The sequence below is a fragment of the Corvus hawaiiensis genome, chromosome 10 (genome assembly GCF_020740725.1).
Source record: "Corvus hawaiiensis isolate bCorHaw1 chromosome 10, bCorHaw1.pri.cur, whole genome shotgun sequence".
In the NCBI taxonomy this organism is placed as follows: domain Eukaryota; kingdom Metazoa; phylum Chordata; class Aves; order Passeriformes; family Corvidae; genus Corvus; species Corvus hawaiiensis.
Window position 1 is genome coordinate 24,314,476 of NC_063222.1, and position 139,638 is coordinate 24,454,113.

The 139,638-nt window shown below is 41.0% G+C and overlaps 6 protein-coding genes across 21 annotated transcripts; 1 reads left to right on the top strand and 5 right to left on the bottom strand.

Annotated features, from left to right (window-relative positions):
* Positions 1 to 527: 527 nt before the first annotated feature.
* Positions 528 to 19,627, bottom strand: SKIL (SKI like proto-oncogene). Its single transcript, XM_048314514.1, has 7 exons — positions 19,522 to 19,627; positions 16,703 to 18,619; positions 11,798 to 11,895; positions 10,169 to 10,410; positions 9,722 to 9,963; positions 8,486 to 8,710; positions 528 to 5,691 (listed from the first exon to the last, which is right to left on the bottom strand). The coding sequence occupies exons 2-7, from the start codon at positions 17,807 to 17,809 to the stop codon at positions 5,530 to 5,532; spliced, it is 2,076 nt and encodes a 691-aa protein (XP_048170471.1). The 5' UTR covers positions 17,810 to 18,619; positions 19,522 to 19,627; the 3' UTR covers positions 528 to 5,529.
* Positions 19,628 to 23,442: 3,815 nt separating this feature from the next.
* PRKCI (protein kinase C iota) lies at positions 23,443 to 50,422 on the bottom strand. 3 transcript variants are annotated; one of them, XM_048314256.1, is made up of 18 exons: positions 50,212 to 50,422; positions 42,955 to 43,076; positions 38,430 to 38,519; positions 37,018 to 37,068; positions 35,808 to 35,893; positions 34,640 to 34,780; positions 33,740 to 33,794; positions 33,200 to 33,258; positions 32,556 to 32,732; positions 31,735 to 31,832; positions 30,668 to 30,754; positions 29,940 to 30,075; positions 29,345 to 29,432; positions 28,301 to 28,426; positions 28,118 to 28,197; positions 27,093 to 27,182; positions 26,675 to 26,790; positions 23,443 to 25,962 (listed from the first exon to the last, which is right to left on the bottom strand). In XM_048314256.1, exons 1-18 carry the CDS (start codon positions 50,325 to 50,327, stop codon positions 25,875 to 25,877), a joined length of 1,806 nt encoding a protein of 601 aa, XP_048170213.1. In that variant the 5' UTR covers positions 50,328 to 50,422; the 3' UTR covers positions 23,443 to 25,874. The 3 variants fall into 3 exon arrangements, with proteins under 3 accessions (XP_048170213.1, XP_048170214.1, XP_048170215.1); XM_048314257.1 differs by lacking the exon at positions 50,212 to 50,422 and adding an exon at positions 49,661 to 49,717; XM_048314258.1 differs by lacking the exons at positions 35,808 to 35,893; positions 42,955 to 43,076; positions 50,212 to 50,422 and having other exon boundaries at positions 38,430 to 38,518.
* An 86-nt stretch (positions 50,423 to 50,508) lies between these two features.
* On the top strand, positions 50,509 to 81,848 carry PHC3 (polyhomeotic homolog 3). 9 transcript variants are annotated; one of them, XR_007205697.1, is made up of 16 exons: positions 50,509 to 50,881; positions 55,490 to 55,637; positions 56,373 to 56,531; positions 57,928 to 58,005; positions 59,527 to 59,685; positions 60,119 to 60,217; positions 61,337 to 61,571; positions 63,050 to 63,924; positions 65,346 to 65,496; positions 65,817 to 66,070; positions 66,773 to 66,929; positions 68,194 to 68,308; positions 69,035 to 69,185; positions 69,277 to 69,508; positions 69,665 to 69,765; positions 73,355 to 73,441. XR_007205697.1 is itself a non-coding variant. In XM_048314247.1 (15 exons), the coding sequence occupies exons 1-15, from the start codon at positions 50,607 to 50,609 to the stop codon at positions 73,507 to 73,509; spliced, it is 3,243 nt and encodes a 1,080-aa protein (XP_048170204.1). In that variant the 5' UTR covers positions 50,509 to 50,606; the 3' UTR covers positions 73,510 to 81,848. The 9 variants fall into 9 exon arrangements, 8 of the variants coding, with proteins under 8 accessions (XP_048170204.1, XP_048170205.1, XP_048170206.1 ...); XM_048314247.1 differs by lacking the exon at positions 69,665 to 69,765 and having other exon boundaries at positions 73,355 to 81,848; XM_048314248.1 differs by lacking the exon at positions 69,665 to 69,765 and having other exon boundaries at positions 59,560 to 59,685; positions 73,355 to 81,848.
* A 520-nt stretch (positions 81,849 to 82,368) lies between these two features.
* GPR160 (G protein-coupled receptor 160) lies at positions 82,369 to 85,317 on the bottom strand. 4 transcript variants are annotated; one of them, XM_048314260.1, is made up of 3 exons: positions 84,831 to 84,922; positions 84,272 to 84,455; positions 82,369 to 83,778 (listed from the first exon to the last, which is right to left on the bottom strand). In XM_048314260.1, exon 3 carries the CDS (start codon positions 83,722 to 83,724, stop codon positions 82,705 to 82,707), a length of 1,020 nt encoding a protein of 339 aa, XP_048170217.1. In that variant the 5' UTR covers positions 83,725 to 83,778; positions 84,272 to 84,455; positions 84,831 to 84,922; the 3' UTR covers positions 82,369 to 82,704. The 4 variants fall into 4 exon arrangements, with proteins under 4 accessions (XP_048170217.1, XP_048170220.1, XP_048170219.1 ...); XM_048314263.1 differs by lacking the exons at positions 84,272 to 84,455; positions 84,831 to 84,922 and adding an exon at positions 85,071 to 85,317; XM_048314262.1 differs by lacking the exon at positions 84,272 to 84,455 and having other exon boundaries at positions 84,831 to 84,919.
* An 8,002-nt stretch (positions 85,318 to 93,319) lies between these two features.
* On the bottom strand, positions 93,320 to 109,413 carry SEC62 (SEC62 homolog, preprotein translocation factor). Its single transcript, XM_048314259.1, has 8 exons — positions 109,321 to 109,413; positions 101,304 to 101,412; positions 100,818 to 100,923; positions 99,592 to 99,802; positions 97,803 to 97,895; positions 95,727 to 95,787; positions 95,309 to 95,428; positions 93,320 to 94,754 (listed from the first exon to the last, which is right to left on the bottom strand). The coding sequence occupies exons 1-8, from the start codon at positions 109,354 to 109,356 to the stop codon at positions 94,288 to 94,290; spliced, it is 1,203 nt and encodes a 400-aa protein (XP_048170216.1). The 5' UTR covers positions 109,357 to 109,413; the 3' UTR covers positions 93,320 to 94,287.
* A 5,126-nt stretch (positions 109,414 to 114,539) lies between these two features.
* SAMD7 (sterile alpha motif domain containing 7) lies at positions 114,540 to 132,802 on the bottom strand. Of its 3 annotated transcripts, none has more exons than XM_048315058.1 (9): positions 132,628 to 132,802; positions 125,226 to 125,329; positions 124,396 to 124,522; positions 124,115 to 124,251; positions 122,944 to 123,022; positions 119,905 to 120,584; positions 119,118 to 119,239; positions 118,741 to 118,851; positions 114,540 to 118,082 (listed from the first exon to the last, which is right to left on the bottom strand). In XM_048315058.1, exons 2-9 carry the CDS (start codon positions 125,326 to 125,328, stop codon positions 117,810 to 117,812), a joined length of 1,632 nt encoding a protein of 543 aa, XP_048171015.1. In that variant the 5' UTR covers position 125,329; positions 132,628 to 132,802; the 3' UTR covers positions 114,540 to 117,809. The 3 variants fall into 3 exon arrangements, with proteins under 3 accessions (XP_048171015.1, XP_048171016.1, XP_048171017.1); XM_048315059.1 differs by having other exon boundaries at positions 125,226 to 125,376; XM_048315060.1 differs by lacking the exons at positions 124,396 to 124,522; positions 125,226 to 125,329.
* Positions 132,803 to 139,638: the final 6,836 nt, after the last annotated feature.

A 139,638-nucleotide genomic window follows, 5' to 3' on the forward strand; every position in this document is an offset into this window, starting at 1 on the left:
TAACTATTTTTTCAGCAAATACAGTAAAATTCTCATTTCTGATTTTAACTTTGTATAAATCTCAGTATTTTATCTGGCAATGTGTGTTTTTAATCTCATTTATTATTGAGTTATGGAAGAGAGCTGTGAACAACTCACACATTGCTTGAGCAGTCAAGTAGCAACAAAGCTGGGCACCAGAGAACTTGCCAAGTATGCAAGGAGTTCTATTTTCAGGTATAAACACCAAATTTATGCCAAGATACATAGAAAGCTTGGTGCCAATACCTTTACAGAATCATAACAGCTTTAGAAAGTGGATCCATGGGGAGGGAAGGCTTTGATCTTGTAGATTTTGCTTAAAATACTCTTTAGAGAACTGGGGACCTGCTGCAGGCTGTGGGAGCTCTGCTAACAAGTTTCAGTGTAATCAGATTTTAATTTACTGTAATCAAAGCAAGGAAGGCTCCTCAGAAAAGACCCGAGTTAAACACCTTCAAAGAGCCAAGTTTAGAAGCCAGTGTTCAAAAATACGACAGAGACAAGTGTTCTGACATTACAGTTCTTTATTTGTTTTTGAATCCACGATCTATACAGGTATTTACAAGGCATGGAAATGGATAACAGCACAAAATACAATTGAGGTATAAGCTAAGAGCACAGTATGTCATGTTGCAATAAATATAATTCAAAATTTGTAAACTAAGTGACCAGATAGATGCATCTTGTTTACTAAAACCATATAAAATATCTGTTAAATCTCACGTGAGGTAGAGGACAGTTTTGTGTGTCATGTAATGCAACCACAGCAATGCTGACAGTAAGACTGTACATCATTGGCAAAGTATTAAAAATTGTTGAATGCACTGATCGTTTTTCACAGGCTTTTCCTATGGTTTCAGAGTAGTCATTCAACCTGTTGCCTTGAGCTAACACGGACTCAGTTGTTTTGCAGCTACTTTCTGTCATTTGAGAGAATTATACTGGCATGTCAACAGCAATAAATACTTCAGAGAGTGAGGATGAAAACACAAAAAACGTTCTGTCAATCACAGAAAGCAACGTGATGGCAACGAAATATTTCAGACCAACTTTTTATTATTTCCTAGAATTCGTTTAAATACAGTACAGCTGTGCTTTCCTTTAAGTGAGGTATCTCTTAGAAGAAAAAAAATTCAATTGATATCGTTACACTTAATAATTTTCAAATAGCAAAATTTTATACCATGTTTGCTGTGCTTGATGAAGTGCTTAGAGCTCGTTTTTCAAGCATTTTCCAATTGAACCACTAACCCTGAAAAGAACAATTTGCTAAGTAATGGAGACACACTATAAAATCATCGTGCAATTTGTAAGCAATAACTGCTTTCACAAAAGCTAAAAAATGACTGTATTTTTTAAATAGGTATATGCAGCAAATAGAAAATTCTACAAGCTTTCTGTAAAGAAAACCAATGAACACTCACACTACAAATGTAATGAGCAAAACCAAAACTGAAATTTGCAGCTTTCTGCTGTTTACTATCGATGGCTTAAATAAAATTACCGAAATATTGCAAGCACAGATTAATAGGTAGGAGAAATTACGTCTTTTGTTGACTTCACCATGTTATAGAAAACTCTGTTGTAGGGATTAATTACACGAATTAAGTGCAGAAAAAATACAAAGTTGTTATCTTTACTGACAATCAAAATATATACTCTACAAACAAGTGAATTCTAGGAAGCTGACCGTGACAGCATTTCAAGGCCAACTTCCCAACTAATGCTAGGAAGGTTTCCAAAAATTTTATAACACATTCTAGCTATCCCCTCCCCCAATACAAAACAAGAATGTATGAATAAAACATTGTGACTTCTAAAATATGGGCCAAGACATATTTCTTTTCAGGCCACCAGTAGCTTTATGCTCCAACTTTTCCTACATCACTAATTGCATTATGCCTTTACTATGTACAGATGGTTTTACACCTAAGCTATCAATATATTAAATATAGAATAAAATTAGTTTAAGAATGTGAAACATAACTACATTCATCTAAATACTCAAACTGAACGATATGCTTTACTAAAACTAAAACACAGACTTAACTAAGTTTGGAGATTTAGATAAAAATCTCTTTCGTTGAGGGACACCTGATTACACTGTGAGTGAGGGTGCTTCCAGACTGCCAAAATGACAAGAGTTTTACTCTCTAAGCTCTTATGTTTTATTGATTAAAGTATACAAAGCATGTTAAAGTTCTCTTTTTAAAAAGTATAGGAGCAGATTAGGTATCCACCTTGAATCCTACTGATTCCAAAAGGTGCACTAGGCAACTTCCATCTTGCTGTACGTGCTTAATAAAGCAACTTTCAAATTATAGACAATTTTAGGACTTTGTTCTACAGGCTTCATGTCACAACTATCTAGGAAAATTACTTCTTGCCTGAAAAGATCAGCAAGCAATGACTAAGGCAAACCAAATAACAATACATAAAATGAGCAAGCTATGACTAAAAGCAAAGACCTAATGACTGATTCAGTCTCTACCATTAAGTGTGCACTTAAGTGAGGGCCCTCAAGTGTGCATTCCAACTTCCTATGTCAGGCTGTAAAATGAACCATTCGATAGAATTAGGATACGGTAGCGAAAACAAGGTCAACATATATTTGTTCTAGAACTTAAGAGCATTATTTACAATTTACTAAAAAACTGTCTTTCAAAGACTGTGAGCACACAACGGGCTATGGCACATTTATGTATACGTTATTACTTAAAATCAGTATAAAATTAAGTCTACACATATGAAAATTGTTTATGTTACGTCAAGAGCCTGAAAGTAGTATTTAAGAATTTTAAGAGGATTACAATAATTTAAAATGCATTCTAACTTTAGATTAACTAAATGGAATATTTACAAAGCTACTTTTAAGGTCATTATAATAAATGTTCCATTAGCTTCATCAGCCAGATGTTCGAAAACGATTATGAGGCCTTATCTGCAACCGGAATTGGTAAAACTTCCTATGGCTGCTGGAGTTCTTGCAACAGTGAAAACATTGGTACAAAGGACAGCCACCAGCATTTTAAGAGCCTCCAGCAGTGACCCAAGTGCTGGCTGAGGCACAGGAACCTGGGCTACACCAGCCCTCCACTGCCACTGCTGAACAACCTGGCCAAGGGAGACATCTGAGCAGAAGTCACAGAACACAGACAAGACCTGAATGGCAACGGAATATTCACTATCCTACTAATATAATAATCCCAGGAGGATTCCAAACATCCAACAGCTAAGCTATAACTACTGTGGTGCAGCTGTGAGAACGAGCTGTGGCCTTTCCCACACCGACAGCCCGAGCCTGCCTCAAAACACTGAGAAGCAACACAAATGGACTCTCTCCATCCTTCAGCAGCACCCAGGTGGAACTTCCCAGTTTCCCAGCTCATCCAACACCGGATCCAATCACATTGGACAACTTCAAGCTCTGTTCCCCAGCCATCACACCTCTAGCAATACCCCTGCCTACTCTCCCTGTACCCACGGGTCTGGTGGCTGGACAACAAAACATTCACGGTGTTGTTAAAGCAAGTGGTGCACACGCAACCAGAACCATTTAGTCAGCACCTTTCCCTCCAAACTAAGCTGCAAAGACAGGCCTCTTCCATTTTAGTTTGGTTTTTTTGTTGGTTTTTTTTTTTTTTAAAGCAAAAATTTGGAGATCGGCGCTGAAGAAGAGAAAAATATAATCCTGGTCTTCTTTTCTGGCAGGAGGTGGAACTAGATGATCTTTAAGATCTTTTCCAACCCAAACCATTCTGTGATTCTCAACACTGACAAAAAAAAATTCATTTTTTTAATCTAACCTGCTTTGCTTGTCAGTGTAAATACGACAGAGTTCACAAACCAAATTGTACAGTTATTAAAAAAATCATCCTATGACTCTGTGACATATAATTTACCACCTAATTTCTCATTCAATTTAAAGATATGTGCAATTTTATCCTTCTCTGTGATGTTCAGTCTTGTTATACCACCAAAAGAGAAACAAAAAAGAACAAGAGTTTTCAGTTTTACAAGTTAAGGGGAAAAACAATTCAATGTAGGTTTTTACTAGTGGTTTCATCCAAAATTAACTGAATTATTAAGAGAATATTAAACTTAAGTACCTCAAAACCAGAAACTAAAAGCACAAGTTAAAATTATGTAGTGAAATACTGGAATTACTAAAATATTCCTATCACTGACATGATCAGCTGACATCTGCCAGCTGTATCCAACTTTTTGGAGAGAAGTGCAAAGAAGTTTTTCTTCATCCAACTTTGTAGCCATGCATTTAACCCACTAGGAACCAGACTTCAGAAGTACTCGAACATCATATATATACATAAAACAGTAATTCTGTACAATTACACATTTCCCAATGGTATAGCTTAACAAACATGCTGTATTTTCTTAATTCATGGTAACCCTACCATGCCATTCAAATACAGAGACTATCAAAATGAGTTTTCAAAGTGCTATATCTCAGATTTTTACATTTTAAGCTATGATCACAATGTCAGTTAAGGCCTGTTCTATGTAATGAAAGAAAAAACCACAAGCTGGCAAGAAGCTCAAAGTGTGGAGGCTTAGGGTACTAAAGAAATTAACACATATTTCTTAATAAATATTATTTTTCTTGAAAGCATTAGTATCTGAAAAACAGTTAAGTCATGCTTTCTCAGTTTCTAAAAGGAAAAGCCCCGCCTTTAAGCCTTTTATTCATGTTTCTTTCATATGTACTACAGCGAAAAAAACAGAAGAGAACTTGTGAGTTTTTAACTTCCCAAGATTCCACTGTAATTGTAAATTTTTTAATTCACCAAAAAAACAAACCCAAACCAAAACTCTAATGTTTTCTTCTTCCAGCAGAGCAAGCAAGTGCTGGTTCTAACATTCCTTAGATTGATAATGAGTTGTTAAACAGACAATACTGAAAAGAGCAGCTGACTTCACACAATAAAATGATGGGAAAAACTCATGCTGGTAAATCACTTTTGATGCTCAATCATCAATCAATCGTGGCAATTTTGAGCTCTACCCTACAGACAAAAAGCTGCCTTTACTTTCCTCAGTTTGAGAACATTTAATTCTCACTGAAACCCAAACTATTTTAGACCTTGAAGAATTCAGGATGTTTTTAATGTACTTTTATAACTGGATGTGCAATTGATAGCAAAATAAAGATACCCACATATGTTTTAACAGACAATGTTAAAAGGTGTAGAGTCCTTAAGACTGCATTAGAAATAGACAGAAACTGGTCACTCTAAATCAAGAGTTTTGTATTTTTCACTGTTTGAGAAAAACACCAGTACAAATCAATGCAGATTTTCATTGGTTAGGAAAATCTAAAAATGTCTATCTATCTCTATTTATTTATATCTATGTATATCTTCACCTGGACCTGTCTGGGAAATAGAAATCCATAGAGAACACTTTTTCTCAGCACACAAAAATTATTCACAATCATTAAAACCAAAACACCCTGTTTGAAGGACGCAGCTGTGCTTCCTCTTCCAATTTCTATTTTCCTTTCCCATTTTTTGAAGATTTCAGGATCTGTAGCTTCAATTCTTTTATCATCAGCTCTAACTTTTCCCGGGCCTCTCGTTCCTGTCTCAGTTCGTCCTGGAGCTCTTGTCTATCTGCCTCTGCATGATCCAACCTCTGCCTCAACTCTGCCAGCTGTGAAACAGGAGAGACAGAGAGGCAGAGTAAATTTCTGCAAACTTATTTAAAACATCAAGAGGTCACAGATGGCCACTCCATGCATCCAAGTATTTCAGTCCACCAGAATTATGCAGTTATCAAGAATTATGCACTCACCTATTACACCATTAGCAAACAATGTCAATGTGCAAAGTTGCATACACATCATACTATAATTTAAAAAAAGAGAAAATCTAATTTTTAAATGCATGTAAGTTGTAGTTATACGAACTGTCACACCAGACTGCCAATAACACACAGAATCTGTTGAGAAGATTGTGATGAAGTCTGCATTGAATGTGTCACAAATCCCAGAATAAACTGCATTTTTTCATTTCCCAGGTTCATTTCTCTTACCTGACAAAATATTACTTCTTTATTTCAAAGCCTGAATGCACTTCTAGAAGAAACAAAACCACCAACACTGTTTTCCAATGCTCCTTAGTATAAATGAAACATTCAGAAAATCTTAAACATAACCATCTGTGTGTGTGTTCAAATATAAACCTGAATCCACACAAACATTTTTTTGAAATATTTTCTGTTTAACCACGGAAATTAGGTATTCTTTTCCTCTTTGGAATACAGCAAGGTACAAACTTGCTAGAATGTCACCAAAATTATTTACAGTGGCATCTGGAAACATCTTCTCAAGTATGGGAAAGCTGCTCATTGCTTATAGTATACTACCAGCAGTAAAACAGGGAGGAGACTGGGCACCAGTTATCTTCTCTCCCATGGATTTATGGGGTCCTTTCTTACCAAAAGACCTCACTCCATCTAAAAGACACCATCTGCCTTTATAATGATAGGTATCTACCTGATGTACATCATCACTAAGCATCCATCTCACTGAAAAAAAGGAAGACAGTTCCTGAGAATGAAAGAGCAGGAACATACAGGGTATTATTGGTGTTCACCAACTGCTACAGAATGTACTGGGTGAAGGAATGGCTGTGCTGATTTTAGAGAAACACCACATTTCATCTCCAATTCTATAACCAGAAATTCTTCAGCAGTTCTTAGGCAGCGACAGGCTGTTAATTCAAGTCCTGACTGCACACGTGCTGCAGTGAAGTGCTGCAGAGCAAGAGTGCCCACTGCCTGCATGCTGCAGCATGTCTCTGGCTGAGTTTTCATTTCTGGCTCTAAGGAAAGGCTCCAGTACTGGTTATTCTGCCCTACTGTGATTGACAGGGTGAAGCAACCATTTCAATAAAGAAGTCAAAAAGGGGGAGAAGACAGTGCCAGGCCTAGAAAGGAGAAGAGACTTTAAAGCAAGTTGCAAATACCAAACTATTAATTCTGTTTAATGCACAAGGAGAGTTCCTCCCAGTTCACAGCTCTCAGATGCAAAAGGCAGCCTGGGCAACTGCTTCAAGAACACATCAGATTAAGGCTTTTTTAAAATGCTGTATACACAGCTTGGAGAAGTTCCCTGTTCCCAAGACCCCTGTTTAACTCTGGTGCTTCCTGAAACCAGAATCTACTGCAAGATGTGATAAATGGAAAAAAAAGTTCAAATTATACGTTGTGAACAGATCTACCACAGAGGTAATAACAGAGTAAACTTTTACACAAGGAATGTATTTAGTTTTCAAAGTCTAACTTCAAAAGAAACACGCAACCAATCTCCTTGGGGAACAATCCACAGTTTTCACTCTCCAAAGGAAGTAAGCTGCACAAGCCCTATAAAACGTGCTATACATGATGATCTCCATAAATTAGAACACGTTGTTACTTGCACTAATAGGGCTTGTACCAGATGTTTAGTAAATCAGGCCTTAGTCAGAGAGGATTATTTCTGGCAGCAAAGGCCAGGAATCAGTGGAGTGGGATGTCATGAAATTAAATTCATGAGAGGGATTTACGATGCGAGTCTCTGCCCTACTCACCAAAAATACCAAAACCTGTCTCTCAAGTACTGCCTGTTTCTCAGTTTGAGTCAGTAAGAACAGGACATATACACAGTCGTGAACAAAGGACCACGGAGCTTTACTGAGCTCAAGTTCTGGATTTTGTTCACTTTAAAAATGAGTCTGTTAAGACTAGTTTTCTGTGATACAGTGCAAAATAAAAAATTCATCATAACTACAGCTGATTTTTAAAAGGGGCATTCCAAGGTTCCCTTTGGCAATAACTTTACTTTTTCCCATTGGAATAATCTCCAACATAAAGAAGCAATAGTAAAAGCTAAAAGGGAAATGAGAGGAAAAAACAGCTCCATAGGTTTTGACATATGAATCCAAGAGGCACGAATGAGAGACACTAATATGATTTTCATTTCCAAGAAAACTCTTGGCCAAATGCTTTGGTAGAGCCCAGAAGGGGCTCATCAGAGAGTGCAGAAGGTTCTACCACCAAGGAACCGCAAGAGCAGCAAGGTATGCTGCTAATGTGACAAAAAGATGGTTCAGAGGTTTGGATTTTATTTCTTTTTTACATAAAATAATGATAATGTTTAAGTCTATATCATGGGCAAGCCTATATATTAAAAATGGAATTTGTTTTAAATGAGGATGTAACAGACCTCATGTTTAAGTTTAATATTTCATCAATAACATCCTATGTTTCCGTAAGTTACATTCAACCTCAGTTTCAATCAAGGAACAGGGAAATAAATATTGCTGTCACTGACCTATTTTGGTATTTGTCTGTGGTGCCAGGACACACAGAGAAAATGAAACCTTAAGGTAGCTGAACCACAACTGCACGATTTCCTGCTACACTAAATATGTTTTGTTTGAAATAAACCTCCTTCCCTTCTCACCTGTGCTGCATATTCAGCTTCTTTGTCTTTTTCCAAATTGGAGTCACAGCTACATTTTTGCTTCATCACTTGGTCCAGTTTCTTCTCCAAGTCTCTCTGCTCAAAATAAAATTCCTCCATTCTTTGTGCATGCTCTGCTTGCAAACATTCGAGTTCTTTTTGTAAATTCTGCTGCTCTTCAGTCAGCTCCTTCATAGCTTTAGAGTTGCTTAACATTTCCACTTCCTGTAAAGAAAGATCAAGATCACATACTCCTTCCTTCTAACACCAGAAAAGTAAAAAAACCTGAATTTAAAAGTGTATCTGGAACCAGTGAGGCCAAAAAGACCATTTGTAACTACCAATAACAACAGCCTGATAATGGTATTTATCTGCTTATCAATGACAGGAATTCTGTAACATGCATCTAATTTTTAAGAAATTACTTATACGCCTAAGTACATGGAGCTACCAGAAACAAATTTGCACTTCTAGCAGTGAACCTCAGGAAGCAACAGCATTGATTCACTAAAATATACTATGAAGATGCAAGAAGTGTAGCATCAAGAAACAAAATGAAGTGTTTGATTGCATTGTCCACTGACATTTTGGTATTTTTAAACTCATAATTTTTTTAAACTTATCCACAAGCTTTACCTCCAATAGCAGAACAATTTTAAAGTAGCAGCTCTAGGGCCCGACCTGAGCTCCTAGATTCTGAGATTGGCATTTAAATTAAATAAAATAAATTAAAATATTAGGTCTGTTCCATGAATGCAAGAAGCAAAGACAGTATTTAACTGAATTCAGAAAACAGAAATGTCACAAATGAACACCAGCCTCTAAAATCATTCATTCTTAAAGAAAAGACTAAAAATAAAATCCCTAAAAGCAAGCCTTTGCAAATGGGAATAGGAAGGTGGTGTTCTTTTTTTATACAGGGCAGCAATAAGACCATTGCTAGAAAACTGATACCTGCATCTTTAAAAACCTGAAAACAGAAATTTCAGAGGATACAGCAAAAGCAGGAGCTGCATGGACCTGGCAGCTGCAAACTGAAGAGACACCAATTATTAGTGGGCTCAAAACTCATGAGCATAAGGGATATTGAAGATTTGGTGTCTGGATTTAAGCTGAGGGAAAAATGATCTGTGTGTTTTGGTGTTTCTAAATGAATGCAATCCGTGACTGTGGAGCCAGCAAGCCCACATCAGCTCCCTGCTGTCCAAGGGGAAATGCACTCAGCTGCCACTGTACCATTTGGAGCTGCTGTTTCCTCCGCAAAATCGTGTTAAGTTTTTCCTGCTGCTTGATGTAGGTTTTCATTACTTCTTCCATGATCCTTCCCTTGTCATCCTCACAGCTGATGTCTTTCATGAGGGTGGGGGACAAGGTTCGTGCATCAGCACCTCCCTCACCACGGCCAGAGTCTCTGGTGGTTTTGGAAGAAACACGCTCAGATTTTCCACCTCTCGCAGAACGAGTTGACACAGGAGGATCTACACAGAAAAGAGCAGAGAACAATAATCACAGAAACTTCAACTTTCAGAGTGAAAAAAAATGCAAAGAAAACTGAGATTACATAAAGGTGAAAGGAATTTTTGGAAATCTGAAGTGACATCACAAAATTCTAGCTCGGTGTTAAGCTTTCCAAAATTCTGTGGTATAAAAATCAAAGACTTTAACACTTTTTTCACTACTCACCTAAACGTTTATGGGGCTGCTCCACACCAGTTTTCAAGTCAATTTTTTCCTGTTCTTCAAGAGAAAGCTCTGGATAGGAGGCAGCTTTTTTGTGCTTTCCACTACTGAGCTTCTTCTCTGACTGCCCAGGTGAGGATTTATTAACTTCTGAAGCTTTTACTGTTGCTTTTGCAACATCCTTATATTGAGATGCAAGAGATACATTCGGGGCAACCACTTTATCACACATATAAAGGTAGTAACTGAAAGAGCAGAAGAGTAAAATTCATAGTGAAAGGTAAGACATAATAAATGATGGCTGGTTGAGAGCAGTAAGTTTAATTTTACATGAGTTCAAACTGTGAAAGCATCAATGAAAAATAAGCACATCCTTTTAAAATTTTTCCTATGCAAAAGGAAAGCCTCATGACACACTTCATCTTTACTGAGTAGATTATCTAGATAAGGTTTTGAGGCTATCAAACAAGTGGATTCTCCAAACATGGCTGATTAAAAAAAAAATTACAGAAAATCATACGAAGACTTCATTTAAATGCAAAGAGTGAAATTAGAATGTCACTGAATCCACACTCTCCAGCATTTTCATAATCCTTGTATTAGCAATGGAGGATGGGGAAGTGCTCAGTGAAGTGGGAATGAGCACCTCATTTAAGCAGCAAAGCTGTGTTCAGACAGTCCTGGGGCATGTCTGAGACCAATGCTGGACATTCTTTCCCACGTACACTGAGCTGCCCATTTGGATTTTCACAGCTCCTGGACTCCTGGGAGCATCCCTGTGTCCCACCCTAACCTCACCACTAAGCCTAATAGAGAGGGAAGAGAGCCCCAGGTGTGTTCAGGTCAGTGCCAGGATCACCAGTGTCACTGGAGTTCAATTGCTGTCTTCAACACTTCCCTTTCTCCTGGTTCTGATGGAAAGTACCAGCAGAAACAGAACATGAGGGCCCATCACAGAAGTTCCTCCACTCCCTTGTTTGCGTGGGAACCAGTGTGATGTGTGTACACCAAAAAGGGTCTGCTCTGACCCAAATTCGGGACCTGTGTAACCACAAGGAGTGAGGGCAAGAGGAACATCACGAAAAACTGTTTCCCTTGCTGATGCAGGTGACAAACTGGGTAAGTCAAGGAAATGCACTTGGTTTCTAAAACCAGGAAACCAGTCTGCAGACAATTCAGCTGCAGCCCTTGTTCCACCGTGGAAGAAAGCCTTCAAACACCTCTTGAAGTCTTTTCTGGAAGGAAATTAAGTTGTCCTCATGGTAAATAGGCCCTATGCAGCTTTCCACATGCATGCATTGCATACAATATAAGAGATCAAAAATTACCTCTGTCATTTCTACTAAGAAAAGGGAAGTTTTAATTACATTTCAATTGTATTGCCTGCAGAAGAACACCCACAGGTCACAGCTTGAGTCCTATCCCAAAAAAACACTCATAAGCAGTTCGTTAGTATTTACACTAAGAAATGCATAAAAATTTAGGGTTAAATCATTTCTGTGTGATACCTTAAGAGCTTTCCTAACAGTTCAGGTTGCAAACACATTTTTTAAAATTTGAATTATCCCTAAATAGCCAAAAGTATTTAAATACTTGATAGTGCTTATAGTTCTACATAACAAACTCAGTTACCTGGGATGGAAAAAGGAAGGTGGTTGAGGATCAGTGTCTGCTTCTTGCTTTATAACTGGATACCACTGTGATAATTCCAGGTTCTGCTGTGGCTCTGCCTAAAGGAAAGAAAATAAATTGCTAATTGAAACATGGATACCGGTTATTTACATTTTCATAAACACTCCTCACAGAAATGGCATTTACACCATTAATACAGCCACAGCAGAGAAACTGGTACTGGGAAATGGGGTGTCTTTGGCAGAGATGCAGGGCGATGCAAGCCACAGAATTTTCTTTGATCTCAAATTTACCATTATGGGCAAAATAGCAATGAAATTAAAAGCAAATCTCTTGACAGACCTATCTAAAAGCTCTGCTGAGTTTCCAGAACTCTGCTAAACAAGCTTGGGAGAAACAGAAAGCAGGACCTAGGATTCCCAAAAGGTTGTAGGGGCCTTTTGTAATAACGTGTCCATGTAAAGTAAGCACCCACTAGATACTTTATTTCAAAATTAAATGGAACAGCGTGCTGGTGTTCCAGGGACAGAACTTTCTTTAGTCATCACAAATTTTTATTACAGCAGCAGTCAAAGCTGCTCCCAGTAACATGACAATGCCATTCCCTTTGCAGTGGCAAACAAAATTAACCTAGGTGCATCAGAATTTATGATCTTAAAAACTTCTGTCTATTTTGAATTTGGAAAGCGATTCTTGTTATGTGTGTCTCAAGAAATATTTTTGAAATTACTCTTTACTCAAAATTCCTGGTGATACTTTGTGCTCCCCTCCAAAGTTGCTCTTAATTTCAAGTGAAAGGTGTCTCATCATGAATTTACAATAGTCACACAGCTAAGAAATTGATTCATAATTTCACTGTATTAGAACAGCCTTGGGATGCGGGGTTTTGGGTAGGGTGTGGTTGGCTGACCCCAGGCAGCTGCCAAGCACCCACAGAGCCGCTCCCTCAGCACCATTCCCAGGGGATTGAAGGGACAAGACCAAGAAAGCCCCTGGATAAAGTTGGCTTAAGAGGTGAAGGAAAGAGAAAAATACAAGTGATGCAAAAAACACGGCTCAGGTCCCTCCCTCATACAACTGCCCAGCCAGCCTCCAAACAACCTCCACCTTGGATGTCAAACCCTCTTTCTCCTCCTCAAAAATCCCAGTTTTTACTGCAATAGCCAGAACACTGGTGTGCTACCCACAGTTTTAGCCACCAATCCAAAGCACAGCATCATACAGGCTGCTACAAAGAAAGTCAACACCATTCCAGCCAGACCCAGTACCTTGACAAGCTGCTCAATTAAAAAACAGCCTATAAAGCTAAAAAAGTTAAATAATCCTGTACTGAAACCTTCATGTAGTGTTCTAACATCTTCACAACTTCTTATGTGCTATATTATCAGGAAAGTTTATATTTACACACCCTGGAATAAACTTTTGGAGAACTTCATCGCTGGCAGACAGAGGCCCCCAGTGACACCAGTGTGACCTGTGCCATGGTCTGCACAATCCAACACCAACCCCACCCTGGCAGGGACCAAACCCCACCCACCCCATTCTGACCAAAACTTCCAGCCCACGAAACTCAGCTCTCACAATGAAACTGAAATTTAACCCCACCCCTACCGTTCCTCAAATCACTTCCAACACAGACAGAATGGGACGGAGGGCACAAGGAAGAGAAACTCTGGAGTTGTAAATTCATAAGGCTTTAAATAATAAAGATTTGAATAATCTCTAGAAAAATGGCCTCATCCTGACACTCGTCAAGTTTTTTCTACTTATTCAGATCATTCTAATAATTTAAATAATCACAGATAATCTACTTATACTGCAGCTAGTATGCAATGATCTGATTTTAGCTTCAGACCACATTTGTCCATATTTTAGGACTCACATTTTAACATGCTTATATATTTACATGTGAAATTATCAGGTCATCTCTATTTTCAAATTACTAGGTCAGATTTTTGCTTTTTTTTTTTACCTATTGCAAATGGAAACTGAATTTATTGTCTACCTATTAGTGTGCATCTTGCAAATGAATTTCTGCAATCTTGCAATCAAATTTTTACTTAGGAAAGAAAATGAAATGTTACATAAATAAACATGAAGTCTTTTTCTAACAGGACTCTTCCCTCACCATCCAGGTAAATGAAACAAGGTATCTACTTCCAAATATACACATGTGTATTTAATTACCCAACAATTTGTTTATTTTAGATGCTCTTAAATAATTCTCTAAACACAATAAGTTGAATTGAATTACTTCTACTCTGTTTAAAAGGTTTACATGAAAATGGCTTATTTTTCTTCTAAGCTAGTTGGACAGAGCTGCTCTTTAAGGAGAAAATACATAGGAAGTAATGGTTTCAGTGTAATCATTAAGCCAGTAGTTTTAGCAGAGACTGAATTTATAAAACCCTCAGAAGAAATGTTAAGCCCCCCATGCTGTGAGCTTTCCCCCACACACTGTGACCAGCTCAAGGAATCAGTCTGAGAAGCAAGACAAAGTTTTAGTGCAGAGATGATGAGAAACTGTCGCAAAGTCAAAGGGAACAAGGATCTGTCAGTGCAGGAATCAGCAGAGACCCAGTGACAGCTGTTCCATGAAGAGCAGGTGGATGTTGCACTGCAGTCTAGAACTCCACAGAAAATTATGACAACCAAGCACACAGCTTACAGCTCTGTTATTAGCACAAAGAACAGAAAGGAATTAATCTCAAGAGTACTTTGCTCTTAAAATACTGAAACAGAAGTGTATTTGCACTGTGAGGTGAATAAACTCAGAGTGAAATGCTAAGGAGAAAGACAAGGCACGGGAACTAGGATGCTCCAAAGACTACGGGACATAAGTAATTCATTATTACTGGATGGGGAAAGACCTAGCCAAGGGCAACTGTTCCTCCTGGGCCCTCCAAGATAACCACAAAGATGTGTCAACACTTCTGAGGACTGACTCAGCAAAGGTGCTGAGGAGGTGAGAGAACAGCGAATGGAACATCCTGCAAATAAATTCCCCTGGGAGTGTAAGGAAAGGGAATGTCTAAGTGTTGTACCTGATACCTCTCCCACAACACTGAAATGAGGAAAAGAAGTTGTGGCTGCTCCATCCCTGGAGGTGTTTAAGGTCAGGTCAGATGTAGCTGTGAGCAATCTGGTCTAGTGGAAGGTGTCCCTGCCCACGGCAGAGGGTGGAATGAGGCGATCTTTAAGGTCCCTTCTAATCCAAACCATTCTGTAATTCTACAAAAAGACAACTGAAGCAGCCTAAGCTTCCCCAGGACAAGGACAGGGAAACTGCCCTCTTATACTCTTGTAATCTTTTGTACTTCCCAGATGAATATCCACAAGATGGAAAAAAATCCCCAAACCTCCCCCACCACTGTATTTTGTTCATGTTTTCACAGCTTCTCACTCGTTGTATGTTGCTTTGTAAGAAAGAACTACACAGGTCTGCTACGGAAGACTGCAGAGAGTTTTAGTACTTCATTTACACCAGTCCAGTCCAAATTACTGCCACTGTTAATTTCAGGTGCGTTTTTTTCATCTTTGCACATGAAACTGAAAGATCTCATTGTCTGAAATTTGCTGCTGTGGAAAAGGAAGCAGCATTTATAGGTGTGAATATGGAAGGCTATTTCCACTGATGCATCCACCATGCTGTAGTTCATTTCCTACACTGGCATTGCAAGAATAAAGACTGACATGTCTTTATCAGTTGAAAAGCAAAGTCTCTTTGCTAGGAAACTGCATCTTCAAATAATTCAGCATGTGGAAGCATGCCATACTGCAGGCTTCCATGGGAATCTGCTGTTAAAATCTCTTCCTGCAGACTGGCACCACTGTAACAGTACCTGTTACTACAGTCAGCCTTCCTGCAACATCAACTTTTCAGAAATTTGTGCTGAAAGGTGTCAGCTCATAGCACCCCCTTTTGGGCTCAACCATCTGCACTGCTCTTGCTGCTATTTTGAAATCCACTGCAAAACATCCAACAGGCAACATGGATTTATCACCAAACCAGCAGCCATCAAACAGACACAGAAACACCAACTACACTGAAAAGAAACAGTCATGGGGCAGAAACCCTTAAAAACCTCTTAAAGTTTAAATTACACCCCGAAATTGTGCCTTCTATGAATGGGAACATCTATCATATTAATGTTTCTCTGCTGCTTGTCCTATTATTTAAAGTAGAAGCACTCCAAGGGACAAAAAAGCTCTGTATTTTGGAACCACAGCACAGACTTACAGCAGTATTTTAGGAAAAAATAAGATGTCTATTATTAACTATTGTCAAGATACCGGCCTACAGCTCATTACTTGGGCTGCTTAAAACCCCCTCTTTTTGGCATATTTCACTGCACAAGTGGTTTAAACAGAAAGCTCTTGCTGAACAAGCAGACTTTGGGCTTCTAAATAGCCATTTAGCAAAGCACCATTACCCTGCACATAAGTCATGAGATGGGTGGCCAGCAAGCCAGGTTGCCATCCAGCCCACGTGTGCATGCTGGAGTACAAATAAAGAATTCATTTGTAATACTTGATTTTCAAGCTCCCTTCTGCTTTGCTCAGCTGCTGCAGCACACACCGCATAAACCTACTCAAAGGTCAAATGGGAGAATGAAAATTTCCACAATAGCCTGAATTTTCCAGAGTCTGTATACCTTAGGACAGAACAAGAACCAACTGAGCCAAGCTAGCTTGAATGGTTACTTGCAGCCCAAAGAGGAAAGAAATTGCCACCCCTTTTAATGAGAAATGTTATTTCCATGGTGAAGCTCTCTCACAAATTTAACTTAGGCTTGATGTGACAAGTATTCCCACTTAGAAAAGCCAAGTAACACGCTTCTAAAACAAGTATTTACGTGTGAGCAGAAAGAGATCTGGGAGTTTTACACCACCAGGTGAACTTACTTTGGACCGAGTTCTTTTCTGATTTTTCTCGCTGAATTTCTCCTTCATTTCCTCCAAGAGATGCTTCAACTCTCTCTCCTCTGATGTGCCCAGGTATTTTTGGTTAATGTGCAGGTAGCAGTGCCACTTGGCCGACTCAAACCCCCAGTGGCAGGTCCTCTTGTCTGGGGATCTGTGTGAATGCATCACAAAGGTCTGGGGCGAGAACATCCCATAGCATTCCAAGCACTGGATACACGGGTCATCCGGGGCAAGGTAGAACTGAGGTGCAAACAACCCCTGGCACTTGCCCAGGCACTCATGCTCTACTTCAAAGGCACTGCCAGTCTCTTTCAGCTGGGCCAAGGTGTTCTTACCAGGGAGGAAACTGCCACTTTGGGGGAAAGTGCGAGGGCGCAGTAAAGCATTGCATAGTCTCTGAGCATCTGTCAGCGTAATGAGCCCACAGGACGGAGCGTTGAATGGAAGAATTCCCAAAACCTTCAGAATGTGAAGCTGGTCAGAAGTGCACCTTGAGCAGTAGATATAGAGTTCATCACACACCGTGTTGATCTGCTGCAAGGAAAAGTCTCGGAGGACCGAATTCAACACTTGAGGCAGGCAAAGTCTTTTTTCTCCTCCGACTTTAAAACAAGAGATGGATTCCCCCTCCAGCAGGGTCTGGGTGAGTTCTGTAGAGCTGTCTGGAGGGATGAGCAGTGGACCAGAGAGTATTTGTGGTGATGGGAGAGGCAGGAAGACAGTGGGTGACATACTTTCCTGGGCATACCGAGCTGAAAAAGCTGCGGGTCCACCCAGCGAACTCTGGCTGCTTAGGTGGAACTGTGCCAGCGTGTGTTTCAAACCTGGATTTAAACTCAAAGGCTCAGATACTGAAGCACTGTTTGGCTTGGCGGTTTCCACATCAGCCTCCACCGGAGTTTCGTCATAGTCATCCAAGTTTTCCTTCTTTATTGTTGGCAATTTATTTATTACAACCTGTACTTTGTTATTTACATGCATTTCTGTCATTGCTTTTTTCAATGGAGGACTCCCATCCTCTTGGATCCTGCTCCTTTTTTGGTCTGAAACCAGACCGAGAGGGAAGTTTATTTGTGGGCTTTCCATTGCTAAACACTAGAACTTGAATTAAGTCAGTCCTGAATGTGCATTTTCTTGCTTGTTCATATAAAAAATAGTTTCTTGTGATCTTGGATTACCTCAGGTACACTAAGCTGCACACTCCTTTCACCGAAATATTACTTCTTCAGCATCCAACAGTAAAAACTGTAACCCATTTTGCATGTAATACCATAAAATTACTAATGGAGAGGTTACACAATCTTCTTAGTTATTTGTTCAATTTTATAATATAAAAACCCTAATGCAATATGTATACAAAAGGTTTTCTTCATACCCTACCCACTATTTTACACAGTAGTCTTGTCCAGCAATTTAGTAAAAAATGATGCGTGTTCATCCTCAATCTTTTTTTCCTTTAAAAAATATACTGTCTTTTCAAATAAGTCTCTATTTAAATATTAAAATAGAAAAATGGGCTCAGTTTGAAGAATGTCAATCTTAACGCAACTGATCCAAAACGTAGTTTAAGTTGTGTGAAAATTTTATTCAGCACTTTCAGCTCCCAGAGATCAAACACAATCTTAAGGGCTTGCTTTATTGTGCTGCCAGCTTTATGATTTCACCACCACCATGACAGCTACTATAGCAGTTCACAAATAAATCCTCAAATGAAAGGCTGATCCAGATCGACGGCAAAAACTAAACGTCCCTAGAGAGTCACCTTTTGCCCAGATGTCACTGGCGTGTGTCAGAATTTTCCCAGCCCGAGTTATTAGTAATAGAGGTGAGATCCAGGCCATGGGCTGAATTCATGCCGTGTGCTAGTACAGAGTTCTGCCAGTCTTTCCTGATAACCTGTGAAAGAGAGAGAGGCCGATTACAAGCAATCCCAGAGTTTGCTCTGTACCTAAAAGGGCTTCAAGAGAGCTGGAAAGCGACTTTTGACAAGGGCATAGAGTGACAAGACAAGGGGGAATGGCTTTAAGCTGAGAGAGGGAAGGTTTAGATTTCATACAAGGAAGAAATTATTCTCTGTGAGAGCAGTGAAGTACTGGCACAGGTTACCCAGAGCAGCTGTGTCTGCCCCATCCCTGGAAGTGTCCAAGGCCAGGTTGGACGGGGCTTGGAGCAGCCTGGGACAGTGGAAGGTGTCCCTGCCCATGGCAGGGGGGTTGGAAGGAGATGAGCTTTAAGGCCCCTTCCAACCCAAACAATTCTGGGATTCCCTGCCAGAGGCAGGGTGCGTTTCCCAATAACTCGCGGAACATCAGGACAAGTCCCCGACCGATGGGCGATACCGGCGGGGGAGGGGGCGGTCCGGAGCGGCTCTGCCGGCGTGCACGCCCGACAGGACGGGCGCTCCGGCGAGCCGGGCACCGGCCCCCCCCCATGTCGGGCACCGACCCCTCGCCCCGCAGCCCCTCCCGGGACGCCGCATCCCGCCGCTCCCTCCCGCGCCGTGACTCACCCCGGCCCCGCCGGCACCGCTCCGGGCTCGGCTCGGCCCTTCCCCCTCCCGCCGCCGGGCTTGCCCCTCCGCCCTGCCCGGCTCCCCGCTCTCCCCAGCCGTACCGCGCCGCTCCGTCGCCCCCGTGTCCCTCCCATCCCCGGTACCCCGCTCCCCCTCTCCCCCCCGCCCCCGCGCCGCCTCCCCGCAGCCGCCGCTCCCTCCCATCCCCCGCGGGCGCTCCCGCCCTTCCCCCACGGCTCCGCCGCCCCGCTCCCCGCCGTTCCCGGTAAGTTCCCCGGCAGCTCACCCGGCGCCGCGGGGGCTCCGGCGGCCGCGGGGAGCGGAACAGGCGCCGCGCTCGCACCGCCCACCCGTGACCTCACTGCGGAGACCGAGACGGCGGCGGCGGCGGCGGCGCGCGGGCACGAACCCGCCGGCGGCGCGCGCCGGCCCCGCCCACTGTCTGGGGCAGCGGCGGGAGCGCCCGCCCGCCCCTCCCCCGCCCGGCGCCGCCGCCGCCGCCTCAGCGCCAGGAAACCTGGCCGGTCTCTCCTCCCCCACCCCCGCGCCCGCAGGGAAAGCGCAGGGAGATAAATAAAAAATAAAATTAAGAGAAATATATAATATCGATTAAAAAGTGAATATACATGGGAAAGTGGGGGTTTTTTTGCCCGGCGTCCCCTCAGCCCGCCCGGGTCACATCCGGCCCCGCGCCGCCCTGCCGCCGTTCCCCCGTCAGCGCCCGAGAGGGGCCGGCTGAGGGACGGGGACGGAGCGGCAGCTGGGGTGGGGGGGAGGGAGAGCGGCCATGGCAGAAGAGGAAAAGCCCGGTGGGAGGAGGCCCGGGCGCTGTCGGGGAGCTGTCGGGCGTGTCGCTCCCCTGAGGCGCGGCGGCGGGCAGAGGCCGCCAGCGAGGGGCTCTCCGTGACTGTCTCTTAGTGCCTGTACCCCAGCGAGGCTCCCTCAAAGAAGGTCCCTCAGCGACGGTCCCTCAGCGACTGTCCCTCAAAGAAGGTCGCTCAAGGATGGTCCCTCAGTGAGAGTCCTTGAGTGACTGTCCCTCAAAGAGGGTCCCTCAGCAAGGGTCTCTCAGTGACCCCCAGCGAGGGCTGTCCCAAGGGTGGGCTGTGTTCTGACACCCCACTGCTGGGGACGGGGAGACGTGGGGAAGGCGGGTGACTGTGATGGTGTCTGTCCCCGAAGCAGTGTCACAGACCGCTCCCTCCAGCCTCGGGCTCGTAGGAGATGCTGAAGCGCAGGAGATGTTTTGGGAAATGATCAAACCGCGGAGAGGCGGGGAAGATGCTCTTCAGGGACAGCTTAGTCGCTGTACAACTTGTTCATGTATTACAAGTTTCTTCTGCCTGCAAGAAGCCCAAAGCTTTTCAGTTTACATCTTTGTGAAGATAGCGCTTCAGCTGGGATTACGGCGCAATCCAATTTGCCGTTTCCTTTCATCCCACACAGTTACATATTTTGATGCGAGTACAAAAGCACAGCACATGAAAATAGGGCAGTTGTACAACCACCAGGCACCGCTTAGCACCGGCCAGCGCTGCCCGCGGCCGGCGAGATCCCCTCCGCGCTATTCCCTAATGCCGTCCCAGGAGGATTATGGCACAGGCACAAAACCTGCCTCGCTGCTGATCAGCTGAGAGAGGCTTTTGGTGCTCTTTAATCCTTGACTTCGCACCTTTGATATGCTCAGATTTCCTCTGGGCTGGCCGGACTCGCTGATGGAGAGACTCTTGAGCATCACTGCAAAACTGCTTCACGAGTCGCCACTTAACTCGCACTTAAACCACCACAATATCTTTGGAGCTGAGTGATCTTTAAGGACCCTTCCAACCCAAACCATAAGGAGTTTATAAAAAAGCAAACACATTTGTGAAGGATACTAACACCGGGTACTTATTTATTGAGCAGATACAAAGGTCTGCTTAAAAGCCACAATATGGCAGAGTAAAACAAGACTTCTGAATCCCCCAGCTTTTGGAGCTAATTCTGAAAGACATGGACCTGTGAAGGAATTATCTAGGCATTCTAGACATTCCTTTCTGCTTCACCCTCTTGGGCCTCAGGACCTGATTTAAAAAAAAATCTCTTCAAATACCAGTGAAATGCACTGCGTCATAATCCCTTTTGAATTTACTGAAGAAAATGCAAGGTGTCTAACATCAGAGCTGGACTGATCGATGTCTGTGAGGAAGACAACATATGTAGGCAGATATTCCATCTTTTATTAGACCTACTGATGTAATGGAAGTTTAGGATTCAGTGGCATTGTTTAATTTGTTGGTTGTTTTTTTTTTTTTTCAGGTTCTGCTGCAGAAATGTTCCATTTCAGGTTGCAAATTCTGGTAACTATTGTGCTGTAATGATAGTGTTGCTATAGAGCTACAATAATCAGGCAATGGAAGACAAAGTTTGTAGGTAGAGGATTGTCTAAAAAAAGATGTTAACTCTGCCTACAACTTCTACTGTGGACTGTGAAAAGCAGTTCTGAAGACACTGCGACTAAAACCTGAGTTACAGACCTTTGCAAGTGGTAATAAAGTGCATTAATAGCACAAGAGGAATCTTGCTTTGATTAATAAAGTGTCTGAATTTTCAAGAAGTGCTGAGGGTCTGGGGAAGCTCACAAACTTCCCTGATACACAGTCCCTAAAGATACACAATTTAACTATGAACTGTGCCCTGGAGAGCACAATTTAACTGAATAAAGATGGTGCATTTTCTTCTCTGATGAGCTTATATTGTGCTTTTCAAAGAAAAAAAACCACTTTGGTAGCAATGTGTAATAGTAAATTGTAACAGTTCAGACTGTTAGCTAATCTGTCACAGGAAGTTTCACTCTTGTGAAATAAGATACCTTATTAGAGATTGGGTTTTAAGCACAAAAAGTTGATAGATTTTGGCAGACACCACATCTTACAGGACGAGTCAGAGTGGGGACAGTGCACAAAACTGAAGAACTTGAACTATTCCTCTGGTGTAAGGGGGGTATAAGCGCAGACACTTTGCTCATACTTAGAAGTCAAACGTGGACACAAAAGATTCCTGGTTCTATTTATGCCTGAAAAAGCTGCACAGGCCCAGGATGTAGATGCTGTTCTACCTTTAATTATTGCTGATTAAATTCTAAGAGTCCACCTTTCAACTATGCAGTCCAGATCCCTTTATCATAAGCAGAAAAAAAAATTCTTAAAATAAACCCATGGGGAACTCTTTGCAAAAAAATGCGATATGGTAAAATCTCCCTCCCAACGAGGCTCCAATCCCTACCTTCTCTCTTCCCAGGGAAACATCATTATTCTGTGGCCAGTTTCAGATACCTCTGTTACTCACACGCCTTCCACCATCCATGCTGAAGTGAGGATGCTTGGTTAGCACTTATCAAGTGTATATATAGATTATCCAAGCTATTAGCTTCCTTCATAGAGTGCCTCAGTGTAAACAATTGCTCAGACTGAGGCGAGAGCAGCTGGGCACCCAACTGAACAGAAACAGGGAGCGTGCGTGGGGGGAGGTTAAGCATGTAAGATACGCAGCCATCTGCAGCACCCGCCAGGATTGCCGACACACACCCGTGGTAACAGGCAAGACAAAATCTCTTTTAAAAAAGATATTAAACCACTGCAACTGTGGCAGGGTATGAGCTAAGTGCCATCACCCTCTGTGTCAGAAATCTGAGAATGCAGGGGAGGAGTTGAAGAAACAAAGAAATAAATCATGCAGAAGTAAGTGCAGCAGACGAGAGAGCGTTGCTGTGAACTCCAAATCCCAGCTCTGGCAGCTGAGATGATGTTGTACGAGTTCCAGTTCAAAGAGGCCCTTGGACGAACAGGCTAAAGCAGCATTTTGTATTTTCCCTGAAGAATTCTGTCTCTCTGCAAAGGATTGATGCCTCACTGCTTTTGTCTCATCACTGGTGGCGGAAGGAAAACCAGAACCTACAAGGATGGTATTTTTCCCAAGGACAAGATGAGCATGAGGCTGGGGAATGATGCTGGAGCAGAACCTGCACTCTCAGACACGTCTAGTAAATGCAGGGTGAGAAAGGCATTTCTTGGGTTGCTGTGGCCTATCCCAGTGCAATTTTCTACAAGAAATGAAAAGATTAGAACAAGGCTCCCATGGGATGTGGATAGTTAAAAACGGTCAGATGATGACCCCAAGCAAAGACCAGCATTTCACAGTATTTCTCTGAGATTTTAACACACAGAGGTCTAATAGAAATGTTTTATTTAAAGTAAAAAGTGTGCACAAATAAAGGGAATGATTACACAACAACGCTCAAGACCATATTCCATATGAAACAGGAAAATAGTAGTGACAATATTAACTAGCAGAGCACCCATAGGAATCCAACTCGCATACAAAAAGGAGGTTACTCCACATAAATACATCATGCTTCTGATGCAGACATGTTCTCCAAAAAACAAAACCTACTGCACTGGACTGTTTACACCCAAAGTCCCTTCTGAATATTTATGACAGTTACTATATGCTTAACAATGAAAAATAACAGTTAATATCATGGCACTTTGGAGAAAATTAAAGTTTAAAAATGGATTTACAGTAATTTACTTGTCACTTTGCAACATTCTTAATGGTTAGATATGTAAATAGAAAAAGTATTTTTTCTGTGACATTATAAAAAAACCAATTAACTTTTGCTTTAGTCTTCTCTGATGAATGGCAGAAATGCCCTTCCTTACATAAAGCCATTTTCCTTAATACCTCATAGGAAATTATGCCACTGTAGAGACAAGGCTTTTCTTGTTTGCTTTATATGATTTCCCAGTTTAATATCAGTTGTGCCCTGATGTCTAAACTGATCATGTGGGTGCAGGAGTCAGAGGCTAAACAATCACCATTTTAAAACTGCACGTAAGCAGTTCACTTGACCCAAATTAAATGTGCTGAAGTCATTAGCTGCTCTTTAAAGGAAGGTTCACTCTGATATTTTACATTTGAAAAGACACAACTGGAATTTAAGGAAACCTGATTTTTAACAGTGAGAAGGTTCAATGCTTCCCTGAAACTGAAGCCCCTCAAATCACTTCCCAGTTTTGGAAACTCAGCCCAATACTAAAGAGTTTCCTACTCACATTGCAAAGAAAAACATGAACTAAATCTCATACCACGACACCAGTGTGGATTTGTGCAATCTCTGTGCTGGCAGCTGACATGGAAGTGAACAGACATACACCAGAAAACTTGTGCTATGAAATTAGTGAAAATTAGGATTTTCACAGAAAGACACTGGCCAGCAAAAGTCTACTAAAAGCTTCAGGTAATGTTTGCCAACTTGTGCTTACAGATACTCAGATCTGCTTTCAGTGACACTTAGCTTGTCTTGTGGCTCTTACATAACACAGATTCCTTTCCTCAGTGTCTCTTAATCCCTTTTCCCCAAAATAATAGTAAAAAAAAAGTGGTACATTTGGCATTTCTTCAGCCCATCACATTCATAACTACTGCTTTAGCATTAAAAATAAGGATTATCTGTGCTGTATATTACACTGCTTCCTAACATGAAATGTAAGAAACACACCTCCTAGTCCTAGTTTGAACCATTCTTTCAATTGCTTTCTTTGAGCCTGCTACCAACATTTCAGGTTTGATTTTAAGTACAGATCACCATCTCTAAGGGCAGAAGTTATGGGAGTCATTGAGGACAGCACCTATTTTATTCTAGATATGCTTTTTCCACTGGCAAAGTGGAACTCATTCCCAGCAGTGTGGCAGTAAGATAAAAAAGGAACTGATGTCCTTTTCCAGGCTGTGGCTGTACCGTGTGCAGTTCTGATGCAGTTAAGACAGCAAGTATAAAAGCAATAAATAGTATGAGGTTCAGTATTAGCTGCTCATTACTGCTAAATTATGCTGTTCAGATTTTAACTTCTCTAACTGTTAACTGAATTCTTTAATTAAACTGACACTTGATGCCGTGTCCAACCCTTGCTGAAAGGGCCAGGATAGAAAGGCACTCTCTGTATCAGTGTACAATTCCTAGTGTGAGTTTTGGAGCAAAGCCTACCAATTCTGATATGGAGTTAATAGTCTCCTTCAGGATAGGATCAATATTCCCCATGAAAGCAGAGAGTCTTGACCTATTCAGTGTAAATATCTGCTCTCCTTGCTGTCATTTCAGTCTGAAGGGCACTAACATAGCTCTAATTTCTATGTCTAGAACAGGGATATCAGATGTTTAGAGAGAAGACATTTGGAACTACAGAAGTGATAAGTTCTTACTCATCTTGCTGAAAAATCTGAAATCCTTGAAGGATTATTACATCACCTGATACAATTTGTGTTCATTAAGCACTGAAAACCTTTCCTTGCTCAGAACATTGTACTGGCAAACTATACAGCCAGACCCTTTGTGCAGTCAGGAGCCCCAGAGACCAACTCCTGTATTAAAATTCAAATTTGGCAAAATTGTTAGAAAGTTCTAACATTTTAAATCTGGCAGTTGAAGGTTCAGCATAACAACTGTCCTGGACAACAATCAATACAAAAAGAAAATTCACACTAGGTGGCAAGGGCAGGATGTTGAGTTACTCATTTTATGCAAGTGCATCCAACTGGAGAGATGTTTATCCATGCAGAAACAAATGGAGTAACGATTGGCACAGTTAAGAAATGGAGAATTCAGACACATTCCTCAGCTGACATCAAAAGAGGATTTATGTATTCAAAGCCTTCAAATTCAGACTGGTCAATCTTCTTCACAATATCACTGTTAGGATTAAAAAAGTCATTAGTTCAGCAAAACTAAAAAGATAACATTAACTGATAGTTTGACTTAAAATTAAAATCTGTACAGTGGACTGCAGTTGAGAACATTTCCCTTCTCTCTTTCGTCTCTCTCTACCTTTACAGTTACCACTGGGTTTTTTTAACCCCAATAATGGTACCAAAACACAAAACCCCTCAAAAGCAGTGACTGGGCTGCACTCACTCTCCCACAAAGCAGTCTGCAAGGTTTGCAGTTTTAAAACTATGCCCTAAACAGACAGTTTTGTAAGGACCTGAAAACATTAGGATGTGATAGATACTGCACCTGCATCAGCAACTTTTCTAAACCTTTTTTGTACAGTCTGTCTTTAGAAAGGGATGAAGAAGGAAGTTGGATTTCAGACCTGATTAAGGTGCACAGGTAACAATTAATATTGACTGTTCGTGTTTACATACTATGTGAATGTTATATAAAACATTACAAAAATTTGTAAAATGTGAACAACAGCAGCTCAATCACGCTAGAAAGGTCAGGGCTCTTCAAGAGTTAAGAACCACAAATCCACTACCAAAATCAAGCACATTATCATGCCTTTTATAAAGGTTTTTCAGCCAGGATAATCTTACTTGACTACCAACAGTGTAAAACACCCAAACAAGCCAAACAAAGCGTCTTCTCTTATCTGAACTTCTTAAAATTCTACATTACTTACTCATCATCTGGAGTGAGCTGCACAGGTTCATTGGTGAATTGGGAATCAAAGTTATCCAGACCAAATTCTCCAGATATATTTGGTTTAAATGGAGGCACCACTTGCTTTTGCTCCATCTAAGAATAAATGCGCTTAGTCACACTGAGAATTAGTTACAACCTATTGAATTATTTTTAAACAAGGCTGGAAATTACTATTAAGTTTATTTATTATACTTTCTACAATCATTCTATTAATCTACTGCACTTACTGTCTGTAAAAGGGATAAAAGATTGTGTATGGTAATTCTGGTACAACATAAATTAAGATCTTAAGGATTTTGATCTTAAGTTCCATTTTGATCTTAGGCTCCAAACAACTTTGTCAAGGCATCACTGTATGCAAAGAAACTCAGCCACAGCAGTGGGCATTCACATACCAGATCCCAATCAACATTGCGGAAGAAGGGATGTCCCTGGATATCTGCAAACCCTGTCTGAGGATGGCAGCCCAAGCGTTCCTTTGGATCCTGGGCAAGGAAGAAAATATTTCTAAATGGATGCCATGGTCTACACAAGAAAAAAATGCCTTTATTACAAATCCCATGAGAGATGAAACACCAGAATTACAAGGAACACTAAAGAACTAGGTTAGGATTATTTATTTTGGAAACTGCTCCAATTTACCCTCTGAAATAGGCAGGAATATAAGGAATATAAATGGCTATGCTGCTTTTCTTCCTTTTCATTCAGATCTGTTTAAACATACCATAGGTTTCAGAGCAGGCTTTGTTAGATTACTAATGAATTTGATTCTTTCACCTTCCCTTGCTCCTCCCTGAACAGACTATGCCAGGAAATCACACTGGGGCAGTAACTGCAGTTCCTGGTGAATAGTGTGGAAAGGAGGTTATTTTAGTAAGACAATTCCATCTCCATGTACACACATGCACACACTACCAGGGAGTTGTAACAGTGTGCAGTGAACAGTGTTACTTTCTTAGAATAACTTTACCAAATCTGGTTTCTCCTGTATCTCTTTCTTCCCACTCACATAACACTCACTAAAAGCCAGCAAGTGCTTGGACTCATCATCCACTACCACACACGCACCTTCTGACTCTCAGGCTAGAGAGCTTCCAGCAAGCAGCGAGCACATCCTGCCTCTGCATCTCGCTCCATGAAGTCATCAGAAGCTGTCCAAGTGATTTGCTAAGCTGCTTCTCTCAGAACCAAAATAAATCTGGTAAGTTCGTTCAATTCTCCAGCTTAAAGAAATCACTTGGAGCATTTCTACGCCTTTCACTTTGAAACTTACACACAATCCCAGCCTGAGAACCAGGAGCTTCAGATTTTAAGAGAAGTATCTAGAATAGGGCCCCCAGCCCCACTGAAATTGTGCTTTAGGCTCTCATCTTTTCTACCCTGTTTCTGTATGTGACAGATAAAGTACATCAGCTCTTACCTTGTTAAGGAAACTCTTTAGAACACCTGCTGCTTTAACAGAGAGGGATCGGGGAATTCGGATCTGTTTTTCCAAAATTACTGCAAGAAAACAAGGCTCCTATCAGCCTTTGCATCTTTGTAGTTAGTTTAAAGGTTAAGTGGAAGCAAAGCACTGAAGTGTAGGAACACCCATGGTACTTACCTTGGAAGAGATAATCCTCTGTGTTCTGATCAGGGTTGTCAGAGCTCCCGACGATGTCGAACGGTGACCGGCCCGCCATCATCTCAAACATCAGCACACCAAGGGCCCACCAGTCCACGCTGAAGCCTGGAATTCAAGAGAGAAAACACCACATTTCACAACAAAAATACCAACACCTCTGGGGCTAAAAACAGACAGAGAAGAACGAGTTCAAAAATATAAGTATTGCCAGTTCTCCAATTAGCTGAATAAAGGAGAGATAACGGCTGTACCAGACATTACGTGGATCATTACGTAGACAACAGGAGGAGATGCTGTACAGAGGAAATGCAAAGAGTTTAAAGGTTGGTGTTAAGACCTTAACAAATAGATAATATTTAAGCCTAGTCATTACTAACCTACAGTGCATTTTCCAGGGTGGGAGATAAGGCTAAGGAGGAACTACGTGAGTCTTAATAGCAGTAAGTCAGTCATTCATGGAGCAAAGCTTATCTCCCCTACTATTCACTGCTACAGGAAATCCCAGTAGCCAGGCTGGGGCTCATACAGGCTGGCTGGCCTAGCAAGCTTGTGATAAGCAGGAATATCTGAAGCCAGTATGAAAGAGACATTTGACTGAAATAAGATGGTAGATTAAAAACAAATATGTAAAGGGACATCTACTATCTAGGCCTTTTGCAATGAATTTATATCTAATCCATCATTGCTGCCAAATGTAAAGCTCCAAAACCAAACACGATGCCAGACTGCAAGTATATCATTGGTACTATCTAAAATAGTTATAAACAATAATAAATTTGGAAGACTCAAGCTATTCTTCAAGACTGGTCAAAAGAATTTAAAATGTGGAATGCAGAGTATCTCATTTGCTTTGTATGAAGTTTTCTGCTCTTCCTTTGAAGGCTTTATTTACTTTTTCAGACAGGATGTTGAATTAAGACTGATTATGTGTCTAATGGAGATTTTTACTTTCTACTGCTAAACAACTCCAGTAAGAAGAGATAAGGTGAAAATTATAAAGTAGCATCAAGAAATTCCATTTACCATAATCCTCTCCTCGGAGAATCTCAGGTGCAATATAGTTTGGAGTCCCACAGAATGTGCTGGTTGTGTCACCGGGCCTCAGCCCCTCCTTTAGGAAAAGATGGGAAGAAAATACTTTACAGTTAACTGAAGATCCCACACTCCTCTGTTAAGAGCTTTACTTAGAATTAATTTAAGTCTTGAATAACCAGCATAATGGCAATTCCACAGCAAAGTCAAACCCGTGATCCAGTGTCTTTGTAGTGACAAAAGTTTTCCCAGAAGAAATGGGCAGTGCCACAGAATCCAAACAGGAGCAAGTGACTGGTAATTTCAACCTCTTTTGAAATCACCTTATCCTGACTATTTCAGCCAACCCCTCCCAGACAAGTTGATCCAGAAGCTTTATAAAAACATAAACAGTACATGCAAGTGTGGTCTGTGCACTCTGGCATTTGCCTTTTCTCCATGTGTGGAAGTGAAATGAATATACAGCCTGTGTGCACTGTGTACAAAGAGATAACTTGAAACTTCACTTTTTAAAGTCTCTGCATCTTTTAATTTATAACATTTCTTAATTGTTGATTTTCCCGGTTAGCAAAAAACTAGATCTTACCTTGCACATGCCATAATCTGTGAGTTTAATATGACCTTCAGAATCTAGGAGCACATTATCCAGTTTTAAATCCCTGTAGATTATCCCTCGCTCATGTAAATAGTTCAATGCTAGACTGATTTCAGCAGAATAAAACCTAGTGTAAAAAGAAATATTGATTACTTAAGTAATCAAAACTCAAAGCTCAATAACACAGTCTTGGTAGTATGATATTTTCTATACATAACCCCAAGTATTCTATTCTTTTTCCACAGAGAAGTGGCAAATTGTTTATAGTCACGCAAATGTTTCTATGCACTTCAAAAATTGTTTTTAGTTAATAGTAATGTCTACTGCAATCATCCCTTTTATCTCACCATCTGAGATTAAGCATATGCACCAAGAACTCAGCATTTGCCTGGACAGCTGGTAGTGGCTGTTGTACAAGAAACACATTGATATCATTAGACATTAAAAAAAACCCTGTAAAACTGTTTTTCTAGAAAAAAAATAGCAGACTGAAGTCATACAGAGTAATGCCAATGCGAACAGCATCTGAATGCTATTACAGTTCCTTCTCGAAACACAAACACAGTGGCTTGCAGCAGCAAAAGGAGGATGCAGTTTCACATTTATTAAATCCTTAACATCTGGAGAGGCTTTGCTGGCTCATCCCTCATAATCTCTGCACTGCTGCACTGTGTCAGAAAACCACTGTTTTGATGCAAGAAATCTGGAACGAGACACACCTGGCATGTTCCTCTGGCAGCTTCCTCTGCCTCTGCATATGGAACATCAGATCTCCTCCATTGACATACTCTATAACAAAGAATAACCTGGAACACACAGGATTGTTACAAGTGATTGTGTGCACGGCTGAAAGAGGTGTGAGATGTTAGAGGTCTGTTGTAGAACAATGCCCATTCCACTCTACCCATCTCTCTGGCACCAGGCTGGTTTCACCATTCCCATCCCCGCCCCCACCACTCTTTGACTAAATTTCCAAAGTTAAAAATCAAGTATACAAAGTCTCTCTAGGTAATTCCTTCATTGTTAAAGGAATGTAAGTAATCCTTCCCATACTCCTCATCCATTACAGGTACTGCTTGTCATTACTACACATGTGACTGTATAGAGCCACATCAGTTTCTATGCACAAACCAAAAAAAAAAAAAAATTAAAATCTAATTTTCCTTCCTGATCCCTTTAGTCTCCTTTGTTTGTGGTTAATACAGTAAGTGTATTACAAATACTCTTTCTTCTCACTTCCCTCCACTAGCTTGTCACCTTTTTGAAACAGCAAGGATACTGTTCAAATATACAACAGCTGTATTTTATATGTACTTAAAGTTATTACTGTATAGAATAGAAAAATAATCATTTTCATCTCTATTACTCAGTTTTCCTTTTGAAAACTCAGATTCTATTTATTGAGATTCATCTTCAGAGAATCCAGGCAAGTTTGAGACAATTATTCTTCAGTTTTTGTACTTCTGATTTTCATCTCCTCATGCCTTTTTTCCTTCTATGTTCTCTTCTACCACATATTCTCAATCCTTTTTTTTTCCTACTAGCTGCCCTTCTCTTCCTTTCCAGAATCCTCCCCACCACATCTACCAGTACTCTACATTCTTCTGCATATTCCCCATCTGAAAACCTTAGATGCACATGGCATTTGGATCATAAAATACTACAGCGGTTTACAAAACACTGACTTTGCTACCTAACGCTTTATGCTTTAAATAGGCCTTTGAGGTGCCTGATAGGATGAGGTGTTTTTAATAAGACTATCTTATTATTAATTTATGACCTTTACCTGCTTTCTGTCTGGAAGCAAGAGTGCAGTCCGACCAGAAAGGGATGATTTGAGGCCTGTTCAAAGACGTGTTTCTCCGTCTGAACCCAATCAATATCCTATTTTTTGAAGAAAAGTGACATTCAGAAAAGGACTGTTGCACTTCTTAGGTCACGTATTAATGACAATTAGCAGGAAGACACAAAAGGGCTTTGCTGTCCTTGTTCTACTTGCAAGAAATTAAATATTCTATAGTTCTGAAATGTGAAGCAACAGCTGACAGCATACATTTTTTTCCTCAATGTCCCTTACTCTTAGCCTCACTGTGTAACCACCTGGGGAATGAAAACACACTGATCTATAAAAGATAAACTGGTGCAGGGAAATGTAAAATAGCACCAAGAAATGCAGAAGGAATCAATGGTAGACTGAGAAATAAATGCAAATCTCTTGGACAGCAAGCCACAGTCACTTCAATCATTTCAGAGTAGCCTAAAGAAACCCAAGGGAAATCCTTAGTAACAAGAGGTTTTCAGCAGTTTAATAGTGCAATTTCTGACATGTTTTTACTAATCACTGTGCAAAAATTAAGATAGGAGTCTGATTTAACAAGCAATTAAAATAATATGGTGAGATTTCTTTGTGACAAAAACCCAGACTTGAACATACGAAAATCAGACTCCACCTGGTTACCTGCCTTGTGAACCTCCTATAGAGCAGTACCAAAAAACCACGTGTAGAATTCTCATTGAGTGCTGCAGCCCAGACCTGGCTCCCACCTCGTGGGGGACATTGGAGCTGTCTGGAAGAGCTGCCCAATTCACTGAGAACACCTTGCCCACCTCATCATCGTTGACGAGCTCCTTCTTCACCACTTTCATGGCATAAATGCGCTCGGTTTTCTTCAGCCGAACCAGCAGCACTTTGGCATAGCTGCCCCTTCCAATGACTCGGAGCAAATCGAAATCCTGCAGGCCCAGACTGGAGGAAGCTTTGCCACTTTCCCTAATGCTCATCGCCTGTGGATAAAGTTGCACTGAAATGAGGAAGCAGCCTTGCCACTGTCAGCAACTGCAAAAGTCAGCATGTCAAACATTTCAAAATGAATATAAACAAGTAATTCAATTAACACTTGTTATCTTAAGACTGTACTGTCCTGGAAAGGAATGTGCTGGGAAACAAAGGAGGCAAAAGAGACTTGGAAGATAAGAAACAAACCAAACTGGAAAAATTTGGAACACTTTCTAAATCAAAGCACATCTCAAGGTTCAAAATAAAGCAACGTGCCAGCCATACATGCACATGTCTCAGGAGCAACCCAAATGTGCCCTTTGTGCTAATTTTCAGTTTGTGACAAATTAAATTACTAAAATCTTGAAATTGAAACACACAGGCTTTAAGATCTTCAGTGAACCTCATGGGTTCCCTCCAACTTCAGATACTCTGTGATCCTATGTAGAGAGTTAGCCTGGTTAAGATATTTTACCTCTTTTTCTTCACCAACGTGGTCCAAGCTCTCATGACTCGAGGGATTGTATGGAATCACTGGAAGTGCAAGAAAAATTTATTAGACCAACGAAACACAACAGGATTTTCTTCTGCCTTAAAATTTCCACATTCAGAGAAACACAGTTTAAATGTTTCTATTGCAAGAATTCAAAACTGATAGGTTTGCATTAGGATCATCACTCTGACTGCCACAAGAATAAACATGTTTGGCCTCCACTCCAGCAGAAGCTCTGCTACTGCTGTTAAGGGTTTGGGTTTTTTTGCCTGATCAGGGCATTTGAAGTACTCAGCTTACTAAATGTAACTGATAGCCTAAATTCTTCTTTTTTTAATCAAGTTTCTGAAACTGATAAGATATACAATACTGGAATTTTTACATTTATATGCTCCTTAGCATGAAGAAGCTGTCTTTTTGTATTCTATGAAAAAGTAAAGAGGGGTTTTTAAAATAATTTTACTTCAAAGTTCACTTTTCAGCAACTTACAGTAATTTAGAGAAAAAAATTATTGATCTTACCTGTTTCTACATTTTCTGAATGCACTGATGATGGATCCATAGGCATTATTGGTTCCTGCAAACATAGATAGGATTTTTGTAATAGACTGTCCAAGTGTCAGACACTTGGACAATAAACTAAATTAACGACCCTTGAGGAATATAATCTAGCTACTTTTTAACTTGATTAGTCAACATAGTTACTAAAACATACACAATGAAATAAACCACTGCATTCTTTATTTTCCCTATTTTCTGGAAGTTATGACATGTTTCCAAAAGCTGCAGAAGTGACAACTTGGTACAATAGAGAAAGAAATACAGGAGATGAGAAGTGAGATAGAAAAATTGAAGTCCTTCAGCAGTATACATACTAGTCAAAAGAATTCCCAAAATATGGACTTGTAGCTGTCCATTTTATTAAACCAGGAGCAGTAACAATCTCAATTTTTCTCAGGACTTAAGAACTGAAGATGATTGAATTTCTTGGGAGAAAAGTCAAAATTTCTGCACTTCAGATTCCTTTGCTGTAAATGGGAAATAATCCAATAATGTATCAGATATTTAGAGAATTTACTCGACCTGTAGTCCATTCTGAAGATGTAAAATAGTGTGTGCGTGCATATGTACACACTATGTAACATCCCTGTGAACAGTGGGATAAACGTCCCTCATACGTGACAAGGGAAAAACATCAGATGGGTACATTAGACTCCTGTCTTGCTACTAAGTTGCAACTCTGCTCCTTGAATCCCAAACTTTCTCACAAAAGTCATGGTAACCATAAAAATGATGTTTCAACTACTGCAATTATTTGCAGGCTGCAGCCTGAAAACCAATAGTATAAAATAGGGAGGGTTATTTGTTTGATTGGTTGGTTGCTGCTTTTCCCAGGTAACTTTTCAGAACAATTTTACTTACTGGCTGTAGTGTATGTCGGCCACATTCAATATTGACAAGTTTGTGACACTTCTTGTGAACGAGGAGCTTGCAGTTGATGCACTTGTACCCCTGGCGCCCCAGGCCCCATATCCGGTCAGTGCAGATGGCACAGTGAGCTCTCTGCAATCAGAAACCAACACAACTCTAATTAAAGAGCAAAACTAAACAATAAAAACTATCCAGCCACACTTGCATGAACCAAGCTCATCTCCTCATCTCTCTGTAGGTGAGTCCTTACAGAGGAAGGCAGGAGAGCAGAAGCTTCAACACCTTAAACAGCCAGACAACGTGAATGGGAAGATCAACACTCGCTGAAGGACATTCACAAAACAACTCCAAAGATCCATGAAAACAGGGTGCCTACGGAGGCAAGAGTGGAAACTGATTTAACTATGGTGCCTTGACAGCCTTTAACCCAGATGAGGTCAAAAAACAACAACAAAAAAAGCTGAAGTTAGACATGAGGATGCTCAAGATGAAGTTTAGTGGAGACAATCTCAAGCATTAAACACACAATACACTAAGCTTAGAGAAGAAGGAAAGATTATTGAAGGTGTCAAGGGACCTGACTTACCCAAATATTTTGGGTTTGGTTTTTGCTGCTGCTGTTTTAAACACAGCAGAGCCTTCTTGGTCCTTAGCTAATTCTATTTGACCATTGCTTCCCGAAAACATTCTGAATGGTTTGCTATTTTCAGTAGATTACATGGCACCAGAAACAGGCTGCCTGGAGAAACATCACAGCTTTCTCCTCTAAAAGTCATGAAAGAAAAGTCTGTGCATCATAAGCAAGTTCAGACCATTTTATTCCCAGAAGCTGAAAAACTGAAAATCTACTTTTAGCCATCTAATACATTCCAGTTTGCACTCTGGGAAGATTTTAAGTGAACACAGGAGTTTTAATATTATGTTTTCAGAGTATATGTACAGTGAATTGCAACCAATTTGTTTTGGTTTTTTCTATTTTAAGTTCCTGACGATTTCATATTGATTAGGTCTCCTGAAAATACAGGATTACCAAAAGTGTATAGACAAACAACAAAAATGAGAATAAAACTACCTGATAACTTTTCAAGGCAGTGGCATCATCATTATCAAAGTAAGACATCCCTGTATCATGGCTTTAAGTACCCAACAAGAGTCTCACCCTGTTAAATCGTTTGGCTTGGAAAGTGTGACCATTTGCACAATAGAGCTTTCGCCACCGGCGGGCGCCTCGGCGATAAATGGACTCTAAGAGGAAAAACACAGGATTATATCCAGACAAATACAAGTACAGAACCACAACATCTTCTCCTGGAGGTTTCTGTGTAGAGTGACTTGCAGAGTGAAGTTTCATTTCTACACCTTACAGAAACAGAGGAATGTTCCAAGTATCTTTTCCTTTTTTTTAAGTTTTGGAGAATATTTGAAGTAGAATAATCCTCATCAACTCAAAGTTAATTCTGATTTTCCAAAGTTAAAAGGAACAGTGAGTCAAGAAAAGGGAAATTGTCCAAACAATACAAGCGCTTGTGTGCAAAGTATACACCTCAACTTGGGGAGGAGCTGTGGGGAAGGGAAAGGAGGAAGGAAGGTGAATTTCGGGAGCATGTCCTGATTTATAAGATTGATTGACAAATACTCCAGTGTTTTAAATCCACAGCTGCCACTATTTTTTTTTTTAAACTATTACTTTATTTTTCATTACTTTAGGCATGTCAGAAGACAAAACTGAAAAACTACACTGAGCTGTAAATCTGATTCAGTCTGCAACCTCATTTTTCGGATAACCAGCATTACCCATTCTGCCCAAGTTAACTTTTAAATATGCACATTTACATTTGTCAGAGATTTGGATATCAAGCTGACAGATGTGTCAGTGCATAACATACACACACTCTTTTATAAAACTTTAAGACTGAGGGGAAATTACCTCTTTAATGTCTAGAACATTAGTTAACACAAGGGAGGCTTTTGGAGAATCCTCCTGAATTTCAAATGAATTAACCATGGATCTGTAAATGGTGACACAAGTCGTTATCATTGGTTATAAGCCTCTGCTCACAGTTGTCAGCCAGCAATCTGGCAACTCCCAAAAAGACAAGAATAGGATAAAAAACTGTCATGATAGAAGAGGCAAAAGCAAGGAAAGCAGAGTGACATGGGTAGTTAACAGGAATGTGAAATGCTGATTAACAATGATTCAGAAGTGACAAACATTAAGTTTAGCAGGACTTTCTACTCCTTCTAAATATTTGATTTGTACAGATTTGCATTATTAATATTCATAACTGCAGGATGCCAAACCAAACATCAAAATCTGTTAAAACAGGAAATCTGATTTTCTGTATTCCTTAACTAAAATGCCTACTTACTATCTTCTCCTGGACAAGGCATGCCAGGCCGCTCTGGGACACAAGGAAATACTGCAAGAAAGACATTAACTTCTGATTAGCTTTTTATTTCAGACAGAAAAGAAATCTTTGGGCTAAATACAACACTCCTGAAAGGCATTCAACCATCTAGAGAACAGCATTGAAGAACAGAACTGTTTAAGAACAGGTGAGCTGCAAAGCATCACAAAGCCCTTTTGCTGGGCATAGCAATGACGTACATGAGAAATACAAGCAAAAGGCAGAATAAATCAAGTTATTTCTTAAAGAAAGTAACTAGAAAAAGTAATGATTTTGTTTTCTCATGTGACCAATCTTCACAGTGAGTCAAGATTTCCGAACATTATAAATGTATTATGTGACAGTGTCCTAACAGTTACATAGGATGTTGACTATGTAAGTATTTTTTTTTTTCACAGTTTATTTAGCTTCAGTAACACTACCCATCTTTTACAGTTTATTTGGCTTCAGTAACCATGAGAGAGAAGTATAGCTGTGGAGAGACAGCCCTGGTGCCAGTTTAATCAGAAGCTTATCAAGCACAAAAAATAATGGAGAAAGGGCAGATCAAAAATTCAAGTAATATGTACAGAAGCAGTGAAACATATCTACAAAGGGATTATATTCTTCCCCTTTTTAAAACTCTCTGTGGGAAGCTGCCAAGCTGTCTTTTCCTTTCAAATGGGCTGACGACAAACTAGATTTTTTGCATCTTTTTAGGAGCAGGAGCCTGTTAAGACACTGTAGTGTAACACAGCAACACTTCATAATGATCACTTCTCTGCTCTAATCTCTGATAAACCAAGATCGACCTTCTACTGGTAAAAAGTTACAAATAGCTAGAAAAATATTCTGCAGAAGCTGCCAAAACAGACATATAACCCTGAAGAATAAAAATTGAACAATTACACATTCAACAGGGGCATAATATTATTAAGTTTAAAACTGAAGTACTTAATTTTAGAAAAGTCAAACTTTTCATTAATCTGGTATCACAAATGGAGCTCATTAACTTTTTTTCCTAACAGAGATGCTGCTCTAAAGCACTTATCCATAATCAACTTCAGGATAATATATACATCTAATAAATAAATAAATTGTACTTATCTCTTCTACCATTCACTGCCAGCAAGTGTATGAAGGCACTTGGGCTGAATCAATGAAAAGACAGGGGCTGGGTTTCATGAATAAACTAACAGCAAAGTATATTTTCCTCCCTTAATTTAATAAAGAAGAGCTAAAAGTACAGTGAATGGTCACCAGCATCCCTTGACAGGATGGCCACAGGCCTGAAGGGAGAAGGCTGCCAAAAGTACAGGTAATGCAAGGTAAGAATTCCACTCATTCACAGGTACTAACATGAGCAGCAGTAAATTTCAGTAAATTTCACCTACCATGGATCAGAAGCTCTGAATCCTTGTTTAGTTCATACAAGCGAAAGGCCTCTTCTAACTCCAGCTGAGAGGAAACCGTACATGGATCTCCTGTGGAAAGAAAACAGAGCAACACAAAACTCAACCCAATTAGTTCCATACCATTCAGGAGTTCCCTCACAGTTGGTTCCAAGATAATTATTGTAGCAAAAATCCAATATTCTCAAATGTGGTAGTATTTCTTTTTAACACTGTTCAAAGAGTACATCTGAAAATAGTCATATTGAATTCTTCCAGGGAAAATAAAAATATGGGATATTCCCAAGAGGTGAGCAGATCATAATAACAAACCATCATTGCTACAAGCATGGTTACACATTATTTCAGTACAGGAAGTGCAGGCTATATTCTAGCACCTAAAAACCTTCTAAGATTACCTTTTACTTCATGGTTTTTTAATTAGAACTGAGTCAATTCTATTTTCACAGCTGCTTCAGCACTGCCAAGACTTGCACCAGGAGCTGCAAAAGCAGTCAGTGCTCAAGTCTCTCCTCAAACAAAAATGGAAACTTTTGACAAATAATGTAATCTAAGTACGACACCCCATTTTTCTGATTTGTAACTACTACTTTCACACTCACAGGGCTATTTGAAATAAAATCTTTTAAAGAAAGGGCACCAAGGCAGAAAAAAAGTGGGAGTTGGTTGGCTTTGTTTCTTATTTTTTTTAGAAAAACCGTTGCAGTTTTGTTGACCATTTGTGATGGTGCAGACTAAATTATATGCCAAATCCTTGATGATAAAGTTTCTCAAACTTTATCTCAAACTTGTTTTCTTTGGTGTCTGATGCAGATTAGTAACATTATAAAAAAATTAGCCCCCTAAAAGAATAAGCCTTTTTCAAAATAATACTGTAACTGAAACATTTTTAAAACAATGTTGTCCCAGTCATCACTGCCCCAAAGAAAGAAAATACTTAGTTATTAGCTTAACTTCCTTCCCCCTTTTCATCTACACAAGATGTTCTGTGTAAGAACAAGGGATTTATTTCTGCCTGCTCATCCTCCAGCATGAGCACAAGTTTATTTTTAGCCCAAATCCCATACAGCAAGTCTGCCTTTCCATATTTCTAATTTTTAACAGAAATACTACTTTCCATGTCTTTAAGTGGCAAACTGGTTATGGGTAACCAAACTGGAAGAAGGCAGAGTAATTTCCATCCCAGCTAAACTGGATCCAATCTGGAAATTTTACTGCTTTGAGTCCTCAGTCGATGCCACAGTTAGAAAGTTCTCATGCAACAGACTCTCAGCTATTCTCTTTGTGTTTTATATGGCAAGGTTTCTAAATTAATACAGGCACTGCGAAGGCTTTTCAGTGGAATCACACACCCAGCAGCCGGGAGTATTTAAACTCAGCCCCCAGAAGTTTTTCCAGATAATTTGTTTTGTTTCTAATGTATCACAATGCATTTGTTTCTAATGTATCTTCCCCCAGAACAGGAAGGACATGGACCTGATGGAGCCAGCCCAGAGGAGGCCACCAAGTTGATTAGAGGGATGGAGGACTCAGCTGAGAGGAATGACTGGGAGAATTGGGATTGTTCTGCCTGCAGAAGAGAAGCTTTGGGGTGACCTAATTGTGGCCTTCCAGTGCCTGAAGGAGCCGACAAGGAAGGTGAAGAGAGACTGTTTACAAGGGCCTGGAGTGACAGGACAGGGGGAATGACTTCACTGACAGCGAGTAGGTTTAGATTGGATATCAGGAAGAAATTCTTCCCTGTGAGAGCCGTGTGACCCTGGCACAGGGTGCCCACAGAAGCTGTAGCTGCCCCATCCCTGGAAGTGTCCATGGCCAGACTGGATGGGGCTTTGGGCAGCCTGGTCTTGTGGAAGGTGTCCTGTACATGGCAGGGGGTGGAATGAAATGATCTTAAAGGTCCTTCCAACCCAACCCATTCTGTGATTCTATGCATTCTATTCTGTTGCTAAAATATCAGTAATAAATGTAAATGGTCCATTTTCAGTGTTCTGTCTTTATTGTTTTCTGCACATCAAAATCCTAAAGATGACTCTTTGAAGCCACCTACAGTCATTTACCACCAAACCACTCCCCCCAACAGCTGGATACCTGGACACCACAGTGCCCACCCACGGCACAAACGCACACTGTGCAGAGCAGGGTGGGAGGAGAAGGAACAATTGTATTTACTCAGACTCACTATGGGAATCAACAAACTAGTTTTTCTTCTTTTGTTTCCAACACCTGTGCAAACAGTTCTGTGTTTCCTTTTGGCAGAAGCAAAAGAGGGTCTCAAGAACAAGCAAACTCAGAACAGAAGGTTTATGGACATCTCTTTCAACAAGCTTGAGTAGTACAAATTTTGCAGTCAAAGACAACTGGGATACATAGGAAAATACTTACTTCTGAGTTATATACTGAGAAACAACAGACTGAAGTGACACACAAGGCCAGGGTCCATCCCACAGGATGTTTCAGAAAGCAGAGTGAAGCTGAACTGACCATATATGGAAAAAATAGAAATTTGTCTAAAATCTAATCAAGTTCATTCTGTTTTCCAGTTGCATCTGAGGATTTTGGAGATGACTCCGCTCAATTAAATTAGATCAGTCTTTGTGTGCCATTACCTCTATGAAATCAGAGTAGTTATACATGATGCCCTCATCTTGCAAAGGCATTTACTATATGACAAATCAAAATCTTAGTGACCAGGTAAATCCAGTTTAGTCAGGAAATAGTGATGCCCCAGACCCCTTATCTTCTCTTACACTATAAAAAGCATGAGTAATAGTGTAACAAGTACCAGCCCACAGCACATACCTTTCCTCATGCTACTGTTAAACAGCGAACTTCAGTTTTGGTGAAGAGGATGTGATGTAGGAATTTTCCAGTAAAGGAAAACAGGTTTCTAGAAAGAATATCAACTGAAAACACTACAGAGTGGTGCTGAGAGAGGAGGCAGGGGGCTTGGCAAGAAGCCATGCATTGTACATGCAAGAATTATTCACTAAAGACAGGAGGATTTGTTTTAAACACACTCCTCATTGGCAGATTAACTTTTTCTCCCCTGACATTAAACTGTCAACGATTAAAGCAAACATGGATTGCTTGTGAAAATCAAATCCTATGTGAACACATGAAAATAATTCAGTTGAACTGTAGCCTTGCTTTTTCTTTTACAAAAGTAACTCTAATTAAAGAGCAGAAATTGAGACAGAACAAACTGTGGCTTCATGTAAACTATTGAATCAGTACAAAATGTTTATTAAAAAATTATATATATACTTCTTACTATGACTGACACTGCAAACTCCTCTACAGTGACGAGTCCATTATCTTCCTGATGATAAAACAACACAGCCAGCTTATTATAAAGTAAATGTTCAACTCCCAGTAGCTCTGCTGCACAGTTCAGTCATAAACATTGCTCATTTTACTGTACTGCATCTGCCTGGTATAAATAACTTTGGAATGATGAGGGGAAGAAAAAACCCCACCTGCTCAGACTCCCAAGACCACGTAATCTTCAACACACCTGCCTACATGGCACTTCCAAACACCAGCTTTGCTCCATGTTTAACTTTAAGCTCTGAATAAATTGGCAGTAGCCCAGTTTTAAATGGGAGGAAACAGTTCTATAAGCACCATTTATGCTGATGACTGCATGCAAACACCAACCACAGCCAACAAATCACTGCACACTGCAGCCTTTTATGTACTGCATCAGCTAAAATAACTCCACAGCAGTCTCATAATTCAGAGGGCTCTTCGTTGTAGCTGTAGCTCAAAACTTACATGTAGAATGAACTAATTCCACTGAGAAAACAGAACCTACAAATAACCTTTAAAAAAAATTACCACTGTACACACACCGCTCAACGGACGACATCTGTTAACAGGGAGAACACACTGGACTTCTTTTCATCCAAGGTAAACTTTAGGATGGATAATGTAAGCACTAGAGATGAAGAGTTCTCAGTCAAGGTTGTCTCTGCACTTTGATGAAAAGTTACTACATGTCATTGGTATTTAGAAAAAGTTTTATTAGCAGCTATGTGTTAATAGACTTTAGGTTGCTAAAGTAACGGCTGATAATAACACTTGAGATAAAATGTTTTTGGTTACACATACAACTCAACTATACATTAAATTGTATCAATATTTTAGATGAATACTGCAATTTGTAAAACCTAATGTCTGTTTAACTCTTTCAAAAATATAAGATATAAACAGAATCTTCAACAGTATAAGGGAATACTTTCTGTTGCCTTCATGAGAAGTCCTAACATTGAATAGTCACTGAGGTCTTGTTTGGTTTAAAAAGACAGAGAGCAAGCTACACACTAAGTATTGTGAAACAAATACCTCTTTATTAAGCTCTACTTAAGAAGGCATTGGATAACTTATTTTTGGAGTCAGATTCTATGTTTTATTAGGTTATCTTATGAAGGCAGAGGGAAAGGAAAAGATGAAAGGGAAAGAAAAGGTAGGATGTAGAGCAATGTATTGATGAGCATTGATATACCTTCTTCATCAATCCATTTCATGGTGAAAAGCTGCTCATTGTCAAAGGAGCACATGTCTCGAACTTCACTGCACAGTCCCTCGAAGGAGATGGAAGGCTCAAAATAGGTTATCATGATGTCCCTGAGCAAGAGAAAAATAAAGTTCAGAAACTATTTCACAAAACACAACATTGATCATCATCTCTATCACCTTCCATATACCACTAATATAAACCCCATCCCTGATTAAACTACCTCCAAAATGTTAAAGTAAAATAAAGTACCTAAGTTCCCTTCTTATAGCAAAGTCAGGCTCTAAGTGATTTTTATTACTTGACATTTAATCCTCCAGGTATCTTCTTCAAAAAACCTCAGATTTTATGCCCAAATTAACTATGAAGTGAGTTGCAGCAGACATTAACCACAGAGAGAAATTAGATCTCTTACACCAGTGGAAACTCAAGAATGAAATGCTGCAAATGTTTTAAATTATGATCATAACATATTTCTGGTTTTACTTCCTCTTTAACAGTTATTTTGTTATTAGATATCAAAATGTAAAAACACATACATCTACCCCAACTAAATTTTGATTGTGTAGATGTTATGAAAAATTAATGACAAATACTAAACAGATTTCCTAGCAGATTTGGGGGGATGTGCCAAATATTCAAAGTGCCTTTAAAAGAAGAGTGGTGCTTCACATAATGAAGGGGAAGGCTGACAGAGAAACATATATTTAGAATTGAAATGTACTGCTTTACTGTTATGCAGAATGAGTATTTCTGTGATGATTACAATTAAAAATGAGTTAACCTGATTTTAATAAGTTAGCAAAAAATGCTGACCCACTGTGTTGGCTGGGCCTTAAAGGGGAACAGGTGACTCAGGGCTCAGTCCCTTAACCAAAGGAATTGTGAGGTACAGTTAGAGGAAGGCTGTTTACAACACACTCCTCAAACATAGCACAAAAGCCCCATGTTTGAGCTACAAGATTAATCTTCCCATAAAAACCTCATCCAGCTGGATTTGCTCCGGTGGGTGCCAGCACCCATGATTGTTGAGGAGAGCTAAAGTAAATTATTGAAGCAACAAAGTTTTCACCTGGTCAGAAATAGCATCAAGGTTCCTACCAGACTGAAGTGTACACACACAGCAAGTTAAATATCTTTAAAACATCATATGCATGGGCAGATTGGGATCAAGAAGGTGACTTAACATAAAATGCTGTGGTCATGGAACTGGAACAACGCTTAGGAGGGGCAGAGAGCACACAAAAAATAAACTGCTTGCCTGAGGCTCCTCTTAGAGCAGCAGCAGGAATAAATTTAACTGGCAATTTCTAAGCACTGTGGAAGAACAGCGAGCCTGCTTCTGGATTTATGAGCATCATCAGTTGGGTTTAGTTAGGGGACAGACTCCAGTAAATAGGGCAGATGTGTGTCCAGGATAAACATGACATCTCTTCAATAATCTGAATAAAGCAGTCAAAAAGCTGCTACATGATTTGGTATAGGAATCACTCCTGTTCTTCCCACATGAGACAAAATGCAAAACAGAACAACATTTGAACCCCAGTATTTAGACATAGCACAGTCATTTAGACCAAACAGGGCTTTATTTGAAAGTCCCAATTGCATCCATCCAACATGGCAAAGGTCTCTCAGACACAAAGGTCTCCCTTCACATCCTCTCTAAAAACACCAACTGGGAACCCAATGCCAAGAAGGCAGATTTGACAGTGTGTTACTGTCACAGACACACTGGCAGCCACCACAGAGCAACCCTGTATTAGGAGGCAAAGCCTTAACCTGTATTTCCTGTTTTTCCGGGAAGGAAAAAGGCATCGCTTACTTAGCAGCTCCACTGATTTGGTGCTAGAGTTTACCATTCCTTCATTTACTCACATTTTAGCACAGATATATCCACTTTGGAATATGTTCTTAAACAAAAAATTAGTTCTGAACAGTGAAGAGAAGCAAAGTATCTATATTTTTATGTATTTACATTGTAGGTTTTTTTGGGATTGAACTATTCAGTAGAAAGTTTGTTGAATGACTGTTACTGCCAGAAAAACAGAGTTACAGACCACACTTTTAAAGACTGTAATCACTGATGTTTCAGCAAAACCTGAAGATTAAATTATATATATATTATCAAAATCTGTTCAGCATATTTTCAAATTTGATGATTCAAGTTCACTTGAAATAGATTTATCTGTACTGCAGTGAACAGGAAAAGTCACAATGTTAAGATGTACTGAACAGCCTTGGAATCTCTTCATATCTCTAAAGTAAAAGCCGGTACCAACTGAAAAAAAAAATCTCTTACTACTTGTTGGTATCTTCAAGTGGCAAACCAGTTGTCCTTCACAAAAAATGAGAGTTTAATTATTTCAGAATTTAAGCATGTTCTCTAAATTAGTACTCTAATACCTCCAGCAGGACATGTATCAGTTACTAAATAATTTGGAATATCTCTTCTGCTAGAGCAGACAGTATCAGTCTTTCAGAGAATTCTAGCCAATAGCAATGTTACAAGAGAAAGATGATGTTAAGTATAAACAAGGTTCCACAAACAACATCTACAAACACAGGAACTGAAAGGTTACAGGTCTTCCTACTACTTTATTTTGCCATTTGAACTCCACTGATGACCCTGACATTTCCTGAGACACAGGTCTCACTTTCACAGTGGTTCTGTTGTCACACCTTCGTGTCTCCACGCTTCTTGCCCCTAATAGCACTGATGATGCCTTCCTCCAGGAAAAAGCTGGATTCACTCAAGCCAAGGAGAAGCTAAACTCTATTGAGACAAAATTTTGTATTTTAAATAAAAGTTAGTAGGCCAAATTAAGGGACAAAGGAAAGTTAATATGGACCATAGCCTGCTGACTTGCATTAAAGATACAAAATGTTTTCTTTTACTGAGATGTGGGAAAACTTTTCTTGACAATAGGCCTTTCCTTGTGATGAAGATAAGGTTATACACTGCCTGGAATAATCATGTTTGTCATGAAACTATTCCAAGGTGAAATAAACATCCTTATTTGTCACCTCTTGGCACACACAGGAAATTAGAAGAAAATCTGATTCAAGCACACATTTGTATCACCACATCTGGAGGTGCCAATTAACTCCTACTGTGGAGGCACCAGACTTTTTACAATTTGTTTTAGCACTATTATAGTTGGTCTTAATCAGGAACCTGTGTGTAGGAAACATGCAAATAAACAAGACAGCACTTGTCCTGAATTACTTTCTCTGAAAATGTTATCACTTCTATCTTTCATAAATATTAATAAAGATAATTTAATGCATACTACTAGAAGGCCTGTGTCAATATCCTGCAAATATCAGAATCAGTAAACATAAATCTTAGGAAGACTGAGAAAAGGCAAATGGTAAATCTAAACACACTAGAGAATGTATTTTAAATACATCTAGAAGACCATATTCTCCACCTTTCCTGAGATCAAACAGCTTTCCTCATTTTCTTTTACAAATCATCCAAGAGTTGTAATATCCTTTAACAAAAAAAGAACCATCCAACACAAAAAACCCCAAACCAATGCCAACAATTAAATACAATTATCTGTAACTCATTTTCACTGAGCTTAAACTCCTGTGAGAGAACAACCCTGTAAGAACAGACACTACTGCTTTAGACTTGTCCACCTGCAGCCTCATATACCCCATATTATGTACGTGGAAATGTACAGATACATCATACATATTACCTACATATCCATGCATGTAGCACACACCTGGGCCAGTCATTAAGGCTTTTGAAAATGTCTAATTAGAGCTCACTGCAATGAAGCCCCACAGGACTCTGGGGGAATTCTGCTGTGTCAGTGTCATTTCTGTACCGTGAGGTGCAGCCACTGCCATTCACAACCATTTAAAGCATTGTTTTCCCCTGTGCAAGTCTGTTTTTCTGGAAAAACATATTGTCAGAAAGCTAAATCAATATTGAAACAGCAAGAAGGGGGGAAAATGTATTCACAGGCTTAGTCCAAAGTCTTCTTAAGCTGAACACTCTCCTGTGAAGAACATGAATGTCAACAGACAACAGAAGTCACTGTGCTGAAGAATTGATCAAAAAGTGCCCAAGATAAATAAAAATAAAAATAAATTATGGAAGAATTCAACAATCATTAAGAAATAAATTTTCTGGAAATCTTTATGGAGCTACATTTTGATTTAACAACTAAAATTTATTTTCTCCTCACACTTTTTCCACTCATGTAATTACATTAAAATCAAGAAAATAAGCAGGTTTAACATGTATCATGAGAGGACTGTCAGGCGTGCTCTTCATTTGAACCAAATCAAACTGAAGGTGGGCAAAGCATTGGTATCTACGCCTTTTTATTAAAAATCTAACCTACATTACAGCCTACACAGCTAAAACCAGCATAAAATCTATGTCAGGCACTGGAAGAATACAAGCTAGCAGTTCTAATCATGACAGAAAAATTATTATAGCTGTTTGGTCTTGCTTCTTTTCTAAATCAGCATGAATTCTACAGGATTCCTTGAGCACGAGCAGTGAATTATTCCTACCTGTTCTCTACTCCCACAACATATGTATGAATAATATAACAACTTCTTATACTGACCTGACAAAAAGCATCTCCAGCAAATGAAGTAAGACAAAAGGCAAACTTTGAATATCATCAGAGCACTGAAATGGTTGTAATTACAGATGCTGATCAGTGCCATACACTGGGAGCTGCTATACTTTGTTACTGCATCAACAAAAACCCCCATGTTTGGAATAACATAGTGAATTCCTAAAAACTGCCTCAGGAACCTCTGTTACACAGACTGCACAGATCACAGTAACTCTTTAAAATAGATAACACTATTTTAAGCATTTTAAACAACCAGTCCCATGTGAAAGATAAGCACAGTTTACCTGAGAGAAGGAAGTACCTGGAAAAACTCAACTGAATGCCTTAATTCCCAAGTCTCTGGGAATTCTCCATCCCCTTATTCTCATGATCTCTGTTCGCTTTTAGGAAAATTTTCCATCCTGTTTTAACATATTTCATGAATTTAAGACAAAGAATTACCACTGTACAGTTCAATGAAACAAAGACTCTTCAAAAGGTCCTGTGTGAAGTCTTTGTCCTGGCTGAGGAAAGTAATTGGGCTCCCGGCCAGACCCAGCCAAGTTTTGGGGATTCAGGCTCAGCTCTTTGCCCCAGGCAAGTATCCCAACTATCAGATTCCCAAACGTTTCAAGAACAAATCTGTGCTTCTAAGTGGCTGGGTTGGGTTGGCTTGGTGGTTTTTTTGTTTCTTTTTCTTTTCAACCAGAAACTCTTTTTGGAAGATGAAAAGACCTTCCGAGCCAGACTTTCCCAATAACTTCTACAACCCACTCAAATGCTTCCATTAAAAGGAAATTAGGAGAGATTAACGTTTCCTGATTAACGCTGTTTCCCATTAATTCCTCAATCTAGCTCTGAGACAGTTTATTTGAAGAATGGGGGAAAAGCTGCCTTTGGTATCAGCATTTAGTCCTCAGTCTCCAAGTCATTTCAGGGTAAGTGCAGATAAAATGTTTGGCTTTGATACCCACTTGATAGCGCAAGTCTGAGAAGGGGCTTGAGACTTTCTGTTGTAAGAAAGTGGAGAGAATAATTTGCTTATATCTCAAAATAAATCATGACTAAGGCATTCAGCTTGCTAGTTTGCTGGTATTCACAATGGTTAACCAACACCCTCTGTGACTCAGTGCCATTATTAAACTGATAACTGCATTAACAGATAAAAAGTCAATGGACAGGACTCAAAAGAAACATTCCAACGCCTGTGAAATTATTACCAGTGTCATGAGCCAGCATTCCTGTCCAATGTAGCAGATTTTTTCCTCACTCCCACAACCCTGGGCTGCTTCCTCCCTGTTCTTGCTCCACAACCTCCCTGTGCTAAAGCAAGAATCCATGTGATTGCATGTGGACGTGATCAAGATTAAAACTGACCCAACAGAAGAAAAATAAATGGTTTTCACCCAGACCAGTTCCCATTTTAGTTCACTGTCTGACCAAATGAACACTTCTGCCAGCTGATAGCCAGGGGCATCTTCACTTCTTTAAAGGTGGATTAAAGGGACTGTGAAACAAAGAGCTCAGAATTTCACATACTTTGACAGTGTCTCACATGTCCTTTAAAGCCACAGATTGTGCCAGTCTCTACAGTAACTTCTACAGACTTCTGTCAAGAAAAGCCTCAAAGCAGACACAAGCCAGAAACCAAACACAGCAGCAAATACCAAATGCTCAATGTGGTTCCTATACTTCTCCTTAAAATTACACAGCTAGAGACAGCAGAGAGTAAATACTGAAAATGTAGTACACCTCTTCTTGTGGTAACACAGATAACTGGAAGGAAGCTATCAAGGGCATCATGTGTTCACTCAATCCAAAAATGCAACCTACATTGTTTTCTGCTTAGATCACCTCCCCTCAGACTTAATGGCCCAATGAACCACTGGCAACCCTTGCACCGAAACTTATTAAGTCCTGTAACTGTTACTATTTAATAGGGTGTTGTGAACCCAAGGCAGGATGTTTCTTTTGCTTTATGTGTTATTGCTGGAGAGCCACTGAATTAGGCCCAAAAATTCCGATTTCCATTCTGCAGGCACCTAGTATTTTGGGGTTTTTTTTTTTAACAGAAAAAACATAATTGACAGTAGATGCATCTGGCTTACCATTCACAGACTCCCTTGGAAATCGCTCGGTGCCTGGCAAACAGCCTAAAAATCCATGAAACAAATTTTCATACAAACATCCTCTTCCTTTAGTCCTGAACATTACTTAACATAGAGAGACCAGGACCAAAGCTGCACTCCGAACATACCAAGTGCGACTTTTGGCGTGTGTTATGAAGGAATATGTACTTATTACTGACAGCCAGGGCCTGGGGGTGACGGGAAGCACGGTAAGCAGGGCAGATGCTGCTCAGGCACATCCTTGTTCAGCGGGAAGGCCACCCCAGAAGAAGGGAGGATCCGGCTTCCCCCCTGAACCCTAACTCCAGTCCTGCACTTGACATCCATTTCAGCACGGCTGGTTGGTCGTGGAGTGTTTTTCCTCCGCTCTTTTCCCCCTCCCCTGCAAGTCCGGGGATACCCGGAGCTTGAGCCCGGAGTACCCACGGGAGCCCCTCCAGAGCAGCCCGTGCCGGGTACCCCGAACACCCGCGGGGCCGCTTTGCTCCTCTCCGCCCGGCCGCCCCCGGGGGCTCGGCGCCCGCACTCACCCCTTGTAGTAGGCTTTCACCCGGACCTGGTGGGCGCCGTCCCCACCGAGGCTGCCCCCGAGGCCGCCCGGAGCCGACATGGTGCTGCCGGCGCTGCCGTCCCGCTGTGTCGGCATCGCCCCCGGGCCGGGCCAGGGCAGCCGCAGGCTCGGAGCGGGGGAACCGCAGGGTCGAGCCAGGCCGGGGCGGCGGCTGCGCGACCCCCGCGCCTCCAGCGCGTCCCGCCCGCGCCGGGCGGCACCACGCGCGGGGGCCGGGAGGGGACCGCGCAGAAGCGGCGGTGGGAGGGAGCGCGGAGCCGCGCGGGGCGGCGCGGAAGGGCAGCGCCGGATGTCCCCCGCCGGGGCGGAGGAGCCGCCCCGAGAGCGGCCGGGCAGCAGCTCCGCCGCCCCTGGATGTGGGTGTCAGTCCTGTGGGTGTCCCCCCGCGCTCTACATGGGCTCTCCCCGGCGGGACTCCACACCTGTGGAGCGGGATGCTCCACGCCGCGGCAGAGGGGGGGCAGCGGCGGCGGCGGCACCCAGGTAACCGGAGGCCCCGTAGCGGAGTCGCCACAGCGGCCGCTCCCGGTCAGGCGGGTGCGAACGCGCACCCGGGTCCCTCCGCTCCCACCGCCGCGTCCGGAACGGGGGCGGCACCGCGGGGTGCGTCACTCCGCCACCCACACTTGGTACGGCCCAGCGCAAAGCATGACGGGACTGCGGGCGGTGGCGCGGCTGTGGCGCCGGCGGGGCGGGATGCGGGATGCGGGATGCGGGATGCGGGATGCTGGATGTGGGATGCTGGATGTGGGATGCTGGATGTGGGATGCAGGATGCTTCAGCCGCGGGTGGCTGCCGTGACAGGGAGCCAAGGAGGAAAACTTGTTCTACCCAAGTACCGATCGGGCTGATCCCCAGCAGCGTGGGCAGCAGGGATTCTCCACCTCATACTGAGTACCTGCAGTGCTGTGTCCTGCTCTGAGGTCTGGTCCGTCTACCGAAGAACGAGTTGCTGCTGGAGCGAGTCCAGACGAGGCAACGGAGAGGGTCCAAGAATCGGAGCTCCTCTGCTCTGGAGACAGGCTGAGAGTTGGGGCTGTTCAGCTTAGAGACAAGGCTCCAGGGAAACGTTAGAGCACCCTCCAGTGCCTAAAGGGGACTCTAAGAGAGCTGGCCAGGGACTTGGGACTAGGGCATGGAGTGACAGGACAAAAAAGAATGGCTTTAAATTTAAAGAGAGAACGTTTAGATTAAATATTAGGAAGAAATTTTTCCCTGTGAGGGTGATGAAGCCCTGACACAGGTTGCTGAATCACGTCATCTTTTACAGAAATGAGGCATCCTCATTAGACCTGTGGAATTGTCACTACTTGTCACAGGCATCCCACTTGTGCTCAGTGCAACTGCTTCACCTGTCAACAGCTTAAGTTCATCTCTAATACCTTGGGAGGTGTTTGAATTTTGTTAGACACTTGCTGAGTCTCTTTTCTTTGCAAAGAACTTACCTATCCCAACTAGCTGGTAGGTATGTGGCAATTTCCCACACCCCCCCGCCCCCCAATCATAGAACCACAGAATCATTTAGGCTGGAAAAAACCTCCAAGATCACTGAGTCCCAACTTTTGATCAATCCCCACCCTGTCAGCCAGAACAGAGCACTGAGTGTCATGTCCTGTCGTTCCTTGAACACCTCAGGGATGAGGACTCCACTACCTCCCTGTGCAGTCGGTATCGAAGAGACTTCCATTCCGAATGGAATTCCAGAGGTCCATTCTCGGGTCCCCCAGTGTGGCCCCCACATCCCCAACCCTTCCATGGGGATCCCCCAGCCTGGCTCCTGTGGTGATGGCCAAAGGAATATCAGGATCATCAAGTCCAGCTTTTAGCCCTGCACAGGACATCTCTGAGAGCCACACCACGTGCCTGACTGCATTGTCCAGACACTTCTTGAACTCAGTCAGGCGTGGAAGTTACAGAGGATTTAGCCTGAAGGCACCTCCCATAGTCATCCAAATACAGGCTTCCTGTACGTACAGTACAAAGATTTGCAAGCGTGTATGTATCAGGTGCCAAAACAAAGAGGCGTGATGCAAGAGATAACAGAGATGATTACTTTAAGTCATATTCACCCAGTGCTTTGAGCTGGTGAGTGGCAGGAAGGGTGGAAGGAAGCAAGCAGAGCCTCCAAAAGGAAACCTGAGATGCTCACACTGTGATTAGGATGGATGCACTGCTGACAGTGTCTGAGCAACAGCTGCTAAATCCGGGAGGCACTTGAAAGACGCTCCCTGTTTTGTTACAAATAGAAGTCGATAGGTTATTTGGGCTGAAAACACCGCATATTTCAATTCTCCGGGCCCGCTGCAGGTCTCCCTCAGCACCGGCCCCTCACGGCCGCCGCCAACATGGCGGCGGGGCCCGTCACGTGCGCGGCGGCGGCCGCGCCCCGCGCGCGCGCGGCACCTCCCCCGTGAGGGAGGCGAGAAAATGGCGGCGGCGGCGGCGCCTTGAGCGGCGCGTCCCAGGCGAGTGTCCCGGCGGGGCGCGCGGAGCGCGGGCAGCAGCAGCTGCGGGGCCCCGGCCGGGCCGCGGGGGCGGGGAACTCGCGCCCTGACCGCGCCCCGGCGCCGGGCCGGCCCCGCCCGCCTGCCTTTGCTCTCCTGAGGGGGCGGTGGCGGGGCCGGGCTGGGCGAGGCGGGGGCTGAGGGTGGGTCAGCCTGGCCTGGGCGGGGGGCGGCCGGCGAAGGGGCACCGGGGCGCCTCAGCGCGGGGCTGGTACTCCGCATGCCGTGGGGGGTATTCCCACAGAGCATACCTTCGTTATTTATTTCATTTTATTTTATTCATTATTTCGTAGCCCTCTGTCAAATACGGAATACTGTAGGGGTTAGGCTTGGAGAAAATTTTTGTTTAGTTTGGGTTTTTTTGTGGTTTGTCTCCTTGGAGTTGCAGGGAGAGGTTGTGAATGAAAAAAGAAATAAACTGTGTGGTTGTGGATGGTTGTGGTTGTGGATGTGGGTTTTCAGCAGGGTTTGTTATTACCATGGCATTTACCAAAACTTTCCACAACATGAGTAATGACATTCGCGTGTCCACCGTGAGGGTAGTTTCTTAATCGGTATAGAATAGCAGGTATTTTTTTACTTCAGGTGGTTGCTTTGACCAAGAAAAATATAAAGAAACAAAACTTTGGAATATTTACCTTATGCACAATGTAACCTGAAGTTATGTGGTGTCTTGTACTGTTACTGCTTGAATAAATACATATTTTCAATATAGTTTTCTGTTGTGTTTTGTGTTTTGGGCTCACTTAAATGCATAGTGGTTGTTGCAAGTCAATGTGTTTTCTAAAACTTGCTTTGCATTACAGAGATTGTTTTGAGTTAAAGTTGTTCAGGGAGCATCATCGCAAGGTCTCCATCATTAAACAAAATTAATTTTCTTGTAAATTAACATCTGATGCCCACTCGAGGTGAGGTGTCAGAGGATAGATGGAGATGCTGACCAAAAATTTGGGAGCTCTTTACTGTTTTCATTGTGCATCCTTTGTGAGAACAACCTGAGCAATGACAATATTATTTTTGAAATAATTTTGAGCTAAAGGATTAACGGCTCTCTTGGAGTGAACTTGTGATGGAATATTTACTAAGTGGGATATGTTGCACATCTTGCTCATAACACACCCAAAACACGGCTGAGAATGAAGGAAATGAGACATCTAATGTTTTAAGCTAATTTAACTGGTTGCATAACTCTGCAAAAACCAGCTAGACAAGTTGTAGGTGTAAATATTTTGAAGTGCTTTTAATGTCCACTGGAGGAGACAGGACTTTTTATTTTAAGATACTTTTCATGATGTGAAATTAACGTAAAGGGGTTTTAGGAATGATGCTGGGTTTATTGCAGTTGGAGTGGGAAGCTGTGTGTCTTAACTTGTGCCCTGATGTAGGTAGACAACTGGCATCAGTAATGCACAACAGACCTGATTTTTTAACAACAAATCATATTTTTTCTTCAGTTCTAATAGCAGGGATCTCTGCTTTTAGAGCATCCGTTATTGCCACGAATTTTCTTTGATGGGAAAGTCCATGCAAGTGCCCAATGCAAGGGTAGGCAAGAGGTCTTTAGGTGACCATGTATCTGTTAAAGTTTAGCTGTTGCAGGTCCTCAGGAACTGCAGCATCACGTGCAGCCCTCTGCTTGTAGAGTAGTCGTGTTTTGGGAGCTGAGGGTGGCAGCCTGGCAGTGTCCTGTTCTTCTTCCAGCTGTGTGAGTTGAAACTCCTGATAATGTTCCCTTTTGATGCAGCATCCAATGGGTGGTTTGTTAAGAACTTGGCAAAGCTGCTTTTTTTCTAGTATATTGCAGCTCTCTCTGATTATTTCTCTGAGCCCCTCTTTATGGTAAGAAGGAAACACATCTTCTCAACTCTCCCTTTTTTTGGCATCCTTTTGAAAGCAATAAACAGCTACTATGCTATTTCCTGTTAATCATAATACAAAGACTGAAAAAGAAACTGCAGTAAACACCCCCATAACATATATTGAGGTTTGTGATTCATTTCAGTTTTAAAGATGACATTTTGTGCTCTGCAACAGAAGGAAGTCACATAAGACTGGGGAGGATCATTTGAGGTGCTTAAATAGGTAGTTTGTTCCTTGGTTCTTGCTGTATTATGTGAGGTGTTGTTAAAAGGAATTTTGCCTGTATCCTTTCCCTCTCTCCCCAAACAGAGTATTTCACTGGTGATTTTTGCCAAGAGCAGGTTTTGTTCAGTGTCCAGGGTCAGCCAGCAATTTCAGTCGTGGGGGTGAGGGAGGTGATCCTTGTCCTGTGTAGCTGGCTGGAAATCTTGGATGTATTCCTAAATTGGTTCTTTATTGCTACTTTTTATAGATCTTAGAAGATTATAACTACATCTCTCAAGAGACTGCATCAAGTAATAGCAAATACTACAAACTAAGATTAGATGCTAAGGAGAAATTCTTTACTATAGGTTTGCTGAGGCCCTGGCACAGGTTGCCCATGGAGGCTGTGGCTGCCTCATCTCTGCAAGTGTTCAAGGCCAGGTTGGATGTGGCTTGAAGCAGCCTGGTGTATTGAAAGGTGACCCTGCCATGGCAGGGGGTGGGACGAGATTATCTTTAAGGTCCCTCCAACCCAAACTATTCTGTGATTCTGTGAAACTTACCTTTTGAAAATTGTCTATTGTTCTGTCTCAGCAAAATGTAATTTTTGCATTAAAATCAGCGTGTTCTGGCCTTGTTTGTGAACTACGTTTGTGTCGCTCCTGCCAGGCTGGACGAACGCTGCACAGCTATGGAGAATGAACCCAACACAACAACATGTTCTGCATCCACAACGACCGTCACCACCACCTCCACCTCCCGCACGCCGCTGCCACAGATCTCTGTCTACAGCGGCTCTGACAGACATGCTGTCCAGGTACTGGGCTCTGGGGTCTTCCTCCCTGTCCTGTACAGAGCTCTAAATACAGGCATTGTGCAGTACTTTACACAGGATTAACTCTTCATTCCTAATTGCTGTTGTCTTTCTCAATAGCTGACTTGCTGGTTTTCAGGAGGTGTTTACTGGAGGGTATCAGACCACTGAAGCATAGTCTCCCAAATAAGAGAGGGGGAAATGCTATGATAGAAAGTTTGGTTTGTTCACCATTTGCTAAGGGTGTGGATTATTAACATAAACCTTTGCAAAATAAAGCTGTTTGTTTGACCAACTTTGACTACAGGGATCCAAGGTCTTTGTGTGGGTTTAAGTGCTATGTGGGATCCAGCCCCCTCTTGCTGTTCTTGAAATTAGGTCTCCTTGAACTTTGTACAGTCCATTCTGTTGTGTTTGATAACTGGATTTCTCACACACTATTCTGATCTCTCAAAAAGCAGAACATGGTGTAGGATGTGTTGACAAGCAGCTGAGAGGCTGGGATGATGTGTTGGGAATGATGCTGTATTGTCAGGCTGTCCTTGAGAATGTGAATATATTGATGTTGACAGTACTCTGTGACTTGGTCAAGAACAGTGAGGGAGCAAGTTCAATATTTCATAACTGATGTGAAAAAAATTTATTTGGTTTTATTTCCTTGTAAGGGTAAACTTCAACATCATGTCAGCATGGTGTGTGCTTTGTAATTGTAATTAATTACCTACTGATTCATCACAGGTTATTCAGCAGGCCTTGCATCGTCCTCCTAGCTCAGCTGCTCAGTACCTCCAGCAGATGTATGCAGCCCAACAGCAGCATCTAATGCTGCAGACTGCTGCTCTGCAGCAGCAGCACTTAAGCAGTACCCAATTTCAGAGTCTGGCAACTGTTCCACAGGTGAGAGTGAAGATTGCTGAAAAAGAACCGCGTATTATCTAGAGCAGGGCTACAGTTGTTGTCAAACGTAATAACAGCTTAAGTGCCTGAGCTTAGTGCCTCATAATTCACTGTTATATTTTAATGACGTTGTTATTTTAAATTGTATCGTCCTCCAAACTGTTGGGAGGATTTTGTCCAGTGGTATAGATGCTCCAGTAGGCAACCATTCCATGCTTTATTGCATACATTATAATGCATCATGTAAATCATCAAGCAGTAATAAATATTAAAAATAGACTACTTCAATCTTCATCCCATGATTTTCTCTAAAAGTTGATGGGGGGAGCAATGAATAGCATTGTATCTTAGTGAAATAAAAAATAATGAACATCTGGCATCTTAGTGTTTTGCCTCACATCTGGCTGCATTATAAGTAATGGTAAAATTAAATTTTAACCCTGAATGTGAAAATGTAGGAGGTAAATGACATTTCATATCTGAAACACAGCTTTTAACATCAGTGATCACTGGAGGAGGCCCATTTTGAATTCAAGCAGTGGCAAGAATTCCTTTGACCTCAGCTGGCCTTGGATTGAGAATATGATCTTGCAGAGAGAGGTGGTTGTTAATGATTTTACACAGGGAAATGCTAAATGGAGTTAAAGACCTCAGGGATATGGCTGTTTGCTGTCAGAGCTGGACTGACTAATTTTTGCTCCTGGCTTTTTCTTCTATACCTTTTTCATTAGGTTGTGGTAATATGTTGATTTGTCTTTTTTGTTGTGATGGATTTCTATATGGACATACAGCTACTGAGACAGAGCAAAGAAAATCAGATTGGGAAAGTTTTGGTTCTGTTCATACATAAACCTAAATCACTGTCCTTGTTGTTCATCTGAAGGGCTGGAATAGAATCCAGTGGTAGATGCTAGATGTGCATACATAAGTTACCATTCCAGAATATGAGGCTGTTCTCTACAGCATTTATAAAGTTTGCTTTGTTTTAGACTATTCTAATCACAATAAAATTATGATGTGAGTTTTAATAATAACAGTTCTTAATGATATTGCATTTTAAGTTCTAAGCACCATAGGCAAGGAGGTGATCACTTAGCTACATCATTAGCAGTTTGGCAGACTTCACCTCTGATTGTTTTTCTTCAAGTCTTGATCTGAAAGAATTATATGCCTGAAATTTGGTAGGACTTCAAGGAATTTTGCACCTTGCAGGTAGCATCCCATAGTGCAGAGTGCACTTTGCTGAAAACTATTTCCACCAAGTAAAGCATTCTTATTGTTAACTCAGAGAAAATGTAAAGGTAGAGAGGGCTGTTTCTCATGGTTTATACAAAAAAATGAACATCACTTAAGCACTTTCTGATTTCATTATTTGACACATATTCTTGCTATTTAGGCAAGCCTGTCAGGTGGGAGGCAATGTACTTCCCCCACTGGGAGTGTCACTCAGCAGTCAAGCATGTCGCAGACCTCGGTACGTAACTGCACCAAGCCCTCCCTCCATTCCCAACCCCGCTTGGTTCTTATATGGCTGCAGGGAAAAGCAGAAAATATTTTAGCATTTCAGCTTATGTTGTTAAAATCAGTACTACAGACACAGTGAACAGAAGTATGATGACTCTGAAATAAGTGTCGGGTGCTGTGTGTGACTGTTGCTGGCCGCTGTTGGCTTCCCCAGTTCCAGACCCCTCTTGGTTCTCTCAGGGGCAGCTGCTCACTCCACAAGCACCAGTGGCTGTTTCTACTCCTGTAGAAATCACTCCCTGAGCTCTCATCTCTTACATGATTTCTTACTGGATTTTCTACATTAGTTTTTTATTCAGGGCACTACTGTAGGTGAAAATTGTAACTGTGTATCAGGGATGAAATAGCACAAAATCTAAAGAATCTAAGTCAATGCTCACATATATTTATGAAAGTGATTAAATGTTTATAGCATTCATTCTTTTATTGATTATCATCTTTTATCATGCATCTTTTTTGCAGTTTCACTTCCCATATTCTAGGCATGTGCTCAGGTTTCAGTTGTGAGTGGCTCTGTGTTCAGTTCATGCTGTATTTCTTTAAGTGCCATTATCAGACATGCACAGTCTCTTCTGTACAGTTTTACAGTTATGTGAAGTAGGATTTGTTAGTCCTACAGACATCCTGCTTATTAATCACACCCTCAAGCTGTTCATGACTCCAGTGCATAGCTTCAGTGATTTAACGGTGTATTTTTTTTAAGCTCTCATAGCTTGGCTTGGCTTACAGCTGTTAGAACTAAAACCATTCATTCATTAAATTTAGGAGGGAAAGTCTATTAAGATGTCTGATGTTAAACTTAACAAAATAATTGGGCTGGGGTTTTTCAAGGAAATCTTTTAAGTAAGTGATGAAAAAGAGCTGGGCACTTAACTCTGTTAGACTGGTTAGAAAAAAAAAAGGAAAAGCAAAATCACAACAGCTTCTTTTTTTAAGAAGATGCTAAAGAGTGGTTCTTGAGGAGCATTTAATATGAAATTGGAGAAGGTTTTAGTCTTCAGTCATTTTTTAGTGTGCATATATGAAATGAGGATTGAAAGTCCATACGTGGTGGCACAAATGAGCGTCCTGATCAGGTTGCATAATGGAAGATACCAGTCCAGGCAGTTAATATAAACATTTAAAGATCTTAAATATTAAAGTTCAGGTGTTTTTCTTAAAATATTGAAAACTCATTCTACATATTCAATAAATGTGTATTTCTATGAGGCATATTTTACAGACTTCCTATCATTGTTTATATTTGTGACTGCTTATTATTATTTACTGCAAAGTGGTTGCTTGCAGTGTAAGAATAAAAACGTACAGTCTTGCCAGAATCCAATTTTATGATGATTGGCTCAATATATTTTTGATACCTTTACAGTTCAGAGATTCCAACTGCCCCTGCCATTTTTGTCAAAGGCTTTCTGGCTTTAGACCCTAGGGTGACGGAATTTCCATGACAGAAGCAATATTTTTGTTTCCTTAGATTAACCTCTCCACCTCTCCTACACCTGCACAGATAATAAGCCGTTCTCAGACCTCCAACACCACCAGCAGCAGCATCACCCAACAGACGATGTTGCTGGGCAGCACCTCTCCCACCCTGAGTGCAAGCCAGGCCCAAATGTATCTACGAGCTCAGATGGTAAGTTTTGACTGCAGTCCTTACAAAGTTTGGCTTTGGTCTGTCCTTATTGGAAGATCTAAGCTCTCTTTCTTAAATATAATAGATATTGGGCTCTTCTCTTGTCTTTTTTTCACTAATTTGTAGTATTGAAGGGAAAGTTCTCTTAAGTGCTTGTATGAAAGATCATAGATGTGTTTATTTATCTCAAAGATTTTTCTCAATATGCAGAACAAATATTATATTTGGTTTACATTATTCTCTTTTAGTTTTGTTTATTTAAATTATCATGATAAATAGCTCTTTAAATAAATTAATCTAGAAGTTAAAAAGTAAATTTTAGAAGCTGTACATCAGTATGTGTAAGTTATGTATCTCTTTAAGATACTGCATTTCTTTCACAGATTTTAAAAATTTCAGTCTGTTACCATGTACCTTTTTTCTTGCTTAACAGCTTATTTTTACTCCTGCGACCACTGTGGCTGCTGTCCAGTCTGACATTCCTGTTGTCTCCTCATCCTCCTCATCTTCCTGTCAGTCTGCAGCTACTCAGGTGCGCTTGTGTAAGCTTACTAAAGGTCCGTCCAGTCGAGTGGGACAAAACTGAAAAGTAAAGAAATATTGCGCTTAAGTTTTTCTAGCTTTACTTGCACCCCAGACCAGAGAGCAGATGAGCTGCTGGGGTGGGTCTGCCAAGCTCCAGCTGAGTCACCTTACCTGTGAAGATGTGCTGAAGGTTGATTTGTCCTCACTGGGACAGAATGGCAGTGAATGCCTCCTGCATGCCAGTGAGGAAACAAGTTGGGTTTGAATGTGCCCTGTGGTGACACACGGAGCAGTGAGAAGTGAAATGTAAACTAGCTGTTCATTACACAGGTACTAACTGCTGAGTGGGGAAGGGATTATGTAATCAAAATAGGGGATGGTGATAACAAGATAACAATTAGTCTTCTTTTTCATGTAAAAGATGATGTGAATTAGTGCTTCGAGGGTAGGCATTATCCTTGAAAATGAAATTTTAGCTCAGCACGTAGGATTGGAGATCTGGGATCGTTATGTACAGAATCTGGGTGTGATATAACAGACTTCAGGGAAAGTGGTCCCTGACTGATTTACATTTCAGAAAACAAAACCTTTTGTTTCATGTGATATTGGAGGTGTCATGATGAGAAGAGAGGTTAATATTGGTGTAGAAACAAAGGTCTCCATTTTGTTAACACACAGATAGTAGAGGAGACTCTGGTCCCACTGTCCACCCAAGCCTCTAGCTTATGTTGGTGTCTGGAAGCTCACTCACAGACCACTGCACTTCTGCAGTGTCTGTGTGAGAATAAAATTGCCTTTGCTTAAGATGCCTTGTGTCACTTACTTTGAAGGCACAATAAAAGAGAAAAATAAAAGCTTTAATTCAAATTAATTAAAAATTTCCATTTCTTTTAAAAATTCAATAAGGGAAAAAAGACTTCTGTATTTATCACTGAAGTAATAAAGATCCCTATCCTTCTCTAAATTTTATGGCTTTAAAGATACTTTGATATGCAGATTTTTAGCTTCTTGTGATCACGTGGGATGAGAAGCATTACAAAATGTAAATTTTTTTGCTGTTTTTGCCTGATCTTTGTCATAGGTATTTATAGAGTTCGGGTTTTTTCATGTTTTGCTCATTTCCCAGGTTCAGAACTTGACGTTGCGCAGTCAGAAGCTGGGTGTGTTGTCAAGTTCACAGAATGGCCCACCAAAGAGCAGCAGTCAAACTCAGTCCCTGTGCCCCAGTAAACCTGTCAGCAGTTCCAAGGGCAGCCAGCCAGATCCCTCAGAAAGCAATAGGAAAGGCGAGAGCCCAGCTCCAGAGTGTCGGAGTACGCCGGTCACACGGACATCCAGCATACACCACTTAATAACACCAGGTGGGATGAAAACAGAGCTATAGGAAAGTTACTTTACTTAAAACTGATTTGTATATCACAGTTCTGTCAGAGTTCAGTGCTCTCTGGCCATGTTATTATAGATATTCCACATGAATAGAGTTCGAATTTTCTTAGTAAATTCACTTATTTGTTGGTATTGGATGCTGCACAGGATTTTGATTAAGCAGAGGCAGGAATTTTCTTAAATCACAATACAAGCACAATATAGCAACTGCAATATCCTGTTGAGTCACAGCACAGACATGATTCTCATTCCTGGTCTCTCTCTGTGTGTTTGTTGTCAGGACATGCCTGACATCTCCGGGCAGCAAAATGTGGGCTGAAACCATCTCAAGCCTCTTGCTCCCATCAAAATCCATTTTGTTGGTGGTTTGGTTTTTCTTTTCTTGTGTCGTTTGTGTCATGAGAACGTTCTTATATCGGGTACTTTTATAAACCCATAGGTAACAATGCTCAGAATTTCAGTATTTTGTATTGAGAGAAATCCAAATAACCTGCTCTTGGTTAGAGTGGCACTTGCACTGCATGCAGCATATCTGCATCCTAGCTTTCTTATTTTGAAGAAGTGATGGTAGTCTAGACAATTGGTTTGAATTCTGTGGAATGTAGCTTGGCTTAGTGACAGCTTTTAGAGAAAGAGTGGGACTTGGAGGCAGACATTCTGGAGGTATTGAACCCTAATGCTCTCAGAACTCAAATTGGTAAGAAGAAAATCTGTCCTTAGTAGCAGAACAAATCAAAAAACCTACACAAATGAGTCGTTTCTCAAGTGGACAAGACAAAGCAAGAAGAGATTTGCGTGTGGAAGACAATATATATGTGTGCTGTAAGAAATGACTGGTGAGTCACTGGTTCACTTAAAGGTGATGTGATTTCTCTGGAAGCTGCACTATTTTTAGATTTGTACCTCTCAGTTGCTGTGTTCAAGTTCAGGCAAATGCTTTCAATGGTTTAAATTTATACTGAACTCTTGGAGTTTTATTTGGTATCTTAAAACAGTATTATCTACACTTTAACTTAGCACTTATCTCCAAAACCTGTTGATTGTGATGTGCTTATAATTTCTATTCAAGTCTGTTTCAAAGCAAAAGTTAAATCCATTTAAAATTGCATTAAATTCTTAAATAAGGCTGGATCAGCAATAATGTTAGACCTAGCACCAAAAAGATAAGTTTAGATACTTCTTTATAGAAAGTACATATATGTAAAAAGCATGGCCATATTCCTTTATTCATTTATGCATTTTACTTTGGAAATTGATATACTCCCCTAATAAATTGTTCCTGTGTTCTATATGCTGTCAAAGAAGATATTTCTAAACAAATATATTTTTTAAATATTAAATGTTTAAAAAATTGTACTGATCTTTAAAGTGAGAATTTTTGAGGTGTTTTATAATATTTTCAGAACTTGAAGAAATAAATACTAATTGTCACTTTTTTTCCCTTCCCTCACAGCTTCATATTCTCCATTGCAACCTCATTCTCTAGTAAAACATCAGCAGATCCCACTTCATTCGCCAGCTCCAAAGATTTCCCATCATCAGCTGATCCTGCAGCAGCAGCAGCAAGTCCAGCCGATTGCACTTCAGACTCCTCCGGGCCAGGAACCGCCTCCATCCCAGCACTGTCTGCCCCTCCCCAGCCATGCGCTGCCTCCGGCTCCCAGCGGCGTCCAGTCCCACTGCTCCCCTATCCACATCCATCCTCCGCCTCTCACGCTCTCTCCTACCCCATCCCAGTCAGCTCAGCAGTCAGTGGTGGTATCCCCTCCGCCATCGCACTCCCCGAGTCAGTCACCCACCATAATCATTCACCCTCAAGCCCTTATCCAGTCCCAGGCCAGCTCCCTGGTGCCGGCGGCTCTGCAGCCCGAGCCGGCCGCTCCCCAGGCGGCTGCCGCCAACCCCGTGCGACCGTCGCAGCCGCTCAGCCTCCCGCCGCACCTGCCGCTGCCGCCCTCCCCCGCCGTGCACATCGGGGCCGTGGAGCCGCCCAGCTTGGTTTCCCCGGGCCAGCAGCTCGTGTCCTCCACGCCACACCAGCAGTATCCAGCCCTGCAATCCGCTCCCATCCCTCTGGCAGCTCCGTCTCAGCTCTCGGCATCCTCAACCCAGATTCAACCGCTACCCTTGCAGTCTGTGCAGTCTTTACAAGTGCAGCCTGAAATTCTGTCCCAGGGCCAGGTTTTGGTTCAAAACACTTTGGTTTCTGAGGAAGAACTTCCTGCTGCAGAAGCTTTGGTCCAGCTGCCATTTCAAACTCTTCCACCGCCACAGACTGTCGCAGTAAATCTCCAGGTGCAGCCGTCAGTTCCGATTGAAACTCCAGTGGTGAGTGATAACATTGCATCCTTTATTCTTTCCCTGGGCTTCTCCAGAGCTGTGAGTCTGGCTCGTTGACTTAAAAGGGAGCTAAATCAGGTGCTAGACAGAGGACAAGAAACCTGTTGATTACAGAACTGAGTTTTAAGAAAACTAATAGACATTCTTCTTCTGTTTCATGTTTTGATTTGGGGTTTTTTTTGTTGGCTTTTTGTAATGGATCATCAGTCAAGAATATCAACCAGGAATTGTGAAAGTGCAGATTTATGATCTAAAATCTTGTTTCTTAATGAAATTACAACGCATTTGAAGTTAAAAAATATAAGTAAATACATGACAATGCTTACATAAAGAATTTGGTAAATGTGACATGGACTGTAAGCTTTTACCTCAATACAAATAGATTTTGATTAGGAGAATCATCTGTACTAGGTGGAAGGTGCATAGCAGGTTATTAAGATGATAGGTTTCTGGATAATTAATTTTGTACTAACATTAAAAATATCCTCCTCATAAAAGAATAGGGAAATTTTCGTACTGTACCCAGCACCGCCATTTAATTTGGTTCAGTGTTTGTCTCAGATGTCTGCAGTTTGTAATTGAAGGTTTTGGCTTCAATCACTGGATTAAAATAGTGTATGGGAAAATAAAGTGATATGCAGATAATGCTGACATTTAAGATGGTGTTGCTGGGCTTTAGCGGTAAAATGCTAATGAGATTAAGTTGAGCAAAAGAATTAGCAGATCTTGTAGGCTTTTTTGAGGCTATCAACAGGTTAAGGAAGGAGGTGTGCTGTTCATCTTTGATTTATTTTAAGAGGGTAATAACCTCAACTGATATTTCATGGAGAAATTGGGCAAAAGAGTAGAAGCCAGGTTTGCTTTTGACAGGGTAGTGTTTTACATTTTAATCTGCTAAACTGTCTGTCAGGAATTTATGTAAATTTATTTCAACACTTTTGAGGAAAAGACCTTAAAATCTCTTACAACCACTAATGCTTGATAGTCTTGGTGTACTCCTCTGAAATAGTCAGTTTGATTACACTGCTGTATAAGATAGAACAATTTGCAGACTTGTCATTAAACTTGCATTTTGCAGATGAGTTTAAATAACATCAGATGTATGTATAAATAAAAATACAGTAAACTATACACATAAGATACTAAAAAAGTCAAGTTCTCTGATCTATTTGGAGAACTGTGCTTCTTTATATATTGCGGTTTGTAACGAAATATTTTAATTTTACTGTCATAGATATTGTGATGTCCTCAAAGTTCATTGTTTGGTATGGAGTTTGGAAACAAGTATTTTATTAAAAGATTAACGTATTTTAACTGGTAATTTATTTTTAAAACTGTATTTATGCAACTCTTTCAAGGTATTAAGATAGAATGGAAATCTCTCTAAAGCAATAGTTTGTTGGATGCAGATTTACCAAGTGGAGAATGTATGTGAAGAGGAGATGCCCGAGGACTCAGATTGCGTCCACATGGCAAGAACACCTACACCACCCACCTTGTCTCCCCCAGCCATAACCTTGGGCAATGGAGAGGCTCTTAATTCAGAAGATCCTTTGTCAGGTGAGGACAAATGCCAGACTCAGGTAGCTTTTGGTTTTATGGTTTGTTTAAGTAAGTAATGGCCAACTGTGCTTGTAGTTAGTAGGTACTGAGTAAAGGAAACTGTTTGTATGAAGAGGGTGTGTTTGTGGAATAGTCTGTCAAGATAAAACATCTTCTTTTAAAAGTGGAATCTATAAAGCCTAGGGAAGAGCCTGCGTTAGGGGTTGATGGATGGAGAGATGGGTCTTGGGGATTTATCACCTCTTACTTCCAGAATTCTGAGCCCATTAGGTTGGATATAAGTGATAAAACATAACATGCTTTGTTATTTTTTGCAGAACACGGGGGACTGCCTTCAGTGACATCATCAGTCAGTGCCTCAGTAATTAAATCTCCATCTGATCCTTCACATGCCTCTATTCCACCACCACCTCTTTTGCTTCCAGCAGCAACGACAAGGAGCAACAGCACATCCATGCCCAATAGCATTCCCAGCCTAGAAAATAAACCTCCACAGGCTATTGTTAAGCCCCAGATCCTGACCCACGTCATCGAAGGCTTTGTGATTCAGGAGGGGTTGGAGCCATTCCCTGTAAGTCTAAAAGTTGCTAGGAATTTTTTACTACTAATCTTTGAAATAAACTCTTTGTAAGAATGATGTTATTTGTGGCTAGTAGATATTTAGATCTTGAATTATATTTCAGATGTTGGTTTTGACCTTTTCTCCACTGATTGGTGACTTGAGTAGTAGGCAGTATCTGTAGATAACTACAGAGAATGGTTTTAGGCTACCATTTGGAATTTTTTTACATTTTTCTGTCTCCCAGATCCCTCAATTAAGTGATATGTTAATTTAAACCTCAGAACTAAGTCTGTGTTAAAATTCTAAAATGCTACAATTTGTTGTTTCAAGCACTGGCAACTTGTAACTGGGCTAGTTGTAATTAGTTCCATGTCTGGTAAGAATTACTGTGGAAAATTTTAAATCACAAACTGACAATTTAAAACTTGTCTTACTAATTTCATGTATGTCTCATTTTCCCATTCCTTCATTTCTGTAGATATAATGTGTTTCTTCCTTTGGTAAATATAATTGCAAACTCTGCAGAACAGGAGTGAGTCTTAATTTGTTTGAGGAATGAGCTTTGGCACGATATAATTACGATTCATTGATATGGAGTAGAACCTGATCATCCTCTTAGTTACAACTGTTAAATCAGAAATACTGTTTTTAATTATTCACTGTTGTGAATAATGTTAGTTACTCACTGTTGCTTTGCTTTTATTGCAATAGGTCAGTCGTTCATCTTTGTTGGTGGAACAGCCTGCAGAGAAGAGATTGCTGGTGGAGGGTCAGATCATGAGTGTGGTGTGTGTTGAATCAGACTTGCAGAACACAAAACATGCAGACAACTCCTCAGACACAGAGATAGAGGATATGATTGCAGAAGGTTTGTAGTTTTTGTTTAAATGCCCATTTTTCCCCTCTAGTTCTGTGTGCTATGAAGTTGGAATCAAACTGTGGCCTGGCCCAGAAAAGCCAAATTATTCTGTGAACACACATTTTGTATAAATTCATCTAAGATTTGAAAGTTCAGAATTTTTTAGCCACCTCTGGGTTTTCTTTCCCACAGCTTGTATCCTTACTGCACCAGAGCTGGTTTTGGTGGTCTGTTTAAATGTCTTAATGCAACTCTTTCTTTCATTCTCTTAGAATAGTTCTATTCCCTCTTGCATACCAAAACCCTTCGCAGCAGTTATTTTGTCCTTAATTTGTTTCACTAGATGTTAATTCAATTTTCTTTTCAGTATTAACAATATACTGTGTCTCAGATTTCAGACAGCTTGTCTGTTTTGTGGAGTTACTCAAATGTTCATGGTTTTTGTTTTAGTTATTGTTCCTGACAGCTGGTGTTAGGTTTATGTAGAGAATTGGTAACTACTCATTGGATAAGCTGGTAGGAAACATCCACATACACAGAAGTTGAGTAGAGGAGATTTTTTGGTAGTAAACCAGGGTATGATTGTGTGTGTGGTAGAAACACCCTTCAAATACCTTTCTCAGTATTTCCAGCTCTTTGCTGCACTAGTGCAGGAAAAGGGCCATCTCACCTCACCAATAACAGAAAAATACTCTGTAACAATAAGCTTCAAATCAGCAGATGCCATAATCCTTTTCTTTATTGTGTGCAGCTTATCTTTTTCATAGATTGAATGTTTTATATATGTTCAAGATTCAATGTTTTCCTTGCTTTCACAAGTCCCTTTGGTTGTAACAGCTGCTTATTCAAAGAAAGTACTTTAAAAGGTTAATTCATTATGTCATTACAGGGGAGTTTGCATTTAGACTGTGGAAGGCTTGGTTCTCTTAATGAACTCTTTATAAAGCAATTCATGAGGACTGTAACCCTTCTTCTTAAATTGCTTGCTGTGTTTGAGGGCAGACCTGCTCATGGATGGCTTGAAATTCAACAAAAAACTGATTAAGTTCATTGAATAACTTAATTGAAGATTCATTAAGGTTCAGTTTGCTTAAGATCTTTTCTAGACAGAATGAAATCTATGACTTGCTTAGCTTTGCGTAATTGTCTGTTAATCAAAGTATTTAACTGAATGTGTTAAATATTTGAAGATCTTTTGCCTGCTTGAGGTGAGAGATGTGAACATAATTTTGTCATTGAAACTGATTTCTGTATTCCTCATTCCTTTCTTTAGAGGGACTGGATGAAATTGAAAATGATCTTCTGAAGTGTGAATTTTGTGGAAAAATGGGATATCCCAATAAGTTTCTGCGGTCAAAAAGATTCTGCTCCACATCCTGTGCCAAAAGGTAACGCTATGTAATTATTGTTTATTATTATCTGGTTAATGGATTAACCTCTCCTGGTTAAGAGAGCAAGAATTCACAGTCAACATCTGAATGCAAAGTCTTCCATTATTACAGTTGGAAAGTTGATGTTTAATACCATAAGGTTTAGAAATGGGGAATAGCTTTCCATTTCTAGTCACCACTTAGCTCTTTTTTGGCATCAGTGTGTCTGGACATGACCTGTCTCTTATGTCTGCTACATTCCCATTTAAGTAGTGGGAATACATGTTTTTGGTTTGGTACTTCTTGGGACACCACAAGCAAAATTATCTTAAAGGGATTTAGCCCTTTAATCTTAACATGGGATTTTTGCCTCTATCCTCCTTTGATGGGGTATCAGCTAGGTAGCGAAAATGAAAACAGAAAATACAATGTGATTTTAGATTTTCAGTGGACATTTTAGAGCAGAACTGTACTAGGTGATAAAACACAAAGGTATTTCTATCAGAGAAAATTTTTAAGAATCGTAAGGACAGACATCTTCTGGGGTAATCTAGATGTACTTGATCCCACACTGAGATGAGGGTTTTGAGTAAATGGCCTTTGAGATACCTTTCTCTTATATTTCTGTGACAGCTGTTGTTGTAATTAAGCAGCATTTCTACAACACTGTGATTTTATGGTTACTTGATTGAATTCAGTCCAAAAAACTACTAGTGCATTATTGAATATATCTTACTTCTTTAGGCACAGCCTTAGTTGCACTAAGAAATTTGGGCTGTTTCCATCAGACAAGACCAATCGTTGGAATCGGAAGTCAGATAGCCAAAGTCTTGGGCGACGCGGGCGTCGGCCGAGCGGCCCTGAGGGGGCGTCACGAGATCATTTTCTTAGACAGGTCTGTGGAATATTTGCTTAAAACTATGACATTGCTTTGGGAATTGCAAATAAAGCCTAATACTGTAGTGTATTTGTACTGCATTTTCCAGCTTCCAATTACTTATCCATCTGCAGAAGAAGATCTGGCTCCTCACGAAGATGCTGTTCCAACAGCCATGACCACGCGCCTACGGAGGCAGAGTGAGAGGGAGAGGGAGCGGGAGCTTCGGGAGCTGAGGATGCGGAAAATGCCGGAGAGCATTGACCTCTTACCAGTGGTGCAAACTGACCCCTCAGTATGGACTGTTGATGAAGTTTGGGCCTTTATACATTCTCTGCCTGGTATGGAATGGACAATAACTTGTTCTCTTGGTGTTGGCAATGAAGTTCCTTGCTTTATAGCAGCATTGTGATGAGTAGGTGGTGTGGTAACAGCAGCAGTGTTAGCTGGTGATAGAGACTGGAATGTGATTTGTTTCCTCTTGCTTGTTCCTTCAGCACAAATCCCATGTTGATAGAACTAGTCCCACTTCTGCTGTTGCATCCCAGCTGATGGAGATTAGAGCTGTTCCTTCCTTCAGTCTGACTTCTCTCAAGAGGTCAGTAGAGAGATCAGACACACTTCCTTCCTGTTACACTGCTTTCTTCTCTTCCCTCCTCCCTTACTGCTTATTCAGTAGAAAAAACAAGAGCAGTGTTACTTCCCTTGATACAACTGTAAAGTTTGAAAGACCTGTCACGATACAAGTCATTAAAAAAGAATAAGCAAGTTTCTGCTATAAAGTTAAACTTTATTTTGCATAGCTTTGCTCAGAGATCTTCTCCCTAGAGACTCTGCATACTGCTAGTCACAGTTTGTTCTCAGAAAAAATAATCTGGTTTCTCCTTGTTCACAAACCTTTTCTGTAGCTCGATATTCACAGTTACCTTTATGTCATCTTCAGGTTATTTGACATTTACCATTTCCTAACTATCATAACCTTTAAAGCTTCACTCCCCACCTTTTCTCAAGGATGTCATTTTATCTGATCAGACACTATAATCCCTACAGATAACAAGGCAGATCTCCACAGTAGCAGTCATACCAGAATTTTTGTTGCTTACCTATTAAAACCCAGGCTACATTTGTTCCTAATTTTCTACTTTTTCCGGAATGCTGTACCCTTTTTTTGTGACTCCCATTTGACTAATAGCCTGTAAGGAGTATATCTTCATTGCTAAGTCATACGCATGCATTATGACAGTCTTTTGTAGCAAGTCAGGCAAAGAATTGAGTAAGAGATGTCTAAAATTGGCAAAAGACATCCTTGAAGTACCTTTCTTCTGATAGTTTATTGCAATTCAGTAACAGTATCTGCTTCTGGGAACCTGCAGTGATGTCTGTAGAAACAAGCAAAGCTCCTTAGGTTTAGGATGTGGTCATTCCTGTTTCTGTACTTGAGCTGTGTTATGGAGTGTAGCTGTATCACTGCTGTTTTCAGTTACTGTTTTTATAGATTTGAGGCACTAGTTAATTCAATAACTGATTCTAGGCTCTCAATAAATGGTAGCTCCTGTGCTAGAATAATTGAAGTGCCGCATAAACCCAATTCACTTGCAAGTATAAAACCAAAAATCTTATTCTTAAAATGTGGTTTCTGTTTTGAAACCATTACTTTTACAATATTTCACCAGCTGCTGGATCTGGTTTAGTTTTTTGTATTCTATAAATAAGGTGATCTTTGATTTTAAACAAACTTTATATTTGTCTGTTTTTAATGAAAATTTATTATAATTACTCATTCCTATCCATATGAAGGCCTAGTTTCTCAAATACTTTTTTTTTTTTTTTTAAAGTTCAATAGATATTTAAAGTTATATTCACAACCTGCCAGAATTTTTATTGCTACGTTGCTGCATTTGGGTTTTTTGGTAATTTGGGGTTTCTTCTTTTCAGTAAATTCCCAAGTCCCTCTCTTGTAAAAATATTTTATCATATAGATTGATTAATGCAGGAAATAATATAGATGATTTTCATTATGGCATTTTATATTATATATCTATTTGGTGCAGTCTGTGCAGACCATCTGCTGTTTTATAGGAGATGGTGATTCATCACTTTTCCATAAAGATTAGGGACATCTGTTTTTGTTTCTGCACAATCTGTAGCTGAAATGGACTCGTGTCCTTGTCAGGCTTTTCCTGAGTTCCTCTGGAACCTTTTGGAGAAGTCAGTGTCCAGGACACTTGCACTGTTAGCTGCTTCTTCTGGGGGAAGAGACAGAATGGCTTAAGCTGAGCAGAATTGTTCTCCTTTCTCTCTTCAGTTGAAAGATAAATGACCTTTTACCCACTCCCCACCCTTTTTTTTTTTTTTTAATTGCACAACAAACAATTGCAGAAGTGCTTAAGAATACACCCAGATGTGCTTGGATGAGGGAGCTGCAGTACTTTCAACTTCCATCCACTGCTTTTCCAAAAATGACTTTGATAAAAAGTATTTTAAGAAGTTGAATGGATATTCTTCATGTCCTGCTTAAAGGAAAAAGCTGGCAACAACAAACATCCAGTTTCCTATTTCAATAGGACCAGTTTTATTCTTAAATGTAAGAACTTCTCTTCATCTCTCGGATTGTTTGTAAAGAGTGTGGTCTGACAATCACAACGTTCAGGTCTCCAATCAGACATGCCATGATACCTTTCCCAGAAATACTCAATACTTGACTTACAGATGTTTTATCTGTTGCCAGCACTTCAATAAGAAAACCTTTATGATGATGTCAGAGCTAACTGTTGCACAAGGTCTGTTTAACAAATCATTAAGGAAAAAATAGTGCTTTATTCTTTGTGAAAAGCTAACTTTTTCCAACCTTGAATGTTACAACCTCCACACAGTAATAATTCAAATGAATTCAGGTTTGGATGTTGGTACTTCCTTCCACGTTTCCTTTCCATTTGCCTTGTACACATTTGTAAATCCATCAGGAAATTAGACTATCAATTCTTTATAGAATTTAAATCTGAACACACAAGAGAATATGAAATTAGTTGATGTCATCTAGGTAGAAAAGCTCTTCACAGCAATTTTGTATCTCTGTAATAGCGTACTTTTAAAAAGGGAAAATGTAAAAATGCCAAAAAATAAGCTTACTTGAGGAATAATTGAAGTCAGGAATGGAAGATGGGGCACAAATTCAAGTGTGTCTGAAAGGCTCAGACAGATGGAGAGACTGCTGGATTGAGAACACAAATGTATTAAAAACCCCCATTAAAAACATGGCTGGGAGAAAGAAGCTTCAAATAAACAACTGACAATGAGTGCTCTCATGGACATTGTTAGAAGACATCTATCCATCTAACAGAGCTGCCACAGAGCAAGGCATAACTGGATGATTCTGCTCAACATATGTCCAGAACATCTTTGGAGAAACCTTCATTTCCACAGTGTTCTTCAGTGGAAAGGGTCCCTCAGTTAGTTGGGATAGTCCAACCCATGTAGTCTTTTTTTATGTTGTAAGCTTTAGTAACCTGAGACTGGTATTTCACATTGAGAAAAGGAGTTTAACATGGAAAAAAGATCCAACCAGTTTAAATTTGCACTTTTGAAGTGAATTACTGCTGTGTGTAGAATATTCATTTTGATAACTAACGATAAATATCTTCATGAGATGGTTGTGCCAAAGCCCATACATCAAAACTTTGTTTCCTTAACCCAGTGGTGTAATACACAGGTGGAATTAACTCCTTTTGGAAATTGTAGCTATGTGAATGTTCTCATTGACTTGCACGTAGCAGTGTAATATAGTTATTTTTTATAGAATTAGATAATAGTATCTTTTTATTGCTGGAAAGAACCCACTTGAGTTATGTTTCTGATTGCTATTTCAGTGCTGTTTTCCCAGTCTCTTCTAATGATGAGAGGTTGTTCCTCTTAATGAAATGAAAATTCTGTCTTTGCTGGGACTTGAAATTCCCGATGAGTAGTTCTCCAATAAATACAGTGTAATTAGAGGCTGTAGTAAAAATTACTTTCAGATTATTTCAGAATTCCCATCATAATATTGTACTCTTGCATGTAATTTAGGTTCAACAAGCTGAAGGGATGAGCACTGGAAAATGTGTAGCTGAAAAGCTCTAGTGTGGATAAAATCATTGGATCTAAGAATGGACATTTCTAAACCAGTAATCATATTTTTTTATTGCCTTTAGGTTGTCAAGATATTGCGGATGAATTTAGAGCACAAGAAATTGATGGACAAGCTCTCCTCTTGTTGAAGGAGGATCACCTTATGAGTGCAATGAATATTAAGCTTGGACCTGCACTGAAAATCTGTGCACGTATCAATTCCTTGAAAGAATCCTAGGAGGTGAACACGAAGGTTTAAACAACAGTTTCTCAATGACAGAACCGACAGTAATATGCCAACATCTTCACTGTGGCATGTGTTACTGTGATGTTTTGTTAAATAGGTGGGGTTCTCCCCACATAAAGACTTTAAAATGTTCCTTTGATTATACCAGGAGTCCTCTGTGGTTTTCAACAACTAATAGGTTTATGGTAAAGCCTGAGTAATGCTTTGAGTTGAAATTTTTCATGGAAAAACATGAAGTGAAATATGCTGTGATAGGTTAAGTATTCCCCAACATGTACTTCATTTTATGAGTTATGATTAACACCCCAGTCCCCACCCCAATCTAGACACCATTTAAATTGTGTTGCTGTATTCTGAAAGATTTTTCCCACATACAGCAGTGTTTTGACTGAACTAACAGAAGTGTCCACAGGCCCTGTGGAAGCACTAGTACCAGTAAAATGCTATGCATTTAGTTGTGCTCTCTGAGTTTGTTTTAGTCTTGAGCAAATTGTTTGTAAGGGGTAGGTTGGCAGCTGGTTTTCCTCGTGTAGGTTTACCCTCATCTCTGCCACTATAGTATTTTCTTGAAGTCTGTAAAATACTATAAACCATGTAGATGTCTCATCAAAATCCTCATGATCAGGCTACTGACACTCCTGCCAGAGGTAACTGAAGCACGTTACTTTACTCTTTGAATGCTGCTATGCACTAAGGGGGCATTAAGTGTTAGGTTTGTAGTTTCACATGCTGCTAGTTAAGCTAGACCAGCAGTTCTCAAATGAGGGTTCAGAGTGGACCCTGAGGAGGTGTCTGAGCACTCAGGGCTCAGGTTCCCAAATGCCTGGGTGTGAGGAGCTGAAAACTGCAGCCAGGACCGGCTTGTGTTGAGGCAAGTTACTTTAGAGACTGGGGGTAGAGAAGGGACAGCATAGCTCAGATATTCTTTATCTCGATACTTCTTCTAACATGTCTTTCCCTGGAGTGCATTCCCATTGCCCCACTGGACGTTTCCAGGCACCTTTTACTTGTCCAGTGGCCAGTGTGAGCTGTGCTTGCAGTACTCTGAGAAAGGAGCAGTGAGGCCCCCTCAGAGCTTGTGCAGGAGCAGCTGCTGCTGCCATGAGGGAGCCTGGAGCTGCAGGTCAACAGGGAGAATACCAACGCTGCCAACTCTGGGATAAATATCCAGGGGCCCTGCTTTGTCCCTCTGGCAGGAGATTTTGTCTTGGATGCTGCAGGTAGTAGGATTTTAGTGCCCCCTCCATCTTCCCTCTCTCACACTCTGTGGAACAAATACATTTCCCCAGTTACTGATGCTCTTGGCAGCTGCCTGGGCTCTGAGGCAGCAGCACCTTCTTGGCCTTTGCTTCCCCACCACCTGTGCACGGATGCTCATGGATGTATTTTTTACCTCTGTTCCCTCCCTTTTGCAGCTCCACTCCCCTTATGTACAGACCTGGATCCCTAAGCTCTTGTCTAGGGAAAGAAGGGTACGTGTGCTGATAGTCATTGTGTATATTTGAATTAAATATGTGTACGTGTCTGCAAATAATGTATTTTTTTGTATTTTATGCAAATTAATGCATAATATATGATTGTGTAGGGAAGTATTGAGGGGGACTGTACAGTATTCCTGAAGAGAGGAGGAACTGACCTAAAGTTTGAGAACTGCTGCCCTAGATCAAAAGGAGTCAATGCACATACACTGGCTAAAAGGCAGGTTTGTGACAGACAGATTAATATGTATATTATTTAACTGATGACCTTAAAGAGTAAATTTGGATTACAGAAAAATCTGTGCTTCATTTTCCTTTACTTAGAATATTGCTTTGTTTCTACTAACAGACTTTTCTACCATTACCTTCCGGAGATCAATGTTAGAATCATTGTTCTTACTTACAACTGTTTGAGCTTGCTAATAGCAGATGTTATTAATGTTTTTATTAACCACTGAAGCTGCGAGTTAGGACAACACATTACAGCTACATGCTGGTATGTGGTGAGAGCCCTTATCCAAACGGCACCAAAGCTTTAGAGGATGAATTGATGCCTGGATTTATTTTGGAGGGAAGTTGCTAAGCACTTTCTAATTTGTTTTTTTTTTTTTCTGTTTTCAGTTACTGTTGTAAAATAAACTTCTTAGTTGAAGTTCCAACATTTGTTAATGTTCATTTGAAAGACATTCAAATGATGGAGACAGTGGGTTCCCATTTGTAGCATTTCTGTAAGATACACAGTGTAGCATAGCTGTAACATATGTTCTAAAGGATATGTTCTGTTTTGATGAGCTAACTGAAGACTAAAGATATCTTAGATATTTATCCTTTGGCTTTTGTCTTAAAGTTTTATTATTTTTATACAGAAATCTCACTGGCTAATTTTTAATCTGTCTTCTGATTGTACTGTTCTTAGGCAATGTAAAAAGTAGGGATACATAAATGTGGTTTGATAATGGCTTAAGGTGTACTAGAAAATGTGGACTTAGGGGTCTTATTTAGACCTGTAGTTAATCAGTGTTACCTGCATGAGAATTTCATGGCTGCTTTAATTTTGCTTTACTAGACAGCTTTGAGGAGAGCTTCTTCAGCTAGTGTTTGTGTCCAGCTCAGCCATAATCACTGCCAGGTGCTGGGAGCTCAGAGCAGACCCCAGTAAGGCACATCTGGTCCTGTTCTTCTGGTATGTAACATTCCCTGTGGGTTTGGGAGAACTGCAGATAATGAATTATGCTTTAAATATTCATGAATGCAACAACTTAGAATGTGGGCCTTCAGCATATTAAAAGTTTTTTTTCTTCTTCAGTGATTTCGGCAATTAACTGGAACTTAAAAGCAGACACAGCTATACCAACCTGTACTGATAGAAGTGCACTTGTATGGGAGTGTTTGCCAGTGTAGCCATGTCAATAAAATCAATTTTTAAAAAATTCACACTTGTATGTGAAAGTAGGCTGGAAAATTTCCAAGTGCAGCTGAAGTCTACTTGGGAAGTTTATGAATTTGCTCAAAAAACAATGTAATACTTAGGGTAACAGTCCTCCAGAACCATTTTACGTACCAGCCACTTGCTGTTCAGATAGGTGATGTTTTCCCAGGCTTATACTACCATTTCCCATGGCTTTCCCACACATTAGGTAGTACCCTCTTGCAAAAGAAGTAATATTGAAGATTTTAACTAGTTTTTAACACTTGTTCCCACAGGATGCATCTACAAGAAACCTTTTTTATTAGCTTTATTTCCTGGGATTTTCCTTTCTGTATTCAGCCTTCTGGTGTTGCAGGCTACGCCTCACAGTAATGCTTGCAGTATTTCAGTTTCCATAGAAAGGAATGTAGGATGCCCCAGGATCTTAGCTCAGAAGGGAGATACATTCCATGGCTTTTCCCCTTCCTTTTTCTCTACCAGTCTCCATCCTACCCTACTCCTTAATAGAAACTGCAGCATTAGCTCAGGGCAAGGCCCTTTTGCAGAGCACTGGGCTGAAGGTAGCTTTCAAGATTTCATCCAATAGAATTAAGAACTATTACACTTGTCTCAGTTTCAGGATTGGTTTGGGCTTTTAAAAATTGTACATGAATGATCTAATGGGTGTGCAGCCTCCCCTGATCCATCTGGCTCGTGTCACTCAGCATCCCTGCCTTGCAGCAGGAGCAGGGCACTCCCCTGAGGAAGCTTGGCTACCTCCACTGACTTGAAGTGCCAGCTGTTTTGGATAACCAGAGAGCGTTTGAAGGGTTTTTAAACAGGCTGCATTGTAAATCCATTCTTTACCCATTAACCTATCATATTTTTTCCAGAATCGAAGTTCCTGAGGGAGGGTAAAGCCTTTGCTAGATTTTTGTCAACAAGACATTTCAAATAGAAGATTTATGTCCCACAAGCATCCATTTCCTCATTTCTTTCCCATGAAAGCATGTTTTTTACCTCCTGACTTCCACTTGTGCTTTGTCCAAAAAGGAATCCAGCCTTCTGGATAGAACAGATGGAGTCCTTTGTCACTGCAGATGTGGCAGGAAAAGGATGGGATAAAACCAAGTGTTTGGGCAGGTTTGTGATAGCTGTTGCATCATTTCTGTATCTCGAGCTGTAAGGCATACTCAGGTACAAAACCAGTGAAGTGTGGTTTGAATGGAAGTTCATCATGAGACTGGGCTGCGTGTGGTGTGTCACTGCCTGGCATGGCAGCTAAAACTAATGCCAATTTCAGATGGATGTTTTCATTCTAATATCACAATATCCACACAGAAACTTCCACCTCAATAGCTCAACAGATTTCTTACTAAGTGACAAATGTACAGCTCTGAGTGATCAAAGAGTTCAGTGACAGCTGTGTTGAGTCCTGATTTTGCAAATAATTACATTTATAACATGAGTAGTTCTTCTGATTGTACTGAGACTGCTCATATTAAAATTCAGCATGTATAAAAGCTTGCAGGGTTATTTTCTCACCAGTATTGTATAGAGATGTCCTGTTAGCATATATTTAGAAATATAGTTGTCATCATTAACCAGACATTTACTCATTGTTCTAGGCTGCAGATAATGACTGTGCAAAACAATCAGTCTAGGATACTTTTCTAATATTCACCTGAATTAGTCTATTAGAGATGGAGAGAAGCTAATATTTTAGAGTATTTTGTTTTAAATATACTGTTTCTATTCAATGCTGAGTGGAACAGGTATGAGCAGAGCTATCAATGAATAATTTCAGTGTAAAGTGTTAATTGCTTATAGTGAATTAATTTTCAAGTCATTCTTGCATAGTGACCTGTAGTTTCAGACAGGAAATATTGTTAGAAGAAAGAAATTTTAAATTCATTTAATGCTTAGTTCATTTAGGATGAGCCTAAATTAAACTATTTTAAAAAGAATTTGCCTTTAGTCATGCAAATTTATTTAAGCCTGAAAGGTTCTATGTAGTTACATCCCCTGGGTGGCTTTGAAAATAGTGGCATTTGAAAAAGAGATGGTAGTGATGGTCCAGACAAGTGCCAGCTGTGTGGGTTTTCCAGGAAGCTTTTTCAGGAAGCTGTCCCTGGTCTGAGCTGATGGAGTCAGGGCCTGGGACACAGACTGAGCACCAAGACAGTGAGCACGCATTACCCTAATCCGTGGGAATCAGCCTGATTTGGTTTTACCATCTTCATCTCTTTGGAACTCTGACATTTCCTTCCCCACTCAATCTCTGAGTGTGGCATTTTGCTCTGGTGTGAGCTCTGTGGGCTGGGGCATTTTGTGTCCTGCTTTATCCCATGGGTCTTGTTGCCAGCACTTCCACGTGTGCTCAAGGCCCCATCCTAAGATGCTGTGTAGGTTTGTGTAACCTCTGCATTAAAACACACTCCTGCTCATTCACTTGAAGGTTGCATAGTATTTTCTGATCTCTTACAGCAAAGTGGAAGGGAAAAAGCAAAGTTCAAATGTGTAAATATGCTGGTAATTGCAGGTATGTAGTAAACCCATAGTCCAGCTTTTGTAGCCATGGATTTAACTTTTCTGAAGCACAGTTCTGGGAGCCAGTGTTACGAACAGATTTCAAGTTAAAATTTTTCGAACTTCCAGCATGTATTCCTGCTGAATTATCCAAATGACTCTGAACAGTAAGGAACTAGAAAAATGAGATTTAAGAAGATTTTTTCCACCTAGATGTAATTGTAACTTGAGCACAATTGTGCATTCATAGAATGGTGATCATAAACGCTGTTTACGTGCAAAATGTAACACTGAAGGAGCATTCTAATTGTGTCTATGAAGCACTGCTTTGGTACATAGGGTTGTTGACAGGCTTGTAGTGTTGTTGCTAGGTAATAAGCAGGGTATCTGTGGTGATTATGGGATTAGGCTCAAAGCACAAATGTCTTTGATTCATGAGGTAGATCTACTTTGTGGGCGAAGCCTGGGCAGCCTGTGGAAGGCTTGTGTTGTCCTCCACTACCCAGCCGGGATGTTTTCATCCTCTGGCAGCTTTTTGCAAATTCAATTTTGGAAAGAACAGTGAAGGATTCTGCACACCCAACTTCCTTTCCAAGTAGACTTTGTGTTATAGAATGAACGAGCCAGTACTGACCAGGAAAGATGAGTATAAAGATGAAGGGTTTTATCATTGAGTGCCAAATACTCTGGTTTTGAAAACACATAGGATATCTCATTAAAATCAATGTTGATTTGTAAGAGATTCTTTAAATGAGAAAAGTACAGAAGTTTCCCATAAGGGGTTAACACTTTAGCTGTAGTTAGCATTAATATCAAATAATCCTGTAAGAGTTAAGGACAGTAAGGTATTTGAATGGTGTAAGGCACAAGAAGTGATGCACAGAGGAGAGGTAGCAGTGGTTATCTGTAGTTCTTTTATTTCAGATATTACCACCTTCCTGGCATAGCTTCTGGCCTCTTTGGCAGTGAAACTGGCACCCTGTTCTAGAGAGGGATGGTCCAGGGCTGCGTGGCTGGACCCAAGCACGAGCGTTGGGACTGCCCAGAAGCACCAGGTAAAAAAAAAATGCACAGAGGAAAAGACATAATTGTAAGGAATGCAATAGGATGGAGATCACTGCACAGCTGGTGTCTCCCTCCATGAATGCCAAGGGTAAAAGTGGGCTTGCAAAGAGAGTTACCACTAATATGTTTTAAAATAGTCACTTGGCAGGCTGAGGCACCACAGTTGGATGTTGGTGGAGACCTGCAGTGCCACTGTTGCCTCCTCGATGGAGGTGACAGCCTAAAGGTTGATGCTCTTTGGCACTTTTCCACAAAAAGTAAGGAAGAATAAATCTGACAAGTAATACAGTGATGTAACATCAATCCATTAATATTTGCTTTGGCTGCATGTTGTGGATTCCCTGTAAAAAATGTTAAAAACTTCAAGTGGCTTTAGGAGCACTGCAGCAGCTACAGGAATTCTGGCACGTTAGGGCAGACAGGTTGTGTAAACTTTAATTAGGGCTTGGGAAGCTGAACCACACTGATAAATAAAACATGTCAGCAGCCTCACCCAGCTGGTTGCAGTTCCAGTTCTGTGCATGTTAGTGATTCAGAAGTGTGAGACTTACCATGCAAAACACACCTGAAACAAGCTTGAAACCAGCTTTGCCTTCATCTGGTGTTGAATGAACTTTAAAAGAGGAATTTCCCCCTGCCTGCTGAGTCTGTAGGGATTAGTTATTTCATGATTCTGAAATGCCTGGTGCATTCCTATATTTGAGGTATTTGCTGATTTTTAAATGGAATTAGGTTTTGTAAATATTTTGTCAGCCCCATTTCAGTGGGTGTCCAGTTTCTATAGAACCTGAAGAAATGCTGTGTCAAACCCCTGTGTTTAGCCATGGTTTATCCTATAGCATCTCCAGCACTTACTAACAGCAATTACAGTTTCAGAGAGCAGGGAGTGATTGCTTAAGGTTGTTTTTCCAGTTAACATTGCATGTGCTTTCCTACTTTTAACATGGAAATAGAATTTCCTCCAAGTACATTTTCCAGCATAAAAATTGAAATAATTTGTGGTGCCAAACACTTCAAACTATGTTGCTAAACATTGCCTCCTCTTATTGCACTAGTTTTAAAATTCAGTTTTTGATCATTTACTGTCCTTTTGATGGCCTTCTTAACAGATTTGCCCCCAAAACCACTTTCTAATGCTGAAAAATGCTTGTCCCCTTTTGATTATATCACAGAAATCTCAAAGAAATTTACCACAGACTGTGGGTGAAAGAAGCACTATGTGAGGTGAAGTAATAAATCAAAATAATCGGATTTTTATATGTTTCAGAAATCAAAAGATTAATTTATGATTGAGATGTGATTGTGTATTCTTATGGAGTGAAATACTGGAGTATTCTTTTATAAGAAAACTTAACCCATATAGTATTAAATTCTGCAATTAAATCTATCTCTATAATTGATATATAATAATGTAAACTGTTACCCAGAATTTAAATTTTACAGTTGAAGAGCACACAATGAACTATATAAAGTATGATCTTTACTTTGTGAATCATTTTTTTTAAGAAGCACTTTCCTATTACCAACTAGCATGTGAATGAATTTTAGATTCTCTCATTTGTTATGATCTGTAAAAGTGAAATTTCTTCAATCTGTCTGTTAATGGGTAAAATCCATCCTACAAATGCTGAAACAAAGCACCTTAAACTATGCTGCTTAAACTTGCTTGTAATTGCACCTTTTGTTATCTGCAGAGTTTTCTTAATGAGTATTCTTGTGTGAAATCATTGTTCCCTGTGGGTCTGGGGGACGATTCACCAACCTACAGCATCATTTACTTAGTTTCTCTTTCAATACAACCTTGTATTGTGAGTTTAGTGCTTCAGAAATAAATGCTAATTTCATTTGTCTGCTTTGGTTGTGTATCATTTATTTCTCGTATACAAAATCAAATCAAGTCCATCATAAAACTGTAAGAATTTGAAAATTAGGAATATTTTTTCTAGAAGCCTGACTAATTCTTTCCCTGCTAAAGTAGTCCCACTTCATATTTAACTATTTTAAAGTAATTTTGGCTTAAAAATAAACTATATTTTAATTTAAACCATTCTTTAACCTTGGACGTGTGTTTATGTATAATGCTTGTTGCTCTAATTATTTAATTTTTAATTTGTACATATACCTTTGAGGAGCAGCAGCAAAGAAACAATGAAACAGCACTTCTCCCGTGGGTGGGGAAGTTGCACATCTTGCACTGGTTTTGTACTGTGTAAACAAAGTTTCTATTTCTGTAAGAGTTGTAACTTTAACTAAAACCAGTTATTTCTTGTTAAACAGACAGCAACCCTTGCCTTCCATCAAGCTGACAAAAATCCACATTTTAACAACAAAATACACTTCAAAAAATCATTTGAACCTTAGGTCAGCATCTGTATGTAACTCCAGCCTTGAAGACTTTATTGCATTTTGTACTGTAAAACCTGAGGTAATTCCATTTAAAGGAAGTGTAAAATTCTAGTGAGGAACATGAGGTTTAACTGGAACCTTGTCCTATATAAGCAGTGGTCTTTTAAACATGTAATTTGAAGTTGAATTCCCTGGGTTGGCAGTGCTTGCTGCTCACTGGGCCTCGGTGTCCTGCACTCCAGTGCAATATTCACTACAGTATTGCTGGACACTGGAGATGTTTCCTTGTGTTGTCCGTAAGGACCCAGCCACAGAACATCAGAGTTCTGCTTATTTGCAGCCTTTTCAGTCGGCAGCTCATTAACAGATGACGATTCCTGTGTCTGGCTTATCAGCTGGCTCTGTGCTTTCATTGTTGAATGGCATAAAGCAAAATTTCCAGCTGACAAATGGGTCTGTGCACCACCCCTCCTCTGTCAGCTCCACGTCGTGGCACCGACACCAGTAGGCTGCTGCCAGGAGGAAGCTGTTGATGAAGTACAACCAGGGCACGTTCATCTCCACGTAGGCCGGGATCTGCACACCCAGCAGCAGAACCACGGCCTGGAGAACAACAAACGGTGCCCAAGTGCCAAGGAAACACAGGAGGAGCCTGCTCAGGAGCTGCCACTTAAAGCAAGTGGTGGTGTTGTTAGGCACGTAGGAGAACATCAGAACAGGCTGGCTGGAAAAGGAGAGGAGCCTGGCAGACAGCAGCATGGTCGTCACCTCCTTCCAGCGAGCCAGGAGAGCCGTGCCCAGCAGCAGCACCATGGCACACGACACTGAGTAGCTCTGCAAGCTGCCAGAGAGAGGGCACTGCGAAGGGGAAACACTGTTCTGCATTTCTGGCTCTTCGGCGACAGCAGGAGCTTCAAGAGTGGAAAAAAACCCTGAAATCCATATCACTGCCACAGCAAAGACATAAAGTAACTTCCGAGCTCTTTTAGGGAACTGAGATGTTTGGGAGACGGTGGTGTAATAATCCAGAGCAGCCACAAGATACACTGGGTAATGCAAAATTCCGTAGGTCAGAGAAGTGATCTGAGTGAGGAGGCAGATGTGGTACTTTGTGAATCGTGTGCCCCACAGTGCAAAGTCCTCAAAACAGAAAATGAAGCAGATACTCAGCAGCAGTGTGAAATCAAGAAGTGCCACTGAAATGCAAAAGCATGCCATAAAACTGGTTTTCATGGGTTTTGGCTTAGCTTGCAACATGAAGAAATCAAGGAAGACTTTTCCAAGCATAATCAGGACTAACATGTAGTTGATATCAAGAGGTTGGCTGGTGTGGGTGCAGTGGTACTGACCAGAACCATTTTCACAGCGTCTGGCAGCCATCCTCCAGTGGTGAAAACAGCAAAAATAAATATCAAAAGGCACAGTGCTTCATCTCTGAAAAGAAAAAAAAAAAACTTCTAAAAATTCATTTCTGTGTACCTCTACCAATTAGTTAATTCTCCATCACAGCAACTACCCAATTTGTCTGATATTTTTCAGGCTCCTTAATGAAGAGTAAAGAGTTTCACTAACTCATCATTAAATTATCAACAACTGCCTAAATGTTATTTTCTTTGAATTACATTCTTGAGTGTTAAAAGGTCAACATAATTTACTTTTCTAGCTACTGACCCAAGGAAAGGTTTAGGAAATAAGGTTGACTGTGTTCCTTTCCTTTAGAAAGCATGGAGAGGTCTTTCTGTCCAGCTGGGCAGAGGGATGGAAGTTTCAGAATGCCTACATATTTTGAAGAAATTACAGGACAAAAACCACACAAGACACTGAGGAGATGCTACAGCACAGCCTCACAGTTCATTATGCTCATAGAATCTTTAGGAAGTCAAGACTGCAGAAATATCTTGAAAGCAGAAAAAGCATCAAGCATCACCTCCTTTTTTGGTGCAAAAAATCCTGGAACTCTGAGGCAATCCAAAGCACAAGGGCTGCATTCAGTGAATTGGGCTTTTTTGTTCATCTCGAAGTACTACAATGACAGAGACCTCAGAACAGCTGGTTTTCCCTTCAGACTTCCACAAGTTTGTTTGTGATAACTCTTTCCCAAGTGTTAATTCCTAAGGAAAATGAACATAGAGTGGCTCTGTGTATGTCAGCAAAACAGCACGGACAGCTTTGTTGAATTTCTTCTCTCTTTCCTTAAAGAAGCAGGATGGTGTCAAGTGATGTCAGTGAGAGCAAAGACGAGCTGAGGAGCCAAGGCAGTTGTAAAAAGGAACTGACTCGTAGGCTCTGTGTTAACAGCAAATCGCTTCGATTTAAACAAACACCTGCACTTTGTGACCGGTTTGCCAGACAGTCAGTGTTGTGTTAGTGCACATTTGAGTTTGTGTGTCCTGAGAGCAGAGTTAGAGCAGAGTTACAGCAGAGCAACTAGAGGTCCTTGGCAGCGCAACTCGAGAAGCATCCGCGGAGTTTGTTTACAAGCCTACCTGGGCTCACCGCTTCACTCTTCATCTGCTCAAGTGCATCCTCTGAAACCTGGTCTGGATTTACAGTACGACTTAACTCCGGTGTGCTTCGTCTTCGTGTACCGGACGCTGCACTTGCGTACGCAGAAAGGAGGGAACCTGCACGCCAACAGGGTCCCGTTCGGTAAGATAATAATAATAATAATAATAATAATAGTAGTAGTAGTAATAAAAAGAATAAATATTGTAACGTGGAGTCACCTGTCCTGGGCCGTGCGGGCACGGCCCCCATCCTGCGCACAGAGGACCCCGCGGCTGCCGGCGCCTCCCGCTCCTCGTCCCGGACGCTCCCGTACGGGCTCCGCCGCTGGCCCCGGCTCTGCCGGCGGGCTCCTGCTCCTTTCCGGAGCCACAGGGAGGGAGGCGGCCCGGAGGGCTCCGAAGGGACGCCCGGGCTCCCCCCGCCCGGCCCGGCACCCACCTGCGGCCGCCGCTCCGCGCTCCCGCCCGGCGGAGCCGCCACCCCCGCCCGCCCCGGCGCGGCGACCGGGCGGGACCAGGCGGGCGGGGAGCGGCCGTGCGGGCTCGTGTCCGGGAAAACAGGGCATAACACAGGTAATACATAACATATATAACACATATAGCACATATAACACAGGTAACTCATATATATAACACATATTGCACATATAACACATGTAACAGAACATATATAACATATAACAGCTGGAACATGTAGCACACACGACACGTAACATATAACACAACACACAACAGACATAACACATAGCACACATAACACATAACATTTAGCACACGTAACAAACATAAATAACACATATAACACACATAGCACATATAACACACATAGCACATATATCACAACCACCCTGAGGAACAGGTTCAGTGTGTTGTGTTTGATCCCTTGGCAGTGGGAGGTGAAGCAGCCTCATGGTGCCCCAGTGCCGAGTGCAGCATGGTGGGATGCCAAGATCCTCATAAAAGTGGCAGATGAATATTTTGGGTTCTAAATGTGTGAGGTGTGTGTGGAGAAAAGGCAATGGTGGGGCATGAGGAGGCTTCAGCGGAAGCCCTTGGGTCCTCCTGCATGGCAGGGAGCACAGGATGCTCCCTTTGGAAAGCTCTGTGCCCACACGGTGGGTATTGTTTGATGTATCTCTGTGTACGAAAGTATCAAGTAGCTGGCAGGACTTCTGAAAGCAACTAACTCTCTGGAATTAAATCCAGATGTAAGTTGTGATTTCCCCCCCCTCTATTTTTGCTTGCCCCTCTCCTCCCCCCTTCCTTCTTCTCCTTCCATGGGTCATCTTAAGGATTAAAAAAACCTGAGGGGGGAAAAAAGTTCTGAGGTTTGTTTGGTTTGGGATTTTGTGGAAAAACAAGATGATCAGTACTCTGTACAACCAGACAGCTTAAAGTAATCTTCAGCAACGTTCATGCAGACCATAGTTACTTATCCACGCAGTGTTTACTAGCACTGTTGCACAAATTGTAGTATAATAAGAAAATGTTTACACCTGAGAGGGGTATTGCACCTTCTGAGCACCCAGTCCACCTACAGGTATGTGAATACTGATGATTTCATAGTCATTTTCTGTTTAGTTCTAACCCAGGGCAAAGCAGTGAAAGTGATTTTCCCAGTGGGAACAAATGAACTGTTTGTATGTCTGGGTTTGTTTCTGTTCACGTCTCTCTTTTGGACTGCAGGAACTTCTGCACAGGCCTGTGTGAGGAGATGCGTGGATGGTGGAAATGAGGAACCAGGAGGGGACAGGGACAGTTTAGACATATTTTTTCTGCTGATAAAAATCTCAGTGAGTGTGTGACCTCCAGACTGTGTCGGTTCTGTGTTCAGTGAGCCTTCTGGGGAAGTTCCTCAGCGTGGCCCTCAGCCTGCATTACTGTTGGTGTTGTGGCACTTCTCAGCTTCCCTTTCCCTCCACCACCTTGTGCTTGTTTGGAAGCTTGCTTTGTACTCACTGATTACTCTTGTTTTCTGCTCCTGAGTGCTGCATCTCACCTTCCATCCCAGAGAAATGATGGTGCAAGATGGGATGTCTGGAAATCAAATGCAGGGCTTGGTGCTGGCAGGTCCTTCTTGCTGTCAGGAGCTGCTCACTCCATGTCGGATAGGGGCTGCCTCTTCCTTCACAGGAAAACTTGCAGGTACTTGACAAGCACCATGGGCTAAATAATGGCTTGAACCCATCCTGCTTAGTCAAAGAGGCTGCATTTATGTCCATGAGCAGCAATAGAAAGGTTTAAGAAATTTGTTTATATTTGCATGAAGGCAGCTGTATGTGAAAACTAGACAGGAGACTCCTCCTCGAGGAGGAGAGTACCTGAAATAATACAGAAAATCTCTTGTAAAAGCTGTGTATTAAAAGCTCATGTAGTGGTTCTGTGTCGTCTGAGATACTTGCATAGAGGCTTCCTTCCTTCTTCGGGGCTGTTTCCTGTTGCTGGTTGCTCATATTTTGGGTTCTGTTGTTCAACTTAACCTTAACAATAGGATTTTAGGACAAAGGGGAAAAGAACAAGAAAAAAGACCAGCTCTAATTTCAAATCTAACTGGATCATTTCTGAAAGAAGCAGTGACTGAACAAACTGTCCCACCGAACAGGTGTTGGGCTCGACCCTCTCCTCCCTGCTGTGCTGGAACTCAACACTGCAGCCCCATGGGTCACTGCAGCCTCTGAAGTCACTTAGGAAGAGCAGTATGGACCAGGAGAGTCCCTGCATGTTGCTGCTGCCTGATTTAGGGCAGGAGGTTTCCTTCAGACAGGGGCAGGTGCAGATAATGAATATAGCTCCTGTACACAGAGGAGTGTGGGCTGTGCTTCCTGTGCAGCTAGAGCTGAGTCTTTACTTTCCCCCTGCTCTTCCTGTTGGAGATGTGCTGTGCTTTAGAAGCTCATTGCAACCTGTCCCTCTACTGTGTTGAGCAGGGGAGTAAATTTAAATCTCACCTCTGTGTATTTCAAGCAATCTTATGTTGGCATCTTGGACACCTCAAGCCATGTGGGCAAAGACAGGGAGATCAAATGAATTTCTATGCATTTTGGTGTCATGTGTGGGGGAAGCTGCACACTGTGAACTCCTGTACAAATGATTATGAACATTCCCTCTCCTGAGCAGCAAGAGGCTGGGGGTGACTCGCTTTGGAGGTGGATGGTCCCCACAGCCAGGGGCAGTGGACCATGGTCCTTGCGGAATGTTCTCTGGAATACATTTGTCTGTGGGATGAGTGCCAGTCTGACAGCCTTGCCTGCATCCTCCCCTTTTCCCTGGATGTGCCTTTAACTGGGTGTAGCCCAGCTGAACCTGTTTAATGCCCTGACAGAGCTTGTGCCTTATCAGCACTGGATTAGCAACCCGAGTTTTGCAATGGCAAGTGGTTGTGGAGCTGCTGGTCCTGAAAGGTTGCGTGGCTCAGAGAGAGAGTTTATGAAGATTTTATAATTTTAATTGAATATTTAACTAATAGAATATGTAACCAGTAAACTACTTAACCAAACTGATTTTTAACTAACTTTTAAGGAAGAAAATGCTTGACTGATGTCCCATTTGCAAGATGTTTTATTTTTCAAGAACCTTTTAAAAGAAGCACAGACAGTATGTGGTAGATCTTCATTTAGAGCACTTGAGGTGCTCAAAAGTAACAAGTTCATTCTTAGGAAGATCTTATTGAGAAGAAACACATTTCCATAGTATTTTTAATTTGAAGGCATTTTTAAATAGAATTCTAATTCTGCTTATTCAGTGAAAATCCAGAAAATGCAGTACAGAGCTGGTGTCAGCCTTGCTGGATTTGCAGGAATGGTGTTTAACCTTGGTTTGTATCCCTGCTGTGTGCTGTCACTACACAAGACGTAACCTTTCCTAGTGCTCAAGATGTCACTGCAGTGTTGGTGGGTTTTTGTCTTGTCTTTGACACAAATAATTTTTCAGGGAAACTGGAAGAAAGATGGTACGAGCAAAGCCCTAAAAACTACATTACACATACCAGTAATTTAAAAACCCAGTTTGTGGTTTACTGGTCACTGTAACACAAAACTAAAATTAAGACTGAAGCCAACATGGAGTGCAGGGTGTGATCAAACTCTCTTTGTGTTGCTCACAAACATCAAAGCAGAGCTCAAAATCTTTTGCAACCTTTTATTATGTTAGTACTTCTTGGTAGACTTCAATTTTAACCGCTGTTGCGGCACTTTAATTTAAAAGGAGGCTAAAAAGGGGGAAATGCAATTCCAATCCCACCCTCAGTGTGAAGAATTCAAAACTCCATCTTCTGACTCCCAACAAACAGCCTAATTACTGGTTGAACACTCACATGCCAGAAAGAGAAAGTAAGAATTTACTGTGAAGGCCAGTGAGAGTCACTTGGGGCTCTGCTCTGTGTTTTTATTGATTAGCAACGATAAACTGCCAGTGTCTCTCTCCTAAGCACCTCCATCCTTCACTGGATCCAGGCTACAGGGGACTTTCAGGGATCACAAGCTGAGCCTTTCCTGTGTTTGCCTTCTGTTGTACATGATGAGGATTAATGGTTGTTACCACCTGCAGAAAGTCTTTGACCTTTATCTAAAGCAGGATCAGTGTTTAACCCAGTATTGTTAGTTCCCTCTTTACTTCAACTTGCACTGAAACTGTTTGCACAGTGCTGTTGCTAACTCTAAAAGTAATTCCTCTCTCAGAAGTCTTTTATCACAAAACAATTTATTTCTGTGATTTTCACATACAAAAAAAAAAAAAAAAAAAAAATCCACACAAACCACATGGCAAAGCGAATGCCTCTGTGTCAGCCAGGCAGTAATGGACTCTTTGTGGGCACTATCAGGAAATGTGCCTTTTGTTTTCCTGCACCTGTTGCTGAATTACAAATAAAATAATCCAATGCTTTATTAAATAAAATGAGAAGCCCTAATGAAATTGTACCAGCCATTACCAGGAAGTCCATTGAAAACATTCAGCAGCTGCTTCAGTCTCAGTTCACTTACACTGATAGGATTGTTTCACCCTTCTCCTTGTGCTCTGAGAAGGGCACAGTGCCTTGGACCATCTCACACCACTCTCCTCTCTCTCCCTGGGGAAGATTTGGTCAGAATCAGTAATCAGTGATGCTCAGTAATTAAGTACCTTGGACTTGTAGAAGTTTGTTAGAAACCAGTGTCCCAGGCCTTGCATCTGAGTGTTTTGCAAACATCAGCTTATCCTGACAGTGATAAAACAGGTAAAAATTGCCTCTTTGATTCTGATTCTATAGAGAGGGGTTGATCAGAAAGGTCGAGAATTGAATCAGTGAGTCTTTCTCATTAGACAAAATACCTCAGCAGCCTGAGGAATGCGCTGGAGTGAGCTGGGGGTCAGCCTTGCTCAACAGAGTTAAATGTCACCACTCCTTCGTTATAGGTCTCCAAGAGAATTGATCCGTCTCTGCTGTACTTAAAAGTCAACACATCTATCACAGCAGTGCTGGCAAGTAGGTGGAGACTCTTTCCCAGGACAGACTAATTCTTAACAAGAGCAGCCTCATTTTAAAGAAAAGGTGAGTCCAGCACTATTGTCCATGCTAAGCCCTGCATGAAAACCACTGAGAAACTGCAGCTCAACTGCTTTGGATCTTGGGAAATGTTTGATACAGACTTTCTTGTACAAATAGTGTAATAAAGAATGGTGTTCAAGCTTGCATGATTCAAGGTTTGGTTTTAAAAATGTATGAGAAGTAGCTGGATGAGATGTCAGCCAAGGAGTAAGTGATACAGCCCTCTCTTCCCACAGCAGCTGGGAAAGGGTAGAAGGAGCAGTGGGAGGACATGCAGGTCCTGAGCATCTCCTTTGTGACTACTGTGTGAGAGCAGGAAATTATCTCCAGAATCTGTCTCCTGCTCTGGTTTTGTGGTGGCTCTAATTTGTGGATCTACTCTGAATTTGTCCCAGTACAACTCCTTGAAGAATTTAGACTCAAATATGAGGAAGTAAGGCTAACACAAGCTTTCTAGAACTCAAGGAAGTAATACACGTCGAATTTTCTGTTGGAAACTTTGATCTAGGTCAGGATAAGGCAGATTTTGGGGACAAGAGGGAGGGGAAGGATAGGTCCCTGTTACAAACAGCTGGGCTGTGTCATCTACAGTCAGGCCCATCAGGACCAAGAGCTCATTTAGGCTCTGGGACACCCAGTGAAGGTGAAGTCAGTCTTTGTCCTCACCATGGCTCCTCCAGGGGGAAAACAGGTATGCGCATACTGAGACTTAAATTTTCCAGGTGCTTTTAGGTGTATTTTATTGTGTAAATTGCTTATGTTTGTGGCTGGGATAGAAATTTTGGCATGGACACTGCAAGGGGTACCCAGCTCAACAGCTCAACAGAGGGAGGCACAGGGCAGGGCACAGAGAGGAAATGTTCTGTAAGCTGAGCTCCCTTGAACTGATTCTGCCACCAAATTCAGGGGGCATTCTGGCAGGACTTCCAACTGCTGCCAGTCAATCACCTCAGCTGGAAGAGGATGTTTCTCTGTTGCCCAGGGCTTTTGATGCCAGCTGTGAGGCAGGAATATTGCTCTGCTGTCACTGTGAGACCCTGTTAGGAAAGAATTACATCCTCAGAGGAGCTGCAGGGAACCTGGCAAGGCTCTGAGGGCTCAGCACCACGGTGAGACCTGCCGGGGGTTGCAGGAAGGAACATAAAAGCTAAGCCTGGCAGGTGTTTTCCATTTCTACAGTTCATGTTTACATTGTCTACACTTAGTGTTTACATGGGGCAGATACTTCTGCCACCACACTCCTGAGCCCTGGGAAAGTGTAACGAGAGTGAACTGAGGAACTGAGACATTCTCCAGTTTTCTTTACCTGCCTCTGTTTAAGGACCCCAGAACACGACAGGTGAGCTGAGGTTACTGTATCTGTACCAGAGCAGAGCACACTGGGGTGTAGCATCTCTGCTAAACACTGATCTGCATTAATACTCCTTTGTGTTTTATCAATAATTATTTAAAATATGTAGGAATAATCATATCTTCTTGCAAAGAAAGAAAATCAGAAAATTATACTGGGAGGAATATCAGTAAGACCAGTATAAAATTTTATTGCAGGAAGGACATTTTAGTAGTGTAGTTATTTGAATAACTTTCCACTAAATATCTGTGTATTTGTTCTCATGAGGTCACCCTAGACTCTACAAGTTAAAAATCAAAATCATTAAGAAGAATGTTGAAATGCCTGATATAAAAATCTAAAGGTGACCAAGTCCTTTTGTGATTTCTTCTTTGAACTGGAAGTTTTTGGTCATGATACCTTAAGACCACTCATAATTTTGCTATTACTGGCATGCTGTAACCACTTCTTTTTCGTTATTTTATTCCAAAATACTTCAGAAGTATTTGGGGGATATTTCTGGGAAAACTACCTTACAGTAATGAGTCATGAAGTTCTTTCCTTAACCACTGACCAAATCTTTCTTACCCCACCTCAGAGATCAGAGCTGTTCACAGCAGATCAAGTGAGGAGTTTAAGGCCAGTTCCATTTCTAGGCTGCAGGAGCCCAGAACTCTGTCAAGGTGACAAGTGTCTGATGGTTAATTCTGAGACCCAGACCCCTGTCCCCAGGTGGGCAGCGCTGGCACGTGGCACACGGCCCCTGAACAGGGAGCAGATGGCAACATCAGTTTTTATTTGACCGTTGTCACTTGATTTGCTCAGCAAGGCCCTGAAGGTGTTATTTCACTTGGAGGAGGAAACGTACTTGAAGTAACTAAAACCCACTGCATTAACTTCTTAGAACCCTGTCCAGAGCTTGGCTGCCCTGTGATGCCCCAGTGCAGGCTCTGCTCTCCCCGTCACATTGTGCACACCCCCGTCAGGTACAACAGGACTTTGTTAGCTCTTTTAATTAGTGATAACACACAAGTGGCCAGGAGGCAATCTGTTTAGTTAATGGGTCCTTTAATTTTTTGCTATATTAATAAAAAAATGATCCAATTGATCTGTTTCCTTATGGAGTAACTATTCAGGATTTAAGAAGCAAATACACCATATTCATGAATTGTTTATCAACACACCCATGATGATGTATATATTTGCACAATCTGAAAAATTAGTATCTTCATCCAAAATGTGGACGCTGGAAGGATGGGAAGCAATTTAGGATAGGAAAAAAAATTCTCTTACCCTAATCTTCTCTGAGTGGGCTGGGGAGACAATCAAATCTATAAAGTCCTTGAGAGGAAAGAGGCCGAGTTGTAACTTCTTCCATGCTCAGTCAGCCAGAACCTCCAGTCCATCCTCCACAGAGCCAGTGGGAAGGGATGTGCAGGAGACACCGCACCAGCTCCTCCGGGGGATTTACAAACAAGTTATTAATGGTCATCTCACATCAGCTCTCAGTCACCCAGCCTTGGGAGCACACCAACACTCTCCTGCCTCTTCAGCTTAAAACTACTCCAGTTCCAGAGTACAGAGAGGTTTAACATTAAGGCATCCATACAGCTCTGGTGTTTGCTTTCATTTAATAAAGATCAATTTACTCAAATACATGGAATGTTGGCACAAAACTAAAGCTTCTGTGGAACAGCTACCAATCATACACAAATACTCTGTGAGGTCCTCTCGACTTGCATTTCTCTGATAGATACACCACAACATGGCTTCAATAATACAAACTGAATGCTGGATCAAATCTCTAAATAATAAGTAGCAGTTAAAGTAAATGGTTTGCTTTATTCGTAAATTATGTACAGAATACATTTTTTTTTTTAATTATGATGGAACAGGAGAAAGAAAACAGCCATCATTTCCAAACCATGCTGCTTCCTTCACCTGCTGGAGATGACATCTCTTCTCTGCACCGGATGCACAAAACCAGTTTGGATTTCCTCAGTTGCTGGCACACAGGCTGGAGAAACAGAGAACACTGCAGCCAAATTCAGCACTACCAGCTCCTCTACTGTCAGCAAAATACTTCTGCTAAAACTAGTTTTCTCAGGAAAGTTCTCACAATCTTTTGAAAACAAAATCAAGAAAAATATCAAGAAGGCTGTGGGCTAAGAAGGGCTTTACCTAACTATCAGATGAGTATAACTAGGAATAATCTGAGATTTGGTCATTCAACTTTTATCTGGTTTACAAAAGCAAGTTTGAGAAGCTAAACTAATTCACCAGTTATGCAAGTACCAGAAAATGATGTTTTTCAGTATGTTTGAGGACAATCTGGGCAATCTATCAATCAATAGAAAACTTGTCAAATTGATAAAACTTCCGTAAATGGATATTAATGATTAACATAGTATCAAGTAATCAAGTTAATGGTTAAAAAAAAATGTAGGAACTAGATATAAAACTGTTTGGTAACACAGATATTTCAGCAAACGAAGATGCTACTGTATGGTCTATGTTTTGGTGATCAGCCAACAAAGAAAATCCCAACCATTTGCACATACTTAGTCCCAAACCACAGTGAGTTATGATTTTCCATGTGAAGGCCCACTTTCGGTATCTTCCTCCTCTTCCTCCTCACAATCCCCTTCATCTGTTTGCTGTTCCAGTTCCTCTTTTGTGATCATTTCAAAGTCGTTTCCATTGCCACTACTGTGCTGGGACCTGTCATCTTCGCGCCTGTCACTGTCAGTGTCTGAATGTCGCTCTCCTCCTGAGCCGTCTGTTCCCGAGTTCCTCGTGGCTTCTGTTTTTCCATCCTCCTCTTCCTTCTTCTCACTATCTGATTTCTCCTCGCTGTCGTATTTTTGCTGCTTTTTGGATTCTGATTTTTCCTCTTTCTTTAAGTCTGCTTTTGGTCCTTTGTATTCATGCGTGTACAGAGGCCTGAAGGAGTCAATGAATCCCACATCTGCTGTAAGGTTTGGCAAGAACCAGAAGTGATGCCTTCCTCCAGTGATGAGCCAGATGATAAGGAAAAGGATGCAGCGAGCTGTGTGAAAACAAGGGAAATTTTGGATTTTGTCGTAGACACACACAGTGTACAACCATGGTGTAAGAGATGTTCACTGCTAATTCCCACCCCCAGCCAGGGACTGGGGGCTGTTGGGGGGAAAGTTCTCACTCCACAATAGCTGTGTGGAGTAGTTTGTTCTTACCACGTCTTCCCCACCCCACTAACCATGGATCTTATCTCTGATTTAGCTCTTAACCCCTCTGCTACAGAAAGCTTTAAAATCCTGGTGACACCATTCTCACCTCTAAATCTGTTTGTATGTGCCGTTCCGAGTTTGTTCTGCACTTTTTTGTTTAACCAGAGGCAGTAAACAGATCTGCACTACACAGGAAACATCAACAGGCGACACGAGCCTGAGCTCTCTCTTCCCGTGGCACAACTGTGACACCCGCTGGCCGGAGGGAAGCGCACACAGGATCCGCCCGGCTGCGGCTGAACAACGTCCCGCGAAGCGGCACCGCCCAGCTCCGAGCTCGGGAAAGAGCCGGGCTACGCCTCCGCCCTCTCAGACCCCGCCTGCCGACACTCACCGACGGCAAGGAGCAGAATACTGGCGACAAAGCAGCCGGCGCCCACGCTGAGGTAATAAACACCGACACGCATCTCGGCTGGCCAGAGCGGGAACAGGGTGGCGGCTATAACGGCAATCACTGAGCAGGGAGGGCAGGAGAGAGGCACGAGAAGCATCATTAGCTTTTCCTGGTACATGAGAGGTTCCAGGCTTACTGCTCATTCAAAGTAGTGCCTTAGACTCAGTTAACATCGATACTATTTCAGATTAAAAAAATAAAATTAGCTGATTTGTCTTATCCTACACAAATACAAGTTCTAGGGTCAGAAATCTATCATTCATATTTCATATTTTTACATAACCCACATTTGCCCACTGGACAACTCACTGGTTGGCTTCAGGCAACAAATAAACAACTTGTGTCGACTCTGACTTACCAAGTACAAGTCCCATGGCAAAAGTTTTAAAGTGAACGGGGTCATAGATCCACACATACACCTACAACAGAAACGATCTGGTTTACACTCAGAAAACAAGCTCTCTGATAAACATCTCATGTATTCCCTCACCCAAACACTCACTGCCAGGCTGCAATGCTTGGTGCTGAGCAAAAGGCCTTCTGGTCAGCACCCGGGCAGGGCAAGGGGTCGTGATTCCTAGGAAGGGTAACTGACAGGTGATGTAATCCTGAGGAAAACAATCAGACAGCAGAACTGACGGGAAAACGAAAGATTCAGAGGTATCACTGAATCAAGATTTGGTTGTATCTTTATTCATTAACGTTGTTCAGCATGAAGCAAAAAAAAACTTCTGCAAAAAATAAAAAGTTTCCCAAGTCCACCAAGTAGAAACAAGAAGTCCTGTGAACTTCGAAAACACCCAGACTGAACACCTGGAACAAAGGATGCAGCTGGAACGCTCACTGCAGGCCCTGTGCTAGGCTCACATCAGTGTCACTGTACCCTCTGTCCCACAGCACTTTTACCTCAATGTCTACAGTTGCAACACTCAGAGCCAATGTTTGTGTGAGAACTGTGGGTCCATTCGAATCTGAGCTCATCATCCATAAACAAGAAACTTCTTGGTAAAGTGCAGGATTTTCTGAACTAGAAGAATCTTATTTTTTTCTTAGCAAGCTAAACAGTTTGAATCTGAGCTTCTAACTGAAAAGAAGCTGCTGGTTACTAGAAACCAGCAACCTTCATTGCAGATGTGTCAATACCAACTACTGGAAGGACACGTGGGAGGCAGCGGTGATTCCGTGTGATGCAATAAATATTTAACACTCTGCTTCTCACAGGATGCCAAAGTTGGCTGTATTCAGGTGTAGCTGCTGCCAGTCGGCTGCTCTGTGAGCCCAAGCAAGCTGAAGATGGTGACTGAGCAATAAGTGGGGGATATCCAGTGTTTCTAAGTGCAAAATAATGAAGAAAAGGGAAAAACCCAGCTCTAAGGCAAATACACAAGGACTGGCTGTAAATTAGCAACTACTTAAAAAAAGCTCTTGTGAGTTGCCGTTGTTAAAAAATGTCAGCTCATTAATAACCAGAGGAGTAAGTGATGTTAAGACAAGCAGTAAATACTGTGATATTGCAAATATTGTCTGCAGCCTCATTTGGAATGGGCACTTCATGTAAAGACGACAGGGAGGATCAGAGCTGGGTGTGATTCCACATGAGATGGGATGAAACAGAGCAAAGCACATGTAGAAGAACTGAGAAAGGTAAAATCAAGATACAAATAGGAAGCATATTTTCTGCACAAGTGATTTATTTACAGAATTTGCTGCCATGTATATTTTATAACCAAAGGAATACAAGAATCCTGGGGGAGATTCCAGTACAGCCACACAGCACAGCACAGCAAAACTTACCACTTACCCCAAACTTGAGAAACACAAATGTGACTCTGTACATTACAGAGCTGGTAAATAATTAAATTCTTTGTCTTCCAGAACAGCAAAGCAGAGAGAAGAATTTAAGTGCTAAATTCAGTGCTAAAGCCAGGATGAGCATTCAGGAATGCCAAAGGGTCGCCTGTCTGCTCGGATCACAAAGCCAGGCAGGTATTTTTTACTTCCCCTCCTGCAACTGAACACGGTGTCCTGGAAGGCTTGTTTGGTTTAGAACAACTTTGGCATAGCAGTGGCTATGGGATAAATTGAGCTGGAGGAACCTCAGGAGTTTCTGTCCCACCCTCCTGTCCCCACCTTCCTGTCCCCACCAGTCCCTGAATCCACCCTGAGGACAAACATTTCACCTCATGGCCACCAACACCTCAACTACTGGTAAGGAAGTTTTCTTTGGGATTTTTTTGAAGTTACTGTCCTATATTTACCTGTCTTTAACCTCCTTGCAAATATCTGAAAATCTGGTTTTACGATCAGACAGCACATTGCCATTAATTTTTCTTTCAACATGTCACGAAGGAGTTTGCAGAAATCTAGTAAATTAAGCTATTGTCTGACAATAGCATGGTGACACCCAAAGTTGAAAAGCACCTATAAATCTTACCTCATTTCCATCCAAGAAAACTTGGTCTTCATGTGGCTCAAGTTTAAATTTCCTCTTAGTTTCCTTTTTCTTGGGTGTTCCTGGGGTGTCATCCTGAGGACAAACAAATGTTTTATCTATATCTAATATATTATATGTATAAATTATAATATACAAAAAAATACATATGCAAATAATTATATATATAAATTACAAAAATTAAGATTTTAAAATTTCTATATTTAATATTGTATATTATTTTTATGATATATTTTTATTTATAGTATCTGTTAATATATTTAATCTGATAACTTTTCACAAACTTAAGATCATGTTCACACTTTTTTTTTTAAGTAAAGATACTTTATTTCCTCCTGTTCTTATTTATTACCAACTGGGTACCTCAAAAATCAAGGAAAATTGTAAGCAAGTAGAAATTTCTTAGTTAGTGTCTAAGGACTAGACTATGACTTCAGGATTACACTGTGCTGTCAAATGCCTAGCAAAGCTGGGCTGATACTAACAGAAGTCTGTACAGGGATCGTGAACAGGGAACAACACTTCACCATCACTGACTTTGTTAGAATTATTTGTTATTTAAGTGCAGTATTTACCAAACGGGCATCCTGGCAGAATCAGTTTCTGCCCATTTATTCTTTGTCCTCCTCAATCTCTTTTTGGATCTTGTGCTTCCTCTTCTGTCTCCTGTTTCCTTCTCTCTGCTTATTTCGTTGTGAGAAATTAACTTTGTGATTTTGGTCCTGTGTTTCATTCAAGTTCCTACCCACTGGCTTATATAATCCACTAAATATCTGTTCAATAAATAATGATTAGTTTAAAAATTAACATACATTTAATAATGCACCTCCCCTGATGACAGTGGATTGGAGGAGTTTGTTGCTTTCATACTCAGCATTTTGCAGTACCTCAAGAGTTGGGTAATCTTACACTGTGTTGGGACTGCAATGGGAATGTTCTGTTTATAATTCTTTTATTTGCCATTTAGGTTTCTTCTGACACCCAAACCTTTGTAGACAGACTATAACTCTCACTAGATGTGCCATTGTTTCACTTAGGAATGCCTGAATGGGAATAACTTTGGAGCACTATCCTACTAACTCTCACTGATTCAGACCACTGTGTATAGAAGAAACACCATATTCACTCATCAAGTTTCTCCTGCAGTTTCCCAACATTTTAATTTAGAAATTCTCTTCTGCTAATAACAAGTAAGTAATAAAACCAATCAGGAGTGAAAACAAACTTACATTAAAACCCATACAGCAGTAGTAGTTTAAACTTGGAGATAAGTGAAAGGAGGCAGGATGCAGCTCAGTCACGGAGCTGTGACACAACACGGCTGCTGTTCCACAGCCAGTTACAGGCCCCACACACCAAATGTGACATTCCAAACATTCTTGTTACCAAACACCGAAAAACTGTTTGTGCTTCACTCATGCAGCTGCACTGGTTTGGATGTTTGGTCACATGCACATGTGTTATTCTATGGTAACTGATGTACACAGCCTCTCTGCCTGCTGCCACTGGAGAGAAACAGGTTTTGATTAACTCAGCCCACATTAAAAGATGACGAGGTACATAAAGGCCAACTGAAGCCTCTTTTTTGATCTAGACCAAAATAAGAATTGAAAAGGTAACAAAAAAATCCAGCATATTTCAGAGATGAAAGCAGGAAAAAAAAGCAAGGCATATTTTAGAATAACCAATGTTTGAGCCAGTGCAATCTTAACAATCAGTCGATGTATTTGTTACAGGTTTGTCTCTTCTCTTACACACACAGAGTACTTACCTTCTTACACTCATCTTTTTCACCATCCTTTTTCCTTTCCTTTTCTTTCTCCTTCTTAGTTTTTTCATCTTTGCCACTTTCCTTCTTGCTCTTTTTCTCCTCTTCTTTCCCACTTTCAGCCTTTCCTTTTTCCTTTTCTTTCTTTGTATCCTTGTCAGGTTTCATTTTCATCACTTTCAATGCTCGATGAAAGAACTGTTTTTTCAGGAGTCTTAAAACAAAAGAAGTTGAATGATTCATTTAAGTGCAGCTGTGAGAACAACATTTACACTCAATTATGTTATTAGACACCATTCTAGATCATCTCTCTAACATAATCATGACCAGCATGACTGAAAGGCAAGGTCACCATCATCTGCTCTATTTACAGCTACATACACCAGACCTAATTATCTTGTATCTTGCCTGTTGCATTGCTTTTTTTGGTTCATCTGTTCAAAACTGGGTAAAAACTGTACTTTTCTGTGGCAGCATTTTGCAGATATAAATGAACACACAAGATGTAGGATGCAGAAAGCCACCAGATCCATTCAATTATCTTTCCCATTAATGCAATTTCTGCAATAATCATTTTCAAGTTCATGTCAACGTATTTCATAGCCAAAATAAGGAAGTGGACATAGAGCTCATCAAGATCATTGGTAAGTGATGCACGATGAACAGAACCGCTCTGTTAAAACTATAGTACATATGCAAGTATTCCCTTTCTGTCAGCTACAAACAGACCTTACTGCAAGTGCATATATTATTTATATATGTATGTAGATATAAAGATAAAAATGCATGGCCAGCAGGGCACCAGGATGTAGTACTTGGTATTCTTAAGGTCGTCACCAACAAGAAACATCCTTGAAAGGAGCACAGCTGAATTCCCAACAGGAAGAGCAGTACAGAATCCTGCTCCTCAGACAGCAAGGACAGAGAGATTTGAGAGCTCTGACCCTACTAACTTCAAATATTGTCAAAATTCCAGAAATTCATTTGGTTCATCTTGCTGCCCCAAGCAGTACAGTGAAAGCCTGAAAGAGTTTTGGGAACAAAAATAATAAAACGACACCATTTTCACACTCAAACACAGCAATAAAAATACAATCATTATTTTTGCATACAAACAACCACTGAAGTTTTAGGATGCACAAAGCCGAAGTTACATTGATTCTTAAATAACTATGATGTCTGGACAACTACAGTCATTAATGACACTGATGAAGTAGCCTGGGTCATACCTGTTGCAGTAATCAACTACAGACTCTCGGGTTGTAAAGAGAGCCTCCTCCCCTTTCTTGGCCTTTGCCCATTTAGAATCCAGGAGGCAATCCACAGCTTTTGAGGCTAGAAGAAAAAATGGAATTTAAAGTGTATTAAAATTATTTTCAACATTTAGTCTATGTTCCTTGAACCACAATGACCAGTCTGTTCTGATGATGTTCCACATCCTTTCAATCTTTCAAGTAAGACTACTCAATATTCTGAAAAATATTCCTCTTGACAAAACACACCTTTAAATCACAGTGTGTAAAGTTTATTGCATTTACTCCAGGCTAGTGAAATTCATTTTATGACTTCCTAATACTTTGGTAAGTTTTCAAAACCAAACTCTAAGATCAGTACTTATTAGATAAAGTACTATTAATAAAAATAAAACAGCCTCTCCCACCCTCCAAGTACAATATTTGAAGAAACCTTAATTCTCTAGTTAAAAGCAACCCTACCAATAAAATAATCAACTCGGTGGCCCATCATGTTGGTGGATTTTGTTGGACAGTTGAATCGCAAGTATTTAGCAACAGCCTTCTCCTCCTTGAATGGCTCACCAACTTCCTACAGTGGGAAAAGTCAAAAATTATTAATACAGTTTTAAACATATAAGAAAATCACTCATTTGGGCTTTAAAAACCAGGTATTGCAAAGTCTTCATTATTTCACAGCAATATATAAATAACAAATAAAATATAAAGGATGTGAAAATAGGTCAAGTCATTTTTTCTGAGAACTTTCTTGTCTACATGAAGCAAAAAGCAGGAAATCTTAAGTCAGATGAACTGAAGGCAAGGAGTACAAACTCCTTTAGCAGATATGTAGAAAGAGCAAACTAAAGGAAGACCTAAGAGGAAAGCAGCACATGGGAAGCTGCTTAAGGCACAGAGCTGGGAGGGAAACCATTGTGAAGCTGGGAATAAAGAAAAAACAGAGTGAGGAATGAGTGTGTATGAAATGACAGCACTGTACGCACTCTGACGGAACACAGAACAGCCCAGGTTTCACATGAAAAGGAGAAAACCATGTTGAAAAGAAGCTGAAAGATTTGGCTAGAAAAGTTCTTTGCTGCTGCATGACTACAGAATGAGACTTTAGAGTACCCTTGAGGAGATTCTTCCAATCTACAGAGTAGAACATCAGGATAAAAGCAAAGCAGGATTAAATATGAACATCAAAACCAGTGTTTTATTGACAGGGAGCCCTTAGTCTGCACACATTCAGAAATTCTGTGCTTTTACCACCTTGCAGAGAGGTAACAGAACTCTGAGATGTGTAAGGCAGAAGGATGGAGATGGGCATTTTCAGGTATGTAAAATTAAGATCTAATATTTGCAAAAAGGGAATGGAAGAACTTTCTAATGCTCCTGCTTCACAATAACGTATCTGAAAAAACCACAGGTTGAGATATTAAACTGACTTATGCTAACTTCCTCAAAATTCTTTTCCATAAGGTTTAATTCTCCAACCCCCCCTGCTACTTGTGGATCAGTAACACAGAAACACTGGGATAGCTTTCCACACTGCACGGCCTTTTCTGTACCTGTTCCTCTCATGCTGCCTGAAGAAACAGATTATATAAGCCACAAACCAGATTGGTCATTTACAGGAATAAAAGTTTCAGAGTCTATTTAAAGACCTTATTTTCCTAAAGGTCAATAGACATATACAAGCTCCATTACTGCTTTTAAGATGTATAATCATAATCTCACAAGCAGCATGTTAAATGGAAATGCAAGGTCAAATAGATGTGGTTACACCAGAACAAAAGCTTCAGATGGTAAGAGTTGTTAATTTTCAACAGTTTGAACAGCTAACTTTCAAAACCAACTGGTTAATGAGTATCCTAGAGGAGATTGTTGCTTTTCCTATCTGAGAATTTTGAAGAGAATAATACAGACACAAGGTATCCAAGTGACCACAAGACTCCATAGTTGTTAGTTCTGAGACTTTTTAAAAAAGTCTAAATCCTCCATATGAAAGCAGAAATATGCTCACTCACCAGTTAGTTTCAAAAACATGTGCCCAAGTTAGGCCAGATGATCCTAACAGGCCTCAAATGGATATTACCTCCTTCTGCCTGTTCAATCCTTTTTTTTATTTTTAAATTTTAAAAATCCGTATTGAACATCAGATAAAGAAACTATTCCCTGACAGTGCGTGTATGCACACAATTTATGTTTGGTGGTTTCAGGTCCTCTCATACAGTACAGTTGTACCAGTAACTGCAAATCAAACTAAACCACCAAACTTGGTACCAGAGTAATTTAACAGCAACAAAAGGAGCTTCAATGCACTGAAATAAAACGAGTGACTGCGTCCCATCATTACCACATGGGCTAAGGCACCAGGAAACTGGGGAGTGCAGGCAGCAGCTGTGTGTGAAACGCTGCTTTTCTAGGCATTCCTATCAGCAAATGAAATTTGGAACAACTCACAGGGCAAATGTTCTTCACAGCACAGACAGTAAAACAGTCAGAGAAGCTGCAGATATTCACATTAGTGTTAATTCCTCTGCTAAGGTGGTTTCCCTTTCTTCCTAAAATATTTATGATCCTGCTGGGTCATGTGATGCACTACACAGGCAGGGGCTGGCACCAGGAGATTTTTTTATTGCTCCTTTCTCTCTATTGCTTTGTCCACGAGGGATAGTTTCATAACAGCCCAAACAAAAAAAGCTTCCCTGTGAGTGAGATTGCCACAGTTTAACTGAGCTCATTCTGAGAAAGCGTTCCCTGCGATTTAATTCCCGTTTTTCATCCTATTTTCATCCCTTTGTTTGCAGAGCCAGGCTTCTGATAAAATATGAAAATAGATGACTGACAGAAAATAGCATTATATTCCATTAATAAATGATTTCAACAAAAGTACTGGCAAGTTCATTACCCTGAGCACAACTTGCAAAAGTTGCAGTTCAGTCAAATTTTGTGTTCAGCTGTAAAAATAGCCCAAACCCAGGCACCTGAAGCCTCCTTAGACATTTAGGAAAAGATTATACAAATTAATCAAGGGATAGTTCTGAAAAACTACAAAGCTTTAAATTTTTAAAATTACTTTTTAAACCAAGTAACAAAGTCTTAAGAAGAGTATGAAAATTTCCTGCTATTTAAAGTTTGCTTTTATAGGAAGGACAGAAAGATTCAAGATCTTGTGTAATCTATTTCTAGAATGCTGTAGAATGTTAAAATTCTATGATTAAACTATTAAAAAATAATAAAAAAATAGGGTAGTGCCAAATATTTCTGCTCTATATTTTGTTTTAGACTCTTAGATCTACTTTAGTTTTGTATACTGAAAAATGCATGTTGTCACTAGACAGCATGTAAAATTTAGAGATTTACAATCCCTGGTAACTTACAAACTCTGACCGTTAAAAATAAAATCAAACCAAATTTCTTACTTGTCTAGACAGAAGAACTCCACCTACTGACAGGAAAAGTAGTGCTCAGCCTAGTGACTTGCTAGAAATGCAAAGACATTTTAAATTTTTAAGAATAATTCTCAATCACAATTCTGCCCTGTATGAATTTATAAAAGGACATTGAGATTTTTCAAACCCAGGGACCTTCCAGACCCACTGAAGTTAAGGGAAAATCCTCATCAAATTTACCATTACCTCCCAAATCAAAGTACAGCACAGTTCTTTCTGGACTTCAATACATGGATGTAGTTCCCAGTTAATTCAACCCCCAGCTGGGACTGCAGCACCAGAGGGGCCTGAACACATCACAAATAACATCTGAACGGAGCTATTGAAACCAGTGTGCTCATGAGCTTCCTTCTCCCCCTCAGCTCTACCCAAGCATGATTTATTCAGGTTTTCCTACTCCTGGAACACTTAATGGATGACAAAAGGGCAGAGCACATTTCTGGTTTGAAAACTGCACTCATTTTATTCCCTGTTTGCATCACAGCTGCAAGAAGACAAGTACGACCCAAGACAGGAGAATTTCCTTCCACAACCTGGTAACATACAGGGCTTCTGGAAAATCAGAAGAGAGTAAATGATGAGTGTCACAAGCAAGACAAGTTATTCTGTGTGCAGACAAATGCATTACAAGGATTTATGCTCCTCTGTTTCAAAGGGGTCATCAAAATTCTTTTATTTCAATGAAACAAGTATCTAGTTGATTTCTTTGCTCTTAGATTTTCAGAACACCATGACTCAAAGCAGACTGCTGAAGCCTAATAGTTTACACAGTTTTCAGATAAGGAAAGGAAAAATTTAAGCACATTTATCATGTGGCGCCTGTTTTTCAAGCTGAGAGGCTACATCAAAAATGACACTCTGTCAGCCCAGGTTCCATTCCACACACTTCTCATTATGAAGACACCACAACTGCATTAGCCTCCTCTTCTCTTCTCTGAAAGTGCTGAGCACATCACAGCTTGGGCTGAACTGCAGGATTATCTTTTTCCCTTCCCTGTTGACTGTCAGGACCTCAGAGTGGATGTTCTGTGGCAGGGGAATGGGTGATGCTGAGGTATTTGTACTTTGCCTAAAAGAAACCAGCATGCCATTGATAAAGAAAAAGCACACAAATTGGCATGATTGGAGTGGGTTGGGGGGAAACAAACACACCAGGCTGTTAGGACTTGCTCTTAGGACTCCATCTCTATTTTCTTCAGTGACTAACAAACATAAACTTGCCCAACTTCTGCACTGATGACCAGTATAAGGACTGCCCCAGGTCTCTTAAAAGAAACTCTGGCAGAGCCATGTGGAGAAACCAGTTCTTCTGGATTACCATGGCCATGTGCTGGCCACAAAACATTAACTTTTCTTCACAGAAAAAGATCAGCAGATGATTTTCAGTGCAGTACGTATCCTATGAAAACAAAAGTATCTCTTTTCTTCCCTCTTTCTTTTCAACCACTGCTAATTTTTTTGAGCAAAAGCTGTAAACATACAGGGTTCTAAAACAGATCCAAGGAGCAATGTACAGTATTTTGAAGCCAAAACATGCCAGCTTTAGTCCCCTTCCAACCCCAGGCCAGCTGTTTTGACTTTTTCCCTTCCCACCTCCAAAAATGTAACTCAAGATTTCCAAAACTGATTCTTGTTTTAATGACAACTCAGGCTGCTACTTTTAATTCCCATTTTTCTACTTTTTTTTTGCCCCCTTGATCTTTGTTTCTTCCTCCTCTATGAGCTGATACCACTCAGCTTTCGAAGATGTAATTTAACCATTCTCCCTAGTTATCATCCCACTCATCTTTACTACAATTTATGAAGAAAATAAAGCCAAATGGGCAATCTGGACTACAATATGCATTATTGGAAAACCATTCCATTGCCCTTTCTGCAGATCCTTTTCAGAGTCATTCACACACAACTGCAGCACAGGAGCAGCAATGCAGTTGTTGCATTTTCCTTGCAGCAGAACCCAAATCATGACAGGACACAACTGTAGGCTACAACAGTTAATGATTAGTAGATGTCCTTCATCAGGAGAATCTCAGAGGTTGAATCAAAGGAAAAAAGTCAACAAGGAAAGTACCTGTCATTAATGGCGCTGATGCCACCTCAGCCATCAATTTGCAGTGAGACATTGACACCCAAACTGCCCAGAAGCTGTTTTCTCTGGTTATAGGAGCAGTATTCACGTGCATTAACATTTCTGGAGTGCAGGACACAGCACCAAGGGGCGACGCAAGTGCTGTTAATCCTAACGCAAAGATCAGCCCAAAACCTGACACGGGCAGACTAAAACTGCGCACGTGGAACACAGCCAAGGTAATGAAAACGTAATGCCTATTTAACAGTCAAACTGCAGAGCTGCCAGCACAGTGCCACGTGTTACCCGGCCCAACGCCTGTCAAAGGAACCAATGCTCAACATTTTGTGGTTAAGTGAATATTTCAGGACACAATATGGAAAAAAATACAGCTCCAAGACATGAAATAGCTTTGATCAGGTTGCTGGAGTAACAGGCATTCAAAGCTATCTCCCATCTTTTGAGCTGTATTTTGTCTAAAATAAAAAGCTTAAACTAGCCATTAGACAACATATGTTGTTTTTCTTTCAGTAAATCCTTTATACACAGCAAGCATTCTTGATTTCAGACATCTGAATCACATGGGAGCCACTGGGTAAGCAATCTGCATCCTACAGACCAGCCACCTTTCACTACTGCATGTCTGAATTAATCCCCGTGTTGATTACAGTTAAATTACCATCAGGAATGACACTTAAGAGAATTTTACCTCTAAAATATCTTTGTTCAAACTTCTGAAGTTAAAATTTTTGCAACTTCTGCAACTTTCAGAGGAAGAGTCTAAGCTATGCAACACACATTGGGCAACATGTCTTTTGATGAAAATGCATTCCATAAAACACATCCTTCCTGTGACTGCTTCCAACGGGAAACACAGAGTAGGCTACACAGAACTTTGAACTATTTTTTGAGCCTTTTCTCATGTCTAGCTTTCTGACCTAAGTACCACAGTTCTAATCTTGATGGCAGGCATGAAATCCTGTAAAATTCATTCCAAACCCAGGTTCTGTGCCCGTGTTTTTCTAATTGAACTCCATTACATCAGCCTGTTCCACAGCTAACTACGCCAACTTCTCCCAGGAACCTCACTCCTGTCAAGAAATACAGCTCTGTTTAATGACAGCAGGGTATTCAGATGTCAGACTTGCATGCAGTGCAATAAATAAACTCTTTATGGGGCCAATATCACCTTAAATTAAGTACACACTGCTGAAACACTTGAAGCACCTATGAATAAAAATCCCACACTTCATTTTAAAAGAAGACACTTGCAGCATGAGCCTGAAAACGTGATAATCATACTGCAAATATGCCAGTAAAGTTCAAAAAGCTTAAGAAAAACGAAACCCAAAACCAACTACCAAGAAAAATATGAGTTGTTTTATCCACTGACCAATTAAGATCACCCCTTGAGCATTCACCAGTATTCTTTGTTCACTGTCTTGTCTTCCCATTGTTGTTGACCTACACTGGGAACGTATGAAGATACACATTTATTTACATAATTATGTCACAAATTTAGGCCACGACCTTAAGTGTTAAAACCCAGACATCGATTTAATTACTAATGATCTGGGAAATACTTTTACTGCTAACAGCCTGGAAATTCAGTATGTGCTTAACTGCCTGCAAGACCACAGCCTTGGGTGTTATACAAACACTAAATTACATTTAAATTTGGTTTGATGGATGCTTTATTGAGCTATCATCATCCTTGGAAAAGGACAACCTATAAAAATCTTAAAAAGAGAATAATTCTGCGATGTTTTACAATAACTCATTGAACGCTGTGACGGACAGGGCTCGTTCAACAAGATTTTGATTAATTACTCCTTGCATTTCTCCCCCTGCCTCGCTAATTTGAATTACAGGGGAAATAAAAGGAACCTTTACAAGTACAGGCAGATCTCCATCTTCCTGGGGGAAGGGAAAGTGGGCTGGGAAAGGGAAGGATGAGAAAGGAGAGAGAGCAACCAAGCAGAAGGGTGACATATGAAGCATGCATTGTTGAATGGCTCTGTGATCTCTCTCGTGAATATTATCTGCTCTTACAGCACAGTAATAAACCCCAAACAAACACTATTTAGGCTGAGTGTTGATAACACATAACAGTAACGAGTGTTATGGTCACTGATACTGCAAGTACGCCCAAAACACGCACAAAAAACTCTGTAAAACTCCCTGTAAAAATTGCGCCCTGGCGTATCAGACTCCCAGGTAAATGAAAACACCGAAGCAGCCCTCAGTTTGCCTCTCAGTGCCACCACACAATTATCACTACATTTTAACACGACCTCAAAGCTGATTAGGTCTATTTTTAGGAGTGCCTGTTTGTTTATGTTCTCCAGACACAAATTTCCTTTCCTTCCCGCATCATTTCCTGGTTGGGACACATTTGCTTTTAAGATGCTTTTACCATCTGTCCCACGTTTTTTGCTTACGATCCCTGGGCCAGACAGGCTGGGTGAAGGTGCAGCTCCCGGGTGTTTTGGTGTTACCCACACTAAGCTATTGTTCGACACTGATAACTGGGAAGATTCTGAGTGTAACAAGGCGATTAAAAATAGGGAACAGCTCCAAATCTCATTATTTGGTCATGGAGAGATGAAGAACTTCTGAGGGCGCAGAGCCCATGGGGATGAAGCGGGGGCGCCTCTAATGTGCCGAGGGGCCCCGCCGGCCGCCCCTCAGCCCCGAAACGCTCCTACCTGAGCTCCCCCGCTCTGTTCTCACAGCGTTTACCACTTTGCTAGAAAATTCTGAGGAAAACCTGCCAGCACGGGCTCCCGCCCCGGCCTGAGGGGCTCCCGGTGCCCCGAGACCGGGGCACTCTCCTCCCTCACCGCGGGCCGCCCGCAGCCGCCGCCTCGCAACAGCGTCGAGCGGGAACGCCGCGGGGGAAGCCGCTCTGAGGACGGGGAGGGAGAGCCGCTGGGCGGGGAGGGAGGGATGGAGAAGGGGGAGTCTCGGGTACCTGGACGCGCTTCCTATGCCGCCGCCGCTCCGCCATGTTGTCCCCGTCCGCTCCGCCGGTGACGCGCGCGGGGCGGGCGGCGGCCTCGCGAGAGGCGGCGGGAGCGGGCGGAGGGGCGGGAGGGGGCGCGCCCGCAGCGCCTCCGCCCATCACCGCCCCTCAGCGCCTCAGCGCCTCAGTTAGCTGTGTCGGTCCCTCACCGCAGCTCTCCCGTAACTCAGCGCCTCAGCGACCCGCCTCGGTCCCTCACCGACCCGTCTTGGTTCCTCACCGTCCTCTCTCCGCCCTTCAACGCCTCATCCCATCCCGGTCCCTCAGCACCTCATCCCGCCTCAGAGCCTCGGTCCATCACCGCTCCGCAGCGCCCTGACTCGGTCCCTCAATCCGCCTCATCCCGCCTCAGCCCCTCATCCCGCCTCGGTCCCTCATTCTCTTCATCCCGCCTCAACCCCTCACCACCTCCCTCAGCTCTCACCACCACACCTCGGCCCCTCAGCTCCTCACCGCCCTCTCTTCACAGCCCCCCGTCACAGAATCACAGAATCACAGAACTGTTAGAGCCGGGAGGGAGCTCTGGAGATCTTCCAGTCCAACTCCCCTGCTAAGGCACGGTCACCCAGAGCAGGTGACACAGGAACGCGTCCAGGTGAGTTTGGAATGTCTCCACAGACGGAGAGTCCACAAACTCCCTGGACAGTCTGTTCCAGCGCTGTGCCACCCTCAGTGTGAAGAAATTAATCCTCATGTTGAGGTGGAAGTTCCTGTGTTTTAGTTTATGGCCATTGCTCCTGTCACTGGGCACCACTGAAAAGAACCCCTCAGCCCCTCTCCCCCCTCAGGCCTTGACCAGCCCTTGACCTTGCTCCAGCTCTTACCGTAAAAATCTATGTTAAATTTTGATACACCGAAATAGGGTGTAAGGCCTTAAAGATGCTCAATACAGTGTCTTTGTTAGCTGGTACATTTTTAAACAGACTCATTGCTCAGACCTCTTCACATACTTACAGAATTAGATTCAGAAAGCAACCTATATAAAGCAGAAGGGCCTTTTGCCAGAGGTTGTCCCACATACTTGTGCTATGAGGTCACTGGAGTTAGCAAAGCGTATAATCATTTATCCCAGCTCTGTGTTTTCAAACCACACCCTGACACTTTGGGGTGGAAAAGTATGTGCAGTGCTGCATCGTCTTGTCCAGTCCCCCCAAATCGTGTTGCACCTTCCTGTTCCTATGATTTGAAACCTCTCAGGTTGAAAATTGGGCAATTAAGAACCTAAAAACGCTTCCAGCAATGTATTTGCCCCTCAGTTTCAGTGCCAGGTTTTGTGCTCTTTCTGGTACGACATCTTCTTCTGTTGAATGTTTTTCTTTTGCTGTTGCTGGGCAGAAAATCTATACAAGTTACAAATTAAGCTGACTGACTGCAGAGTGAGTGAACTAGAAAAGTGTAATTCAAAAGATGAACTTCTAGGTAGAGGGAATGCAAGTTTTTATGGTTACAATAAAACAATGCCTCGTAAAAAGTAGGCAGACTGCATTTATTAAAAAATACATGCTTTAAGTTGGCAATAATTTTAACTGTTATTTCATGTGCTTGACTTACAGTAACATAAAAGTACATCTGACACGGAGGCTTTCTTGCAGAAGAAGTTTCAGCCATCTGTAACTTGCAGATTGCTAATAATAAACGATGGCTGCAGTAAGGGTTTTGGCACAGCGTAGCTCTGACCCCTCTGCTCTCCCTGAACTGGCACAAACTGAGCTTCAGCTGTGAAACTCTCTCTGCTCCATGGGAGATGCACTCTGGCTTCCTCCTGAAGGGTGCAATCACCTCCTGGTGGGTCATCATCCCTCATACTTCTACTTTCAGGATCTTTTAAGATCTTACTCCTCTATGCCCTCTGTCTCTTTGAATCTATTGCTGATTCACAAACCCACCTTTAATGCTTAGCTCTTCATTTTGCAGGTTTTTTGGCATGGTGTGTTATCTGCAGTATCTCAAGCTGTTTGCTGCCAGAAAAGCACCTTGGATATCTGGTTAATCTCTTTTTTTTTTTTTTTCCTACAAAAAAATTTATTCATCTTTGAGAAACACTTAATTGCAGGAGCTCTTCGCAGGACAGCTGGGCATGGAGCAGCACAGGGAACAAACCCACCACTTCAAGCAGACATCTAAGAAAGGACTGAGGGATGGAAAATGGGCAAGGAAATGTGTAAGGCGCTGGATGGTGAGTTCCTACCACTCTGGAGCAAAGAGCAGATCATGACTGAGTTGCACATGGAACAAGTTTATTCTCAGTCATAGGTATGGCAGAGCAGGAGAGAAGCAAGTGGCTGAATTCCAAGTAAGCCATGGAGTGGAAATGAAGGTTCAAACAGCTTGTGTTTAAGGTTAGTGTCTGTCAGCTGTGGGGCAGGCTGCAGAAAGAAGCATTTCAGAAGCAGGCAGTGAACTCACAGCCCCTAAAGGGCCAACTGCCATTGTGATTAGAGTAGATTCAGAACTACTGTTGAGAAGGATGTTGCATACTGGTGGAGTGGTTTCCTCTTTCAACTGAAGCCAAACCAACAGCATTTCATTAACTTCTTTTCCCTCTTCTTTACCCCAGCTGTGTGATCTAGTACAGCACTATGGATGCTGGAAGCTTGGCTCAAAAAACAGCTGGATACATTGATGGAACAATAATGCATCATGAGCTACTATTAAATATAGACATCACCTCTCTTTGTCTGTTTGACCCTGGAAATAAAGGAATTATCCTGAATTTGTTATTGCTTTGTTCCTATGCTCTGCTTTAGGTATCATGTCTTGGGCCCCGGGACAGGACACTGAGTTAGGTAGTGTTTTACTCTGTGGTACATATTTTCTTATACCCTTGTATTCACTTATTCCTGTCAATTTATTGGCCTTTGTGCTATGTCTGATTGCTTTGGGTTCAATCATTCTGGATCCATAAAATGATGTGGGGTTACCACAACTACAGACACATCAGAAAGAAAAGGCCACATGCTGGCAATGGAATTACTGGCAAGCATGTCACTAATTACCTGGGGAGTCACACAGCCTTCTGCAAAACAGCTGGAGAGACACTCGAAGTCAAAGCAAGTGTCAGATCTGAACAAATGAACTTGCAAGCAGCTTGTCCTCTGGACCCACAGATAATCCTTCTGGATCTGGGGGGAAGGAAGGAAGGAAGGAAGGAAGGAAGGAAGGAAGGAAGGAAGGAAGGAAGGAAGGAAGGAAGGAAATTCTGTTAGGAGCCATTTCCTAGATTATTTACAGATGGTAGCACACTGCAGGCTCTGGAGTGACCTCCCTTTTCATCCAGTCAGCTTCAACACTGAATGGGCTCAGAATATAAACAATATGGGCCTTGTGCTGCACAGCATCACATACTGTCAAGGAAGGTTCAGATAAAATCCACCCACAAATACATGAGTCATAACTCAGAAACATATTCCAATGTAGACATATCCTGAGTCACTTCCATCTCAAAAGCTTATAAATATTTAGTTAGCCACTTAGCTTTTAATTTAGCAGAACAACAAAGGTTTATTAGACAAATCTCCATAATTATCTTTCACTAAGAAAGTTCTTAAATACTTCCACTCTTGAAAGTTCCTTTTCATTTCTACACAACCCAGAATTATTTGGTACATATAACTGACAAAAATCCAATTGAACTAAAACCTAATTTCTCTGGTTCTTCTGTAATTAATTGCACCTATTTCTAATACCAGCTTTGTTCATTGAAAGAATATATTTTCATTTAAGCAATAACTTGTGAGCCCGAGTAAGGATATGTCTCTCCTGACATGGGATGGCACATCAGCTCTTTCTAAAGACCACTGTCAAATCAGACCATGCTGGAGTCAGTGAGGATGTACATGGACACATAAAAGAAAAATACATCAATGCATTTTCTGGAAGAATCAGCTGAGGTTTTGGGTTATCTCTTTTTGCCAGTGGCAGGAGGGGAGGATAAGAATTATAATATTTAAGGTATAGCCTTAGAAAAAACTACCTGTCATTGTTTTATAAGATCAGATTTTTTGTTATGAGTACAAGTGTTTGAGTTAAAAATACTTTTTATATAAGGATGCAAGTCTCGAGTTTGCATCCTTCCATTTAACAGGCTGAACTAGAAGCCAATGAGTGCTTTACAAACCATCTTCCAGTGCAGAGTGTTCAGAGACTGCTGGAGTCCCATGAATCCCAGCTGCACAGTGCTCCTTTAGCAGAGCTGTTGGAACCTTGGAACTGAAAGGTAATCAGCAAAGATTGGTTAATGAGCCAAGGCTGCAGCAAAGGACCAGGTTGGTTTGATGCTTTCTCTTTTCCCATGGTCAGTGGTGCTTTTTCTATTTTGCCATTTTGGTTGGTTGATCTTTATGTCAATAACTCACACACACAGATGCTACCTGTGGTTTTAAATTTTGATGAATCAAAATGTCTATTCATGTCTTTGCTGTACTATGGGGAAAAATACAGCATCATTCTCTATACTACATAGACAACAGGTTCTTTTTTCTCTGGGCTGAATTAAAGATTTGCCTCCTCACCAACAGGGAAATTGGTGGTTCAAGAAGAGCATGGGGATAGTAGCAGAATTCATGTCTGTCTGGGAAAAAACAGACTTGGATTATTTTAGGAATGGGACAAAGGAAAGGACAGCATAAGGACCGAGTCAACAGAGTAATTGTTGTGGCCTCAGTACAGGTGATAGGAGGAGCAAAGCCTTCCCAAAGAATGAAAGGAGCCTGGAAACTGCAAAACCCCCCCAAAGCCTAAACAAATGAGAAAGGAGAGGTGAGCTTTTCTCTTAATATGTATTGTTATACTGAAATTGCCATAGCAATAAAACTACAGCTATTTATTATAGCATGAAGAGCTAATCAAAACCAACCATCAGAGGCAGCAGAACCCTGATGAACACAGGGATTTGGAACTGGATGATCTCTAAGGTCCCTTTCAACTCAAACAATTCTGTAATTCTATGAACACTCAGCCTCATAAAGTAGACTTGTTATTTTCCAGTGAATAATAAAGGGCTTAGGTAGAACATTACCATGGCAAGGTACCAAAACAAGAGTTATATCTAGTTTTGGATGCTTTTCTGAAAAGTTTCTGATGTTGAAGGTGACTCAAAACACTGCACAACCAATCAACTTTGTATGAGGGTATTTGGAAAGTCAAAAATACAAGACATTTCTAGAGAGTTTAAAACTAGAGGTGATTTTAAAAACCAGAGGGGGGTATTTTTTCTGTTTCACACTCAAAGGATAATTTAACATTCTGAAAACTGTTTTGTGGCAGATTCACAATTGTATAAAGTCTTAGAAGATAAAGTTTTATAAAGTAGCTGGTGGCACAGGTATGGGTCAGTTAGAAATACCATCACCTTATGGACCTACTTGTCTGTTCTTGTGTTTGTGTGCTGGATTAGAGTGACTGCCTGGCTTGGACCAGATGGGAATTCTGCATGACTTTGGTATGTTCATAGCATTTTTTATCGATTTTTTCACCTGGGGAATTGATCAGAGAATTATCTGTTTAGGTCCATGTGAGTTTGTATTCCACATCATCATCATCTGCAGCCTACATGAGGCCAGAAACCCAGATTGTTGTAGGAAAGACATTTCTTCCTCTTCAGGACTTTCCTAAATCTGTTATTTATGGTACAGGACCATTTTGCTATATGTTTGTTGTACCTTTTTATTAATCTTTTCTTTAACCTTGGCCCTATTAAAAAAAAAATTAAAAATTGGAAATCTCTGTCCCTAGGAGCCCACACATTTAGTGGAAGTACAGACAAAATCAGGAACTTCTACAACACCTCGCAGAAAACATTCTCTTCTTCATTAACTGCATCACTGCTATGGACTAATGCAGCAATAGATGTTAAATGAAACATTTCTAATGATGCAACTCGTATTAAAACACATAATCTGCATCCCATTGGATTTTAGTTGCATTGCAGAAAAAATGAATGCAATTGTGGCACAGGCACCAGAAAGTCATTAGGAAGCAGAGTTCTGCCAGCTTCCTTAGGTACCTGTGATTGCTACCTGAACCCCTTTGCAGCTGGAATAAACAATAAATGTCAAAAAAGAACACGAGAGTCAATAAAACTTCAGTGTTTACACATAAACACAATTCCTGAAAACATATCAAAGTCTGGAAATACTGGTCTGTCTACTGATTCTATGTACTTTTTTATTATTTTTACCTTTTATTTTCATTTTCTCTGAAGCGTTTGTAGGAGAGGAAACATTCATTACCAGTGGTATTTCCTCCATTAGAAATAGGATCTATTATGTCTGTTTAGGTAAATTCCTTTCCTTCCTATTTCATTTCACAGCTGTTTACCGTTCAGGGCTTATTGCATTTTGGCTGCTCCAGCACATCTGCCCCCAGTACAGGAAGCTATAAAGTAATTCCTTTTGTCATTTTGGGAAGAAGAGCCCAGTATGTGCAAAGGATTGTATGTTTGGTGGAGTTTTTTTTAATTGCGGAAGTAATACAAGACTGCAAACTTTGCATCCCAACTTTCTCAGCTTTTGGCATTGTTCATGTCTGACCCATTTACAAAAATAATCACACTCTTCAGAACCACGTTTCAATCCTTCCTCCCTGGCATATGGGACTTCAGGTCAAGATTTTCTGCTGTTGCTTTAGAAAAACAAGTTCAGTTTCTTCATATTGTTGCCCTTAATATGCCCCCGGTACTTCAGATGTGCTGCGTTTCCCTCCGGAGGGGCAGCAGGTGACCTCGAGTAGCTTTGCAGCGACATCTCGTGGCCTGACTCCCCTGGAACAGTGTCACAGATTCCTCTTCCAGGGTGGAGAAGGTCTCGTGTGGATTGAGTCGAGTATTTCACACAGAGAGGAAGTAGGATGCCATTTGAAAACCAAGTCATTAACTGTTTTAATTAGATACGTGACGCTGTCAACATGATTGTCAATTGTACAAAAAATAAGTTAGAAACTGTTTCACGTGCTAAAAAGAACACAGATATTTGCCATTTTTTCCAAAGGCTGCAAAGTTTGGACAGTATGGTAAGATGGACATCTGAGGTTGCTGTTGCAAATATCTAATCCCATATTATCTAGTGCACAAATATAACAAAGATATAAAACAATTTATCTCTGGCTAAAGTAAAATAATAGAATATGGGAATACTTCCCCTCCTCGTGTGTTTAGCCACTCACCATCTAAACAACTTCATACTTCTTGGGGTTTAAGTACTTGAGGCCACTCAAACTAAACTAAGGGGAGAGAATCTAAAGTAGCAACATACAGCAGGTCCACAGTCTATCAGCCCTCAATTTACAGAACTTGATTTTGTCAAAGATATTTGTGTCTTTTGGAGTAAAGAAGAGTTCTTGCAAGGAAGAGACTGGAAGTGTACTGACTTCCAAAGTCTATGTGGAAAACCAGTGTAGGACCAAACCCCTAAAAAGGGAACAAGGATAAGTCACACAGGAATCACAGTAAATGCTGGGGATTTGTCCTCAGCTAAAAGCTCTATTTCTTGTTCTTGTGTGCTGTGAGATAATGACTGTCACATCAGTGGCAGAAGTGAGGGGAAACCATATTTTTCCAGAGAAAAGGGAGCTTTCAGGCTAAGACGATGGCCTTTTCCAAAGTAAAGAACACTAAACGTGCTGCTGAGGGAAGGGCTTTCCATGGCTTGTCCAGGTGAGCTGATGGGAAGGGCATTCTGGCAGAGGCTGGCAGGAACCAGGTGGCTTTGAGCCTGCTGCCTGCAGGGAATGTCATTGTCCCAGTGACTGGCCTTCATGGCCACAACTTCATTCATGGTGACTCATCTCATCTTGCAGTCACGCAAAGCAAATTCCAGCCCTGGTGATAAGAATGCCTTGGAATAATTAAAACTACTGTCAAACATGGTATTTTCCTGTTCAATCTGTGTATCTTTATAAGCTGTATACACTTGCCAGGCACTTAGAAAGGCTTTGTTCTGGAGTAGCAATGGATTAACTCAAATTGCTGAGTCTGGGATGTATTTCTCTATATTCTGCAGGCAATTCCATACTCTCCCAATGAATTCCATATGAATGTTCTGTATAAATTTTGTTCAACAGAAGCAGAAGTCAGCTATGTTTGGAAGCCGTGACTTTTCCATGTAGTTTCTCAGCAGCCCACTGGAACACACTGTAAGACATACAGTGCACTCTGAGTCTCTGGTAGCTTTCAGTGATGACCCTGGACTTCAATGAAAAATTCAATTTACCTGTTAACCCTACTGGTATTGTTTCCAATGAATTGCACTTGAAAGTAATTGCACTAACGTGTAGCTGCATTTTTTAATGCCTTTCAGATACAACACTTCCTCATGCTGCATTGGCAGCTTACTTCCTTCAGCCGCGGCCTTACAGAGGTTTCAGGCTATAGCTTCTTCTCAAACACTTTTGTAACTAGAGGTTCCTGTATTATTAAAAACACATTGTGTCCTGGACTTAGCTCAACTTTTCTGGAAAGCAATCATCTGGAAGTCAGCCTGAGTTCCAGCTGTGTCACATGGATTTTCCCTGCTTTCTGAAACGATCTGTTCCACTGCTTGGGAGGTTTCTGGGTCCTGGGAGCAGGGACTGTCCAGTGTGTCACCACTGCTGTTGCAGTGCAGAGGGGAGGCCATGTCAGAGGGCTGCTCTGAGGCTTTCCCTGGAGCAGGAGGCAGGGGCACGGACAGAGGGACATTCATCATGTAGAACACGTTGCCCAGACGTCGGGACACCTGTAAAGACAAAGGCACAATTGCAGCAATTACTTCTTGCTGTTAAAGCCATTAAACATCAAGCCTGACTCTGGTGCAGCAATGCCAGGGACATCCCAGTCATCTCAAAGGGTTATCAGATGCTTGTGAAAAAAGTGTCTTCCATTTTCTCTCTCTCCTATTTTTCTAGGCCCGGGTTGTGGAAGGAGCTTGTCAATACTCATCTTAGGATGGCTGGGCCTGACAGCAGGATCCTCCTGCTCCTGAAGTGCAGAGGGGAGGCAAACTGCCAGCCAGGAGTGGGGAAGGTGGTTGGAATGAGAGAAGAGTGAGAGAGTACAAGGGATTAGAGAAAAGGAAAAGAACCAGACAACAACAGAAACACACACAGGGTTGATATTAATGGATGAAATTAAAGGAAGAAAACTGCAAACAGCGAGGGACAGTCTGTTCCTGAAAAATGTACAGTCATATTCCTTAGTGTGTCCCTGTGTGCTGTGGTAATATATAAAGAAGTAAAGCAAACTTTGCTGGAGTAATTTCTTTTCTCCCAGTATTATGGCAGTTACCTTACAAGTGAAAAAAAAGTGCTTTAATTTGGAAAAATTCCCTCCTATCAGCTTCTGGCTCTTTCATGTCTCTGTGACTCACCATCTTGGCATATATTTAATGGTCATACCTGAGAGCGGATTTTTAATGCTGGTCCAAGTTTTAATCCCATTGTATCCAGGAGATGTTCCTCTGTTAGCAGTGGAAGTGTTTCTCCATCAATAGCATGGTCTTTAAATATCTGGGGAAATAATAAAACACATCATAGTGTGATAAAATAGACTTTGTTATTTTTCATGCTTAACTCTGAGGATTAAACAATAAAAAGAAGAAATAATAATTTTACCGTTTTATCTTTGTATTTATCTCCTAACTGCACGATGAAAACTACTATTATATTTGCAACTTTGGGACAATCAACTACCCGCTCACATTTACATTTGTTTGCTGACATTTAAGTCCCGATAGTCCTAAAGACCTGAAAATGTAGTGAATGTTTATAATCACCTGGGCATAATCTGAGCAGCCTGGGAGGCTGACGATGAAGTTGTGCACATCATCAACTGTCCACTTGCGAATGTCTTCGATGGAAGAAATGTCTTCTCCATTCAGGATAAGGCCATGAGTTCCTTTGAGGAGGAAACACAGAAGTTATGTTGGTAGAATTTTGCTGGCAAATCAGGAGGAAATTATTGTTATCATGACAATTTTTACACCTTCTCAGACCCTAATATATTAACAACAGGGTGTAGTAACAGGGAGATACAGGAATCCTAGATGTAAAATCACCGGCTAATGAGCAGAACCTGGTTCTGAAGGTCTTTTGGTTTTTTTTGGTGGCTTCTTTTGTTTACTGCTGGCATTGTACCTACCAGTCACTACACATATAAATCATGCTGCAGGACTTCCTCTGATGAGTACATTATCCAATGCTTTTTCTTCTTTAGACTTTACTGTTACTTTGATTTGACTAATATTTCAGTAGAACAGATCCAAGCCTTTGCTAGTCCATAGTGCCTACTGTGAGTTAGGACATATAGAAAAATTGTGGGCTGAAGATAGAGGCTAACTCACAACTTCATTCAGCAATTTTCTTTATTTTAATTGAAATTCCTTTTTAAAACAGGAACTGAATATAGATATTACTGTTTGCAGCATTGGAATTCTACTTTTAGTTGCAATGACTCTACCGTACCAAAAATTCACTTACATCAGAGGGAATAATTGAGAGACCAAATCAATAGCAGATTATATCAACATGCCACTGTAACTGTAATCTGGAGATCTGACAAACCTGAAGGTAGCAATGGGTTGTTGGGCACTGGAAATCCATATGGTAATGCTGAGAATGGGATTGCAGAAGGGTACAGGTACTTGTCATCAAAAGCAGCACAGGAGCTGTTGGCTTCCTTCTCATTTGTGTTGCTGCAGCTGGTGGTTTCAGTAGGAATTTCATGAGTAGCACAGTTTTTTCTCAAGCCTTGTTCAAACTCTTTACAGTTTTTGGCAACTGCAGATGGCTCAGTCTGGGTTTTGATCTGCTCATGTTTGTTTGGTGTCTCCACCTCTACTTCTTTCTTGTCTTCTTTCTCATCATCCACTGCAGCTGAGGCAGACTCTGTGGATTTGTCATCTGCCTGGTTCTTTGTGCCATTGGCGCTGCCCTCGGCAGTTTTGTGATTTCCAGCTCTTCTCCCTGGGCGGCGTCCCCTCTCCCTTTGCAGTGTGGTGACTGGCGGGTATGGGCTGGTTGCCATGAGCATGGTGTTGCTGTGGATTTCATCCAGGGTGGTACGATGAACATACAGGTCATTGGGAAGGTGCCCTTCAGGTAGTCTGTGCCTGCCACGGAAAGCAATGGGACTCGCTGGCATCCCGTGGTACAGGAAAGGGGCTTCCAGGCCCAGGAGTCCTTTCCGGTGGGCTTTCTCCATTTCCTTTTGCTGAAAAATAGCACTCATCTCCATTTCCATTCTAAGAGACACACAGAGCACGAGCAGTTAGGGCAGCTCCGTTCCTTCATCACCTTTTTTTTTCAGCAGCAGATTAAAACTCAGATAAAGGAATATGCAAGGGTACTGTTTATTTTGTCTCTCCGCTACATTGCTGTGTGTGAGAGGGCACAAATTGCAGATGGAATGGCAAACCTGGCTGTATTTAATGTGCTGTCAGATACACAGAGTGAGTTAAAAGAAGGAGAAAGCATATCTTCTGTGTGATGGCTCTAGAAAATACTTCAGACAGAAAAAGTGTTATTTGTGTATTGCCGTTCCAGGCATGGTGATTATATTCACTTGGGATTTGGAAAATTGTTTCCCAGGTCATAAGTGTTGAAAACTAAAGAAAATAATTGATTTACATTATCAGTCAGAAATTTGTACTGAAAACTGCAAAATTCCAGTGATACTGTAAATGATAAAGAACTAGAATGATTTAATCTATCAAACCTGTGCATCCATTCAGAATAAGCTAAAGCTAAGTCTCTTGAGTAACTCTCCACAGTTCCTGGCACCTGAGCATGACTCTGGGGGTGTGAAAGGGTGAGATCCTTCGTGGGAAATGTTCAACTGATCTCCTTCCTTGTGGATAAATGCTCCAGAGTCTGTGCCAGCTTCCTGCTCCTGTCATAGTAGGTAGGAGGGCTTACCAGTGGGATACAGAGAATACAAGTAGTAATATTTGTCTTTGCTGTACCAACCTTTGCTGGCATCAGCTTTCTCTGGAGCCAGGCCAGTGATCAAACAGAAAGCTAGAGCTCCTAGAGGAGCTTTGAGGAGCTTTCATTGGGATTTCTGCATCTTTGGAAAAGAGCCTGTGAAGTAAAGCACTTTAAAGTGCACCTAGATAGCTTTCTTAAAGCTGCAATGAGGATAACAGGTCAGAGAGAGTCTGACTTTTAGGAGAGTGTAAAATTGTCAGGAAAATAATTTGGGCAAAAGCAGGTTTTTGTTTTGAGGAGGAATTATTTGATCACTTCATTCAGGGCTTTTTCTCTGTCTTCTTTTCATCTTTGAAACAACATCCAAGTTATTGATTTTCTGCTCTCAGAGATACAAAGGAAGTGTTTTGTCTGTGTACCATGTCCTTGTACGTTTTGCCTGATTGTCACTACTCCCACTCAGCTCTTGAGGTGCAGATAAACAGCAGAAAGCATTACATTCCTGCCTACTCCTCCAGCTGAGATAGTCTGTTCCTGCCAGGACCAGCAGACAGAGCCTCGGGATGAGGCAGAGTCCCTTGGAGAACAAGGATTTGGGCCCAGGTGCTCAGCAGCACAGCTGCACCAAGTGCAGGAGATTGTCAACACCTGACTTCTGGAATAGCTGAAAGGAGGAAGTGCAGCCCTAAAGATGACCTGTGCTGCAGAAAGCTGTATGAACAGAGTAGAAATTGCCAGGGTGGCAAAAAATGGGGGTTAAAGGTTCTTTTAAGGTTTAGGTGAGCTGTTTTTTGTTGGAGTTTTGCTGTTTGGTGGGCTGAGGGAAGAGCCTGAACAGATAGGACCAGCTCTAATGTGGCTGTGGGTATATGAGATGGCCATATTTGCCGCTTGTTATTTCACTTGTTTTTTCTCAGGGTTTTTGCCATGTGGCAAGAGCTATAGGAAACACATTGCTGATGCACATCTTGTGCTTGGAGGAGTTCAGTAATCGAGCTTTGCTGACTGAAAAATGCAAAACACTTCTGTCATAATTCTTTTCAGATGTACATAAAGAACTTCTCTGTTCTTTGCTCTTAGTTTCACTGTGTGAGGGACACTACCACTGAGTACTGTGCTACAGCCCAGTGCAGGAGCAGCTGAGGGTAGAGTTCCTCTGTGGAAATGGTGTGGCTATGAGGGAGGGCACTGGTGGTTTCTTAACCAGCTACTGACTACACTGAAACTGGTACAAATAACTGGACTTTCTACAGTCATTCTGATATTCCAACTATTTGGTTGAACTAGGAAAGCTGCCCACCCTGGTAGGGTGGAGACACAGCTGCTCATCCCAAGGGCCCAGCTGCAGAGGCTTAAAGTGTTGTGTGTGATATCACACAGCTGTAAAGTTTGAATTTGTTTCTGAACTTTTGTAACTTCAGGGTGTTTGGATCCACAGTTCAAGGGCTGTAGCTGTAGCTTGTTTTTTTCCTTAACCAAGCTAAGGGGTTTATTTATTTTTGTTGCATCATTTTAAGAATAAAAGCACAATAGGGCAAGCAGAAAGTCAGTAGCTTCAGGCCTTAATTGATACTCAAGGACCCTGTGCTTCTCTGGGTGACTTGAAAAAAATCCCAATCACTTTGCTGCTTTAATCATGGCATGCATCTCAGAGTAAAGCTTGCTATTAATTACCTGGCAATATTTTGCTTTTGAACCAATTCTTGTCTTCTGGCCACAGCTTCCATGGATTCTGGTTGTAGAAAGCTGTATCCTTAAAGAGAAGGGGAAACATTTTTTTTAAATTCACTTGTTTCCTCATGCAAATGCACAAACCCCAAAGCAATGCAGACACTTTAAAAAGCTTTGTAAGTTTTCAGCTGTGGGCTTCACCAGGAAGGTGACAGGATTTCAAGTTAAATCCTAATTGTAGTCGTTGTTTTGGTGGGAATTTGTAGAAGGAGCATGAAGTACAGCATCAGGTGTTTTCAGGAACAGATTGGTAATTAGGAATACCTGCCACTAACCATAAATGAAGGAGACAGCAGGGTGGTTTTATTTGGTGACTTACGACTTTGAAGTACATATAACTGCTCAGAAAATAATAGCCATCAGTCGAGCAAAGCAAACCTGCTCCTTCAAGACTGCTTTAAGCCTGGAGGCTGAGTAATTTTAAATGATATTTCCTCTTGAGGGAATCTCTTATTTGAGATCCACGTTAAGGGGGGGAAAAAAGCTAAAGTCAGACATTTTTATTGGTAGATTGGTGTGGCATTGAAAATTCATTCACTCATCTCAAATAAAGAATCTTAAGCTCACTTTGCATAAAGTAATATGTAAATTTGTGTGCAACATGACATGAGTGCCATAGTTGTGATGTCCAGCCTTCCCCTTGGAGCTGTGCCCTGTAATTTTGAGCCTTTTATTAAAAAGGACATGTATTTGCCCTACATGAATTAAGTGGCATGGGATATTATCATTAGAGAATATGATCAGTATTAAAGCAGCCAAAGCTCATATAAGAGCAAGGATAAAATGTAGTGTAAAAGTGTTGTTGAGAAGCTCTTTTTTAGCTATAGCCCTTTTTTTGGGTGTGAAAATGCAAAAAGAAAAGGAGTGAACAAAAACATGCAAAAGACTCTGAAAACAGTATATTTAACAAAAGCTAGGATGGACATGCTTAGACCTAAACTGGCACAGTTTAGAATCTCTGATGAGCAGGCTGCCTCTTCTTACTGAGACTGTTTTTCTAAATAAAATTAACTGTTACTGACACTACCAATAAATCTATGGAAAACTAGTGCGTGCAGTTTGCTTTCTGATCCACATGCTCCCACTTCTCAGAATGCTGGGGGTGCTTTGTTACCTGGGCCTTGGTAGACACGGTTGGCCAATAGGTTTGGCATATTCGGGTGCTGTGGGACTGTGGGTCCCAGGTGGGATGCTATGTGGATTTGTCTGGGGTCAGCTGAGGCCATCATTTCAGTTGAAGGTAGCAGATCTCTGAGAGGAAAAAAAAAAATACATTCAGATATGCAGAGGATATTGTTTAGTTAAGAATAACCAAAGGTCTTTACAACCTCAGGGACAGCACACACAGAGTCATGATTAACTGCAGTGCTGGTACAGACAAACAGTGCCTGGTACCTGTCGAGCAGTCGCGGCTCAAACTGGGCGGGGATCGCCTGCATCCTCTGCGGGCCCGGCCCCATCAGCTGCGGGTTTACTGCCATCAGCTGGTTCCTCATTAGCATCTCCTGCCGCTGCCGCAGTTCTGACACAGAGCACACACAGTTCTGCTGTCAGTGGGGTAAGTTAGGAAGTGGTTCTGGCTGCAGTATAACTTTACCAGAAAAAAAAGGTTTTGTTTTGTTTCCTCAAGTGAAAATCACACCCTTTTTTTTAATAGCAGCAATTAAAAACATGTTTTCACTGCCACCTGAACTCCTTCGTTTAAATAATGTAGATTTATGCAATTGAACTGCAGTAAAAATAAACAGGATGTGCTCAGTCAAGTGTACCAAAGGACAAATTACAATGAATAATAATTCACATAACACTATGAAAGAGAAGAAAATAGCCATGCATGTTAAGTTCTCTGCTTGAGAGGGTTTTTCTTTCTAATGCAGTTTCATTTTTAGAAAAATCGTACTAGGTGGAACCGACATTGTCATGAAAAAAGAGCCTACAATGGTGAGCCAGAACATCATAATGTCCAGCTGTGGCTTTTGTTCAGAGCTCTTGTGTGACGTTCACTTGTCTTCCAGATGCTCAGCATCTCAATCAAACACTGAATTCCAGGAGTCCTCTGTGTTAACTTTTTAATGACTTTAAAAGAAGTGTTTCTGCAGTTACTCCTAAGATAAATCTGAAACACCTTTTAAAGACACCAAACCTGGTGCTGGCTGTTTCTTGCAGCTTGTACAGATATCAGCAGTCCTACAACCACGTGTGCAGGTGGGTTCCTTGCTGCTCACCTCCTGCTGCCATGCCGCCTGCCAGTCGGTACAGGTGCTTTTCCTCCAGTGTTCCCTGTTCCCCCAGGATGGACATCTTCCTCATGTGCTCCCGGGGAGTCATGCTGCAGGGAGACAGCAACAACTTTGCTGATGTAAAGAACTGAAGCAGCTGCACCAAAGAGAGGAATAAGGCATTCAACAACGAGAAACAGAGCAGGTTATGCAGGTTGTTTCTCAGATAAGCAGCTGGTCCTGCCAGTCACAGCCGTACCCTTCACTGCTCGTGGGTTGTGGTGTTTTCCATGTAGAAACTTCCAGTTTACAGAACAATGCAAATGTTGCCCTTGTATACACTGAGTTGTTCAGTGTTCTTGGATCTTATTATGCAAGGAAAATCAGGATGCTGGAAATAACACCTGCTTAAAAGGATGTGATTAAGCCCAAGCCTTTTCCTTTAGCCCCTGGTGTCCCACAGCAGCTCTGAGAGTAGTGATGTGCTCATACTTAGGAAGGCAGTTATCTTTGGTTTAATTTCAGAATTGTAATAGTTTGGAGCCCTGTCTACTGTAAACTAAGTGAAGCAGATGGAAAAAAATGGTAGAAACTATCTGTTCCAAATGACATCAGCCCCTTAAGGCTGCCAAATGAAGTAAAAATATAGAAGAACATGTTTTGTAGTGATAAAACCAGTAAGACTCATATTAATTGTAAATTTATATGTATAATTAATATATACCATTTATATATATATATATAATTAATAATTATAAAGGAAGCAAGTTCTGTAACCCAGAGCCTGGATGTTAAAAAGCTATCCTGTATGGAATGCTTTGAGTTGAGGAGTTGGCAGAGGGAGCAGGCTGGCTCCAAAGGCAGCAGCAGGAGCATCTGTACATTCATCTCACACTAGACTTGCACAGCAAATGACTAGATTTTAAAAACTTTTTTTGAGTAAGGAGTTAAATTTCCATCCCTATTTAGCTCTGATGAAATGGATTCATTCTGTCTTCTGAAAGAAGGGAAATGTAATGCTGAAGTGTTCTCATCCTGTAGATAGAGACTTACAGCTCCAGGAGTTCAACCAGCATTTGGTAGAGATAACAGCAGGAGAAATGCAAAGACAGGAGCACTGTTCATTATCCAAAAATGAGATAAAAGCCAAGTCCTTCATTTCATTACCCAAGCCATTTATAAATTAGATTTATCATTACAACTTCTTTTATTACCTTTGACCTATTGATGAGTTTAAAATAATTTAAGTTATAGATATCAATCTAACTCATGTGCCTCAGGAATTTACCATTTCTTTGGTATGGTGAAGATACTTAGTCTCAAAATCAGTTTTCCAAAAGGTAAACAAGTGAGTCATTTCAGCCATTTAGACTGAAAGTAGAGGCTGAACTTGGACTAAATCACTGGTGCTCCCCAAAATAAAAAGTGCTTTACATTTGTAAATGTAGATGTTGGATTCTGTGTTGCCAAGATTCAGGTCATCCTGGCAGCAGACAAGTCTGTCAAATCCCAGACCAGCACCATGGCCTTTGTTCTTGACATATGTATCTGAACGTGTGCTGCTGGACATGTTTCCATTTGCCTTTTTTTTTTAGGATACTTTAGACTTAAAGCGATTTAGGATGCTGGGTGCCTCATGAAGAGCATTTGAGCTGCCAAAGTGCTTCTGAGCTGCTAAAGCATTTTAAAGCTCAGTACTAAAGCGATTTAATGCTGGACTAAAGTTTTCAGCAGCTCAAAAAATGAGTGGTAACTGGGATGATGGTATTTGCCATACCATGTTATTCAGTAGCCATTTAGGTGTTTTCCTTTCTTGGATAAAGACTCTGTATTGAATACTCTGCAAAACAAACTGAAATTTTAAACTTCATGCTGCCCTTCTTGCAGCCTGGCCTTTGCCTGGTGCACCTGACTAGAGAAACCTGTTCTACCTGAAGATGTCAGTGCTTATTGCAGGGGTGTTGGATTAGATGGACTTAAAGGTCCTTTCCAACCCAAACTGTTCTGTGATTCTGTGATATGAAGGTGCAAAGAAACCGTCAGAGGTTCAGATAGACATAATGGAAAAAAGACCCAGGAGGTTTTAACCTTTTTATTCTTGTAAATCAGGGGAAAAAAATTTAAATTAATAGTGAATTTTAATACTGGTAGATTTTTGTCTGTCAGATAACTGACAAGTTGTGCCACTTTTGCTCTTTAGGATCTTCTAGCATGTGTCAGTCCCCTGTTTAAATCGTGGTTGTGAATGTGCTTTTTTCTGGGGGAATGTCTTCATCAGGCCTTCCTAGAACTTCTACGCTTCCCCCTAAAATCACACTGGTGACTGAAATTATATGATGCAGCTTTAAACTGTAGAATCATGGAAAACCTAATAGGAAAAGACCCATCTGTTCTGGCCCAAATCCCTCATGTGGGATCCCATATACCCTGCCTGTTCTGACAGACATCTATCCAAAAGCAAGCAGCAGTAAGTGGTTAGAAACCAGGAGCACCAGTATCACTGTGGTATTCTCTGTGTAGTCTGTGCAATTCCCAAAGTAAGTCTGGATTTTTTGTTGGATGTGAAGGATGATACAGTGGCTGTTGACAAGCAGTCTCACACTGCCTCCTTTCAGAGCTGAAGCAGAAACTATGTAAGAACTTTCTTTAAAACTTCCTTTTATATATGAGGTTTTTTTAAATGTTGGTATTTTCCCTGATTGTAGGGTACTGATTACAGCAGCATCCACAGCAAAGTGATCCATATTTACTGATAATTATTATCCACCAGATGACCAAGATTCACAGACCACCATTTCAGACAGCGTGCATCAGTTAAACAACTTATCCTTGCAAAGACAGACTATGCGTTCTGTTGGTCTGAAGAGAAAGATGTAGTATGGAAAAGATATAGTATTGAAAAAATAATGGAATAATATGATTTAAAAGTTCTTTGGTATCTTCTTCCACTAAAACTGTAGCTTACTGCTTCCGCTGACCCAGTTTTTGAATCATCACGAGCCAAAAGGAGAGTTTGCTTCCTTAATGAGGTTTTCACTGGAGTTGCTTCATGAAATCATTCTGTTTTTTTCATTGGTGTGCCAATCAATCCTATCTAACTTATCTTGGATTTCTTCTCAGATGTGTAAAAATAACTCTGGTATTTGTGATATAAAGTTGAGATGTTATTCCCACCAGAATTCAAATCTCTTTCTCCAAGTTGAATGGCAAAATATCAGTATGGTCCAAACTTAATTTAAAGGACATGTTTTGTATGTATGTGTTGTCTGTTTTAAATTACTTCTTTATTTCCCTGAATTTCCTGTTAGTGAAGTATTGAAATGATAAGGTGGGATAAATAGCTTAGTAACCTAATATAAAGATTTGTATGTAACTCTGTGTCAGGAGGAGGTGCTGAACCTCACTAATCCATGTTATTCCATTTGGAAAAACACCTTTTTCAGTTACTTAGCTGGGGTTCTGACCTGCAGGTCAAATTTAGGGTGGTTTAGGTTCATACTATTTTCATAACAACTTGCATATTAGAAACCACATCAGCAGAGGAGGATCTGTGAGGGAACAGGGAAAGTATGCTTCTGATACATTTATTAGCTGGGATTTGAGAGTAGCTCAAAATCTGGCATCAGGGTTCATATAAATTCATACACACCAGCTGTCCAGTGTTAGATTCATATATGGCTCTGCTCTGATCCTATTGCACAAATCCTGGCTGTACAGCACATTACAGGGATGAAGACAAGTTAATCTCTACCTTTAGAGTCTTACCCTTAGCAAACCCTTCTTGGCAGCAGGCAGAACCACTCACCCAGGACTAATTCTGTCTCAATTTATTAGATGAGATGTGGCAAGACACGAACTTCATGAACCAGAAGCATTTGCAAATCTGATCATGCAACAGTTTCAAAATGTCTATAGCAGTCTAGGTGTTGATGTTATCAATTGCATTGGCAAAATACAGTTTAGTCTTGTATATAGTATAAACTTGTTGGAAGACCTGGTTTTTTAGGTAAATGCATTGAAATTTCATTAACTATTACTGCTTTTATTTACATCAAACACATGGAATTAGCATTCTTAAAAGTCAATGTTTAGTGTACTTCAGCAGTGGCTCCACAGACTGTTTGGAAGAAGCTGAATGTTGTTTAAAATGCTCGGGTAAATTTGTGTCAGATAAATCAGTCAAACATGTAATATGAACATGTATTCATGCTTGTGAGTTAAACATATGAATGGAGATATATAATGAGATATATAATCTCATTTACATTTCCATTGGCTTCCCTTTTAGAAAAAGCTCATCTGATTGCTTGAGAAACCAGGTGCTGTTCTAAAAAACAGATAAATATTCCAATATTATTAATAGTCTTAATGTTATTAGTTGTAGGATCAAGGGTTCTTGCTCTGAATCTATGCTAAGAGTCATAAAACTATAGATTGTAATTATTCCAGAATCCAGAGTCAGCAAAATAAATAACTTTTGGAAAGGAAAACAGCAATTATACTGACATTATATCATACAGGAGCATGAAATATGTCTTATTAATTGGAGTAAGGTGCCATTGGAGAGGCTGTGGGGCTAAATTCTAATCCTAGATACGTGGGCACAGACTGCTCAGAGACTGAGATTAGAGTGTAATCCTAAAACTGGATTGAGAACGATACATTCCCTAAAGAAAGGAAAATAACTATATTTATACTGTGTGTGTCAGCCAGCAGAGTTTGTGTTGCATGCCTTCACACTGTCTTGGATATTTCCCTGTTCTTGAGCCACCTGATTGGTAAAACTGTGAGGAGCAAGTCACTGTTTTTGGAACACTCTGTTCTCAGGAAGTAGTCAAGGCTTAGTGTTGGCAAATTCAATCCTTCAGGAGCTAAGCTGGGCTCATGAGAGAGGCTCATCTTGTGCCCCTTGGAATGGCTGCAGGCAAGGGGAGACTTATTCCTGTGTACCACTAAGGCAGCAGTCAGCCTGAGGCATGGGCTAAACCCACAGGTAGAGATGCTTTGTGCTGAGCACAAACACACAGCAAGGGCCTGCGAAGCCTATGAGGTGACAGAGACAGGTGGTGGAGGAAAATGGAGCTGAATTCCTACTGTTTGATGTGGTATTGGAGGCACAGAGATCCAGGACAGTCAGCAGCTGAGGTGGGAATTGTGCTGAGTGCTTCTCCCTCTCAGCTCGGCGCTGTGACCACGGGACTGGTCTCTGCACAACCCCAGGGCTGATACCTGTTTGTGTTTGTGGCAGCACCCAAGGGCTCCTCTGGGATCACTCTGAGGGCTTTAACAACTCCTGCTAAAAAACTAAGTACAAGAACTAAGCAAGAACTAATGAAAACAGTGGAGAAGGTGTGCGTGCACACATAGAGCACTGTACGCCCACCCTGGATCCTGGCACGCTGCACAGGAGAAGATGTTTACAAGGGATGGGTCTTTCTATTACACCAGTTATATACACAGAGATAAAAGCATGATGTCATTTGTTTTCCTTGTGGATTTATTTCATAATTAGGGATGACACTTGAAACATTATCCTCTTTCTTTAACTTTCAGAAGCTTAGAGATTGCAAAATATGGCAAAAGTGGGATCAGTTAAAAGGAAACTAAACTCTGGGTTTTTTTACTTTTTGATAATTATTACTTTTAAAGCATTAAAAAGAAATGTGTTGCTTTTTTATTTTATTTTTGAGTACTGGGAATGGAAACTGTGGGAGAGAAAGCTTTCTGATCATTGGAGAGCCAGGCTAGTACTCCCAAATGAAATGCAGTTGAATTTTAGTGGGATTTGTGTCTTGCTTTTACATGAAATATTAATGCAAATGATAACTCTCCCAGTGCCAAAAGTAACCAGGTAGTGGAAAAAGGAATAAATTTTAGGTAGGCTATTTTAAATTATTTTTAAATAGTAACTCTCTAACTTAACTGGCTAACTAAGAGTTTGAATGTAGAAAATTTGTACTGAATCCTCAGTACCTGCCCTTTTCAGTTAGAATATTAAATACTGAAGCAGTATCACTCGGATTTTCCAAAATTCTACATTTGATGAGTCTTCCACCACTAAGGTAAATCAAAATGATGTGGATTTCTAACACTAATCATTTCAGGTCAGCTTTCTTTATTACAAAGCAAAATACAGCACATACACATCTTAAAAATATTTACAGGTCTGTTAAAATGTATGTATGTCACAGATGCCAGGTACTAAACCCACTATTATTATCCAAATTCATGTATGAAGTCACAGGTTTTAATACAAACTTTTTCCCCTTGTGAGATAAGCATGTGAAATTACACACCTGACCCTGTGAACAGGCTCAGAATTCAGCATCTCGGACGGAACATTTTCAGCTCCAGTTTGAAGGATCAGACCAAGATAGAATTACTTGCGGTAGGATTGCCTCCCTCTCTTATTCTTTCCATATTCTGGTGCACTGTGGAGGTCTGGAAATTCACAGGTTCTCTAACTAAGGAACTTGAATTTTTCACTCCAAAGACAATGTAATAGTGGCCAAGCCTTTCTCAGTTCTATAGCTAATTCTGCCCACATATTCAGATAATAACAAAATGTAAGGAATCCTCATTACATTATGATATTATTTTAAAAAATTTTATCCCACTGCATACATTGGTGTCCCACAAAGCTGCCAGCACTGGGGTTTGTTATGATGGCTGTACACATATAGGCAAAATTTCCACTGGGTAAATCTAATGTAGGTACATCAGACTAAAGCAGCCAAATATATCTGTGTGATGATGACCTTGATTAGCTCTGACTTCATGCTGATTTGGAAAATCCACTGCACCAGGAAATAACTATAAAATATTGAGATTTTTCTGTTGTACTTTGAAAGATAAATTAGCACAAAGATTAAGATATATGTATTAACAGCCACTTAGCTTTTAAGCATATTTTGTTATGGATAGACAAGAGAGGGAAATGTTTGTGCATATATAACAAGCAACGCAATCTGAATCCAAAGCCTTCTAGAAAAATACTGAATATGCAATGACAAGCCTTCCTGAAGTAAAATTCTCCGTCTGTGAAACAGATCTTTAAGTATTTCTAAAATGATCAAGTTATGTCATAAGAAATACTGCATTTGTACCTGAATATGCAGAATTATTTACCCAGAAGAATACCTATAGCAGATTGCTGAGAAATCAGAATAATCATATACTTTATTTTTTCTATATCAGCCTGCCTGTTCCTAACTTTACTCTGTGCACTCAAGTGCTGCTCTTAAATAGTCACCACAAACAAGTTTGCTTTGATCTGCTCCATTTCTGCTGTGAGACAAATCTTTCCTATTTAATCTGAAAAATTGCACACGTTTTGATATTACTTAACGGGTGTTTCATCACCGTTTACATTAAAAAACCCAGCACATTTTATTTCATGTATACTTACGTCTATTGTGCAGACCTTGGTTTTGGGTACAATGAAGCCACCGTGAACATCCAAGAGTGTGTCCCTCGTCTTTGAGTCGTCCTTCTGGGCTGCCTCAGGAATGTGTTTGTCAGCTTTTAAAACACATCAAGATTAACGTGTCAAAAACTGCCTTAACTAACGCTGACTTTACTTTAAATACAAACTGAACTTGTCTTGATTAGCCCTCATCCCTGCTCCTAAGCCCTCCCCACTCTGACATCAGAAGCTCTTCTCCAATACCATCCCCTAACCAGGCTGTAAAAACATAATTACATGAAGAGCACTACACTGAGCTGATAAACCTATCTTACATTTAACCTGCTAAGCCGTTGTTAGCTTTTAAGATGCTTGATGCATTCACTTAAAATCTTCCTGTTCCAACAAGAAATACAAAATAAGGTTTGCAATTGCTTGGCTCTTTGCTGTTGTTACCTATTTATACTGGTTTTCAGAAAAGGTGCACTTCTGACTTGGCAAGCAGTTGTCCCAGAAGTGTGATATCCCAGAGCTGTGTATCCAATGGGATTGGGGGGAGCTGTAAGGTGGAAATCCTGTTAAGCATATTGTGAGGCTAACACAGGGATCAGTTGGTTATACTGCTCAAGCTGGCAATTTACTCTTTAATTCTCACTGGCCATGAGTTGGCTCTCAGAACCAAGGCCTAGAAATGGCAAGTTTGGAATGTCAGGGACTGCTTAGTTTCTTCCAATATCTGTGTCAGCTGATGGGATGTCAGGCTTGATGTTTGTTAATCCTTAATCACCTGCCTAAAATTCATCAGGTGCTCTCTGCAACAACAAAAAATTGCCCCTTGTTCTCTCTCGAACACTAACACAGCGCCTAAACCTGGGGCAAGTGGGCTCATTCCTATAGAAAATCACTCTTAGGGAAGTGTTGTCATTAGCAAAGGGGTATAATTCTGCTATACTTCTCAACCTCACAGAAAAAAAAATTATTATAACACAAAATATATCGTTTTTAATGTGGGATTATTTAATTTTTTTTAAGTGACTGTGAGTCTAAATATTTTTGTTGTAAATCCCATAATGACTATTTTGTTGCTGCCTGGACCTTCTTTATACAGAAGAAAATCACACCCAGAAATATTGCTTTAAAATCCACTACTGGGTTTTAAAAATAACTTTAGGTCCTCCTTTTAAAAAATTAAATCCTTAGAGACCAGTTCAAATAAACTGAAAATAATTTTCATGTGGTTATCCAAATCTTTGCAAGTGCAGGCAGACAAGGGAGCAAAGGAGCATTCTAGGCGTAAAGATAATTTTCACCTTGTGTTCAGTTCAGTCCACTCAGTCTGTAGCTGCCTACAGAAACCCGTGACTTGAAATGTAGTGAGTAGATACAGCCTTGAAAAAAGTTCCTCTACTGGGATTTTTTCAAGATTGTCTGAGTGAGGCTGGAGCAAATGCTGTGTAAGATGTGGGATTGTCCAAATAAATAAAAGTAAAACCTTGCATCAGCATCCATTTTCTATCAGATGTTTTAGTCTGTGTGAATCACGTTTCAGGAAAACCACAAAAAGTTCATTACCAGGAAAAATTACTTCCTTAGGTAGGAATAAACCCAGCAATATAATCAGGTTATATATTTATTTTTTCCTGCTTTATCTAATGGGGGAAGTTTGGAGAGAGAGATGTTGCTTTGCAAGGTCTCTGGCACGTAGCCCTTGGTTTCTGGCACAGAAGCAGGATTGCTGTGTGCTGTAGTGAACTGTGACAAACACAGTTCATAAAGACCCTTCAGTGGTCCCTCTCCAGAGAAGAGCCAGTTGTTCTTGACTGGATGTTGCAGGCATCAGGCAGGAGTGAGTGCACTTCTGTATTGCACACTGGTCTGTGTGCCCCTCAGCATTTCTGTTCCTGCTGGTTGTCTTCACCTTAGGAAAAATGGCAAAGCACCAAAGGCGGGAGAGAGAGGCATGTAGGAAATTAGCTATGAACAGAAGAAATTCATGAATAGTTTTGGGCAGTTTGGGTACTATTCTAAAGCTGAATTTAGAACAAGGAGATTCTCTCAATTAATTTCAAAAGAAATGTCAACTGCTTTGCATCTTTCACAATTCCCAAAGTACCAGGATAGGTTATCAGTGTGCAATTAGCTCTATGCACTAAGGTAGATACAGTCTTACCGTTGTCACTAAACACTTTATTAGCACTGATTTGGGTCAGAACTTTCTTTGTTCTCTTTTGACAAAATCAATGGCAGGCATAGCTCAGCTGATGGGATTTATGGTCTTCAGAAATGGAAAGTAAAAATTATATTAGACAATTTTATTACCAGTTCAAGAATTATGTTGGTTACCAAAATGCAGTGCTGGAATGGATTTGTAGAAGTAGAGAACCTGCTAAACTAGAGCCTGAGCAGGTTTTAATCCATTGTTTCTAAACACTGTCTGTCATAAGTGAGGAATCTGTGAAGGAGTAATAATCCCTGTTTCTTCTTATCAAGTTTACTGGAGTGAGATAAAAATCTACTTATCTCCCCTTTAATGGAGACGTATCATGAAATGAACTGATACAGAACTTGATAAAAGGCTTATGTATCACAGGTCAGCCTGTCTTTTTCCAACATGAAATCTGTGTTCAGATTTAGCTAAACCTCGCTTCCTTTCATGTTTTCCCCAGAAAGGTCTAATATAGAAGAGCACAATTGCCACAAGCAAAGTAAAGAGCAGGTAGTCTGATGGATGGTTTAGGAAGTCTGGGACCAGTTCAAGAATGAACTTGAACAGAAGCTGTGTCCTCGAATCCTGGGATCAGAAACAAACATCAGACTTTACAGTGATATACTGGCTTAAAAATGGGGTCTTGGTCCACGAGAAATTGAAAAACAACCAGAGAAGGGAGCAGGCAAACCTGTGTGTGAGAATCACTGTAATGGACTGGCTATGCAGAATGTCCTTCAAGTTGGAACACTCCTCTGGAGTTAATTTTTTTCCCAATCCCTTGGTTGCAGGGTAGGTGCTTTTGCTCCTTCCTGAGTTGCAGGACACTAAAAAGTGCCCAACTTTGGTGTTCTCCTGTACTAAATTCACACTGACAAGGTCAACAAAGGGAAGAGGTTGCAACCCAGTGGAAAAGCTTTACTTTACAGTTCTTGAGAGAATTTGGAGAGACTAGGTGGATTACACAGCTGTCTCATTCCTGATGGAAATCTTAGAATTAATCAGGGAGAACTTTGAGCAAAACTCAAGCTACTGAATTGTGCATAGTGTGGCTGATCTCAATTCCAAAAGCCAATGAGTGAACCTCAGGGATGAAATATGACTAACCCTTGAAAATTCTTTTGAATTCCTTTCAAAATTCAATTGATCAACATTGTTTGTGGAAAGAATACTGTGTTTTATGTGACCTTGAATCAAAATGGTTTAGAAGGTCTGGACTGAAAACCATGCAAGTTGAGGTTTCAAATATCTGAATTTTTGTTTGGCTAACATGGTGTAAAACAAGACTGACAGGTTTTGGTCAAAACTTTCAAACTGGCCATTTTCTGAAAGAGCAAATGTATTGGCAACATTTCATTTTAATGGAAGCTGCACTGTGCCATGTTCCTGTCATTTATGGAATTTCTGGACATAACTTTTTAATTGGAGTAATAATTAGTGAAGTGAATGACAATACATGCAATACCTTTAATTAAAGCATTTTATGGTAGACATGTTTTCATATTTGCTTGTTTAGTGATTTTTTTCATTACCTTTTGTATGGATTTAGGGTATTTTTGGATGTGGAAAGGCAAGTTATGACAGCATTGGTATCACATTCAAAAAGAAAAGTGTTGAATAAATACTCTTTTTTGAAGTAACTTTTGAAACAGCAGCTAGAATACAGGGCTTGGATGCTGTCATTTAGGATGAGCCTAAAAATGCTTTATAACCAGCTCCTATATCTGCATCAACTTGCTCTCTCTGGCAACACATGTCCAGGTTGAGGTTCTACAGAATGCAATGAGGAGTTTTGCTGAGCTATCCATCCCCATTGTACCAGATGGTACTCCATGGAGGTAACACTGATCCCGTGACTCTGTTGATTTGTAATTAGGTTTCTAGTAATTAATATAGTTTGCAGGCCTTGCATGAACTCTGCAGATTGCCCATTCATGTAAATGATTAACTGAAGGGGGATTAATCCTGGCAGAAGTTCAACCAAAAAGAATTTTCCAGACTGAAAATCTTCTCTATCAATCTAGTGTATTGTAATAGAGATTGAAAGTTAAATTTGCATTTGTGTAGCTCCATTTAAAAAAGAGTAACTTGATATCTGAGTGTTAAAAGTATCTGCATTCTGTGTATAAATATACATTTGCTGCAATAGATCTGTAAGTCCTGTTTTTTATGGAATTCAAAACGTATATTCAGTATGACTTAGTTGGAAAAATCTACTTATTGTCACTACTGTTTAATAGTAGGTAATGTAAATTCTGGCTTTGAAAAAAAGATTGCTCCAGAATTCTATAGATCATGTTTAGCTGATCATGCTGGAATATGCAAAGGTTGGAATTCTTACAGCTATTAAAAATCAGTGACAACAGGGGCTGTCACACAGCTCTGCACACAGCCAGTTCATCCAGCACATGCTCTTACAAGACTGTCATAGGTTCCCAGAATGGTTTGGTATCAAAGGGACTTTAAAGCTCATCCAGTTCTAACCCCCTGCCAAGGGCAGGGACACCTTCCACTATCCCAGGTTGCTCCAAGCCCCATCCAACCTGGCCTTGAACCTGGCCTTGTCCTGCCAAGTGTGCAGCCCCTTCAGGTCAGGCAGGCATTCCTTGGGGAATGGTCCTTCCAGGCCATTGTGTGCGCAGTTTCTTCTGAAGCCCGTCCCTCCTGCTCTGTCGATTGCCTGGGTATAAAGAAAGTCAACACTAAATTAGTGGGTGACACAGATGCTTGGCATGAGCAACAAAGCATCAGTGCCAGTTGAGGGACTCCCAGCTGTGTGGGCAACACTGAATTCTCCTGCCTCAGTTTTGAGGGGTCAAAGTCAGAGGATGAGTGGAAGGGACAGAGCAGGAGAGAGAGGATGAAGAGAGCTGTAGAGATCATGGTTTGAAGCATGTGTCTGGGAAAGAATAGGGCAGCAAACCTGGTGCTGGACCAGGCCACTCTTCCTTTACCCTCCCTTGGCAGCAGCTCCTGGCATGTGTGTTCTGAGTCAGTGCAGCCCACGAGTGCATCACCTGGAACGGGCAAAGTTAGCCACAGGGCAATGAACATTTTTGCAACCCCACCAATTTCTTGCCCCATGTAACTGCCCCCATTTCATCAGCACAGCCAGCAACAAGTCAGGCCAAGCAAGAGAACCCTGCAGAGGCAAAGCTGGGGAAGGGAATGGCCATGGAAGCAAACAAGGGTCACAGTGTTATTAAGTGCTGCAGGACTCAGATAATCAAAACTCCCTAACAGATATATAACCCAAATAATTACATTCTATATAAATACTGGGCCAAGTGTCTCCCTGATTTGTGGATTGATAACTGTGATTGTACAACAGCAAGGATGGGTTTAGTCCAGTGTGTTTAGACTCTCTATTATTTTAACTAGATGCTTGGGGGTTTGTTTTCCTTTAGTGGATAATAAGGGCCATCCAAAACAGAGTTGCTGATGTGCTTGGGTTTCATTGAAAGAGACACTACTAAAGGGAGAGGAAATCCCCAAAATGATACTCAGTGATTAAGCACATAGAATATAGGATTTCAGTGTTTGCAAATCCTTTTTCTCAAATGAACTTGTGGCACTAATCCTCTAATGGCATTATTTCTTTGGAATATATGCCGGATTAAGGAGTCACAATGAGGCAAAGTACAAAAATCCACATTAATCTCTCCCCGGTGGGTGCTGAGTGGGATGCAACTTAAACTATTTTGTTCCAAAATTGGTTCTGTTCCTAACCTTGCCCCAGGTCTAGACAGAAGGAAGAGTAGATGTAAACAAGTGTGACACTGAGCACTTGGCAGATGGTCACAGGCCATTTAACTGGATAGAAAGGGGAAGGCGTCTATTATTTTTAAACTCCAAAAGCTAAGCCTGCCCCGTGCTGTCCATGACATCCTGCAGGAAGCAGACACAGGGCTCTGCCAGGCAGGAGCAGGACACCTGTTCAGAAGTGTGGCAGGGAGGAGATGGACAGAGCAGCTCACAGGGCACGGCTGGGCCTGGCTGGTGTGATATATCACACGTTCACAGCACAGCCTGGGCCTATTGCAGAGTGATGCTCATGTTTTCAGCCCAGTGCAGCCACCTCATCCTCATTATCCTGCTTTTTTAGGGGGATAACCCTGTTGTCACCTCTTTCCTCATAGCTGATGTGAAAAAAGGTAAAGATTTGCTTTTTAGGAAGAGGAGACCATCGTGTTTCCCTTCTCACCAGATTACAGGGATGCTGTCATGGTTCTGTGGGGTATTGTCACTGTCATTCAACAGCCTCAAGTGGTGAAAGAACTGCTCAATTGGCAGCACATCACCTGAAATACTGATATCAGAGCATGTGAGTTAGCCCAGGCTAACCACTGTAATTAGTGCTTAACATGCTTAAGGATTTCTCCAGTTTCACAGGACAGAGATTATCAAATATTTCTGTTCCATGTTCTCATTGAATTGCAGTGGGCATTGAGAAGTCTTGGGACATGTTCACAAACATGGGTTCCTTGGTCTCTGCTTCATTCCTGGTCACTGTTGTTAAGCACGAGCGAAGAACTGTCAAATTCAGTTGTTTACGAACAGAAATGCTGGGATTTTCCATCATCTGCATAGCTGAGATGCCTGGACACATGAAGTGACTTAGCACAAATTCCTGATGTGGATACAGGTCTGTAGTGAGATGCTAATTTCAGAAACTGGGGCAGGCCAACCACTCCTGGTGTCAGAAAACCCTAAAGCCAGCTTGGAGATCCTTTCTGGAATAGAAGTGTGCCCTCCTTTCCTACAGAGAAAGATGATTGATCCCAGTGGTTTTGTGCATTTCTAGCTGC

What these genes read in the sequence shown, in the direction of transcription:
- GPR160 (XM_048314263.1), bottom strand. Translation starts at nt 83,724, where the DNA reads ATGGCTGCCAGACGCTGTGAAAATGGTTCTGGTCAGTACCACTGCACC.
- SEC62 (XM_048314259.1), bottom strand. Translation starts at nt 109,356, where the DNA reads ATGGCGGAGCGGCGGCGGCATAGGAAGCGCGTCCAG. An exon ending in CCGAGTTGATTATTTTATTG is followed by an intron (nt 100,924 to 101,303) that starts GTAGGGTTGCTT and finishes TTTTTCTTCTAG; the next exon opens with CCTCAAAAGCTGTGGATTGC. An exon ending in TTTTCTTGGATGGAAATGAG is followed by an intron (nt 95,788 to 97,802) that starts GTAAGATTTATA and finishes TTTCTGTTGTAG; the next exon opens with GTGTATGTGTGGATCTATGA.
- SAMD7 (XM_048315058.1), bottom strand. Translation starts at nt 125,328, where the DNA reads ATGACTCCCCGGGAGCACATGAGGAAGATGTCCATCCTGGGGGAACAG. An exon ending in AGGCGGCATGGCAGCAGGAG is followed by an intron (nt 124,523 to 125,225) that starts GTGAGCAGCAAG and finishes GCTCTGTGTCAG; the next exon opens with AACTGCGGCAGCGGCAGGAG. An exon ending in CATTAAAAATCCGCTCTCAG is followed by an intron (nt 118,083 to 118,740) that starts GTATGACCATTA and finishes TTGTCTTTACAG; the next exon opens with GTGTCCCGACGTCTGGGCAA.
- SKIL (XM_048314514.1), bottom strand. Translation starts at nt 17,809, where the DNA reads ATGGAAAGCCCACAAATAAACTTCCCTCTCGGTCTGGTTTCAGACCAA. An exon ending in GCAGCCCCATAAACGTTTAG is followed by an intron (nt 9,964 to 10,168) that starts GTGAGTAGTGAA and finishes TTTTCTGTGTAG; the next exon opens with ATCCTCCTGTGTCAACTCGT. An exon ending in GGAAACAGCAGCTCCAAATG is followed by an intron (nt 8,711 to 9,721) that starts GTACAGTGGCAG and finishes CTTTCTTTACAG; the next exon opens with GAAGTGGAAATGTTAAGCAA.
- PRKCI (XM_048314256.1), bottom strand. Translation starts at nt 50,327, where the DNA reads ATGCCGACACAGCGGGACGGCAGCGCCGGCAGCACCATGTCGGCTCCG. An exon ending in TGCTTCCAGACAGAAAGCAG is followed by an intron (nt 30,755 to 31,734) that starts GTAAAGGTCATA and finishes TGTGTGTTCCAG; the next exon opens with GTTATTCTTTGTTATAGAGT. An exon ending in CAGCTCACTCCAGATGATGA is followed by an intron (nt 25,963 to 26,674) that starts GTAAGTAATGTA and finishes TAATCCTAACAG; the next exon opens with TGATATTGTGAAGAAGATTG.
- PHC3 (XM_048314247.1), top strand. Translation starts at nt 50,607, where the DNA reads ATGTGGGTGTCAGTCCTGTGGGTGTCCCCCCGCGCTCTACATGGGCTC. An exon ending in GTCTGGCAACTGTTCCACAG is followed by an intron (nt 56,532 to 57,927) that starts GTGAGAGTGAAG and finishes CTTGCTATTTAG; the next exon opens with GCAAGCCTGTCAGGTGGGAG. An exon ending in TTCCGATTGAAACTCCAGTG is followed by an intron (nt 63,925 to 65,345) that starts GTGAGTGATAAC and finishes TGTTGGATGCAG; the next exon opens with ATTTACCAAGTGGAGAATGT.